We start from the raw sequence: 144,179 nt of genomic DNA on the forward strand, positions 1-144,179 counted from the left end.
GCAGAAAACATGACTCATTGGAGAAGGCAACCCTTTTTACAATCAGTGGCAGTCCAATACTGGTGTGGAAATTGAAGCCTTTTCTGCCAATGCAACTTCAATAGCAGCGGTGCAGTGACCATCTGTCTGCTTCGGAACTGTTGTTTTAGACACACATCTGGTAGCCTCCATTTCATGTTGGTGGTGAGCTTCTCCCCTGTAGCAACTCCTCTCCCCTGGGACTTTAGCAGGTTGATCCGCCCTGTCACCCCTTCATAGATGGCATTCACTTCTCACATCAGTGGCACACGGTGCTTTGCATTTTCGATCTTGTTTATTTGCAGTGGTGCCATTTTTTCACTCACGATACACTTTCACCACAGCAGCACGCAAACAGTTCACAAACTGCGCAGTTTCTGAAATATTGCCAGCCTTGGCCCGAAAGCCAATAATTATCCCTTTCTGCAAAATGTAACTTTTACTGTAATACTCAATATATACCATATAAAAAGCAACTGACAGTTTGTATGATTGCTATTATAAATTCCAGTCCTGCTTTTAGAAGTCGATTCGTTAAGAACTTTACCGTACAGCATTCAAATGTATGGGCTCCGTCAAGCGAAATTCAGTATACCCTAAGTCTCACTGGACTTCAGTTAAAAACTTTGGGATTTGATTTTTCAACTTTAAAACCATTTTAAAACATGGATTCGAAGTCGGCTTCGGACTCATGTTTTAAAATGGTTTTAACGTTTAAAAATCAATGGCTGAAGTTATTCACCGAAGTCTTGCGAAACTTTATTGATTGATGCTTTAAAATTAGGGCAGCCATCCAAAGACAATTACTTAATCAGGCTAAGAAAGTGTCCCTGCACAAGGGGCAGGGACATATATATCTGCCCTAGGGTTGCTGAATTGCTGATATGATTCAGTGTTATACTAGAATATGATGTAGTCCTTTGATTAGATCACTGAGTTCTATGTTCTGGTATCAGCACCCTTCCTTGTGAAAACACCCTCACAGAATGTGTAGTACAGCACCACACCCTGCCCAGGTGAAGTTGGTATCATAAGGTGTAGTGCCTAACTATACCTTTACACATGCTACAAGAGGTTCAGCCTGCATCACTAACAATACCTGCTAAGCCTCAACCTGCACTGCAGGAGGTTACCTCTAACAAACTGATAGTCCCCCTTTTATTTCCACACAAAATAATAGTGCCCCCAAAATCTAACAGTGTCCTTCTGTGCCAAGCCAAGGTAAGGCTGCCCCTACACAATGACAATTTACCCTTTCTGCCATCCCATCTCTTTCTGTAACCCAATGATGATGCCCACCCTTGGCAAAAATAATGTATATACCTGTTCTTACGCAGAGCAAATTAAAATCTAGAGCAGAGGGTCAGCATAGGCAGTAATGATGTTACTGCATTGGGCGGCCTGTACTGGCCTGTGTGCACCCCCAGCATTTCATGGTCACAGACCATTATAGGTTACTACTGGAGTGAATGGGATGGCAAGGAGCCAAGGAGGAGGAACTGTATATGTAGATATGGTTGAAAGTGGTGGTGATGCAGGGCACAAGGCCAAAAATACATGGCATGTGTCTGGAAGCTCTATGTTGGTGACATCACTGGTTGCATCATTGGGATTAACTACATAAATAATTACCCTTTTATACATGCATTATCAATGGATATTAGATTATACAGTGGAGGAAATAATTATTTGACCCCTCACTGATTTTGTAAGTTTGTCCAATGACAAAGAAATGAAAAGTCTCAGAACAGTATCATTTCAATGGTAGGTTTATTGTAACAGTGGCAGATAGCACATCAAAAGGAAAATCGAAAAAATAACTTTAAATAAAAGATAGCAACTGATTTGCATTTCATTGAGTGAAATAAGTATTTGAACCCTCTAACAAAAAAAGACTTAATACTTGGTGGAAAAACCCTTGTTTGCAAGCACAGAGGTCAAACGTTTCTTGTAATTGATGACCAAGTTTGCGCACATTTTAGGAGGAATGTTGGTCCACTCCTCTTTGCAGATCATCTCTAAATCCCTAAGGTTTCGAGGCTGTCTCTGTGCAACTCTGAGCTTGAGCTCCCTCCATAGGTTTTCGATTGGATTAAGGTCCGGAGACTGACTAGGCCACTCCATGACCTTAATGTGCTTCTTCTTGAGCCACTCCTTTGTTGCCTTTGCTGTATGTTTTGGGTCATTGTCGTGCTGGAACACCCATCCACGACCCATTTTCAGTTTCCTGGCAGAGGGAAGGAGGTTGTCACTCAGGATTTCACGATACATGGCTCCGTCCATTTTCCCGTTTATGCGAATAAGTTGTCCTGTGCCCTTAGAAGAAAAACACCCCCAAAGCAAAATGTTTCCACCCCCATGCTTGACGGTGGGGACGGTGTTTTGGGGGTCATAGGCAGCATTTTTCTTCCTCCAAACACAGCGAGTTGAGTTAATGCCAAAGAGCTCTATTTTGGTCTCATCAGACCACAGCACCTTCTCCCAGTCACTCTCTGAATCATTCAGGTGTTCATTGGCAAACTTCAGACGGGCCTGCACATGTGCCTTCCTGAGCAGGGGGACCTTGCGAGCCCTGCAGGATTTTAATCCATTGCGGTGTAATGTGTTTCCAATGGTTTTCTTGGTGACTGTGGTCCCTGCTAATTTGAGGTCATTAACTAACTCCTCCCGTGTAGTTCTAGGATGCTTTTTCACCTTTCTCAGAACCATTGACACCCCACGAGGTGAGATCTTGCGTGGAGCCCCAGAGCGAGGTCGATTGATGGTCATTTTGTGCTCCTTCCATTTTCGAACAATCGCACCAACAGTTGTCACCTTCTCTCCCAGCTTCTTGCTAATGGTTTTGTAGCCCATTCCAGCCTTGTGCAGGTCTACAATTTTGTCTCTGACATCCTTGGACAGCTCTTTGGTCTTTCCCATGTTGGAGAGTTTGGAGTCTGCTTGATTGATTGATTCTGTGGACAGGTGTCTTTTATACAGGTGACTAGTTAAGACAGGTGTCCTTAATGAGGGTGACTAATTGAGTAGAAGTGTCTAACCACTCTGTGGGAGCCAGAACTCTTAATGGTTGGTAGGGGTTCAAATACTTATTTCCCTCAATGAAATGCAAATCAGTTGCTATCTTTTATTTAAAGTTATTTTTTCGATTTTCCTTTTGATGTGCTATCTGCCACTGTTACAATAAACCTACCATTGAAATGATACTGTTCTGAGACTTTTCATTTCTTTGTCATTGGACAAACTTACAAAATCAGTGAGGGGTCAAATAATTATTTCCTCCACTGTAAATAAGTAAAATCTGTCACTGGCGACCTCCCAATCGTAGCTTTGGTTCACCTGATTAAAGCACTGTTTGGCATGTTTGGCATTGCATGTGCCAAAATTCTGTTACATCTCATTTTAGGCACATTTATTATTCAGATGCCCCAAAAGAATGGCTTTTTCTGGCGTCCTTGACATTTCCTGTCTAGAAACTTGAATGTGGATGTAGCCAACTTTTGCCTTTAGATATGTCAATGAAGCTGAAATTCACAATGCCGGTGCATAAAAGTGGTGCAGATTGGACCAACTCAAAGCTGGTCTAAAGTTTTTGGTGGGCACAATTTTGGCGCAATTGGACAGATTTTGGCTCATGGGCACACATTTTCAGGGCACTTAGGCTACGTTCACACCAGCGTTTTTGCTGGATTTCTCATGGATCCGTCATGATAATACAACCACATGTATCCGTTATAAACGGATCCAATTGTATTATATTTAAAATAGCCATGACACATCCGTCATGAACACCATTGTAAGTCAACGAGGAACGCATCCTAGGACGCACTCAAAAACTCTGCTTGCAGCACTTTTGTGTGCGTCATGGGAACGCAATGAAATGGAATGAATGCATTCTGGTGCACTCCATTTCGTTCAGTTCAGTTTAGTTCCCATTGACAATGGATGGGGACAAAACTGAAGCATTTTCCTATGCTATTGAGATCCTATGATGAATCTCAATAGGGGAAAATGAAATTGCTGGTGTGAAAGTAACCTTAGGGCTCATGAACACAACCATATGCCCTCCAAGACAAACGGTCCGTGAGTGGGCCATATGTCCCAGAATGGCATAGATCGTGCGAACTGGAGTGCACAGCATCATAGGTTACTATTATACTGTGCGCATCGGGCCGCCCGTGGGACTACTGTCCTGCACTTATATGACATGTTTTTTTTGCAACTTTTTACAAACAGTCACAATGATAAATCTGGCTAAGGGCTCATGCAAACACCTGTAGTTTTGGTCTGCAACCGAACCGCGTTTTTTGCAGTTTGGATGTGGACCCATTCATCTCAATGGGGCTGCAAAAGATGCGGAAAGCACTCCGGCATCTGTAAGTCCGTTCCGCAGCCCGACATAAAAATAGAACATGTACTTGTGTTTTACGGACCTACAATTTGCAGACCACAAAAACGGATACATTTGTGTGGAAGAGAATTTAGCTCTGCCCACAATACATCTGGTTGCCGCTTAGTAAATGTAACCTGCCAGCAACAATGAAACTGCAAACCACACTAAAAATGACACAAGCACTTTATACACTCTACTTTTTTAGTGCTGCACATTTGACACATCACCCCCTAAATTTATTCCATCTACAGATCCGACCAAATTAGTAAATCTCTACATAAATGTCATGTATGTACCACATTATATTTTTTGGTGGGCAAATAAAGTGCAGAGTCATTTATGATCTGCAAAATTTCAAAGATGGAGTGCAGAATGTGAGTAATGTTTGAACTCATTTGCCCTGGTAATAATAATGCAGTTAATGAAATATTAACTTGTAGCAAACAATACACTGAGTGACGCACGCTTTATTTACACTGGATAGTAACGCTACAAAAAATCCCGGCAATGCAGATATAAACCGCCTACTTTGTACAGTAGTGCTTTAGGCTGAGCTAAGGAAGTTTAGGGAGCGGCACTAATATAGTTGGAGCAGGACCGTATCTGTTCATAGAACACAGAACAGCTAATACTTCAACCGACATCAACATGAGCACCGCAGGAAAAGTATTACACTATTACCATTATTATATTGCTTTGCTGGCATGCTGCTTTCTTCCCTTAGCTTATTGCCTTTCAGTAATGATGGTTTGTTATTTGCGTTCTTTTTATGTTTTTTCAGTAGATGTGTAGGATTGCTGCCGTTTCAGCAAATACATTTGGCAGGTTTGGATGCCAATTATTTTTACTGGTTTGGCAGTGAGTCAGGCTGTTTTGATGAAAGGAGAAATGTTGCTTATGCTTTCATGAATATGTCATACAATGGGGGCGTTCTGAAGTTGCCTGTTTTGCATGACTTGGTGCTAGTCCATAGTACGCATGAGCTGTTTACAAGTCTGGACAAAAAAAGAGTAGCCATGATGCAAATGCCTAAAATAATATTCTGTCTAGAAGGCAGTGCATACAGTTCCTTACGGTTGGGTTCACATGTGTAGTTTTTGATGCGTTTATCTCGGCTAAAAATAAGATTGGATATAAAAAGAGAAAGAAAGGATAACGCAAAGATTTATATATCTCTCTTGTATGTTTCTAATACATTGCCGATTTTCCCAATCAAGAATATAATCTCGAATATATGATGAATATTCTACAAAATATTTGTGAAATATTGAGAATTCGAATATTGCCCCTGCCGCTCATTACTATTAATAATTACATGAACCATCACCAAAACAATGGTTTTATTTTGAAGGTCATTAAATGCAAGGCTGCTGTTGCCTGGGAACCTTGCAAGCCCCTTACCATCGAAGAGATTGAAGTTGCTCCACCAAAGGCTCATGAAGTTCGTGTAAAGGTAAGAGAACTGGACTTAAAATGTCTGATATTCACCTTGCTGAAAAGACTTTGAAATGTACATTATGCAAAATATTTTTGATCCGTGGATTAAGGGTAGGTCCACACGTGATGAAAAAGAAACAGATTTTGTCACGGATTTGCCTCAGATTTCACCCCGTGCATTACAAAAGTAGTAAAAATTCACAAAAAGAACTGACTTACTTGCCTTTAAAGGGGTTGTTCATCCCTGGCAGACACCCATCGTGGCTGGACCTGCGGAATCATGCTTACCTAATCCTCGTCGCTGGTGTTGCACATATGCTGAAAGTATGGTCAATAATTCCAATGTGCAAAGGGAGCGGGCTGGGTGAAGACAGAAGTGATTTTATTGAACATGTTCTGGAAAGAACAAACACATGACCTTCAGTATATGGGGATACAGGAAATGTAGCAGTAAATCCTGTTCTCCTATATTAATACACATCTCTATATTCAATAATACATTCTCAATAACAGGTATAACTTTCCTATAACAGATATTAAACCATTAACATGAGAATTGCTCTTGGATTCTTTAATCTGCATCACAGTAAACCAATAGTGCAGTATAATATCATAGAGTGATATCAGCTTCTATAGTAATCATAGTCACTACATATTAGTACCATGTGAAACCTTATTGTACTTCACTAGCACTTGTGCATATTTATATACTCACACTGCATCACAGCAGCCTTAGCTGATTATAGGAATGTGTTATACATCATTTTAGCCTATTTATGGCTCTGAATTTGTGTTCCCTTACCTGGAAAGAACAAACACATCACCTTCAGTATATGGGGATACAGGAAATGTAGCAGTAAATCCTGTCCTCCTATAAACCAAGATCTGCGTTATTCAGTTCCCCTTTGCTGTTTGTAGCTCTGCTATTCAAGCTTTCTCTCTGCTGCCATCTACTGGTGGTTAATAGCAATGTCATGAATTTAATATAATACAGTCATTATTGTTGATGTTAGAAATTATATAGATATTAGTTTATTCTTATGGGGTGCCTATTTTTTATATCTCTTATTTTATATCTCTTACACTCTCCCCCACAAAATTTTATGTCGTCCTCGACATACGCGGACTTTAGTATAAGAATCATGATTCTCTTGCTTATCTTCCACAATCATGAGGAGCCAAGGTTAAAGAGTAACAGATTTACTTGAGGAACTGCCCCCCTTGCGACATCTACTCCCGGTTATCAGTTCCTAAAAAAGGACCCTTATGTCCGGCAAATAAAAAGCATTAACTGCATACTGGAGTGCTGTCTAAATTATTTGAAATATTTACTAGTTCCGCGAGGTGGAGCAAGGAACGCACCTAGACGTGCACCCTAAACCTATCAGCCTCAGATAGAGTGCCGTGATCAACACGTGATTTTTATATCTACTCCCGGTTATGTCACAGTTTCCCACCCGGCCCACAGCGCTATGAAGCCTGGGGGTATATTGTTGCCTTTAGCTAACTAGTACAAACCCCTTTAACCACTTCAGCCCCCCTAGCTTAACCCCTTAAAGGGAACCTGTCACAAGTTTTATGGTGTCCTAACTAAGGGCAACATAAATAAGTGACTGATTCGCTTAGCAAAATGCTGGGTCACTTTCTTTAATTGACCCAGTCAATCTGCCAACATCTTGTATTGAAAAGCTCCAGCTGATAATGATGAGTCATGAATATTCATGAGCTCCTGACTCTCCCCGCCTACCTGCTGCTGAGTGACAGTTTGTTTCCATATGAATCAGCAGCAGGTGGGCAGGGGAGTGGCTATAGCTCTAAATTAAATATACGCTGGACTCAATGACATCACGCCGGACTCAAATCAGCTCATTAGCATGCAGCATCTTTGTGTGTATACTATGAGGTAACCATCTGTCACACCAGTAAGTGAATACATCTAAGGCACTTTTTAGTAGTTAAGGATTGTATATAATTAGTTAGATTATAATCAAATATCCACATGACAGCTTCCCTTTAAGGACTCAGTCCTATTTCACCTTAAGGACTTGGCCATTTTTTGCAAATCTGACCAGTGTCACTTTAAGTGCTGATAACTTTAAAACGCTTTGACTTATCCAGGCCATTCTGAGATTGATTTTTCGTCACATATTGTACTTCATGACACTGGTGAAATGAAGTCAATTTTTTTTTATTTTTTGCATTAAAAAATACATAATTTACCAAAAATTTTGAAAAATTTTCTAATTTCAAAGTTTCTGTTTCGCTACTTCTGTAATACATAGTAATACCCCCAAAAATTGTGATGACTTTACATTCTCCATATGTTAACTTCATGTTTGAATTATTTTGGGAATGATATTTTATTTTTTGGGGATGTTATATGGCTTAGAAGTTTAGAAGCAAATCTTGAAATTTTTCAGAAATTTACAAAAACCCAATTTTTAGGGACCACTACAGGTCTGAAGTCACTTTTCGAGGCTTACATAATAGAAACCACCCAAAAATGAGTCCATTATATAAACTACACCCCTCAAGGTATTCAAAACTGATTTTTACAAACTTCGTTAACCCTTTAGGTGTTGCACAAGAGTTATTGGCAAATGGGGATGAAATTTGAGAATTTCATTTTTTTGCCTAATTTTCCATTTTAACCCATTTTTTCCACTAACAAAGCAAGGGTTAACAGCCAAACAAGACTGTATCTTTATTGCCCTGACTGCCGTTTACAGAAACACCCCATATGTGGCCGTAAACTACTGTACAGCCACACGGCAGGGCGTAGAGTGAAAGGTGCGTCGTTTGGTTTTTGGAAGGCAGATTTTGATAGACTGGTTTATTTACACCATGTCTCATTTGAAGCCCCCCCCCCCCCCCGATGCACCCTAGAGTAGAAACTCCATAAAAGTGACCCCAATTTAGAAACTACGGGATAGGGTGGAAGTTTTGTTGGTCCTAGTTTAGGGTACATATGATTTTTGGTTGCTCTATATTACACTTTTTGTGAGGCAAGGTAACAAGAAATAGCCTTTTTGGTACCGTTTTTTTTGTGTTATTTACAACATTCATCTGACAGGTTAGATCATGTGGCATTTTTATAGAGCAGGTTGTCACGGACGCGGCGATACCTAATATGTTCTTGGGCGATTATCTTAGGTAGGGTCCAATTTTTTGTGGGATGAGATGTCGGTTTGATTGGCACTATTTTGGGGTGCATATGACTTTTTGATCGCTTGCTATTACACTTTTTGTGACGTAAGATGACCAAAAATGGCTTTTTTTTACAAGTTTTTTTTTTTTTTTTTTTTACGGTGTTCACCTGGGGTTAGGTCATGTGATATTTTTATAGAGACGGTCGATACAGACGCGGAGATACCTAATATGTATACTTTTTTTTATTTATGTCAGTTTTACACAATGATTTCATTTTTGAAACAAAAAAAAATCATGTTTTACTGTTTCCATAGTCTAAGAGCCATGTTTTTTTCAGTTTTTGGGCGATTATCTTGAGTAGGGTATGATTTTTGCGGGATGAGATGACGGTTTGATTGGTACTATTTTGGTGTACATGTGACTTTATTTAATTTTTTTATTTTTATGGCGTTCACCTTGCGGAGAAAGTAACATGATCATTTTATAGATCAGGTCGTTATGGACGCAGCGATACCTAATATGTGTAGTGTATTAATTTTTTATTTTTTTTATTCAGTGATAAATGAACTTTTTTCACTTTTTTTTTACATTTTTTTTTACCCAGACCCACTTGGTTCTTGAAGATCCAGTGTGTCTGATGTCTGTATAATACAGTACAGTACTCTATATAGGGTATTGTACTGTATTTTACTTACACTTTGTTTGAACAGATCTATGCCTTTAGCACAGATCTGTTCAGCACCATGGACAGCAGGATGCCTGAGAAGGCATCCTGTTGCCATGGGAACCTTCCCCGTCTGCTCAGTTGTGGCCACAACTTCACAGACGGGGAAGGGAAAGGAGGGGGCACAGCAGCCCCCCGATGGGAGAGGGAGGGAGCCCCCTCTAACTGTTAACTTTTTCCATACAGCGGTATGGAAAGGGTTAAACGGCTGACATCGCGGCACAGATGTCAGCCGTTTATACCAGAGTGTCAGCAATGTGCTGACACTCTGGTATACTACTGGCCACCAATGATTATTCAAGAGGAGGCGGGCGGGGGATCGCGATCACGCCTGCCGCACCGCCCGCCTCCCGCACCGCCCGCAACCTGCCCCCCCTGCACCTCCCGCTGCCATAAAGTCATTCAGGGGTGCAGGGGGGGTGAAATAAACTTTATTGGGGGCTTTTTAAAGTTTGATCCCCGCGGTCAGGGACCGCGGGGATCAGAATCGGCAGAAAGCGCAGCAAACTGCAGCAATGATTTCAGCCGGCATCCTGTTCAGATTAATCCCCGCAGCACCGCAATCTCATTTTAAACTCATGACGTACCGGTACGTCATGGGTCCTTAAGGACTCGGGAAACATGCTCTACCGGTACGTCATGCGCCTCTAAGGGGTTAAACCCCCGTAATGACTAGACCACTTTTTCAATTCTGCACTACACTACTTTCACGGTTTATTGCTCGGTCATACAACTTACCACTCAAATTAATTTTACCTCCTTTTCTTCTCACTAATAGAGCTTTCATTTGGTGGTATTTCATTACTGCTGACATTTTTACTTTTTTTGATATTAATCAAAATTGACAAAAAAAATGCAAAAAAATGTCATTTTTCAATTTCTGTTGCAAAATTTTTCAAATAAAACTAAATTTCTATATAAATCTTTCTCTAAATTTATTGTTCTACATGTCTTGGATAAAAAAAAATGCAATAAGTGTATATTTATTGGTTTTGGTAAAAGTTATAGCGTTTACAAAATATGGTGCAAAAAATTTTATTTACGCACTTTGACTTTCTGAGCACCTGTCATGTTTCCTGAGGTTCTACAATGCCCAGACAGTAGAAACACCCCACAAATGACCCCATTTCGGAAAGTAGACACCCTAAGGTATACGCTGATGGGCATAGTGATTTCATGGAAGTTTTTATTTTTTGTCACAAGTTAGCGGAAATGGAAAAAAAAATTCTTACAAAGTCTCATATTCCACTAACTTGTGACAAAAAAATAAAATTTTACATGAACTCGCCATGCCCCCTTCATGGAATATCTTGGGGTGTCTTCTTTCCAAAATGGGGTCACTTTTGGGGTATTTATACTGCCCTAGCATTTTAGGGGACCTAAAGCGTGAGAAGTAGTTTGGAATCTCACGTCTGTAAAAGACAACTTTTCCCATTATTTTATACAAAGTTATCATTTTATAGAGATATTTCTCTCACCCAGCATGGGTATATGTAAAAATACACCCAAACCACATTGCCCTACTTCTCCTGAGTATGGCAATACCACATTTGTGACACTTTTTTGCAGCCTAGGTGTGCAAAGGGGCCCAAATTCCAATGAGTACCTTTTAGGAGGGCATTTTTAGGCATTTGGATTCCAAACTACTTCTCATGCTTTAGGGCCCCTAAAATGCCAGGGCAGTATAAATACCCCACATGTGACCCCATTTTAGAAATAAGACACCCCAAGGTATTCTGTGAGGGGCAAGGCGAGTTCATAGAAGTTTTTTTTTTTGTTTGGCTCAAGTTAGCGGAAAATGATTTTTTTTTTTACAAAGTCTGATATTCCACTAACTTGTGACAAAAAATAAAATTTTACATAAACTCGCCATGCCCCTTCACAGAATACCTTGGGGTGTCTTCTTTCCAAAATGGGGTCACATGTGGGGTATTTATACTGCCCTGGCATTTTAGGGGCCCTAAAGCATGAGAAGTAGTTTGGAATCCAAATGCCTAAAAATGCCCTCCTAAAAGGTACTCATTGGAATTTGGGCCCCTTTGCGCACCTAGGCTGCAAAATAGTGTCACACATGTGGTTTCGCCGTACTCAGGAGAAGTAGGGCAATGTGTTTTGGGGTGTCTTTTTACATATACCCATACTGTGAGAAATATCTCTGTAAATGACAACTTTTTACATTTTTTTATACAAAGTTGTCAATTTACTGAGATATTTCTCTCACCCAGCATGGGTATATGTAAAAATACACCCCAAAACACATTGCCCTACTTCTCCTGAATACGGCGATACCACACGTGTGACACTTTTTTGCAGTCAAGATGCGCAAAGGGGCCCAAATTCCAATGAGTACCTTTAGGATTTCACAAGGCATTTTTACGCATTTGGATTCCGTGAGGGGTATGGTGAGTTCTTGTAAGATTTTATTTTTTGTCACAAGTTAGTGGAATATGAGACTTTGTAAGAAAAAAACAACAAAAAAAACGATTTCCGCTAACTTGTGCCAAAAAAAAAAATCTTCTATGAACTCGCCATGCCCCTCAAAAGTGATCTTTATAGCGCCGCAGCGATTTTACTGTGTTTTTGCAGTGATCAGAAAAAAAAATATTCTGGCACTGCGGTGGGGCAGACTGAACGCAAGTGTGCGCACAAGATATGGCCTGATCGGGCGAACACTGCGTTTTTGTAGAGCCTATAGAACATGTTTCTATATAGTTCTGGCAATGTGCGGATCCGCAAAATGCGGAAAGCACATTGCCAGTGTCCGTGTTTTGCGGATCCGTAAAACACATACAGAGGTCTGAATGGAGCCTTACAAGGGGGTGATCAATGACAGGGGGGTGATCAGGGAGTCTATATGGGGTGATCAGGGGTTAATAAGGGGTTAATAAGTGACAGGGGGGTGTAGTGTGGTGATTGGTGCTACTTACAGAGATGCCTGTGTCCACTGGTGATCGATCCAAGCAAAAGGGACCACCAGAGGACCAGGTAGCAGGTATATTAGACGCTGTTAACAAAACAGTGTCTAATATACCTTTCTGATGCGATTATTTTAACATCTACAGCCTGCCAGCAAATGATCATCACTGGCAGGCTGTAGCATAACTTCCGAGCAGGGCTTTCACGCGAAGTCCCGGCTCTCGCGGGATGACGCGTCAATGAGGAACAACCCGACCGCCCACAGGACGCATCCCTGCGTTAGGCGGTCGGGAGAAGGTTAACACAGATTTGTGCATGTTATTGTGAAGATAAGAATTTATATAAAACTAGGGGACACCTTATTACTTTTGTCCCTTTTTTTTCCCTCTTTACCTAGTTTTCATTGTTTGAAGGTTATTCTACTTGAAGTGTCTGCAGTAAGAGTGCAAGAAAGTTCCTTTTGTTAACCACAGAACATAACATTTAACATTTTCAAAATAAGAAGATAATAATAAACCATAGCATTGAAGACATGGATACGGTTACCAATTTTTAGAGTCCTCAGCAAAAAGGTCTGGGCTTAGATACCAGTTAGGGTAAACTTGTGGGGTATAAACACAGTCTATAACCTTTACTGCTGCATTCCTGGCAACACTACTGGGTTGACAAGTGTCATAAGTTAGGACTTTTGGCTGTCTCCTGGTTCCGCTGGGTTGTATCCGGCGTAGCGGTAAGGCATCTGAAGCATCCTCGAACTTGCCTTCATCGCTGTCAATTGTCTCTGTTGGGTTTTCTGGTGAAGCGTTTTCTTCTTCTGTGTCTCCTACTGGACATTTAATGTGTTCAGGCGGAATCACAGGCTCATTCTCTGCAGTTTCCATTGTAGCTTCCTCTGTACTTCCCTCATTTGTTTCCAACTGGCAAGGATGGAACTCTGCTGCTTCAGGATTCAGTTTTATATCTTCCCTTGTGTGATTTCTCTGAGTTACAGGGATGAATGATCTCGATTGCTCTTGTTCAAGATCTGATTCCTCTTCTGATATTTCTTCAGATATCTGTGTCGCTGGTTGATAAGTCTTTGAAACTTGGTCTCGTCTTTTAGTGCTTGGTCTGTTAGGTATCTGCTGACCTTGGTCAACGGGTAAGTAATCACAAGGCAATAACAAATTACGGTGCAGGATTCTTGTTTGGCCCTTTCCAGTTTCTGGCTTGACTTCATACACTGGGCTATCTTCAGACCTTTTCCTCAGGACAACATGTACAGTGTCTTCCCAGAACGATCTCAGTTTTCCTGGTCCTCCTCTTTCAGTAGGAGAAATGGAGAGTACCCCATCGCTTCACTTTTGGTGCAGTTGTATGCATGTATTACCTGGGCAAGTGAGTTCTTCCAGTCTTTCTTGGAATCTGGTGACAGGGTCCAAAGCATAGACAACAGAGTTCGGTTGAATCTTTCGCATTGGCCGTTTCCTTCCGGATGATACGGAGTTGTATGAGAATTCTGAATGTGGTAATGTTTCCCTAATGCCAAGAATAAATGATTTTCAAATTCTTTTCCCATGTCATGGTAAATTCTGGTAGGAAATCCGAATTTCAAGACAAAATCATTGAATATCTTATCGGCAACAGTCTTTGCTGACTTGTTTTTGGTTGTATAGGCCTGAGCAAACCTGGTGAAGTGGTCTATTACTACTAGTATGTACTCATAACCTCCTTGTTCCAGATGGAGGAAATCGATGGAGACCATCTCAAAGAGATAAGTGGTGAGAATATTGTTCAATGGGGCTCTGGTAGGCTTATTAGGGCGTCTAGGCAGGTGCACGTTAATGTATTGCTCAGCGTCTCTCTGCATATGCGGCCAAAAAAAACTTTCTCTGATCAAGTTTACAGTTCTTTCCACTCCTAAGTGACCCATTTCTTCATGCAATTCTCTCAACATCAGTGAATGATACAACTTGGGTAACACTAGTTGAGAACCTGAGGGTGTTTTCCATCTCAAAATTCCATCCTCGTCGAGGTACAATTTGTTCCACTGTTTCATTAGTACACTACGTGCAGAATTATTAGGCAAATGAGTATTTTGACCACATCATCCTCTTTATGCATGTTGTCTTACTCCAAGCTGTATAGGCTCGAAAGCCTACTACCAATTAAGCATATTAGGTGATGTGCATCTCTGTAATGAGAAGGGGTGTGGTCTAATGACATCAACACCCTATATCAGGTGTGCATAATTATTAGGCAACTTCCTTTCCTTTGGCAAAATGGGTCAAAAGAAGGACTTGACAGGCTCAGAAAAGTCAAAAATAGTGAGATATCTTGCAGAGGGATGCAGCACTCTTAAAATTGCAAAGCTTCTGAAGCGTGATCATCGAACAATCAAGCGTTTCATTCAAAATAGTCAACAGGGTCGCAAGAAGCGTGTGGAAAAACCAAGGCGCAAAATAACTGCCCATGAACTGAGAAAAGTCAAGCGTGCAGCTGCCAAGATGCCACTTGCCACCAGTTTGGCCATATTTCAGAGCTGCAACATCACTGGAGTGCCCAAAAGCACAAGGTGTGCAATACTCAGAGACATGGCCAAGGTAAGGAAGGCTGAAAGACGACCACCACTGAACAAGACACACAAGCTAAAAAGTCAATACTGGGCCAAGAAATATCTCAAGACTGATTTTTCTAAGGTTTTATGGACTGATGAAATGAGAGTGAGTCTTGATGGGCCAGATGGCTGGATTGGTAAAGGGCAGAGAGCTCCAGTCCGACTCAGACGCCAGCAAGGTGGAGGTGGAGTACTGGTTTGGGCTGGTATCATCAAAGATGAGCTTGTGGGGCCTTTTTGGGTTGAGGATGGAGTCAAGCTCAACTCCCAGTCCTACTGCCAGTTTCTGGAAGACACCTTCTTCAAGCAGTGGTACAGGAAGAAGTCTGCAAGGTAAGAAAAACATGATTTTCATGCAGGACAATGCTCCATCACACGCGTCCAAGTACTCCACAACGTGGCTGGCAAGAAAGGGTATAAAAGAAGAATATCTAATGACATGGCCTCCTTGTTCACCTGATCTGAACCCCATTGAGAACCTGTGGTCCATCATCAAATGTGAGATTTACAAGGAGGGAAAACAGTACACCTCTCTGAACAGTGTCTGGGAGGCTATGGTTGCTGCTGCACGCAATCTTGATGGTGAACAGATCAAAACACTGACAGAATCCATGGATGGCAGGCTTTTGAGTGTCCTTGCAAAGAAAGGTGGCTATATTGGTCACTGATTTGTTTTTGTTTTGTTTTTGAATGTCAGAAATGTATATTTGTGAATGTTGAGATGTTATATTGGTTTCACTGGTAAAAATAAATAATTGAAATGGGTATATATTTGTTTTTTGTTAAGTTGCCTAATAATTATGTACAGTAATAGTCACCTGCACACACAGATATCCCCCTAAAATAGCTAAAACTAAAAACAAACTAAAAACTACTTCCAAAAATATTCAGCTTTGATATTAATGAGTTTTTTGGGTTCATTGAGAACATGGTTGTTGTTCAATAATAAAATTAATCCTCAAAAATACAACTTGCCTAATAATTCTGCACTCCCTGTATAAAGAGATCAAGCTGCTAATCTTGTCGTTCTTGTTTTAATGGGAACCTGTTTTGGTTTTTGTACTACCACACTGGACCGATCACTGGGTCTTCCTTTTGTGCTGTCCTTATGGTCTCTTTAGGTATTTAAGCTACCTTCTTCTGGGTACCAGCTATTGTTGACGTTGTACCCGCGATGGTTATTGGACACAGCCAAGGCGTTTCTTCTTTCTGAAATTCAAAATTGGTGGCTCACCTCAGGCAGGGTTCTGGATGGTGCTGCTAGCCCAAATTAGAGGATCACCCCTCCTCTAGTGATATATGTAGCAAAAATTTAGAAGTGAGGGCGAGCACTCAACACCTGGAATCAGTTAGTGATGCATAAAATAATTTATTAAATCACCATATAACAGTATGACATACAAATGGACCCTATAAACTAAAATCTGATGGATACAATAAAAACAATAATAAAATAATAAAAATACCACTTGAAAATTAGTTGAATAATAACAGTCTTTTCTGTTCAGTGCTGCTAATATATTAAATAGGTTTTGCCGCTATGCTTTAGTATCCCATGCGTATTTTGCAATAGTCAGTGGAATTCGCTGGCTCTTAAATGCAGCTCCGATAGCAGCCCCACAGTAGTACAAAAGGATTCAGTATGTCCACCACCACATATAATCAGGGCTAGATCTCCTTGGATGCCAAATGATCTTAAAAACATGCACCTTCCAGAGGTACGTCTCACCATGTGAGGTTTAGACTGATAGTGTTCCTACCTTCCTCTGTTTGCGAGGACGTCCCGTCGGACGTGTACGGTGGATAGGCTGCAGGCGGCTGTTCCGGCGTCTTCCTCGTGGTGTCTGTGATCCGTGATCAGCTGTTCCCAAGTCTCGCGGGATTTCGGACGTAGTGAGACCCTGGACTGTACAGCGGTAGTTCAACGTTCTGTACTTAGCGTCTCAAGGGTCTTGCTTCTTCCGCTAGTTGAATTGTTTGCATGGCCATGCGTCTATTGCGGAGATGCTTCTAATACAGGTGTACGGCCCAGACGCGTTTCGGGAACTCCTTCCCTTCGTCAGTGGTCCAGCTACACCTGTTTTGCTCCGCCCTTTATACTTCCAACTAGCTCCCAAAAACCTGGATCACCGGATTAGTTTTCAAATACATGGGATATGCATGCGGTTTTTAGCGGTATTGGTGCGGTTTTCTTAATGAACATGCGTTTTGATGTAAAATAAATTCCTTATGACAATCTCTGTATTCTTCATAGGTCATATATATAATTTATATTTATATTACAGAGAGGGTTAGTCTCCAAATGAATAATATCATTTAAATGCCAACCTGCACTGTGAATTCTCTTATTTGAATTGATTCAACCATAATGGATGGCATGAGTAACATCTAGGTATATATACTTATATATGAAAATATACAATAAAACTATATGAAATATGCATTACCAGTAGAACATGACTCCTATGTATAAAAATATAAAATATATGAATATCTGTTCCACTGGTATCTTAGTACTGTGTAATACATACATCTGTTTCAATGTGCTTGGCTCAATAAAATAATAAAATAATAAAATGATAAAATAGGCTGAGAGAGAGATATAACCTTCATAATCACAAAATTTTAATGATATAAAATGTGTAAAATATAAAATATAAAAGTATATAACATATAGAATTTTTGCAAAAAATATTTTTTTTAAAAATTATAAAATTTGAAAAATGCACATTCAGGGCAGTGGCGTCAGTTTCCATGTTCTGGTTCAGACTGGCTTCATCCACTGGCTTCCTCCACTGGATGTGGTGAGTGAGATTGAGTGCCCACAATCGAGTCCACGACTTAGTGTCGATAAACGACCAAACTAAGTCGTAGGAGTCGAAATGAGGGCACCCAATCTACAGAAAACCAAAAATCTCCAATTCGGCGTTCAAGCCCACTGGCAACAGAGATCCAAATTGGTAAATGTGTTTGGATTCCAACCTGGACATCTGTTTGATGTAATTTCCACCCCTCCAATGTCTGTCTACCTTCTCCAGTGCCGTGAAGACCAGGCCGGAAGGATCTTTATTATGTATGTCTTTATAATGTTTGGACAAGCAATGCTTGTCGTAGCCTTTCCTAATGTTCGCTATATGTTCAGCTAGCCTGGTCTTCAAGGGACGTTTAGTTCTCCCTATATACTGTCTCCTACAAGGGCACTGGACCAGGTAGACAACTCCCGACGTATTGCAAGTAATACACTCTTTAATCTCCCATGTGAAGTTGTTCTGCATGGAGGAGATGGTAGTGGTTTTTCTGAGTGTGGGATTGACCTTACAGGCCATGCATTTCCCACACTTAAAGAAACCCTTTAAGTTCATCCAAGAGCCCAAAATTGTATTCTCCTTTTTTATTGCTTCAGATCTTTTGATTGAGGGGGCTATTTTTAAACCTAGGTTAGGTGCCTTGGTGAATATTACGGCCGGGGTGGTTGGTAACAGATGGCCTATCTTCTTGTCACATAAAATGTGGTGCCAGTGGGTTTTAACAATTTTCTGTAATCGCTTATAACTCTTCGTGAATGGAAAAATCATTTTATTGTTAATGGTCTCAACTTCTTGTGTTGCCTCCGTCCTAGCCATCTTATCCATAAAAAAGCTATTTCTATCTAGATTTCTCGTTTTTTCTAGAGCCAAATTAATTACTTTTTCAGGATACTGTCTCTCCATGAATTGGTCCTTCATCCTACCTGCTTCAACTTCAAAATCATCTTCTTGTGTGCAGTTCCTTTTTAATCTGCGAAATTGTCCGTATGGCACATTTAACAGCCAAGTCGGTAGATGACAACTAGTGAATTGTATAAAGCTATTTTTTGAGGTGGGTTTAGAAAATGTGTTACAAATGTACCTTTGTTCTACCGATTTTATTTTTAAATCTAAAAATTCGGTCTCCTCAGCAATATTAGCAACAAATTTCAGATTCAACTGGTTAATATTGATTTCATTCAGAAAGGAGTCCAGTTCTTCCCTACTTTTATTCCAAATGAAGATGACATCGTCAATGAATCTCCGCCATAGGACCAGATCCACCCCCAGTCGTGGTTTGATGGTATTATATTCCCACTCTGACAAAAACAAATTTGCATAGCTAGGGGCGAATCTGGTTCCCATGGCGGTCCCGCACTTCTGCAGGTAGAAGTTGCCATCGAAATAAAAGTAGTTGTGGGTCAAAATATAATTTATCCCCTCCAGAATAAATTCAATACTTTTTTTTTTTCATTAATTGTTCTATCTTTTCTTAATTGTTCCCCTACTGCTGATACACCCTCTTGATGGTCAATCACTGTGTACAGTGACTGCACATCAAGGGTACCCATAATCCACCCGCTTTCAACTTTCATTTCTTCCAATATTTTAATAATATGAGTTGTATCTTTTATATACGAAGTTGTTTTCTTTACTATCGGTTGTATCTGTACGTCTATGTATTTAGACAGATTAGATGAAATTGAACCAATTCCAGAAACTATTGGTCGGCCTGGTGGTTTATCTAGGCTCTTGTGCACTTTGGGGAGACAATAGAAGACCGGTAGTCTCCTATGTGTCCCCAAGATAAAATCATATTCTTGTCTTGTGATTATTGTGCGTTCAAGGCCTTTAGTGCACAAAAGTTTCAGGTCTTGTTCAAAGTCCTCTAATGGATCTTTTTTCAACTGTATATATGTCTCAATATCTAACAGTTGACGTAGACATTCGTTGTTGTAGTCCACTGTATTGAGAACGACCACTGCACCTCCTTTATCGGCGGGTCGTATCGTGATCGCTTCGTTTTTTTGTAGCTGTCTGATAGCTTGACGTTCTTGTCTTGTCAGATTATCCTGGTGTGTCGAACCTATTTTCAATTTCCGTATATCCTCTTCCACATTTCTTTGGAAGGTAGCCATTTCTGCACTGATCTCATTCCTAGGGAAGAATGTGGATTTATTCTTGAGTGTAGGTTTGCTCAAATCTATTTGGGTATTCTTTATAATTGGATTTTTCAAAAAGTGTTTTTTTAAACATATATTTCTTATGTATTTTTGGACCCCTATGTATGCGGAAAATTTATCTAATTTTTCGGTTGGTGCAAATTTCAGACCCTTTTCTAATAACTTAATTTGGGAGTTGGTGAGATTAGTTGAACTTAAATTGATTATTGTGGTGTTTGTATTTAGCGGGGTCTCCTGTGATGTCTTGTTCTTTCTACAACTTCTTCTGGTTTTTTTCGTGCTTCTATGTGATCTTGGTGATAATTTTTCCTGAACTCCCTTTGGTTCCTTGGGATGTATGTGTTGTGTTCTCTCACTTGGGGATTGTGATATTGGTGATTCTCTGAAAACTGTGTTGGATAATGATTTCTGTGTCTCAGATTGTATCTGTGTGTTGGGGATTCCTGATTGTGAATTGGAGGGGTGTGCTCTCTGTGTCTTATTCGTGTCTTGTGATGTGCTGGGGTATGGTCTAAAAAATGTTGATTAGATAACTGGTCATATCTGTTGTTGACCGTTACCGCATACCTATCTTGAATGATCTCTTCCTCTATATTTTTATTGATTGAGGGAATGTCCTCCAATATTTCCGGGTCATCCCTAATATTATCTGCCTGATAGTTCCTCTGGGAATGTTGATGTTTCCTCCCTTTTCTATTTATTATTTCACTTTCTATCCTATCTAGGCCCTTACATATTCTTTCCTGCCAATTCTCAAATTCTTCATTTTTAGGTAATTTTACCATCAATTCTTTCAAATTTATAATTTTAATATTAAGATCACCCAAAATTTCGGTTCTCCTTTTAATGATTAATTTGATCAGCGACACTGAATGTGAAACCAATAAGGTATTCCATTCCTCTTCAAATTTGTCGTTGAGTAAATCTTGGGCAGGAGCTTTATTACATAAAAGACCCTTTGGTATATCTTCATTCTCCAGATATTGTTGGAGGGACCTGATCTCCCAGTGTTGTTTCAATTGTTTTTGTAGGAGTCCCTCCAATTCACGAAAAATGTCTGACATATTTCTGTCTTCTGACTGTGCATTTTTCACTTCATTAAATTTATAAGTCTCAGCTCTCAGCCTTTTGGCTTCTAAATGGTGCCAGATGTCCATAGTCCCGTCTGAAGGAGCTCACACAAAGGGTGATTGAATATAAATAGTCTGAAATTCAAAATTGGTTTTCTGTAGATTGGGTGCCCTCATTTCGACTCCTACGACTTAGTTTGGTCGTTTATCGACACTAAGTCGTGGACTCGATTGTGGGCACTCAATCTCACTCACCACATCCAGTGGAGGAAGCCAGTGGATGAAGCCAGTCTGAACCAGAACATGGAAACTGACGCCACTGCCCTGAATGTGCATTTTTCAAATTTTATAATTTTTAAAAAAAATATTTTTTGCAAAAATTCTATATGTTATATACTTTTATATTTTATATTTTACACATTTTATATCATTAAAATTTTGTGATTATGAAGGTTATATCTCTCTCTCAGCCTATTTTATCATTTTATTATTTTATTATTTTATTGAGCCAAGCACATTGAAACAGATGTATGTATTACACAGTACTAAGATACCAGTGGAACAGATATTCATATATTTTATATTTTTATACATAGGAGTCATGTTCTACTGGTAATGCATATTTCATATAGTTTTATTGTATATTTTCATATATAAGTATATATACCTAGATGTTACTCATGCCATCCATTATGGTTGAATCAATTCAAATAAGAGAATTCACAGTGCAGGTTGGCATTTAAATGATATTATTCATTTGGAGACTAACCCTCTCTGTAATATAAATATAAATTATATATATGACCTATGAAGAATACAGAGATTGTCATAAGGAATTTATTTTACATCAAAACGCATGTTCATTAAGAAAACCGCACCAATACCGCTAAAAACCGCATGCATATCCCATGTATTTGAAAACTAATCCGGTGATCCAGGTTTTTGGGAGCTAGTTGGAAGTATAAAGGGCGGAGCAAAACAGGTGTAGCTGGACCACTGACAAAGGGAAGGAGTTCCCGAAACGCGTCTGGGCCGTACACCTGTATTAGAAGCATCTCCGCAATAGACGCATGGCCATGCAAACAATTCAACTAGCGGAAGAAGCAAGACCCTTGAGACGCTAAGTACAGAACGTTGAACTACCGCTGTACAGTCCAGGGTCTCACTACGTCCGAAATCCCGCGAGACTTGGGAACAGCTGATCACGGATCACAGACACCACGAGGAAGACGCCGGAACAGCCGCCTGCAGCCTATCCACCGTACACGTCCGACGGGACGTCCTCGCAAACAGAGGAAGGTAGGAACACTATCAGTCTAAACCTCACATGGTGAGACGTACCTCTGGAAGGTGCATGTTTTTAAGATCATTTGGCATCCAAGGAGATCTAGCCCTGATTATATGTGGTGGTGGACATACTGAATCCTTTTGTACTACTGTGGGGCTGCTATCGGAGCTGCATTTAAGAGCCAGCGAATTCCACTGACTATTGCAAAATACGCATGGGATACTAAAGCATAGCGGCAAAACCTATTTAATATATTAGCAGCACTGAACAGAAAAGACTGTTATTATTCAACTAATTTTCAAGTGGTATTTTTATTATTTTATTATTGTTTTTATTGTATCCATCAGATTTTAGTTTATAGGGTCCATTTGTATGTCATACTGTTATATGGTGATTTAATAAATTATTTTATGCATCACTAACTGATTCCAGGTGTTGAGTGCTCGCCCTCACTTCTAAGTTTCTTCTTTCTGTTTCACTTGAAGTGCTTAAGTTATGCAATTGATGACTTTGGGGTCGACTTCTTGTGAACACTGCTGCATGTATTGTTCATGACTTAGTGGCATACGAGAGAGTACATCTGCATCTGCATTTCTCTTTCCTGGATGATACTTGATAGTGAAATTGAAGTCAGCGAGTTCTGCAACCCATCGATGGCCTGTTGCATTAACTTTGCCAGTAGTTAGGACATAGGTTAGTGGATTGTTATCAGTATACACTACAAAGGATGGACAGTAGTACAGGTATCCTCGGAACCGTCCACATATGGCCCATTTCATCGCAAGGAATTCTAGCTTTCCTGAATGCATGTGATTAGTTTTTCTCAGCAGGTGTTAGAGTCATAGACCCATAAGCAATTACTTTCAATTTTTCCTCCTGCTCTTGGTACAACACAGCTCCTAGTCCTTCTTGAGAGGCATCACAGTGCAGAACAAAGGGTTTGCTGTAGTCAGGGTAACCCATAACTGGAGGATGAGTTAAGACGTCAATGAGCTGGTTCAGCACTGCCTGGTGGTGGTCAGTCCAGACTATAGACTGATGAGAAGGTAGTTGACCTTTTGGTGATGGCTTCTTCCTCATCTTAGATTGTTGAGCTGGCAGTGACGTTATGGTGGGTAATTTATCCGCTGATAGAAAGTCATACAGGGGCTTTGCATTCCTGGAAAAGTTTTGGATGTAAGGACGATAGTAGGAAATAAATCCTAATAACTTCATGAGTTCTCCAACAGTCTTTGGCTTGTTGTTCCTCAAGGCCAGCACAGGTGCAATGTCTGCTGGATCCATGGAATGGCCATCTTTGGACACGATTTTACCTAAGAATCTGACTTTGTTTCTGAAAAGTTCACATTTCCTCGCTGTTAACTTTACTCCATGTTTCTGATACCGTTGCAGTACCAACCGGACATGTTCCACATGTTCGTTGAATGATCTGCTGTGAACCAGGTTGTCATCTAGGTACGGCAGACAGACCTCATTTCTCAGTCCCATTAGACAAGTTTCCATGCTGCGTTGGAATTCAGCTGGTGCCGAACTAAGGACAAAGGGTTTTCTGATCCACTCATACAGACCCCAAGGTGTGATGAAGGCAGTCAGTGGTCGACTGGATTCTTCCACAAATCCTTGATGGTAGGCTTTTCCTTGATCTAGCACAGAAAACCATGAACTTCCTCCTAGGCTGTCCAGCATGTCTTGGATCCTAGGGATTGGATGGCGGTCAGGGATGGACTTCTGGTTCAATTCCCTGTAATCGCAACACAGTCTTAAACTACCATCCTTCTTCTCACGCACACATTGGGTGAAGAATATCATGATTTTGATCCATCCACGGTTCAGAAGATCCTGCAGATATTCTTTCACCTCCTGGTGTAGTGGCCTTGGCACTGACAAGTAAGTTCTTCTAACTAATGTATTGTCTTTAAGGCACAGTTGTAATTGTAGGGAAGGGATGCATCCAATGTCAGAATCATCTTTAGCAAAGGCGTGGCATTCTTCTCTTAGCATTGCCTTGACTATCTGTTGATCTTCCTCGGAAAGGTGTCCTATAGGTACTGGTGGATCACAGTGTTCTTGATAAGCATAACTTACCAGTGACTGACTTGTGTTTAAATTGTCAATTCGACCTTCTGGCCCTGATCTGGACTATGAGTCACTGGGTGAGTGGCAAAACGCACTGATTCTTTTGGTTTCACCTGAGCTGGGTATGTTGTCTTGATGGGTTCGAGGCACCCAATCCTGACTTGGCAGCATAATGTCTCGCTGGGTGGTGTTCCAAATCGGGATGGATAGTTTGGAAAACTGTCCCTTATTAAGTGACACTAATGTTTGCCCGATATACATTCCTTCTGGCACATCCTGAATCTCATCAGGTATAAACAAGACCGTCTTGCAAGGTTGGTTTGGAGTGAGCCCTACATCTGACACACGTCACAATGTTTGCCGGAATCCTTTGGTTCTTTGTACCAGTCTTTAGTACGGTACCACCAGTTTCTCTCAGGCTGGCTTGTAGTTGACTCACCAGGACCTCTGCTTTGGGGGTCGGCAACTCCAAGGCTGCTCCTAGTAGGTTCACATACCCTGTAACGGTTCTCCTTCCTTTGGCAGCTGTCTACTTGTAGAGTTCTTCTATGACATTATATCCAATGATTGGCATCTCTGCGACTTTCTCATCTGATGATACCACAAATGGCACTAGTAGCTGCTTGGTGTTATTGCATCCCACTGTTAATTGAAAAACTACCTCAATCCAGCCGGAGAAAGGAATTTCAGTCTCATTGGCAGAGGACTTCTGGCCCCAGCAATTCTTCCAAAGATCGGAGCACTGTATGTGGCGGAACCCGCTGTCTCCAGTTCTCATTGATGCTCACCTGGGAGCCAGTGTCCCATAGGGCTTGGACAGGTGCATTGTCTATTTCACAGTTCACAACGCACCTTGTCCCAACGAGACTCGGTAGCTTGTGGTTTTGTCTCATGGTCACACTATCCACGTGAGTTGGTACTTGCTCAGCCATCTGAAGGCATCTTTGGTTATAGCAGTTGGGCACTCTTTGAATGGAGTCTGGATTTCCCCTACCAGCTGTTGTTTTGAAGCTTGCTGGCTTGCTACCTACAGGGGCTGCACTTTGGGACACAGGGTTGGTTCTAGTGCAGGTTACTGTCAGTCCCTTGACAGCAACCCTCTCCCATTTAAATGGTTTGGTCTGGGTATTTGGCAATATATTGCTCTATGTCCAGATTGTCCACAGTTGAAGCAATGATCGCAGGTACTTGTCCAACCAGTCCTTTTACAGGATTGACAACATCCATTACTCGTACCCACTGTTGCCTGAGGCCCTCGGAATTCACAGTCTCATTGGGTCCTTGAATCTTGGAGGAGTGCCTTCATATCTATCATCTCAGAGTTGCTCTTCGATAGCTGTTGAATCGTTGGGCTACTTGCCTGTGGTGGAGACCAAGGTGTGGTGTTGGCAGTTGTTGTCAGGACTCTTGGTTCCTGAGGACACTGTAAGGTGTTAGACTGACATTCTTTGCCTTTGGTTGAACTGCTATGTTGTGCTTTCTTTTGCTTTTGTTCCCTTTCAATCTCCATATTAGCGGCTTCATTTGTTTTCTCTATGAGCACCTCACCTGGAATGGAAGGGTCATCTAAATACTGCTTTAATTGGAATTTGATGTGGTAATTTCTTAGTTCAGTACCTACTGATCTTAGAAATTTCTTCTGGATCAGCTCAGTCCCAAAATGTTCTTCTGAGCCTTCACCTTGGGAGACGAATAGCAGCCGATCTTTCAATTCAATAGCTCTGAACAGGAAATTCTGGGAAATATTCGCTTTTCTGGGAAATATTAAGGAGTTGCTGGTACAGTTCTGAGGCATTCTCCTCCTTGTAGTGACTTTTCAAGATTTGTCTAAGTTGCACTACAGTCAGTCCATTTTTCATCTCCAGCATACCTCTAAGGCTTAGGCCAGGGCTAATAGCTTTGACCACTGCTTCAATAATCTCAGTCTCAGGATATCCTTTCTGTAGTCCCAGGTCAATTTGGTGCATTAAGTTGGTGTAGGACAGCTTATCCTTCTGCTCTTTTTCTCCAATCTGGCCTGTGATCTTGAAGTCTTTTCTGATTGTCACCTCTGGCAAGCTACCATGGTGTAGTCTCTGAGTAATCGGGACTGGCACTGGTTTTGGCTGACTGTTACTTGAGTCTTTACTTCTAGTACTCAGCTCTTTAATCTGTTCCTCCATTATTCTGGACGTTTCCTGGAACCTCTCCTGCATAGTGTTATACTGTCGCTTTAAGTCGGCCACTTGTTGTTCTGATTGAAGGTCTTTCTCACTGAAGCTTGGGACTTTCGCATTGTCCCTCTTCTTCTCTAGTTCGCTAATGAATCCCTTTGTGGCTTGCAGAAATTGTGTCACCGCCTCCTCACTTTCAGCTTCAACCAGTTCATATATTACCTCATTAATGATCCTCATAAAATGGCGCCGGGTTTTTCCTTTCGCCATGCTGGCTTCAGGGGCTTTGATGAATTGGCAAATACGACGAGATCACCCACTGGCATGTGGATTAGGTGACCACTGATTTCATCCTGCAGGCTTTCTAAATCCATTTGTGTTCGCTGGCGATGCGGCAAGGGTTAATTTCTCCTCTATGCTTCGTGTAACGATTTTTTTTTTCACTTCCAGGACCGCGTCTTCTTCACCTGCTCCCCGTACGGGCCACCAATTTTGTTGCACATATGCTGAAAGTATGGTCAATAATTCCAATGTGCAAAGGGAGCGGGCTGGGTGAAGACAGAAGTGATTTTATTGAACATGTTCTGGAAAGAACAAACACATGACCTTCAGTATATGGGGATACAGGAAATGTAGCAGTAAATCCTGTTCTCCTATATTAATACACATCTCTATATTCAATAATACATTCTTAATAACAAGTATAACTTTCCTATAAGAGATATTAAACCATTAACATGAGAGTTGCTCTCGGATTATTTAATCTGCATCACAGTAAACCAATAGTGCAGTATAATATCATCAGCTTCTATAGTAATCATAGTCACTACATATTAGTACCATGTGAAACCTCATTGTACTTCACTAGCACTTGTGCATATTTATATACTCACACTGCATCACAGCAGCCTTAGCTGATTATAGGAATGTGTTATACATCATTTTAGCCTATTTATGGCTCTGAATTTTGAATCTCACCTTCAGTATATGGGTGTAACCCTGTGAAGTTACACAGGCTGCATTATCTGAAATGCTCAGTAGATGGCAGATGGACTCAGTATGCTGTTAATAAAACATTGAGCATTGGTCACATGATTGTGACATCATCGTAGGTCCTGGAGCTTTCTGGAAGTACTACATGCTCAGCCAGAGAAAGGACATGATGTGAGAGACTGCAGCACAGAGATGGAACCTTGCTGAGAGAACCTGCTTGACCCAAGATCACACCTGCTGAGAGAGGGGCCTGCTGGCAAAGACAAGCACTGAGTCCAGACGTCTGGTGAATCCAGTGAGAGGAGACTGCTGCTGACTGACCTGGCTAATCGTGTTGTGAGGGTAAGCCAAACCTCTCCCTGTATCACCACAGGGCACCTGTCTCCTCACTCACAGTAAAGACTCTGAGGTCCAGTGACGGACATTACACAGCTCAGGCTGCTTCAGTGACCCTGCAGAGCAGGACTTATAAGGGCCCCAACTCTCCCATGTGCACCAACGGCCACTAGGGCGAAGATAAGCGGGTGGGACACAGGCGTGCTTGTGGGTGGGTGAGGAAAATCCACATTGCATTGTTACCTGTATTACTCTATTGTATTTTCTTATGTATGTTGGTTAATTTGCTGCTTACTATATAAAGTAAACTCCAGTTAGGCTGTGTCAGTCTCATTGCACTAAGTATGTTCCCAGTGGGACCCCACATCCCTACCCCGGATGCTCCACTGGGTGGAGGCACTGCCGCAGACATGTACCCCAGCTCCCAGATAGCGGAGGCTCAGGATCCGCCTGTCAGGCATAGTGAGTTAACTAGGTTTAGGGACCCCAAAGACACTAGGGGGCGCCCTCAAAACCCCGTTACATGTGGAGGCACTGCTGAGATGAACTGGGGTACAACCAGTGAGAATAAGTTAAGTCCTCAGGCCACTCCCTCTTTTGCAAAAGAGTGGGCCCAGCAAAGAAATGTACCATTACAGCAAGCTGTGATGTTATGCAAAGTCCCATCCTGCTGTGAGATGAATCACGTCATCTTGTGTGTAGAAATTCGACTGGGAATAGAAATGGCGACCGTCAGGGATATCCTGCAGGATTCCGGAGGACAAACTTACATGTTAATATATTGTCATACGGACTTGGGAGACCATGAGATGCCTACCAACGTTCATTTATATGGAGCCCCGGATGAAGGATGCTCCTTAGTGTACGCTCTCCTTGATAAGAAAGAAAGGGTCTCACTGCAACAACCCTTTAAATTAGAACAGAGAGATTATGTCACAGAAAATTATTCTAAGCTCCTGACTCCCATCCCCGGAAAGACCGGAGCCATTCCTAAACAAGCTGCCCATCCTCCTAGAGGACAGGGGATGATTACTCCTAAAGCAGAATCTCATCCATCTACAGCATTACTGAAACCAGACAACCCTGAAGTACGCACCCTGCCTACAGGAGGTAGTGATGTATCGGACATACTACAGAAACTCTCAGAAGCCATAGTGACGGCAAACCACACTCATAGTTACCGCAAACTAAAGGTGTTTTCTGGGAATCAGCCTGTTCCTTCAGGAGAAGAGCCTTTTGAGGTCTGGAAGGATAATGCTATGCAGTTGTTGGAGGAATGGTCTTGTACGGATACCATAAAGAAACAGCGGTTGGTGGAGAGTCTTCGTTTTCCCGCTACAGACATGATAAGACTGTACAAGGGAGTAAATGGGCAAGCTACTGTGCACGACTATCTACAAGTTTTACAGGATGCTTATGGGAGATCAGAAGATTTGGATGATCTGTTGGTTAAGTTCCTAGCCACTAAGCAGAAGGAGCATGAAAAAGCCACTGACTATATCAACCGGTTACAGCTATCGCTTGGAAAGTTATTCCATAAAGGAGCAGTCACTGCCTCTGAGTTGGATGCTCGGCTATCTAAGCAAATTCAGAGAGGTGGTTTGACCAATAATCCAGTTATGATTCTGCTGAGAGCCAAGTTGGATGATAAAGTTCTGCCTTATTCTACATTAATAAATACAGCCAGGAGATTGGAAGATCAGACGTGTCCACCCCTACAGAAGGAGAAAGAGGATACAGAACTGTCAGCTCTTAGGAAGAAGGTGGCTGAATTGGAGCTCTTATGCAAATCACCACCAGAGAGAGCAGATCCTCCCCCTGGAAGTGGGGGGCAACACAGGAAGACTCAGAAAAAACTGTTTCCTGAGGATTCACCCCGCCGAGGGGACTGCTTTAAATGTGGAAAGTCAGGGCATTTTCAGCGGGAGTGCCCTGCGAATTCCATGAAGGTGGATGTGGAGGTGCTGGCAACCGAGCTTGAGGAGACTCAAATGACCAGGTCTTACAAGCGACGGAAGACCCGGCCTACATATAGTTTATCTGTAGGGGCCAAGATTGGGCCAAAATCTTTGATACACGTGCAAGTAGAAGGAATTCATGCTTCAGCATTACTAGATACAGGTTCTCAAGTCACCATTATCTACAGAGACTTCTATGAACGTCATTTGAAACACATTCCTATGGAACCTGCAGGAGAGTTTCAGCTATGGGGCGTTGGGTCTCAAGCTCAACCTGTGGAGGGATGCATAAAAGTGACCATAACTATTCCCCAGTTAAACACCGGGATGATATGTCCTATGGAGCTGGAAGTTTTGATATGCCCTGCAGCCAAGAAAGTGTGTGCCCCAATAATATTGGGTACTAATGCAAAGATGGTACAGGATGTATTCAAGGCCTATCTGACCGAAGTGGGAGACGTCTCCTTAGACCGATTGATGGAGGTCAGCCCTGTCCTAGGAAAAGAGTGTAGACGACTAGCCCTTGAAACAAAACCAGGGTCGTGCCACTATTCAGGAACAGAATCCGCATTTGTGAAGCCTGGTGAGACCAAAACCTTACGAGCCATAGCCTCAATGCACCATGAAATGTTGGGGGGAACGGGACAATACCTTATTGAGTCTCTGCCTGAAGAGGATCAGAAGAAGGGGTGGACTCTCATACCTGAGGTAAAAGATTGGCGAAAAAGATGGTGTCGGAGCTTTCCTGTGATGGTACAGAATTTAACCCCCACAGAAATCCGGATTGATCGTCATCAAAAGATTGGTGTGATACACCTTTTAGATCAAGTTTCGTCCATCATGTCTGTGAGTGCAGAACAGAAGGATCATGTGAAAGCACCTTTGGATTTTGATCTAGAAGATTCTCCTCTACCAAAGCAGTGGAAAGACAGCCTTCGTTCAAAACTGGCCACCCGAGAGGGAGTGTTCTCCAGAGCAGAGATGGACGTGGGGTGTTCTAAGAGTGCCACCCATGCTATAAGACTTGCTGATTCTACTCCTTTCAGAGAAAGGTCAAGAAGAATACCCCCTTGAGATGTGGAAGATGTCCGGGACATACTCCAGCAGATGGAAGGAGCAGGCATCATCACAGAGTCCCGGAGCCCCTATGCCTCACCTATTGTGGTAGTGAGGAAAAAGAATGGTTCAGTTCGGCTATGTGTGGACTACCGTACTCTGAACAAGAGGACTGTGCCAGATCAGTACACTTTGCCCCGGATAGAGGATCTTCTGAACGCCCTATCTGGCAGCCAGTGGTTCAGTGTGCTTGACTTGAGGTCTGGATATTATCAGGTACCCATGAAGAAGGAGGATCAGGAAAAGACAGCGTTCATCTGCCCTTTGGGGTTCTTCCAGTTTACCAGAATGCCACAGGGAGTCACAGGAGCTCCTGCTACTTTTCAGAGGCTGATGGAGAAAACTGTGGGGGATATGAATCCCAAAGAGTGTCTAGTGTATCTAGATGACCTAATTGTCTTCGGGAAGACACCAGAGGAGCATGAACAAAGATTGCTAAAGGTGTTGGATCGACTTCAAGCTAAAGGCCTGAAGCTATCAGTGGACAAATGCCGATTTGCCCAGAACTCTGTCACTTATGTGGGGCACATAGTCTCCGCTGAAGGAGTAGCCACAGATCCTGCTAAAATTGAAGCAGTGTTGAATTGGCCAAGACCAAATAACATCAGTGAGTTGCGGTCCTTTCTCGGATTCTGTGGTTACTACCGAAGGTTCGTGAAAGACTACTCAAAGATTGCTCGGGAGTTACATGACCTACTGAAGATTACCTCTGACGTAAAGGGTGCTAAGGCACTATATCCTAAAGACCCCTTTGGAGAAAAATGGACTTCAGGATGTGAAGATGCCTTTCTGACATTGAAGAAGAGACTTACAGAAGCTCCTGTCTTAGCCTATGCAGACCCTGAGAAACCATATATCCTCCATGTGGATGCCAGTATGGAAGGCCTAGGGGGTGTATTGCACCAAAGTTATCCAGAAGGATTGAGGCCGGTGGCTTATATAAGTAGAAGTCTTACAGGAGCAGAGAAGAACTATCCAGTCCATAAATTGGAGTTTCTGGCACTCAAGTGGGCCATCGTGGATAAGCTGCATGACTATTTGTATGGAGCAACATTCGAAGTAAGGACTGACAACAATCCACTTACCTACATCCAGACTACAGCTAAGCTGGATGCCACAGGACATAGGTGGTTGGCTGCCTTGTCAAGCTACAGTTTCAGCCTGAAGTACAAGCCTGGGCCCAAGAATGTCAGCGCAGATGCCCTGTCCCGCAGACCTAGACTCCCTCCTCACCAAGAAGAAGAGGAGTGGGAAGAGATCCCTGGGCCGGGGGTAGGAGCCTTTTGTCAGATGTATGTGGTGGCCGAGAGTCAAGAAGAATTTGCCGAGCTAAGAGGGATAGACTCCATTAGCCACTCTCCAGAAGCCGTGCCTGAGGTGTTCCATGCTCCAGTCATGCTTCAACAGTGGTCCAGTATAACCACAGAAGACAAGAGGAAGGCTCAAGCGCAGGACTGGTATATTGGGATAGTTATCAGAGCCATAAGGACTAAGAATCCTAAATTGCTGACTTCTCTACCCGTGAGTCAAAGAGAATTATACCGAAGAGAATGGAGCCGACTACATCTCGAAGATGGAGTACTCTATAGGGTTGTGAAGTATCATGATCACCCTGACAGAAAACAATTGGTACTACCGCACAGACACCGTGGGATGGTCCTGAGAGCTCTCCACGATCAACATGGGCATCTCGGGGTGGACAAGACCTATGGCCTAGTACAAGATCGGTTCTATTGGCCTCGCATGAGGGAACATGTCGAGCAACATGTAAAGGCATGCAGGAGGTGTATCCAGAGGAAGACCCTGCCTGTGAGAGCTGCCCCTATGGGTCATCTGAAAAGTACGGGACCCATGGATCTTGTGTGCATGGACTATCTCTGCATTGAGAGCGATACAGCGGGAATTGGAAATGTGCTGGTGGTAACGGACCATTTCACCAGATATGCTCAAGCCTTCCCCACTAAAGATCAAAAGGCTGTGACTGTAGCCAAAGTCCTTTGGCAGAAGTATTTTATTCACTATGGACTACCCAATCGGATACACTCTGATCAAGATAGAGACTTTGAGAGTAAGTTGATCAAGGAGCTGTTGGACATGTTGCAGGTGCAGAAGTCCAGAACCACACCTTATCATCCGGAAGGGGATGCACAGCCAGAACGATTCAATAGGACCCTCCTAGATATGCTAGGGACTCTCAAGCAAGTCGAGAAGCGGTCTTGGAGTAAACATGTGGAAGCCATGGTCCACGCATACAATTGTACAAGGCATGAATCTACAGGGTTCTCACCCTATTTCCTAATGTTCGGAAGAGAAGCTCGATTGCCGATAGATGTCCGTTTGGGAGTGTCTCCTGATGGAACAGATTCAACTTCACACTTTCAATATGTGAGGAACCTCAAACAAAACCTTCATCGGGCCTATGAGTTGGCTACCCAAGCTGCAGCAAAGATGGAAGAACGGAACAAAAGAAGGTATGATTCTAAGGTGAGATATCGGGAGATTCAAGCAGGGGATAAAGTTCTTCTCCGGAATCTAGGTGTGCCTGGAAAACACAAACTGGCTGACAGATGGAAAGATATCCTGTTTGAGGTTGTGTCCAAACTGGAAGGACTGCCAGTGTACAACATTAGGGGCCCGGAGGGCCGAATAAAGGCTTGGCATAGAAACCATCTGCTTCCAGTTGTGTATGCTGATGAAGAGGAAGAGAGTAGTGAAGAACTGGAGGAAAACCCAGCAGAGAGTCCTGGAAATGGGACAGAGGAGACCCCGGGAAGAAACACAGCAATTGCCTCCTTTAACTCCTGTGGTTTCACCAAGTCCTGAAACCTCTCCTGGGTCACAAAGTTCTCCAAGGTTGAATCCAGAAAGTCCATGTTTTGTGCCTGGAACTTCCCTTAGAGACTCTACTTCGAGGGCAGGAGTTGAAGTTCCACAGTTGATGTCCCAAGATCCTCTCCCACAGCGAGAACTGAGACACAGCACCAGAGTGCGGCAACCCCCTAGGGCCCTAGTTTATGATAATATAGGAGAGCCCAGTTATGCCCCGCTGACACAAGCCGCATCTAAAATGGCCACTTTCCTACATGCACTAGCTGAAGTGGTAAATGTTAGCGACTCTTTACCCTAGATAACTAGCTAGCTAGGATGTTACTGTGTTAACTGTACTGTACGTATGCTAAACCTTTTTCTGTTGAGTTTTTGTTAAGCTCCCTGGCTAGGACTTGCCAGTGGAAGGCAAGTATTTTCAAGGGGGAGCATGTAACCCTGTGAAGTTACACAGGCTGCATTATCTGAAATGCCCAGTAGATGGCAGATGGACTCAGTATGCTGTTAATAAAACATTGAGCATTGGTCACATGATTGTGACATCATCGTAGGTCCTGGAGCTTTCTGGAAGTACTACATGCTCAGCCAGAGAAAGGACATGATGTGAGAGACTGCAGCACAGAGATGGAACCTTGCTGAGAGAACCTGCTTGACCCAAGATCACACCTGCTGAGAGAGGGGCCTGCTGGCAAAGACAAGCACTGAGTCCAGACGTCTGGTGAATCCAGTGAGAGGAGACTGCTGCTGACTGACCTGGCTAATCGTGTTGTGAGGGTAAGCCAAACCTCTCCCTGTATCACCACAGGGCACCTGTCTCCTCACTCACAGTAAAGACTCTGAGGTCCAGTGACGGACATTACACAGCTCAGGCTGGTTCAGTGACCCTGCAGAGCAGGACTTATAAGGGCCCCAACTCTCCCATATGCACCAACGGCCACTAGGGCGAAGATAAGCGGGTGGGACACAGGCGTGCTTGTGGGTGGGTGAGGAAAATCCACATTGCATTGTTACCTGTATTACTCTATTGTATTTTCTTATGTATGTTGGTTAATTTGCTGCTTACTATATAAAGTAAACTCCAGTTAGGCTGTGTCAGTCTCATTGCACTAAGTATGTTCCCAGTGGGACCCCACATCCCTACCCCGGATGCTCCACTGGGTGGAGGCACTGCCGCAGACATGTACCCCAGCTCCCAGATAGCGGAGGCTCAGGATCCGCCTGTCAGGCATAGTGAGTTAACTAGGTTTAGGGACCCCAAAGACACTAGGGGGCGCCCTCAAAACCCCGTTACATGGGGATACAGGAAATGTAGCAGTAAATCCTGTCCTCCCATAAACCAAGATCTGGGTTATTCAGTTCCCCTTTGCTGTTTGTACCTCTGCTATTCAAGCTTTCTCTCTGCTGCCATCTACTGGTGGTTAATAGCAATGTCATGAATTTCATATAATACAGTTATACTTGTGTATTGTTGAAGCTAGAAATTGACCTGGGACACGTCACCACTACAGCCAGTGACTTGCTGTAGTGACCACGTGACTCACGTCAAACATGATATTGACGCAGAGGAGTCGGAACACAGGGGTGGAATCGGGTAAGCATGATTCCCTCTGAAGATCCAGCCACCCTGGAGGGTCTGCCCATAAACGACATGTTCATTGGTCAAATGGCCTAGATGCAGAGTCCAATGTAAGTGAAGTGGGCTGAGCTGCAATACCAAGCACAGATACTATACAATGTATGGCGCTTGTGAGCAAAGAGAATGCCGCTGCACTTTTGTGAGCGCCAGCTCATCTGTGGGGTCCCGGGCAGGGGTGCACCACCAATGAGGCCAGGTGAGGCGATCGCCTCAGGCAGCACCAGGTAGGGTCAAGAGGGGGGCAGCTGAAGGGCCATGGGCTGAAGAGAAGGAGTTGGGTTAAGAAATTGGCAGTGGGAACGAGGAGCGCTTTTTCAGTTTTTGCCTCAGGCAGCAGAAAGGCTAGGTGCACCCCTGGTCCCGGGTGTCGGACTGCCACTGATCAGGTACTGATAACCTATTCAGAGGACAGATAATGAGAAAAAAAAGTCTCAGAAAACCGCTTTAAAGTCTATTGCAGATCATAGAATTCTTGCTTGCCTTTCCAAACACAGCAGATCCAAAGGAGAGATTTATGGCAAGTATTTGCTTTAACTGTGTGTGACTAGAAAGAGCCACACAGGTTCTGGCCACAGAGCTCTGCCATGTGCATGTGTCCTAACTATGCCTCTACTCAAGTCACTAATGGTGTGCTGATTCTTTACAATTCCTGCTTCAACAAGTTCTTGTCAATAGGCCGGTATCTTGTTTAGGACAAGGTGTGTCACCCAGCTGCAAACCTCTCCTTCGAGGCTGTAGTTCAGACAGATAGGCACACAGTACTACACACTGACAGGATGTAAAGGAAAGCTGGCGCACATTGTTTTCTTGTTTCTAGCCAGCTAGATATATTCCGTTTGCATTCTGTTTTTTGCATTATTTTCAATGGGTCCGCAAAAAAAAAAAGTACTCTGTATGCATTTCGTTTCCGCATTTCCGTTTATCCGTTCAAAAATAGAACTTATCCTATTATTGTCCACATAACAGACGAGGATAGAACAGTACTATCAGGGGCCAGCTGTTCCGTTCTGCAAAAAAAAAAAAAGGAATACACATGGACATAATCTGTATTTTTTGTGGATCCATTTTTTGCAGACCGCAAAATATTGAAAAAGTCATACAGTCGTGTGCAATAGGCCTTATTCACATGCCAGTGATTTGGTAGTAAATGTGAGCCAAAAGCAGGAGTGGACCTACACAGACAAGGTATAAGGGAAAGATCTGCACCTGTTCTGTGTTTAGAGCCGCAACTGGTTTTGGCTTAAATTCACTGAAGGAAATCACTGACCGAACACTGACTGCATTACTCTGCAGTACAGGAAGGGGTTAAAGAAATAATGTCATTACAGGCTGGTGAAGAGATCACCTGATGACCCAGTGATCGGCTTCTCTTTCCTACGGTGATTGGCTGTTATCACCAAGGAGAACCAGGGACAGATATTTTAAAACTTTCACCAAAAGGAAATGAAATGTCATACTTGGTTGGCATCTCAGCCAAGGCCACTTTACACAAGTCACTCTTTGTATTCTGTCTCCAAGCTTTGCTGTTTTCATTTCAGAACTCTTTGCATAACCTGGAAGTCTTTATCCGTTCATTATACATCCAGTATACAGAAGATTGTATCTCAGGATACCAAAATAACTAGATTGTATTGATCTTGCACATTCCTCTGAACTACTGGCCACCTGGAAATCCATGCCTTTGTCCTATAGGAGTCTAATGACTACTACTATCATGTCTGCATACACAGACCCCTGTCTATATGCTGTACTAGAAGGTCTCCAGTGAGCAATGCCCCCTCTATGTGCCAGTATTAAAAGCTACCCTATAGAATGGTGACTATTTTTTCCCTTATGAAAGTATCAATGTGTTTTTGCCAAAATACTGTGCACTCATGAAAACATAGGCTTTCAACGATATTCTGTTGAATGACTTAACACGGTCACATCTTTCACATATTTACTTTGCCTTCTGTATTATCATTATTTTTAGAGTTGATCCAGAAGAAGGTAAAAACACAAAGCAGAAGGCAATTTTCCTAATTTTAGGGAAAAAATCCTTCTTGAATCCAAAACAGACAATCAAAAGAAATCTCTGGATCAATGACCCACTTTCAGTAATCTAGTAACGAGAATGCGTAATATTGTTACTCTCAAGGTTCCTTTGGAATTCATCTAGTGAATTCACCATCACCCCCTTCTCTGGCCGAGAGTTCCATGGTCTCACTGCTCTCACAACGTTGGTGTAGAAACCTTCTTTCCTCTAGAAATATATGATGCCACCTGAGTAGCAGAGCGTTGAGTATTTAAACTGAAGATCATGGCAGAAATCTCTGTATTCTTCTTACATATATTTAAAAACATGATCACTTTTCTAAACTAAAAACCCCAAATTTGATAATCTTTCTGAGAACTGTAGTCTACCCATGCCATAAAAATTTAGGGCAAATACTCGTAGTCTAGAAATTGCGGTGGTCTGGTAAGCATTGAAAATAGTAACCACAAACTTCTAGCAAAAGTCAAACCAACAAGAGATGGGTTCATCACAGCTGCTACTTTGCTCTAACAATTAATAGGGATCACGTGGGTTAAACTCCCACCAATTTGAATGTTGACGACCACTTTAGGTTCAATACCCCTTTTAGGTGTACATTATATGTTGAGCAACAAAGTAACTATTTTGGGTTACTTACCTCATAGTGATTTAGAGTTACATTCATGACTTGATTGGACATGATAGACTTGTGCCTCTGAACCCTATCAACTATGCAACTGTGACTAAAGGTAACTTTAGCATTTTGCTGGTTTTCAGTTAACAAGAGGCAATACATTGTTGGAAAAAGTGACATTTTACGCAGTTACAGATAATCTATTAGGTCATGTGTCCCAGAGGGCAACCTTACAATCTTACAGGCATTAGCGTGTACTAAGGAATGGAAAAAACAGGAAATAAATCATCAACACAAAATCAATATAGCAAATATTTAAGTTAAACCCCTTTGTATCCTGGAACTGTGACAAGTTGTCAGAATCGAGATCACATTAAAGGGCATTTGTGCCTATGAAACTGGCTGACCGGTTACATGTGCACTTGGCAGCTGAAGGCATCCGTGTTGATCCCATGTTAAAATGTATCCACATTGCTGAGTAAGGTCTTTTAATATATGCAAATGAGCCTCTAGGAGCAACGGGGTTGTTGCAGTTACACCTAGAGGCTCTGCTGTCTCTGCAACTGCACTTTGACTGACAGGACCAGACAGCGAAAACGTCATCAGGCCTGGCCCTGTCAATCAAAGTGCAGAGATAGCGGCAGCTGCAGAGAGAGCGGAGCATCTAGGAGTAACGTCAAGGCCGCCTTTGCTCCTAGAGACTTATTTGCATATTTTAAAACATAATTTTTCTCATCAATACGGGCACATATGAACATGGAACCAACACATTACCATTTGAGTCGTTTATTCCAAATTTACCTGACAAATGGGCAATATACTCACAGTGCTCATGTTAATGCTGGAGGTGGTTTTGAACTCTGCAGCTATGGAGTCAGCAGAGCATTGTCAAATCTTGCACACTATGCTTTGCAGTACTGCGACCATGCTCTGTCATTTTGCATGTCTACCACCTTGTGGCTGAGGCTTTATAATTTGGAGTTCTGAATAAGAAAAAAATATTCTCTAAATAGATGGATCTTTTAAAAAAAATGCATTAATTAATACATCAGCACAGAATTTCACCAATTTAGACTGAAGGGGCATTCTCATGAAGACAACTATTGTTCATATACCTGTCTATGGACATAATAGGGGAGCGGGATCCCACTCTATGAGCAAGAATGGATATCTGGATAGTTGCATGTGACACTACATTTCCCTGGCTGTTCATGGAACCAAACTGAAAGGAGCTATCCTACTAAGCAACTTTATCTTCAATGTGAAGTTTTAGAATGAAGTCTTAGAAATTACAAGGTGTGTTGTCCAAAAAAGATCTGTGTCGGACTTGTCCAGTCTGTGCTGTTGTTCACTACAGGTTTCTAAAAAGGGTAAAATATTTTGTATTTTTTCCATTGTACACAGATAATTTCTTCTGGTATTTGCGGATCTGATAACAGTGCACTGGAAGGAAAAGTAGTAACAAAGTTTCCAGTGATCTTGGGTCATGAAGCTGTTGGAGTGGTTGAAAGCATTGGTCAGGGAGTCACCATTGTTAAACCAGGTGGGTCAGAAGTAATGTGTTGTACTGAAGCTAATATATGCATATGGCAGAGCAATAACATCATTGTGGTTGTGGTTTTCATTGACACTGATCAACAGGAATAAGTGTAAACTATAGTAAATCTGGTGGGCTGCGGAGTCCCCTCGTTTTAAGCCCTGCTCACTTTACTCACTAATAGAGTTGAGCGAACACCTGGATGTTCGGGTTCGAGAAGTTCGGCCTAACTTCCCGGAAATGTTCGGGTTCGGGATCCGAACTTGACCCGAACTTCGCCCCAAACACGGACCTCATTAAAGTCAATCGGGACCCGAACTTTTCGGCACTAAAAAGGCTGTAAAATAGCTCAGGAAAGGTCTAGAGGGCTGCAAAAGGCAGCAAAATGTAGGTAAATCCCGTGCAAACAAATGTGGATAGGGAAATGAATTAAAATAAAAAGAAAATAAATTAAAATTAACCAATATCAATTGGACAGAGGTCTCATGGCAGAGAATCATGCTTCATGTCACCCACCACTGGAACAGGCCACTGTCAGATATTTTTAGGCCCCGGCACCCAGACAGAGGAGAGAGGTCCCATAGCAGAGAATCAGGCTTCATGTCATAGCAGAGAATCAGGCTTCATGTCACCCAACACTGGAACAGGCCACTGTCAGATATTTTTAGGCCCCGGCACCCAGACAGAGGAGAGAGGTCCCATAGCAGAGATTCAGGCTTCATGTCATAGCAGAGAGTCAGGCTTCATGTCATAGCAGAGAATCAGGCTTCATGTCACCCAACAATGGAACAGGCCACTGTCAGATATTTTTAGGCCCCGGCACCCAGACAGAGGAGAGAGGTCCCATTGCAGAGAATTAGGCTTCATGTCATAGCAGAGAATCAGGCTTCATGTCACCCAACACTGGAACAGGCCACTGTCAGATATTTTTAGGCCCCGGCACCCAGACAGAGGAAGGAGGTCCCATAGCAGAGAATCAGGCTTCATGTCATAGCAGAGAATCAGGCTTCATGTCACCCAACACTGGAACAGGCCACTGTCAGATATTTTTAGGCCCCGGCACCCAGACAGAGGAGAGAGGTCCCATAGCAGAGATTCAGGCTTCATGTCATAGCAGAGATTCAGGCTTCATGTCATAGCAGAGAATCAGGCTTCATGTCATAGCAGAGAATCAGGCTTCATGTCATAGCAGAAAATCAGGCTTCACGTCACCCACCACTGGAACAGACCATTGTCAGATATTTATGCCCCGGCACCCAGACAGAGGAGAGAGGTCCCATAGCAGAGAATCAGGCTTCATGTCATAGCAGAGAATCAAGCTTCATGTCACCCAACACTGGAACAGGCCACTGTCAGATATTTTTAGGCCCCGGCACCCAGACAGAGGAGAGAGGTCCCATTGCAAAGAATCAGGCTTCATATCATAGCAGAGATTCAGGCTTCATAACACCCAACACTGGAACAGACCACTGTCAGATATTTTTAGGCCCCGGCACCCAGACAGAGGAGAGAGGTCCCATAGCAGAGAATCAGGCTTCATGTCATAGCAGAGAATCAGGCTTCATGTCACCCACCACTGGAACAGGCCACTGTCAGATATTTTTAGGCCCCGGCACCCAGACAGAGGAGAGAGGTCCCATAGCAGAGATTCAGGCTTCATGTCATAGCAGAGATTCAGGCTTCATGTCATAGCAGAGATTCAGGCTTCATGTCATAGCAGATATTCAGGCTTCATGTCATAGCAGAGAATCAGGCTTAATGTCATAGCAGAGAATCAGGCTTCATGTCACCCACCACTGGAACAGGCCATTGTCAGATATTTAGGCCCTGGCACCTAGACAGAGGAGAGAGGTCCCATTGCAGAGAATCAGGCTTCATGTCATAGCAGAGAATCAGGCTTCATGTCACCCAACACTGGAACAGGCCACTGTCAGATATTTTTAGGCCCCGGCACCCAGGCAGAGGAGAGGTTCATTCAACTTTGGGTTGCCCCGCAATATAATGGTAAAATGAAAATAAAAATAGGATTGAATGAGGAAGTGCCCTGGAGTACAATAATATATGGTTAAGGGGAGGTAGTTATAAATGTCTAATCTGCACAAGGGATGGACAGGTCCTGTGGTATCCATGCCTGGTTCATTTTTATGAACGTCAGCTTGTCCACATTGGCTATAGACAGGCGGCTGCGTTTGTCTGTAATGACGCCCCCTGCCGTGCTGAATACACGTTCAGACAAAACGCTGGCCACCGGGCAGGCCAGCACCTCCAAGGCATAAAAGGCTAGCTCTGGCCACGTGGACAATTTGGAGACCCAGAAGTTGAATGGGGCCGAACCATCAGTCAGTACGTGGAGGGGTGTGCACACGTACTGTTCCTCCTGCTAACACGTTCCGTATCAGGTGGTGGTGCAGTTAACTGTGGTGTGTTGACAAAACTTTTCCACATCTCTGCCATGCTAACCCTGCCCTCAGAGGAGCTGGCCGTGACACAGCTGCCTTGGCGACCTCTTGCTCCTCCTCTGCCTTCGCCTTGGGCTTCCACTTGTTCCCCTGTGACATTTGGGAATGCTCTCAGTAGCGCGTCTACCAATGTGCGCTTGTACTCGCGCATCTTCCTATCACGCTCCAGTGCAGGAAGTAAGGTGGGCACATTGTCTTTGTACAGGGGATCCAGCAGGGTGGCAACCCAGTAGTCCGCACGCGTTAAAATGTGGGCAACTCTGCTGTCGTTGCGCAGGCACTGCAGCATGTAGTCGCTCATGTGTGCCAGGCTGCCCAGAGGTAAGGACAAGCTGTCCTCTCTGGGAGGCGTATCGTCATCGTCCTGCGTTTCCCCCCAGCCACGCACCAGTGATGGGCCCGAGCTGCGTTGGGTGCCACCCCGCTGTGAACATGCTTCATCCTCATCCTCCTCCACCTCATCTTCATCCTCCTCGTCCTCCAGTAGTGGGCCCTGGCTGGCCACATTTGTACCTGGCCTCTGCTGTTGCAAAAAACCTCCCTCTGAGTCACTTCGAAGAGACTGGCCTGAAAGTGCTAAAATGACCCCTCTTCCTCCTCCTCCTCCTGGGCCACCTTCCTCTTCCATCATCGCCCTAAGTGTTTTCTCAAGGAGACATAGAAGTGGTATTGTAACGCTGATAACGGCGTCATCGCCACTGGCCATGTTGGTGGAGTACTCGAAACAGCGCAACAGGGCACACAAGTCTCGCATGGAAGCCCAGTCATTGGTGGTGAAATGGTTCTGTTCCGCAGTGCGACTGACCCGTGCGTGCTGCAGCTGAAACTCCACTATGGCCTGCTGCTGCTTGCACAGTCTGTCCAGCATGTGCAAGGTGGAGTTCCACCTGGTGGGCACGTCGCATATGAGGCGGTGAGCGGGAAGGCCGAAGTTACGCTGTAGGGCAAACAGGCGAGCAGCGACAGGATGTGAACGCCGGAAGCGCGAACAGACGGCCTGCACTTTATGCAGCAGCTCTGACAAGTCGGGGTAGTTGTGAATAAACTTCTGCACCACCAAATTCAGCACATGCGCCAGGCAAGGGTTGTGCGTCAAACCGGCTAGTCCCAGAGCTGCAACGAGATTTCGCCCATTATCGCACACCACCAGGCCGGGCTTGAGGCTCACCGGCAGCAACCACTCGTCGGTCTGTTGTTCTATACCCCGCCACAACTCCTGTGCGGTGTGGGGCCTGTCCCCCAAACATATGAGTTTCAGAATGGCCTGTTGACGTTTACCCCGAGCTGTGCTAAAGTTGGTGGTGAATGGATGAGCAGGTGGAAGAAGAGGAGGAGGAAGCCGAGAAGGAGGAGGAGGCAACAGGAGGCAAAGAATGTTGCCCTGCGATCCTTGGCGGCGGAAGGACGTGCACCAAACAGCTCTCCGCCTGGGGCTCAGCCGCCACTACATTTACCCAGTGTGCAGTTAGGGAGATATAGCGTCCCTGGCCGTGCTTACTGGTCCACGTATCTGTGGTTAGGTGGACCTTGCCACAGATGGCGTTGCGCAGTGAACACTTGATTTTATCGGATACTTGGTTGTGCAGGGAAGGCACGGCTCTCTTGGAAAAGTAGTGGCGGCTGGGAACAACATGCTGTGGGACAGCAAGCGACATGAGCTGTTTGAAGCTGTCTGTGTCCACCAGCCTGAATGACAGCATTTCATAGGCCAGTAGTTTAGAAATGCTGGCATTCAAGGCCAGGGATCGAGGGTGGCTAGGTGGGAATTTACGCTTTCTCTCAAATGTTTGTGAGATGGAGAGCTGAATGCTGCCGTGTGACATGGTTGAGATGCTTGGTGACGGAGGTGGTGGTGTTGGTGGTACATCCTCTGTTTGCTGGGCGGCAGGTGCCAACGTTCCTCCAGAGGCGGAGGAAGAGGCCGAGGCGGCAGCAGCAGAAGAGGTAGCAGGGGGAGCCTGAGTGAGTTCCTTGTTTTTAAGGTGTTTACTCCACTGCAGTTCATGCTTTGCATGCAGGTGCCTGGTCATGCAGGTTGTGCTAAGGTTCAGAACGTTAATGCCTCGCTTCAGGCTCTGATGGCAAAGCGTGCAAACCACTCGGGTCTTGTTGTCAGCACATTGTTTGAAGAAGTGCCATGCCAGGGAACTCCTTGAAGCTGCCTTTGGGGTGCTCGGTCCCAGACGGCGGCGGTCAGTAGCAGGCGGAGTCTCTTGGCGACGGGTGTTCTGCTTTTGTCCACTGCTCCCTCTTTTGCTACGCTGTTGGCTCGGTCTCGCCACTGCCTCTTCCTCCGAACTCTGAAAGTCAGTGGCACGACCTTCATGCCATGTGGGGTCTAGGACCTCATCGTCCCCTGCATCGTCTTCCACCCAGTCTTGCTCCCTGACCTCCTGTTCAGTCTGCACACTGCAGAAAGACGCAGCAGTTGGCACCTGTATTTCGTCATCATCAGAGACGTGCTGAGGTGGTATTCCCATTTCCTCATCATCAGGAAACATAAGTTGTTGTGCGTCAGTGCATTCTATGTCTTCCACCGCTGGGGAAGGGCTAGGTGGATGCAGTTGGGAAACCCTGCCAGCAGAGTCTTCAAACAGAATAAGAGACGGCTGCATAACTTGAGGCTCAGACAGTTTCCCTGATATGCATGGGGGTGATGTGACAGACTGATGGGCTTGGTTTTCAGGCGCCATCTGTGCGCTTTCTGCAGAAGACTGGGTGGGAGATAATGTGAACGTGCTGGATCCACTGTCGGCCACCCAATTGACTAATGCCTGTACCTGCTCAGGCCTTACCATCCTTAGAACGGCATTGGGCCCCACCAAATATCGCTGTAAATTCTGGCGGCTACTGGAACCTGAGGTATTTAATTCACTAGGACGTGTGGCTGTGGCAGAACTGCCACGTCCTCTCCCAGCACCAGAGGGTCCACTAACACCACCACAACCATGTCCGCGTCCGCGTCCCTTACTAGATGTTTTCCTCATTGTTACCGTTCACCACAATAAGAAACAAATTATTTGGCCCAATGTATTGAATTCAAATTCAGGCCTTTTTTTACAGACAGGCCTTTTTTTAACACTATCAGGTTATCTATTTAGGTACCGTTTTACACTAATACAGACAGTAACAACAGATTTAGCTGAATATAAATTGTAGGCCTATTATTTAGGCGCTGGATGACAGGTATACGTTTACGGACAGAATTAGACTTGGAAATGCACGGTAGCGTGTGAAGTTATTGAGGATGACCCTATCAGCACCTTCAATCTAATATACCCTTTTATGGATCGATTTAAACTTGGCCTGATACAGCAGAAACCACTGATTTAGGGAATTGCTAAGTTGGGAATTGTATTTCAACCCAGAACAAAAATATATCCTTTGCCAGACAGCAGACAGTATTACAATTGGCTAGCCACAACTGAAACACCAGATTTAGGGTACTGCTATTTTGGCAATTATATTTTACCCCCCAATAAAATAGCAAGCACAGCCAAGCCCCTGATGTAGGATATAGCAAAAAAAAAAAAAAAACACTATTGATGGTTAAATGGACTTGGTGGCAGCTTGTGCTGGCGCACCACAAGACACAAAATGGCCGCCGATCACCCCAGAAAAAAGTGATGCTCTGGGCAGCCTAAAAACAGTGAGCAATTGAATAGCAGAAGTTGAATGATTCACAGCTGTAGATCGATCACTTCATTAAGGCTGGGTTCACACCTGAGCGTTGTACAGCGCGTTCCTATGTGCTATAAAACGATCAACAAAGAGAATGGGAATGGTTCTCACCTGGGCGTTTTACAGCGCGTACGATCGCGCTGTAAAACGCCCGACACCCCAAGAAGTACTTGAGCTTCTTTGGGGCGTCTTGTCATAGACTTTCAGGAACGCGCGACAATGGGCGTTCGCTTGTCTCTGTATGCGCGATTGCAAACGCTGGCACAATCGCGCATACAGAGAGCTTCTTTCAGAACGCTCAGGTGTAAACCCAGCGTTAGTGTTTTTGCTGAGTAAATCCCTGCCCTGCCTAATCTCGCCCTAACAGCAGCAGCAGCATCCTCTCCCTACACTAATCAGAGCAGAGTGATGTGCGGCGCTACGTGACTCCAGCTTAAATAGAGGCTGGGTCACATGCTGCACTGGCCAATCACAGCCATGCCAATAGTAGGCATGGCTGTGATGGCCTCTTGGGGCAAGTAGTATGACGCTTGTTGATTGGCTGCTTTGCAGGCTTTCAAAAAGCGCCAAGAAAGCGCCGAACACCGAACCCGGACTTTTACGAAGATGTTCGGGTTCGGGTCCGTGTCACAGACACCCTAAAATTCGGTACGAACCCGAACTATACAGTTCGGGTTCGCTCATCCCTACTCACTAACTTTTAAAAAAGTGACGAGAAGTGAAAAGTGCTAAATTATTGTGCAATTATAGTGTGCGCCACAATTTGTGCCTTTTTTTTACGCCACAATAGGAAACGCCCCTCAGTGTGATCCTCAGACAGCCTGCTGGAAGCCTACACCCTCTAAATATTAGACCGCCTTAGTAAATGGGGCACACTGATTTGCAGATTTTTTTCTTCTCCCAAGCTGCTGTTCTTTTGAAGATGGCAGCAAGTCATCCTCTAGGATTTCTGTGTTTTGTACTGCAATCATTTTATCCTCTGCCTTCACAAGTGTCCCATAGCTGATGATCAGGATTAGATTCATAAGATGCTTTGATCGCTGTTGCGACTTTGACAGAGGCATTGGGATTCAATATTGTGACGCACTAAAATAAGGCAACTTTCACACTGGCGTTTCTGGGTCTGCCTGTGAGATCCGTTTCAGGGCTCTCACAAGCGGCCCAAAACGGATCAGTTTAGCCCTAATGCATTCTGAATGGATAAGGATCCGTTCAGAATGTATCAGTTTGCCTCCGTTCAGCCTCCATTCTGCTCTGGAGGCGGACACCAAAACAGCGTTTTGATGTCCGCCTGACCATGCGGAGCTAAACGAATCCGTCCTGACTTACAATGTAAGTCAATGGGGACAGATGCGTTTTCACTGACACAATATGGTGCAATTGAAATCGGATCCGCCTCCTATTAACTTTCAGTGTAAGTCAAAACGGATCCGTTTGCATTATCATGAACAAAAATAAAACGGATACAATCGTTTGCATTATAGGTGCGGATCCGTCTGTGCAGATACCAGACGGATCCGCACCTAATGCAGCTGTGAAAGTAGCCTAAGAAAAAGGGCTGAAACTTGCAAAATATTCAATAATAGTGTAAACAGTGCACAACCTGATGCAAAATGTAAGACGATCAAAACCACTGCAATGATCTTCATTACCCTTGTCCAGTAATGAACATATGCTAAGACTGTCTCCTTCTGTTCTTCATAGGTGACAAAGTCATCCCGCTGTTTGTCCCACAATGTGGATCCTGCAGAAGTTGCAAAACTGCAAACTGTAACCTGTGTGAAAAATTTGAGTAGGTTTATAGTGTATAAAATGTGTACGACTATAAGTGACATAAAAAAAGAAAGATGTCCAGCACGTAGTAATTCTTGTAAGTTGTTTTGGTCTTTATTTTCAAACGTTAAAATACATCCAGTGAACACCAACTTCCTTCTCACCCACGTTGCCGCGTTTCGAACAAAAGTTCTTATTCGTAAAGACGAGGGTGAGAGGGAAGTTGGTGTTCACTGGATGTATTTTAACGTTTGAAAATAAAGACCAAAGCAACTTACAAGAATTGCTACGTGCCGGACATTTTTCTTTTTTTATGTTGAAAACTGATGCCGAACTGTACCTCTCCATGCACCAAGGGGTAGGAACGAAAGGTTCGCTGGATTTACTTTTCTATTGTATCATTGACTATAAGTGACGTTACCCCATTGAATAGTATTCTTGGGTTACAACTACACTGTTGCTTGCTTCAATTGAATGCACTTCAGCATCAGTTTCTACCACTGAAATCAATAGAATATGTTAACTGATTAAGGTGGATCAATTGTTTCACAAAAACATACTACATACAAATTTGCTAATGTGGATGTGCCCTTAAGGAGCACCTGTCGCTTCCCCTGACTTGTCAATTTATAGTAAATACTTGAATTCTTGATGAAATGCCAATTATAAAGTATATTTTCTTATAACTCCCCATTGTGTCTTCTGAATATTTATGAATACATTGACAACAGGGTGTTACCAGTTCGGGGTCTGTCCCTACACACTCTGGCAGTGGCAGCACTGACTGGGCAGTGTCAGACTGTGTTGGGACATGCCTAGTTGTCACTTTATACATAAATATACAGGAGAAATAACACCGGAATGACTCAGTCCAGATACTCTAGAGCCATTAGTTCATGGGAAATGCAAGTCTTTTCTGAAACAGACACATCAGGAGAGGTGATTTGTCCCCTTTACTCCTCTACGAAGGAGTGTTTGTGCAGATCTGGCTAAAATAGAGGAAATGCAAATAAGCTCTTATATAACGCCATGTCCAACTGCCACTGTATCTTTCTAATGCTGAGTAAGAAATAGCACAGCACAGTTACACACTGCAGAGATCCATGACATCTGAATCATCTACTTTCCTTGCATCCATGACTTGGAGTAATTATTAAAAAAAAACATGCATTAAAAGGGGATAGGTAGACTATTCCTTTAAGACGCCGGCTTGTTTGATGGACATGGCATTCATTCTTCTGATGAATACAATGCTTTGTGTTTGCTTAGATTTCTCTTTCCTATTTTACTTGCCAGATTTGTGAATACAATATTAGGGGTGATTTTAAAGTCCACATCTAAGTTTAAAATATTAGAACTTTGTTAAAGGGGCATTCAAATTTTGGCAACTAAAGAGTCTTTATTGCACAATGAATAGCTCTACTAATTTTCGAATATACTGCCTGTATTAATTCCATATGGTTGATGGCAAGCAGAGCTTTTGAAGAACCATGAGGAACTGATACACAAAGTACCGTATATTGGAAAACATCACACCATTTTGCAATTCAAAGAGTTTTATTTGTTGAAACCAGAATATTCCTCTTTCAATTTAAGTTCTTCACATGATTATCACACGGAATATTTCTTCTTTTTCCGATCTTCTCTCCTAATAGGTTTGGGTTTTCCACCCTCTCAGGAGTGATGGCAGATGGCACAACTAGGTTTACCTGTAAAGGCAAGCCAATATACCAGTTTGCCAGCACAAGCACATTTACTGAATACACGGTTTTGTCTGACATTTGCGTTGCCAAAGTGAATTGCCATGCCCCTGTTGAAGTTTGTCTTATAGGCTGTGGATTTGCAACTGGGTATGGTGGAGCTGTAAACACAGCTAAGGTAAGAATTTTAATAGACAAATTTTACTTCATAAAACTGTTTGAAAGCTACGGAAACATGAGGATCATAAAATGACCATCTTTTGGCATATATCAGTCTAACAGAAGTCTTTTTGGACACATACAGTCAAGATACTGCTTTTTATATACACTTATTTCCAGCAAAATCAATAGACATTGATATATGGGGGTAAATGTATTGTATATATATCCAGCGTGGTATTAATTGAACCCCTAAAAAATAATAATTTTTAATGGTATACGTTAAAATGATCCCTAAAGGATCCACTTGATCAAACTATTAAATATACACACAAAAAGTGACCAAAAAACCACATCCAGAGAAGATTTTACACTGGGGTATGGGGAAAATACTGTCCCTAAATCTACCCCTATCCTAGAGCCCTTAGCCCAGGGAGGGCTCCTGATGGTGGAGACCCCCTGTCCGCGTACCTATGCTGCTAGCCCTTCCTGCTCCCTAAAGGGGTGCAACAAAGTACGTGGACTGTTATCACAGGTAAGAGATTAGGGTATTAAATTTATCAGCTATATGAATAGACTGGATGGGAATAGAACGGATGGAGACACAAACAGTGATACAGACAAACACAAACATACACGAACATACACTTATTCAGTGTTGATATTTCCGGCGGTTGGAACGTACGTACGGAAATAGGGATATCACGGGCACTGTCATATCTCACAGAAAACAGGTGAATGTCAACCTTTCGTTAATACCAGTAGGTGCCTGAGATCGGAATCTGTGTATCCACACACACTCCTTCTGCAGGATTTTTTTGTCCCAGTTCCCACCTCTGGGTGAAGGTGGTATAAGCTCCAGAACGGAGAATTTTAAACATCCCTATTTCCGTTTTTAAGAGCCTAGCTTCATGTGATGTAAGAAATGTACCGAAGATTAGACCACATGCGTAAAGCATGAAAAAATATATCAGATTGGACATTAGTGACGCAATATCGGGTCACTGTCCATAGGTAACCACGCACTCTGGCTACCCTTTTAAGGATGTACACATCAAAATTAATCGTGCTACATGCCGGAATGTGTATTTTCTAGCGTCTGCATCACGAACTCTATACAGTTAATGTGGGGCATTGTATGATTTCGGTGCCCAATATATGCACTTATCCTGATACATGCTGGTAATATCCATATGCTGTAGGATCATACACTATGGCCATGATCATATGTATATTATGGCCATGACTGTGTGAATTACAGCATAAAACAGCATCCCACGCCTGCCAAATTCCATCATAACCCTGTTGAGTTAAATGTTTTTATATTTGAACAGGATTTGGGGTTGGCCTGGCTACAGCTATCAGGATCAGGAGGGAGAAATTAGCATACAGTGCGCACCGCATCCTGAATGATCGCATATACAGGAACTGTAGGGAGGGAGGTCGCAGGACCGGAAGACCGGAAGTCGCTTTTTGGAACGCATTTGCGTTCCAACACTCAGAAAGGCGGCGCTGGTTGAGATCATGCAACCCAGCCCATAGGAGTGAGCATTTCCGGCGGTTGGAACGCACGTGCGTTCCAGGAGCAGGAAATGGAGCTGGGCTTGCATCAAATTAACTACTAGTGACGTGATGCGGCGGCTCTTTTAAATACAGCCGGCGCACTAGTGAAAAATCGCCTACCAGGGGGGACATTGATTCCAGAGGAGACTCCACCATGTAAGTATGGCATTCCTGTAGTTAGAGGACTCTTGAATTCCACACGCTTAGTGAGCACCAGCAACAATGCTTACAACTAATGATGCACCTTATCTTTAGTGTATGCTCTGTCAAGCTAACATGGCAGGGGACTAACAAAGAATTAACCATGGTCAACTATATCCACTAAACCGTGAGTTTACACTTACCAGTGATTTCATTTATATCTAGATGTTTATACATTGAAATTGACTGTGGTGTATAATTGTTTCCTGCCCTATACAGGATGTGGATGTAGATGTGGATAACATTATCTATACTGGATGGAGTCTTAAACAGGCATAAGTATTATTGATATGAATATATCCTTCTGTCTTAACCCCTGGTAGAGCGTCTATTTCACTTGTGCGTTCAGGCTTCTCAGCCGGCACATATCTTTGAGCACCCCCTTTATGTGACCCAGCCCTATACTGGCACTTTTTTAGTCACATACAAAGGCTTGCACATCTAATATATAATTACACCTCCTGATGATCCCACAATCTACACGTGGGTGAAACGCGTTGAGGCAAGTGAGGTGTTTGACTACAATGTCAACCCTTTAGGTGTATGATTATAATATCAACACTGAATAAGTGTATGTTCGTGTATGTTTGTGTTTGTCTGTATCACTGTTTGTGTCTCCATCCGTTCTATTCCCATCCAGTCTATTCATATAGCTGATAAATTTAATACCCTAATCTCTTACCTGTGATAACAGTCCACGTACTTTGGGAGCAGGAAGGGCTAGCAGCATAGGTACGCGGACAGGGGGTCTCCACCATCAGGAGCCCTCCCTGGGCTAAGGGCTCTAGGATAGGGGTAGATTTAGGGACAGTATTTTCCCCATACCCCAGTGTAAAATCTTCTCTGGATGTGGTTTTTTGGTCACTTTTTGTGTGTATATTTAATAGTTTGATCAAGTGGATCCTTTAGGGATCATTTTAACGTATACCATTAAAAATTATTATTTTTTAGGGGTTCAATTAATACCACGCTGGATATATTTTTATATACACTGCCTGATGTATAATATGTATTTTTGCATGTAAGGAGGAAACAAGCAGAAGGGTAGAAGAGAAGGCAGAAATGTTGAAGCCAAACATGACTTATGGCATCAAATACCGGTACACAATGGTAAATGGCTCTGTTGTGTGCCTGAGACCTAAGGTATTAGGAACAGTAGAGGGCATACGTGCCTACTAACTAGTTGTAGAGCAAGAAAACAAAAGTGATTCAAGCTGAACACATGAACCCACTTACTCCTTACATTCTTGTCTAAATATACATTTCCAATATCATTAAATGTTTCAAATTATCTGTTATTTTCCCCTTCTCAGGTGACAAAGGGCTCTACCTGTGCTGTATTTGGTTTGGGAGGTGTTGGCTTTTCAGCAATAGCAGGATGCAAAGATGCAGGAGCCTCACGAATCATTGGAGTAGGTACACATAAAGACAAGTATCCAAAAGCCATCCAAATGGGTGCCACTGAGTGCATAAACCCAAAGGATTACAAGAAACCCGTTCATGAGGTCATTTGTGAGATGACTGACGGAGGAGTAGACTTTGCCATTGAATGTGCAGGATACATTGACACCATGGTAAGTAGAAAATAGCATGACGAAGAACTGGTGTGATGAAGAACTACCTCCTTTTCATATTCCACACTCACAGGTCAATACAAAACATGAACATTTCTATACGGTCATATATTTTACTATACTTATCAAATAAAGGTTCTTTATTTGATAATCAAATAAGCATTTGTTGGCAGCACACCCCATTATGTATATAAGGGATGCGCTGCCATTAAATGAAAACGGTATAAGGGTGAATGTATGGTGATAACATTAAAGGGGTTATCCAGGAATTGCACTGCCACTATACAATGTACGGCACTGTGCTTGGTAAGCTGTTGGGAGCACCAGGGAGTGCAGTGGCTCCCTGAAACAGCTAATCAGTGGGGGTGTCAGAACTAGGACCCTGGCCAACGTGATAATGATGACTTATACTGAAGATAGGATTATTAGTGTTGATCGAGCATGCTCGGCCGAATACCAGTTCGGCTCGAGCATCTTGATGCTCGGCACATGGCGGTATTCGGCCGAATACCGCATGTGCTCGAGCGCAATGCTCGAGTCTCCTCCCTGCAATTTTGTTTACTGGCATTACAGTGGTTGGCTGGCCGGAAAGCGTCATTGGGTGCTATATAGCACCCAACGACACATGTTCGGCTCAGTGTTAGTCAGGGAGAGCTGTGCTGAAGAACTGTAGAGAGTGCAATTTTTTTTTGTAAGCTGAAAAACTTGTCAGAGACCCAAAAGTCCTTTTAAGGACTATTGTTGTGTGTGGCAGCAGCAATAGCAATATATATTTTTAGCGCAACTTGCGCTATATTGCTAAAACTTTATAGATCCAAAAGTCCTTTTAAGGACTATTGTTGTATGTGGCAGCAGCAATATATATTTTCAGCGCAACCTGTGCTAAATTGCTAAAACTTTACAGACCCAAAGGTCCTTTTAAGGACTGTTGTGTATGGCAGAAATATATTTTTAGCGCATCCTGCTCTAAATAGCGTGCAATAGACAGCGACATTATCTGCGCTACATCTCCTGTGTGCGCATCCCAAAAAATATTTGTGACATCCAGTGTACTTTTTCCATAGACGGTGTCTGCTGCGGACAGTGACATTAGCTGTGATACATCTCCTGTGTAACATGTGCACATCCAAAAAATATCAGTGACATCCAGTGTACTTTTTCCGTAGACAGTGTCCGCTGCGGACTGTGACATTACTTGGGGTGCATCTCCTGTGTAACGTTTCCACATCCCAAATACTTGTTACATTCACTGTAATTTTTTATTAGCCGCTTGTGACAGCATTGACATTATCTCCTGTGTGACGTTTCCACATCCCAAATACCTTTTTTAATTTTTTTGCGCATACACTTACAAATCCTACGCTACTGTACGTGTGACATACTTTCAAGCATATATAACATTTAATATGAGTAAGGCGAGCAGTAAGAGACAGGGAAGTGGCTGTGATGCTGATGGTGCATGCAGAGGCTATAGCCTTGGGAGTGTTGAAACTAGGCCTGATGCCAGAGCACAAGAAAAACAATCATCCACAATACCTAGCTTCATGTTCCAGTTTGCAGGGCGAAGCAGGACAACGCTCTCAAAGTCAGACCAGTGCGACCAGTCTGTTAAGCACCACTCTGTCTTCAACCAAGTCCAGTCTTAGTAGCTAAGAGTCTGGTCAACACAATCCTCACCCTGATCCTCCTTCCTCCCACCATGGAGAAATTTGCCAAACAAGTGATCCCACACTCAGATATTCTGAGGAGCAATTTTCAGCGCCATTCCTTCATTTGGGCCTCTCAACAAGCCCGCTTGAAGAGGGACATGAGATCATGTGCCCTGATTCCCAAACTCTTGAGCATCCGCAGTTACAAGAAGAGGACGTAGGGAACGGCAATTCGTTTTTCATGAGGTGGATGATGAGACACAGTTGCCAATAAGTCAATGGCAATTAGTGTCTCAAGAGGTTGATGATGAGGATGAGACACAGAGGTCAATAACTGAGGCTGTTGTCAGGAGGATGAGCAGAGTGAGGAAGTCGAAGAGGAGGTGGTGGACGATGAAATCACTGACCCAACCTAAGAAGGTGGCAAGCCGAGCGAGGACAGCAGTACAGAGGGGGAGGGATCCGCAGCACCGCAGCAGGCTGGAAGAGGCCGTGGGGTGGCAAAAGGGAGAAGGCGGGCCACACCAAACAGGCATGCAACTGTTCCCCAGAGCACACCCTTTTAGAAATCTCCCTTGCCAAGGGGTAGGTGTTCCGCAGTCTGGAGCTTTCTTGAGGAAAGTGTCGACGACAAAATAATTGTAATTTGCAACCTGTGCCATCCAAAAACAAGCAGGGGCGTAAACAATAGCAACCTCACCACCACCAGCATGATCCGCCACATGGCATCAAAGCACCATAATAGGTGGGCCGAACGCCTGGGTCCACAATCTATGTCTGCGGGTCACACCACTGCCTCCTCTTCCCCTGTCTTACATGCTGGCCAATCCCCTGTCGAAGGCACAGGCCTGGATGCCTCCCGCCCTGCACCTGGACCTTCGCAAGCACCATCAGCGACCACATCCACTTCTGTGTCCCAGCGCAGCGTACAAATGTCCTTACCCCAGGCATTTGAACGCAAGCGCAAATACCCAGCCACCCACCCACAGGCCATAGCACTAAATTCACAAGTTTCCAAATTTCTGGCCCTGGAAATGTTGCCATTTAGGCTTGTTGACACTGAGGCCTTCTGCAGCCTGATTTCAGTGGCCGTCCCTCGTTACGCAGTCCCCAGCCGCCACTTATTTTCACGGTGTGCCGTGCCCGCCTTACACTAGCATGTGTCTCATAACATCACCCATGCCCTGACCAACGCAGTTACTGGGAAGGTCAACTTAACCACTGACACATGGACAAGTGCTTTCGGCCAGGGACACTACATTTCCCTGATGAGGCCGGGAGCGAGTCGTACCCTAGGATGGCACAGGTGCTACCAACGCCAAGGATTGCGGGCCCTAATTCCATCAGGAATGGCTCCAACCCCCACTTCTCCTCCTCTGCCTCCTCCTCCACTTCCACCTCAGAATTATCCTCTTGCAGCACCAGTCAGCCATCAGTCCGTAGCTGGAAGCAGTGTAGCACTGCAGTGGGGAAGCGTAAACAGGCCATGCTTAAGCTGATCTGCTTAGGTGACAAACAGCACACCGCCGCAGAGCTGTGGCAGGGCATAAGAGACCAGACTGAGCTGTGGCTCTTGCCACTCAACCTTGAACCAGGCATGGTTGTGTCTGATAATGGCCGTAACTTGGTGGCTGCTTTGGAGCTCGGGAAGTTCACACACATCCCATACCTAGCCCACGTCTTTAACTTAGTGATTCAGCGGTTTCTCAAAACCTACCTCAATTTGCCTGAGCTACTGGTGAAGGTGTGCCGTGTGTGTGCCCATTTTTTTTACGCAAGTCATCAACAGCTTCCGCCGGTCTGTCAACGCTGCAGCAGCGCTTACAATTGCCAGCTTACCAACTGTTGTGTGACGTTGGTCCACATGTTGGTCAGGCTTTGTGAGCAGCAGAGGGCAGTAGTGGAATACCAGCTGCAACATGGTCATCACCTTTCCAGTCAGCTTCCGCTCTTCACAAGCAACGAGTGGGCATGGATGTCTGACCTCTGTGAGGTTTTAAGAAACTTTGAGGAATTAACACAGATGGTGAGAAGCGATAACACTATTATCAACGTCACCATCCCACTTCTGTGTCTACTCAAACGCTCGCTGCTCACAATTCAGCCCAACGCTTTGCATTTGGAAGAGGTGAAAATGGAGGAAGACATTACACAGGGTGATAGCCAGAACATCCTCAGTTCATCTTCTCAGCGCAAATTGGATGATGATGAAGAGGAGCAGGAGACGGTTGCCTCCGCTACAGAGGGTAGTACCAATGGGAGTTTAATTCCATCTGTTCAGCGTGGATGGGCAGAAGAGGAGGAAGAGGATGAGGAGATTGAGAGTCATCCTCCTGATGACGACAGCGAGGGGAACACACAGCAGTTTCAACAGAGGCAGGGCAACACTTTCCAAAGCCTGGGACAGTTTCATGACACCCCGCCAGCACCCTCACCCTGATGCGCGGCCTAGTGTCACAAATAGGAAAAATTTTGGAAGATGATGAAGGAGTATGTAGCAGACTGTGTCAGCATCCTCAATGATCCCTCTGTGTCTTACAACTACTGGGTGTACAAGCTGGACACGTGGCACGAACTGACGCTCTACGCCTTGGAGGTGCTGGCCTGCCCTGCCGCCAGCATTTTGTCAGAGCGGGTATTTAGTGCTGCTGGGGGCATAATAGCTGATAAGCACATCCGCCTGTCAACTTAAAATGCTGAAAGGTTGACTCTTATAAAAATGAACAAGGCCTGGATTGCCCCTGACTTTTATAATGTACTGAATACACTGTATTCCCATGCACCCCTTCCACCACAAATAAAGGCTATATGATTTACAGTAATCTTCCTTTTCTCGTCCTCCTCCTCCTCTTCCATGATATCAACATGCTTATTAATCTGCCCTCGCTCCTAATGCAGCTCACCTGCAGGCCCTTGCATATAATGTTTTAGATGGCCATCTCACCTGCAGGCCCTCGCATGTAATGTTTTTGAGGGTCAGCTCACCAGCAGGCCCTCATCCATTATGTTTTACAGGGTCAGCTCACCAGCAGGCCCTCATCCATAATATTTTACAGGGTCAGCTCACCAGCAGGCCCTCACCTACAATCTTTTAGAGGGTCAGCTAACCTGCAGGCCCTCGCATATAATGTTTTTGAGGGTCAGCTCACCAGCAGGCCCTCATCCATAATGTTTTACAGGGTCAGCTCACCAGCAGGCCCTCATCCATAATGTTTTACAGGGTTAGGTCACCAGCAGGCCCTCTCATATAATGTTTTTGAGGGTCAGCTCACCAGCAGGCCCTCAACTGTAATGTTTTACGGGGTCAATTTACCAGCAGGCCCTCGCCCATAATTCTTTCAATGGTCAGATCAGCAGTAGGCCCTCATCCATAATGTTTTACAGGGTCAGCTCACCAGCAGGCCCTCATCCATAATGTTTTACAGGGTTAGCTCACCAGCAGGCCCTCGCATATAATGTTTTTGAGGGTCAGCTCACCAGCAGGCCCTGGCCCATAATTTTTTCAATTGTCAGATCAGCAGCAGAGACTCACCCATAATTTTTTCATTGCTCAGATCAGCAGTAGGCCCTCATCCATAATGTTTTACAGAGTCAGCTCACCAGCAGGTCCTCATCCATAATGTTTTACAGGGTTAGCTCACCAGCAGGTCGTTGCATATAATGTTTTTGAGGGTCAGCTCACCAGCAGGCCCTCAACTGTAATATTTTACGGGGTCAGTTCACCAGCAGGCCCTCGCCCATAATTTTTTCAATGGTCAGATCAGCAGCAGGCACTCACCCATAATTTATATTGTTTTAGAGAGTCAGCTCTGCAGAAGACCCTCTCCCTTAATGTTTTAGATGGTCAGCTCAGCAGCAGGCCCTCGCCCATAATGTTTTAGAGGGTCACCAGCAGGCCCTTGCTCCTAATGTTTTTGAGGGTCACCGGCAGGTTATCAATCATAATTTTTCAAGGGTGTATGATGCCCTCCTTTATGTGTAATTAAGGGTGTATTGGAGTGCCAGTTCCTTGTAGTTTTTGGAAGCCCTTTCACTTTATATACAAGTAAATATACAGGAAAGAATGTTTCCTAACAATTTTTCCTCTTAAATCTATTTTATATTTGGTTTTGTGCTTATTAGTGTCAGTCTGTAAAAGTGGCGTACTACTCAGACAACATCGTTCCCAGCAGAGACTTGGGAGTCCAAGATGCATCCAGACATCCTCCCCATGCTGTTTTCCCGAATCTATAATGTTTTACAGAGTCAGCTTACCTGCAGGCCCTCACCTAATTATACCTAATAGGTTTCTCAGGCTCCCTCTCTGGAATCAAACAGTGATTCCCCCTTACCCGTGGTCACCGTGGTTGGCACTGAAAATAACATTGAAAGTTGATAGGGCAGACATCCGGATGGAACGTCGCCGTCACGGGGACGTGTGATCGGCCCCAGGTTATCTAGAGTCACCAAAGCGGCAGCAGGCCCTCGCCCATAATGTTTTAGATGGTGAGATCAGCAGGCGCTTGCTCCACATGTTTTTAAGGGGTCACCAGCAGGCCATCAATCATAATTTTTCAAGGCTGTGTATGATGCCCTCCTTTATGTGTAATAAAGGGTGTATTGGAGTGCCGGTTCCTTGTAATTTGTGGCAGCCCTTTCACTTAGTGCATAGGCTTTATGAGTGTAGGAGTCCCACTACCTGAACAATTGAACCACAATGTGAATGAGGCTCTCCTTTATCTGATATACAGGTTGTATCGGAGTGCCTCTTCCTTGTAATTTTTGGCAGCACTTGCACTTTATATACAAGTAAATATACAGGAAAGAATGTTTCCTAACAATGTTTCCTCTAAAATCGATTTTATCTTCGGTTTTGAGCGTATTATTGACAGTCTGTAAAAGTGGCGTACTACTCGGACAACATCGTTCCCAGCAGTGACCTGGAAGTCCAAGATGCATGAAGTAGACACCCTCCCATCTTCAGAGCAAGGGGGTGCCTGGTTTAATGCTCAAGCTCCCCCATTGACTTCCATTGTGCTCAGTAGAGCACCCGAGCATCCCGAGGTGTTTGACCCGAGCACCCGAACACAGGAGCACTTGATAAGTTAATAATGAATTAATAATATGCAATTAAGGAATATACACAGTAATATGGATGTGAGATCATGTATTAGTATGTCATTGTCATCGCTGTAAGCACTTGATGTTTTTATATTTTTAATGACTTAATGGGATGGAAGAACCTTTCCGGCTACCCCGTACCCCTTACCACGATCCCCTCCTTCGTTAATAATACTCAACCACAATCTTGTTGGTAAAATATGGCCGTACCAGGCCACCTTTATTAAATTAACATATAACTTACAACTTTTCCAAACATGCATATTATTTAACCATAATATCAACACATTATCTTAACATTTTCCGCTGTTAACCCTCCAAGAGATCCTGGGAGGCAACCCCAAAACACGTCTTTTTCCCGATCTCCTTTTTCCTGACTTTCCTTGCCCTTGGCCGCGTTCACCGACCCAAGGACACCAGATCCACCAATTCCAAGTATACAACTCCCCTAGGCCAACTTAGGCCGAACAGGAAGCGCATTAACCAGCTTATTTTAACTCCAATAGACGCGCATTCCACCATCTAGCGCATCTCTTAACCATGAATTGCCCCCCAGGATCCCCCATCAGAAACTGCCACCAATGACCACCGGTGACACCTCACCTGTGGGAGTCACGCCACACCTTGAAAGCCATCTCCAGACCATCACGAATCCCCAAAGCCCACATATCCATACCCAGATCGTTCAGATGTACACCATCCGACCTCAGAAATTGAGGAGAAGCCGCCTCCAACTCCTGATGCCGAACCACCAATCCCCCTTGGCGACGCACGAAACGCCCTACCTCCTTATTTAATTTCGCCCGGGCCTTATTAATACGGTCCACTGACCGCGCAAATCGCCAAGATCTCCTGGCGACCACCTCCGACCACACCACGATCAGGTCCGGGAATTGCGACAACAGGCGGAGCAGATCAAGCTTAATGTCCCTGATAACATCACGGGACCTGCGAACGCCCAGGTCATTACCCCCCACATGCAGCACCACAATGTCAGGAGCCCGATCCAAGGCTACGTACGCCTGAAACTCCGGCAACACACGACCCCACATGAGGCCCCGCAGCCCGATCCACCGTACTTGCAACTCCTCAGGGGAAAACCCCAAAAGCCGACCGTTCCGCCGCACGTCCGCCCGCAATGCACCCCAGTAGACATACGAGTGTCCGAAAATCCACGCCAATCCAGACTCCGGTTCTGTAAAACAAAACAACACACCCCCAACATTAAACCCAGCAAACGAAAATTCTCTTAAGGCCACATCTACATAGAACTTCCCTACAACAAATGTGGCCGAACGTATGACCGAAAACATGACGACTCCCACCGGCCAATCCTCTTGATGACAGTATCCCCCAGGCCCCACCGGGCCGCTTCGGTCGCTGCGCCAATCCGAAACGAATGCGACGCATATTCCTGGGCCGGCAACCCAGCCGCCCTCAAACAAGACCTAAACACAGCCACAAACTGAAAAACCGACAAACTAGATCCGTCTTGATGCACCAGTAAAGGACCTGAACCACGTGGCCGCACCGCCAAAAATTCCTCCACACAGCGCACCGGACAGAGTACAGACCCCAGCAAAGGCCGCAACCACAACACTGCCCCCTTACCAACCTGATCCGTTTTGGACCTACGCAACTTGCATCGCAATACACCATCCTGAATACTAACATCTTCCCTCAACAGACCCCCAGACCCCTTCCGAGTAGCGGACACCAACTCCGATATCCTGAACGCCCCAAAGAAAGCTAAGGAAAAAGCCACCCTAAACAGCACGACCTCAAAAGACGAAGCACAAATCCCCCCAGCCTGCTCCCACAACTGCAACAAAACTTCAAAGGACACTGGACGCCTCGCATCCCTGCGAACCGCCCCGCGGCGGTACCCCTTTAACGCCTGCCGCACCACAAAACTCTTGGTCACGTCCGCCCTCCCGCGCAAACGCAACCAGAAGGACACCGCCGCCACCCGCCTGGAAGCAACAGAGAAGGACAACCCTTCACTAAACGACACCCCCAACCAATATACCAACAAGGTCTGCCACTCCTCTCCTACATCACCCACCCCCATTTGTGCCAACAAACCTTCCCAAAGCGACCACACTGCCGAGTAGGACGCCCACGTCCCTTTACTCACTGACCGCCGAATCAAGTCAGCCGAGACCCCAAGGCCACGCTCCAGAGCCACTGGGGACAGGACAACCCTCGAACCTCCGCCTCCGGTGCCAATCCTCGAAAACGATCCCACTGGAAACGAGAAAGAGAATCAGCCACGGAGTTCTCAACCCCCGGTAGGTGAACAGAAACAAAACAAGAATTCAACCGCAAACCTTGCAACACCAACAATCGAAGTAATCTCAACACCGGAGGTGATGACGCCGATTGACTGTTAATCACCTGCACCACCCCCATGTTGTCACAATAAAAACGCACTCGTTTATTGCGTAGCCTGTCACCCCACAGAATGGTAGCCAACACTATCGGAAACAGCTCCAACAAGACCAAGTTCCCAAGAAAACCTGCCTCTCGCCACTCCCCCGGCCAGGGACCCGCACTCCATTGTCCCCCGCAATACACCCCATAACCGCCAGAACCCGATGCATCCGAGAATAACTCCAAGTCCACATTAGAGACAGGCGCCTCCAACCACATTGCCCGGCCATTGAAACCCTCCAAAAAGGCCTGCCATACCCGTAAGTCATCCGTCACTTCCGAGGACAAACGCAAATAGTGAAACGGAACCACAACCCCCGCCTAGGCCTGTGCCAGCCGTCGGCAGAACACCCTACCCATAGGCAATATCCGGCAGGCGAAATTCAACTTACCCAGCACCGACTGGACCTTCCGCAACTGAACCCGCCTGGCCCGCACCAAAAAGGCCAAATCCTCCAACAAACCCCTAACCTTGTCCCCCGGCAACCGACACTCCATAGCCACAGTATCAATCTCAATCCCCAAAAAACGAAGCACCGTTGCCGGTCCCTCCGTCTTTTCCTGGGCCAACGGCACACCAAAACGAGCAGCCACCCGTTCCATAGTCCTCAACAAAACCGAACAAACCCGCGATCCCGCGGGGCCGATAAACAAAAAGTCATCAAGATAGTGTAACACCGAATTCCAACCAGATTCCATCTTGACAACCCACTCCAAAAACGTACTAAAACATTCAAACAGCGAACAAGAAATCGCACAACCCATCGGCAAACAGCAATCTACATAAAAACTCCCCTCCCACTGAAAACCCAACAAGTGAAAACTATCTGGATGGATCGGCAACAACCTAAACGCCGCCTCAATATCGGTCTTGGCCAACAAGGCCCCTTGACCAAAACGCCGTACCCACCGCACTGCCGCGTCAAAAGACGTATATATGAAACTGAACACAGCTCCTCCGCTATACCATCATTCACCGCCCCACCCGGCGGAAAGGACAGGTGATGTATCAAATGAAACTTTTTGGGCTCCTTTTTGGGCACCAGCCCCAATGGTGATACCCAAAAATCCGGCAACGGCTGACAAACAAAAGGACCAACAACCCGTCCCGCAGCAACCTCCTTCTCAATCTTCTCAGCCACCACCCCCGGACAACGCAAAGCCGAAGCCAGGTTCCGCGGTACTGTACCATCCCCAACCGATTGACACGGAATTCTGAAACCCCACTGAAAACCGTCCCGCAACAAAGCAGCCGCCTCTCTATTTGGGTACTTCTCTAGATAAGGCACCATCTCTCCCACCTTCACCGGCGTCACCCCTCTTTTGCCCAACCTCGGGTCCCTTACCTCTCCCCCTCCTGAAGCATTTGGACAGACTATGGGCGCCTCCGCAACCGGAGCACTCGTGTCTGAACCGGCACTCGGCCATGAACCGACAATGGCCCTCGTTGTACTGCCAGCAACAGCCCTTCCTCCCACCGCCCTGCCCCTCACCGGCCGAGGAACCCCCGGCCCCCCCTCGAAAGGGCATAGACCCCGCCTTCGGAGCCGTCATCAATTTCATCCAAAGACTAATGTCCTTATGATCCCATCTAATGCTCGGTCTAACCGCCTTCCTCTGCCGAAACTGCTCATCGTATCTGAGCCACGCCACACCCCCATAAACCCGATGTGCCTCACCGATGGCGTCCATATAACCGAACAACGCTGAGCAATGTTCCGGAGCCTTTTCCCCCACCACACTAGCAAATATGGCAAACGCCTGGAGCCAATTCTGAAACGTACGCGGAATGAGCCTATACCTCCGCTTCTCCTCCTCCTCCCGCTTACTTTCGTCAGGCTTACCCCTATCCAAATTGAACTTCTCTAACGGAAGCAGGGAGAATATTTCAACATATTCATCCCGCCAAATCTTGTCCTTAACCTCCTGCTTCAGGTGCGCTCCCAACGGACCCTCGAAGCAAACATAAACCTCACCCTTAGCCGCTGTCACGGTGGTGAGTGGGGAAAACCCCCCACCGTGCAATAGCTGCTGCTGCAACGCCAGATAGCAGGGAACAGGGAGCTGGTCACCTCCTCACGTAACCCTAAGCGCTCTCCCTGGACTCCTAGCGTATGAGCCGCCTCATAAGGTAAGGGGGCTCATACTCTCCAACCTAGGACCCTGCTATCCCTGCTACACCCTAGGCCTGATGACAGGGCAGAGAATGCCTGTGCATCCTCGACACGGATGACTGGCGTCTCCAGAGGCCCAGTAGCTGACAGGATGCAAGGCAATGGGGGAAACCGTACGGCAGGTAAGACACAAAGCACAATAACAATGTTATCTACTCTTACCTGCCGCAGCCAAGATGGAAAGAGGCTCCGGGCTGGGAAACCCACGGTCTTGCCTTCGCTTAACCCCTCCGGGTAAGCACGCCCCTTTCGGAGCCATCACACACCATAATCAAACCTCTCAGACAAAACCCACACCACAACTACATACACCAGGTGGGGAGAGGAATGACAAACACACCGGAGGGGACAACAGACACAGCAAGGGAAACAGAATAATAAATAAGGGTGGCTCACACAGACAGGATAACAAACAGCCCAGGAGCAGAGCTCCACACCAAGCTGAGCCAAATCCAAACTGAACCCTCAGACTCCAACACACCAACATATAAGGAGGCCTGAGGTCACACCCACACAGAGACACACCCAATGTTCACAACACACAGAAGGGGATTAACCCTTCCAACACCAATGGAAGGGAGGACAGCAACTAAAAGGGGAAGTGCATACAACTCAAACCCTGTGGACACCAAACAGGGAATGTGCACCCATATAAAACACGTTGCCAAGGGCAACCGCACGCATGACTGTTGTCCGCGACAACCGCACCTGAGGCAACCACTAAGTGCCCCCAGCTGCGGTTGACGAACTCCAAAACGCGAGCAACCGCATGCGGCTCCCAAGGAGTCACGACCAAGACCGAGGGTCGTGACAGCCGCATCCGCCAACCGCACACCATCACCCAGCACACCTCCTTGTTTCGCTGACTCCCCCGCAGACAACCCAGGTTGAGAACCCAAGCACTCCGCCCCAGCAACCACTCCCGTACCACCGGCGCCCTGCAACGGATCCCAAACCGCCGCCGGCGACACCGCTGCTCCCTGCCCCAACTTCGTCAACAGAGCCAACATACCAGATAACAGTTCCTGCGCTAATAACGCAGGACCCCCTCCCCCCACCTGACTAGGCACAGCATCCCCAATCCCCGCCCCCACCACAGCATGCCCAGATGTCCTCTCACCTGGCCGTCCCTGGGAAGAAGACCCAGCAGCCGTCGCTCCTCCACCAGACGTCCCCGACGGGCCCCCACTCGATGATGGCACAGCATCCGGCACCTCCTCCACCGCCAAGACACCCGCCGCCTGTGGAGGATCCGCTTCCAGCTCTCCTTCCTCCATACTCCGCCCGGATGAAGACCCACCGCTATGGCTCCTAGCGAGGGTGTGGGAACCCGATTCCTGGTCCCTGCCTCCATGCCGAACCGCTGCGCCTAAGGACCTCCTGGCCCCGGCCACCGCTGTGCCCCCCTCATGTTCTGCTCTCCCGCCACACCGCCGCACCGGGGGCAGAAGCACCACCGGACCCCCAGTCGGCGCTCCATCATCCTGTCGCCGGCCCTCCACCAGGGGCCGCGACGCGCCACCACCTCGACTGTATCCTGCCGCGGCCCCCAGCGCCTGACCCCTCCTCCCGGCTGCGGCCTCCAGACGCGGACTCTCCTCACACCCAGCTGCACGCAAGGCCGCGGCGGGTCCCCGCCCGGCCGCATCACCTCCCTCCAGCAGGACTCCCCCCGCGGCCGCAGGTGAGTCCGTCGACCGCAGTCCCCCGCTCCGTGGCCCAGAACCTCCGCGCGCTGCAGTACCGGACCTGGGGGCAGACCCAGCGGATGCCGAAGCCCCCCCCGCCGCCCCGGCCCGAGCCGCCACTGACCTCCCGCTGCGCCGAGGTGCCGATCGGGACGCCGGCACCGCCTCTCTCCTCTGTGGGCCGCGGGAAGGACTCCGCACCCGCCTCCTGACACGTGGGGTCGCCTCCGGGCTAAGCCGCTCCGGGGGGACCAAACGGCGCGTCCTGGTCCGCACCTCCCCCGCTCCACTCGGGTCAGGAACCGCACTCAAAGCCCCCGTCAGGTGATCCTGCAGCCACGCCATACCGTGCTGCCGCGCCGCGTCTCGCACCGCCGCCATCAAAGCCTCCAGGTCCGCCATAACTTCCTCGCTCTCTGCAACTACCCCGAGCCCCTCCCCTCACTTCCTTTTTATAATGCCCGCCAAACCGTCCTCCAGCTCCACCCCTTAACTACCTTCCCTCTTACACGTTCCCAAACTCTTAACCCTTCCTTTGCCTGCAGTCTCCCCCCAAGTCAATACGCATTCCGCTAGGTCTGCGCCCCCGCTACATTGCTATTCTGATTCAGAATTCTATTTATAATCATGTTATTCACTTTGTAATCAAGGTAATATGTTTATTACCAATTATGAAACACTTATGTACTTAAATGTGTTTGGAGCACTATTATCACTAGCTTGACAAAGGCTCCATTGAGAGAGCTGAAATGCTGCATTGCTGTTGGGTGTAATAAATTATTCACCTATTGACTTTTTTTGCTATACATTCATCGTTCCATGTCCTAGGAACAGTTGAGGATTTGCACCTCGCAACTAGGGAGTGCTGCTGTTTATTTCTTAAATATATATATCTAGCAGCCTGCATTTGTGGGAGGGGCATAGGGGACTTCATAAGCCCCGCCGCCACGCACATGGGGGCACGTCCTCTCTCGCCTGGCGTTCCTGGGTAGGAGGAGTTGCACCTTCGTTGCTCTATGCATCATTTCCGGCCTTTCCCACAATCCTGCACGCGCCGCGATCCTGCACGCCAGAACTCACGGCCATCAAGGGTAAGTTCCCCCCTCCTCCCCTGGTTCCCACCAGTTACCTCCGCACGAGCCGCGCTGCACGACGACCATCCTCCCCTCCTGCCGCTATCTGGAGAATCGCGCTCCAGCCTGCCATGCGTTCCAGCCTGCCATCAAGGGTAAGTTCCCCCCTCCTCCCCTGGTTCCCACCAGTTACCTCCGCACGAGCCGCGCTGCACGACGACCATCCTCCCCTCCTGCCGCTATCTGGAGAATCGCGCTCCAGCCTGCCATGCGTTCCACCATGGAACGCAACCACGTGATCTCCCCCGCTGCAGCGAGCCAGGAGCCGGCAGCAGTAATCACCTCGCGTCCTAAATTAACTTGTACCCTAGCATCTGGCATGTTGTATATTACCACCTCACTGTGCCCAGGCCAAATTTTATCATACCAATCCTTCTGACATCGCCTGCACCGCTCCAATCAGCTGTTTCAGTAGCTGCTGTGCACCGCTACACCACAGCTCCACATACGGTGTAGTGGCCACACCTGGTTACTGCAGTCGGGCCCCCACACAAGCTCATAGAGCCGATTTTGATCATGTATTTCCTGGATAGATCATCCGCAACACTTATACTCAACAAACAAGTCCATGTGGGGACAAACTAGATGTGAACAGGGCCCTGCATTATTTGTCCTTATTATGGGCACCATACCTGGACGCCTGCAGCGGGCCAGTTTTGTTGGACTCGCAGCCATCACATGCACGTTGAAATTTGGCACATAAGGATATTTTTAAAGCTGGCCCTGATTACTTTTTTTATAAAAAAAGAAGTAAAACTATTTGGGGTTTGCAACAAAAGCGGTACAGGCTCACACAAACTTGACATCTGCGCTTTCCATCGCTAAGTTGGTAAGAGGTAGTTCAGGTGTCGTGCATGCGCTGTGTGGGCTATTCATTCTGGGAGTCCGGAAATCCCCATTCCAGGTTGGGGACCCACATAGTGAATGTACGAGGTTCTAGCTGCTTCCATTGCAATCTGTAAAATCATTGATCCTGAATTCCTATTCTGTATTCAGGACTGCAGAACACCATGTTCAGACCGCTTTTGCTGTACTCACCATATTTCGTGCTGCTTTCCCAGCTCTTTTAGCACGTAATTCTACAAATCTCGTTCCGTACCTGGTATTGAGAACTGGATCACTCGCAGCATGAAAAAAAAAAAAAAAGAAGAAAAAAGGGATAAATAAGAAACGTCCTACTGTGTCCTGTCAACTTCTGTCTTCTCCTTTCCGCTAGGTACGCCCTGGCATCTTCATGCCACATTCCTCTCATCCTTGCATGTCGGGTCCCACCCGCCTGATACGCTCAGGTTCCTCACCCCCGCCTGATTTCCCTCGGGGGTCTTTCACTCGTCTTGTTGCTCCAAGTACGCCCTGGATTCCCTCCTTTCCGTGTGCCACGTTTTCTTCTGTCTCCATTCACGTGGGTTCTGTCCCTCTCATTTACCTTCTCTTCGGGTCATGCAACCCATGTCTTCCCACGCTTGGTGCGCCCAAGCACCACGCGTTCTCACTCTAATCAGGTGCGCCCTGGTCTCCGTCCTGCTTACGTGTCACATTCTTCTTCCATGTTCATTCTTCTGCCACCTGGCCTGGTACGCCCAGGCCTCTCGTCTCCCACGGCAGTTATCCTCACCATGTACGCCCTGGACCGTTCCTTGTCCATGTCTAAATGTCTCCTACCCCTGTCATTCCCAGGTTACCCAGGATCACCCTGGTACACGTTTCCCCAGCAGACTCTCCGTTGCTAGTCCTTCCGTCAGTCATAATGGTTCATGGTCTCGCCCGTGTGCTATTACCCCGTATCGTCCTGCCGGTTCCGCCCGATCCGCGCATCCCCCATATCGGGCCTACTTCAGCGGCAGCCAATGCCTTTCGTTCCTGGCATCAGTCCTGTCATATCCCATGAACGTCTGGTCGCTTTTCTAGTCATGGTTTCGTGAAATCAACATGTACGATCTTGTTCTATACCGGTCCAGGTAAGTTGAAAGTACGATTCGATATTTCGGCCTCCCGGCATAGCCAATCGTGGCAACATATACCATTCTTTTCAGGTGGAGTTCCCTTAGTCTCGGTGCAAGCAGCTCCGGTAAATTCAGGTAAGTTGACAGTCGCACGCCTCGCAGGGGGACCAACGTATCCCTAGGTCACCAGCTAGGATAAGGCCCCGCACCTCGCTACGAGTATTCTCTTTGGCAGCCCCGCCCCCGACCACGCCCATCCTACGATCATCCCCTACCATCATGTCCCTTTCATTTTTTCAGCTCACCATGTCTCACGTTTCCGACATCGAGGACGCTTTGTCAACTGTAGAGTCCGCGGTTTCGGAGCAAGAAAGCCTTTCATCCTACCAAACTTGGACAATCCCTAAGATGATTGCCGAGCTAAACAAGCGAGGGATACGCCATTCGGCCACAGCCCGCAAGGCCGAACTGTATCGCCTGTTGTTTCCGGAGCCATCCACGGCGCCCACTGAGCAAGTCTCTATGTCTACCATCCAGTTGTCCCTGACGCAACTACACGCCACCATTAATAACCTGTCCAGTTCCATCTGTGACATCAACACCAGACTCCAGGCAGTCGAAAGTAGGGACGCGTCACCTACCGCTCCCATCGATCCCACTCCAGGTCCTTCCACTTCCCGGCCTTCTTCCCCAGGTAAGTTTTCTGGGGTTCCCGAGATTGCTCCCTCTTTTTTCGTTCCAGAGAACTTGCGCAAATACATACTGGCAGGCAAGGACGTCAACTTAGCGGCGGTCCTCATTTCTACCCATGACACCATAGAAAGCAGGACCATCGCATGAGGCGATGTGTCAGTGGTACTGAAGTCCAAAGACACATGCCTTAACAAAAAACTCTTTATCCTGGAGTTTGTGCTTGCGTTTAGCCTGTATCGGGACATCATCTGTTCCGCGCAGCCAGCCAGAAGGCAGGAGCTCGACACATACCTGTACAGGGTCACGGAGCTCAGGTACAAATACGGAGGATTCGCCTACTATGACTACCATAGGTCATTCTCGCCGAAGGCAGCCGCCGCCCTCACCCAGTTTCAACATGTCACCAACTGGGCATCCTTAGACATGGAGATTTTCTGTAGACATTTTGCTGGACTTGGATCCCCGTATTGGTCTAATTGTCAGTCGGTGCTGCATGTTTCCGACTGGTGCCCCAATGCACACGTCACTTCCCAGGCAAAACAGCAGCCCAGCGCTTCAGCTTCCCTAAAGTCAGGTCTGCTCCTGGACAAATTAGGTCAGCCCATAGTATTCCTGGGAAAAAATCATTTATGCAATAATTATAATTCCACTTTCTGCAACTACAATAAGTGTAAGGCACTCCATATTTGTTCCACCTGCTTTCAGGCCCACCCTCAATCCTCCTGCTCCCAACACGCTGCGAAAAGCTGACTAGCAGCCATCAATGTTCCCCTTTTGATCTCCCTCCTAAAAACTCATCACAACCCCGGTTTTGTACAATTCCTGCAATCTGGATTTTCCAAAGGCTTCCATACCGGTCTTGTCACCTTGCCCCAAGGTTCATGGGAAACACCAAACCTGGTGTCAGCCATGGAGGACCCGGGCTCAGTGGATTCTCTCCTGCAGGCTGAACTGCAGAAGGGATTCATCTTAGGCCCGTTTCCCCAACCACCTTTTCATGTCTACAGAGTAAGCCCCATCGGTCTGGTCACCAAGAAAAATACCAATAAAAAGCGTTTGATCTACGATTTGTCAGCGCCTCATGCCTCCTGCATTCCAAGTCTTAACTCATTGATCCCGTCCAAAGAGTTTTCGATGCAATACTCTTCCCTGGATGAAGCAATACAACTGATATTACAAGTGGGGGTGAATATCTCCGACGCTTTCAAGCTATTGCCAGTCCAACCGCATCTTTGGAGGTTTCACAGAATCAAATAGAGGGACCAGTATTATTTCGCCACTCGCCTCACGTTCGGGTCAAAGAGCAGCCCCTGGCTCTTTGATCAGTTCGCTCAGGCCCTCCATTGGATTCTGGTAAACCACGGCAATTGTCCCAGAGTAATCCATTACCTGGATGACTTCTTACTGATCGAAAACCCCAACCACGTGCTCGACAGGTTGGAAAGTCTCCTCAGTATTTTCACTGCATTACAGGTCCCAGTGGCACCGTCAAAGGTCGATGGCCCCTCCACTGTCATCACTTTCTTAGGCATCTCCTTAGACACCCTTAGAATAGAGGTCAGACTCCCAGAGGACAAATTAGACAGGCTCCAAACATCCATTTCCACTCAAGTGGGATCCAGGACCATGTCGAAGGGCGACTTACAGTCGTTGTTGGGCTCTTTCAATTTCGCCACCCGAATCATGCCACAGGGTCGCTCCTTCACATCAAGACTCCTCCAATTATTGCCTACGGCCCCGACGCAAGACTCGCTTATCCAGCTTGACCGGGAAGCCCTGGCTGACCTAGCTATGTGGAGGGTCTTCCTATCAGAGTGGAATGGCATCTCACTGTTCGTTCCACACTGGAGTGAGACCTTCCCGACCATGTATTCCGATGCGGCCGCATCCGTCGGAATCGGCGCCTTATTCGGTCGGCAATGGTTTGCGGACTCCGGGCCTCCCCAAATTTACTCAGACCCACAGGCCATTCAGTCTTCTCCCCTCCTAGAATTATATCCCATCGTGGCGGCCTCCCAAGTCTGGGGCAAAGAATGGAACAACATGCCGGTATCTTTCATCACAGACAACCACACGGTAGTTGACATCCTTACCAAAGGTAGGTCTACCTCGCCCAAGATCATGCGCTTCATGCGCAAACTCACTTGGCTAGCTCTAAAACATAATTTCCACATCTCTTGTGCCCACATCCAGGGCATCAAGAACGTAGCAGCAGACGCCTTGCTTGTCCCACCTAAATCTTAACCTTTTCTTCCAGGTCATGCCACAAGCCGAAAGACTTGGGATAACCCCCCCGGATTTCGAATCCCTGATCTTGGACTAGACAGGCACATATCAGTGGCACAATCTCTCATCCGCAAGTCCCTGTCTGAGAACTCCACCAGAAACTACCAATCAGGTTGGAAGGCATTTAAGGTTTTTTCTCATCTTCACCCTAGGGGCAACACGGACGAAGTCCCATTCATCATGGCTTTCCTGGCATACTGCCACAAAGACCTTCACCTTTCATACAGTACCATCAGATTGTATTTGTCGGGGGTCCAGCATCACCTCCGTCACCCTGGCTGCAACTCCTTATTTTCCTCCCATGCCATCAAAGCCACATTGCATCGCATTCAGAAGAGCTCCAACAAGTCCGAACCCACCAGGCAACCCGTGTCGGGGGACTTGTTCAGGAAGATCTCAACCTCCCTAGACGGCAATCCTTTTGGGCCATTCAAAAGCAGCATTCTCAAAGCTGCCCTCTATTTAAGTTTCTACAACTTCTCCGGCCTGGGGAATTTACTAGCACCTCCCCTCATAATTCAGGTCCCGTACTAAGCCAACTCACCCGCAGACACGAGCATTTCATCTTCGCCTTCCCAATTTCCAAAACCTCGCAAATAGGGCCCCCCGTACGCATCGAATATTTCCCGACTACCAACCCATGGTGCCCAGTGGCCGTCCTCAATAGATTACTAGCCACCCTAGGCAACCGGGCTCCAGCTAGCCCTTTACTTCCTTTCCCTTCACAGCCACTCTCGTCCTCGCAGTTTACCAAGCACATGCACAGCCTCGCAGCAGGTTTAGGGTTTAACCCCCGGCCCATATCGAGCTATTCGTTCCGTATCGGAGCCGCCTCCGCCGCATTTAAACACGGGGTCCCGGCTCACATCATACGCAAAATGGGTAGATGGCAATCATCGTGTTTCTCGCGGTACATCCCGCATCCGAAAGACGAGATCGCCAGAGCTTTCTCCGACTTGGTACTGTAAAAACAAAAATGAATAACAACAATAAAAGGGTTGCATCAATAAACCATTTCCTACTCGCATTTGTTGCCCCCTTTATTGGCCTACCCTCGTTACGTGGCTAAGGGCACACCACTAGCCTACCTAGTTAGATTAGGTATCAGGACTCACATGCCAGGCTTTGCGCCGCAGCCAGGACCACAAATCTAGCAGGCTGAATTTCAGCCTGCATTTGTGGGAGGGGCATAGGGGACTTCATAAACCCCGCCGCCCTGCATATGGGGGTGCATCCTCTCTCGCCTCACCCTCCCGACCCTTCTTCAATACATCTCACTCAGGGTATGCCCCCTTTATTGGCCTACCCTTGTTACGTGGCTAAGGGCACACCACTAGCCTACCTAGTTAGATTAGGTATCAGGACTCGCATGCCAGGCTTCGCGCCGCAGCCAGGACCACAAATATATATATATAACGCTTGGGTCAGTTGGTCTGCATTCAGGTCAGGATTCAGAAGCAAAAACTTGTCCATAAAATGCAGTTAACTTATTTCTGGTACTATATTTATGTACTACATTTGATTCTCATACCATATCTTTGTAGATAACATGGTGCTGTTATGGCATATTTCCAGTAACCTTGGTTCTGCAACCATAGCTATACATTAAAGGGTTTCACCATCTTTATAAAATGATTGCCTATCCTGAGGACTGCAGTCTCACCGATAAGATGTTCACTTCTGTAGAACCTCCAGTGCCAGAAGTAGGTGTCTAAACTACACCTCTCCAGTGTATAGTGGACAGAACTCGTTACAGTGCAGTGGATGGATGGAGCTGTGTAGTTCCTGTAACTTTCATTAGAATAGTTCCTGTGCCGACTTCTGAAACCCCCGCTCCTGCAGAACAGCTAATCAGTGGGAATGTCAGACTCCCACCAATGAGTTCAAGATGGCCTGTCCTCAGGATGGGCTATCCTTGCAAAAATCTCAACAACCCTTTTAATCGTCAGATCATTTTAGATCTTTACACTGGCGGGGGGGGGGGGGGGGGGGGCACATGTTTTATATATATGGGTAGTGAGAGGGGCTAGAAACATATTAACAATGTCTCTGTTTGTAAAATTCAGCCCGAAATATTGCGACTTTGCCGGTACTGTCTTTGAATACCAGGGACAATCCCAGCAAATTCAGGACAGTTGGCAACTATGTAGGCATGGGGGCCCCATTCAGATTCTTGCTATGGGGCACAATGATTTCTATGTACACCCCTGGTACCGATCAACATGGTATATTGTAGATAGACGCTCATTAACAGGCAGAAAATCTAACTGTGTAAAAGGTCCCTTAAAAACATAATACCATGGATTGTCTACATTTTGTTTTTAGATGACTGCTCTTCGATCCACGTACCTAAGTAATGGGGTTGCTGTAATCCTAGGTGTGGCATCTCCTACAGATACACTTAACTTGAATCCAGGTTTGCTTCTCACAGGGCGTTCACTGAAAGGATCTGTATATGGAGGTAAGATATTTGAAAAGTCATCTATGACATGTAATATGAGGACGGGCTGAATCCACCAGAGGGAGAGTTGCGGCATGTTGGCAGCTTTGCACTGTGGCTAATAGATTAGATTGGCATGTGGGGACATATACATAGGACCTGTCCTGATCAGACAACCCCTTTTTGTTGGATTCATCAGTTTCAATTCAGGAAGGGGTATCTTTATCCTAGTTTCTGTCTATACCCAGACTGTCTTCTGTAAAGGTTTTACCTAAACACAATCTGGTAATGTACAGCGAGGAACAGAAGTATTTGAACACTCTGCGATTTTGCAAGTTCTCCCACTTAGAAATCATGGAGGGGTCTGAAATTCACATTGTAGGTGCATTCCCACTCTGAGAGACAGAATAAAAAAAAAATCTGGAAATCACATTGTATAATTTTTAAAGAATGTATTTGTCTTGCACTGCTGAACATAAGTATTTGAACACCTGAGAAACAGCAAGAATTCTGGCTCTTAAAGACCTGTTACTGTGCCTTTAAAAAGTCCACCTGTACTCCACTCATTAATCTAACTTAGTAGCACCTGTCTGAGCTTTTTAAAGACCCCTGTCCACCCCACAGTCAGTCAGATGCCAAGTACTACCATGGGCAGGACCAAAGACAAAATTGTGCCCCTTACAAGGCTGGAAAGGGCTATGGGGCAATTGCCAAGCAGCTTGGTGAAAATAGATCATCTGTTGGAGCAATTGTTAGAAAATGGAAGAGGCTAAAGACGACTGTCAGTCTCCCTCGGACTGGGGCTCAATGCAAGATCTCACCTTGCGGGGTATCACTGATACTGTAATAAGAAAGGTGAGAAATCAGCCCAGAACTACAAGGGGGAGCTGGTCAATGACATGAAGAGAGCTGGGACCACAGTTTCAAAGGTCACTGTCAGTAGAACACTACGCCGTCATGGTTTCAAATCATGCATTGCACGGAAGGTTCTCCTGCTCAAGTCATCACATGTCCAGGCCCGTCTGAAGTTTCCCAATGACCATCTAGATGATCCAGAGGAGGCATGGGAGAAAGTCATGTGGTCAGATGAGACCAAAGTAGAACTTTTTGGTCTAAACTTCACTCGTCGTGTTTGGAGGAAAAAGAAGGATAAGTTGCATCCCAAGAACACCATCCCTACTGTGAAGCATAGGGGTGGTAATATCATGCTTTGAGGGTGCTTTTCTGTGAAGTGGACAGGACGACTGCACTGTAGTAAGGAGAGGATGAATGGGGCCATTTATTGTGAGATTTTGAGCAACAACCTCCTTCTCTCAGTCAGAGCATTGAAGATGGATCGTGGCTGGGTCTTCCAACATGACAACGACCCGAAGCACACAGCCAGGATAACCAAGGAGTGGCTCTGTAAGAAGCATATCAAGGTTCTGGAGTGGACTAGCCAGTCTCCAGACCTAAATCCAATAGAACATCTTTGGAGGGAGCTGAAACTCTGTGTTGCACAGCAACAGCCCCGAAACCTGACAGATCTAGAGGAGATCTGTGTGGAGGAGTGGGCCAAAATCCCTGTTCCAGTGTGTGCAAACCTGGTCAAGAACTACAGGAAATGTTTGACCTCTGTAATTGCAAATAAAGGCTTCTGTACCAAATATTAACACTGATTTTCTCAGGTGTTCAAGTACTTATGTTCAGCAGTGCAAGACAAATAAATTATTTAAAAATCATACAATGTGTTTTCCTGAATTTGTTTTATTTTTATTCTGTCTCTCAGAGTGGGACTACACCTACAATGTGAATTTCAGACCCCTCCATGATTTCTAAGTGGGAGAACTTGTAAAATCGCAGGGTGTTCAAATACTTCTGTTCCTCACTGTATATGTGAACTGGAAGCGCCATTATGGTGGGGGAAAAAAAAAAAATTAACATAATATAAATCTAGCATTACAAATATGGGAAACCTTATGGGGAATATCCAAATATGCAATTCAACTGACTGTGCATTAGGAAACATTTGGCTATTGCCATTTTAGTGGTTTGTAAAGGTGCATTTCTGCTGCATGATACCAGCTGTACCCTGCTCTACCTCCTTTTGGCAGCAGGTAGTTTACTTTCCACTGTGGATATGGTACTGTAGCTGTAGCTCTCAGACCAATTACTAGTTAGCAGTGTGGTCAAGTCACCTTTATGGTACTGGCGTAACATGCTTGGAACCTCCTTTGACATAGCACCAAAAAGGCACCATTCACTATCTGCAACACTGAACTAGTGGAAAACAGGGTAGAATCGAGCAAAATTGAGCCAGTTCTTTGAAGTGGAAAAGGGGCTAAAGATACCTTTTATAAGGAAAAAATGTCTATGTATTTGAGCGTCACACTATAGAAATGGGTGTAACTCATACATTGGGTTAAACATTATGCTTCCATTCATTAATAATCCAGAAAATAAATTAAAAACTATATTTATTTGCACAGGCTACAAGGGTGTGACTGATATCCCAAAACTGGTGGAACAGTATATGAATAAAAAAATCAGCCTGGACCACTTGATTAGCAAAAAGTTAAAACTGGATCAAATCAATGAAGCATTTGAACTGATACGCAATGGGTCAGGGTGAGTATGTTAAAATTAAAAAGTACACACAAATGAGTACTAGATGGACAGATAGAACTATATAACTACTATATGTTCGCATCTACTCTCCCTCCAACCTTCAAGTAGCAGTCATTTACCGCCCTCCAGGCCCAGCCACCATCTTTCTTGACCACTTCAACACCTGGCTACTACACTTTGTTTCTGCCGACATCCCCACTATCATCATGGGTGACTTCAACATCCCTATTGACACATGCCACTCGGCTGCGTCTAAACTCCTGTCACTCTCTTCCTCCTTCGGCCTATCACAGTGGTCTTCAGCTCCCACACACAGAGATGGTCACACTCTGGATCTGATCTTTACCCGCCTCTGCTCCCTATCTAACCTTTCTAATTCGCCTCTCCCCCTATCCGACTACAACCTACTCACCTTCTCTTCATTGGTCTCTTCTGCAGCTCCCCCAGTCCACACACTAGCACCCCCCCGCAGGAACCTCAAACATCTCGACTTTTGCTTGCTTTCTGACTTTCTTCTCCCACTCTCTACCATCCAAGATGGTAGAAGCTGCTACCACCCTATATAACACCACATTAAGTACAGCTCTGGACACTGTTGCCCCCCTCACACACAACAAAATCCGGAAAATCAACAGACAACCCTGGCACACCAACCTGACCAAAAAACTCAGACAAGCTTCCAGGGCTGCTGAGCGGCGATGGAAGAAATCTAAAGATCATTTCACCGCATACAAGCAATCCCTTCTCATATTCAAATCCTCACTCGCTGATGCAAAACAGGCCTACTTCTCATCTCTCATATCTTCCCTGTCACACAGCCCTAAACAACTTTTTAGCACTTTTAACTCCCTTCTCCATCCCCCAGCGCCCCCACCCTCTCCTCTCTTCTTAGCTGAGGACTTTGCCAAATATTTCAAACAAAAGATAGTCCACATCAGAGAAAGCTTTACTACACAGTCCTCACAGACCCTCTACACAACTGCTCGGTCCTCTTCTCCCAAAACCCGCTTCTCCACCATTACAGAAGAAAAACTCTCCACTCTACTCTCCAAATCTCATCTGACCACCTGTGCACTTGACCCACTCCCATCCCACCTCATCCCCAACCTCACTGCAGTGTTTATCCCAGCCCTAACTCATGTCTTCAACCTATCACTAAACTCTGGTGTCTTCCCCTCTGCTTTTAAACATGCTACCATTACACCCATCCTCAAAAAGCCTTCACTTGACCCATCTTCCTTGTCCAGTTATCGCCCCATATCACTTCTTCCGTATGCCTCAAAGCTACTTGAACAACATGTCCATTCAGAACTGTCCTCCCACCTCTCCTCCTGCTCCCTCTTTGACCGCCTACAATCTGGCTTCCGACCCCACCACTCGACCGAAACTGCCCTTTCCAAAGTCACCAATGACTCACTGACAGCCAAAACCAAGAAACAATACTCTGTCCTCCTTCTCCTTGACCTGTCCTCTGCCTTCGACACTGTTGACCACTCCCTTCTGTTGCAAACTGTCACATCTCTTGGCATCACTGACCTGGCGCTATCCTGGATTACATCATACCTCACAGACCGGATGTTTAGCGTCTCCCACTCCCGCACCACCTCCTCGTCTCATTCCCTCTCTGTTGGTGTCCCGCAAGGCTCTGTCCTAGGACCCCTGCTCTTCTCTATCTACACTTTTGGCCTGGGACAGCTCATAGAGTCCCATGGCTTTCAGTATCACTCCTACGCTGACGACACACAAATCTACCTCTCTGGTCCAGACATCACCACCTTACTATCAAGAATCCCACAATGTCTATCTTCTATATCATCCTTCTTCGCCTCTCGCTTTCTTAAACTTAACATGGATAAGACAGAATTCATAATCTTTCCCCCATCTTGTTCAACCCCCCCAACAGACCTATCTATCATGATCAATGGCTGCACACTCTCCCCAGTCAACAAAGCCTGCTGCCTTGGAGTTATTATATATACAGCGCTATGGAATGAATGGCGCTTTAATAATAAATAATAATATAATCAGATAGAGCTATATACAGGGTGGGCCGTTTATATGGATACACCTTAATAAAATCGGAATGGTTGGTGATATTAACTTCCTGTTTGTGGCACATTAGTATATGTGAGGGGGGAAACGTTTCAAGATGAGTGGTGACCATGGTGGCCATTTTGAAGTTGGCCATTTTGAATCCAACTTTAGTTTTTTCAATAGGAAGAGGGTCATGTGACACATCAAACTTATTGGGAATTTCACAAGAACAACTTTATTCTTTCATGAGTTATTTACAAGTTTCTGACCACTTATAAAATGTGTTCAATGTGCTGTCCATTGTGTTGAATTGTCAATGCAACACTCTTCTCCCACTCTTCACACACTGAGAAATGCTAGCACAGGCTTCCAGTATCCGTAGTTTCAGGTGCTGCACATCTCGTATCTTCACAGCATAGACAATTGCCTTCAGATGACCCCAAAGATAAAAGTCTAAGGGGGTCAGATGGGGAGACCTTGGGGGCCATTCAACTGGCCCACGACGACCAATCCACTTTCCAGGAAACTGTTCATCTAGGAATGCTCAGACCTGACACCCATAATGTGGTGGTGCACCATCTTGCTGGAAAAACTCAGGGAACATGCCAGCTTCAGTGCATAAAGAGGGAAACACATCATCATGTAGTAATTTCGCATATCCAGTGGCCTTGAGGTTTCCATTGATGAAGAATGGTCCCAATATCTTTGTACCCCATATACCACACCATACCATCAATTTTTTGGTTCCAACAGTCTTGGAGAGATCTATCCAATGTGGGTTAGTGTCAGACCAATAGCGGTGGTTTTGTTTGTTAACTTCACCATTCACATAAAAGTTTGCCTCATCACTGAACAAAATCTTCTGCGTAAACTGAGGGTCCTGTTCCAATTTTTGTTTTGCCCATTCTGTAAATTCAGTGCGCCGATCTGGGTCATCCTCGTTGAGATGCTGCAGTAGCTGGAGTTTGTAAGGGTGCCATTTGTGAGTAGCTAATATCCGCCGAAGGTATGTTCGACGAATGCCACTCTCCAGTGACATGCGGCGAGTGCTACGCTGTGGGCTCTTGCTGAATGAAGCTAGGACAGCCACTGATGTTTCTTCATTAGTGACAGATTTCATGCGTCCACATTTTGGCAAATCCAACACTGAACCAGTTTCACGAAACTTAGCAAGCTGTTTGCTAGTCTTGCATTGAAATCTGCTGCAATGACCCGGTTACTGCGTTCACCAGACATCAACACAATTTCTATCCGCTCCGCACGTGTTAACCTCGGCGACATGTCAATGGCTGTAAACAAAGAGAAACTTGTAAATAACTCATGAAAGAATAAAGTTACGTTAAAACCAAGCACACCATTGTTTTTCTTGTGAAATTCCCAATAAGTTTGATGTGTCACATTACCTTCTTCCTATTGAAAAAACAAAAGTTGGATTTAAAATGGCCGACTTCAAAATGGCCGCCATGGTCACCACCCATCTTGAAAAGTTTTCCCCCTCACATATACTAATGGGCCACAAACAGTAAGTTAATATCACCAACCATTCCCATTTTATTAAGGTGTATAGATATAAATGCCCCACCCTGTAGAATGTGAAACATCATGAAGTATAGGGTATACATATATGGGAGTCACTGTAAGGCTGCCACTAACCTTTGAGGACTAATATGGGGTTTTAGCACTTTTTAATTTCTACTGTGAATATTAATATGAGCGTATGACCAGGAATGGTTAAAAAGGTGTGAGATAAATATTTAAAGTGTCTCAGTACTAAAAAAAAAAAATAATAATAAAAAAAAAATTCATGTGTCATAATGATGTGTGGGGGTCTGAGTGCTGAGACTCCCCCCCCCCCCCCAATCACTTGAGACTGAAGAGCTTGCATAGTGCGTTATCTCTCCTCACTGCAGGAGATGGACTTGCACACTTTATACTGAGCCCATCGCCTGCAATGAGGAGAGAATGCTCTGTTAGCGCTTCTGTCTTGTTATTCTAGCAATCAATGGGGTCTGATCAAAACCTTGGATATATCACTATGTCATATCAAAGTTTGGCTCCATGCCATCTCCAATTCTGAAAATGGAGGGGACGTGCCCCACTATTTTATTTTACCTATTTTTTATTAGATAAATATATTTAAACACAAACCTTGCCGTTAAAGAGGATGAGTTCTTTTTTTTCATCATCATTTTTTTCACCATACATACGTAGCCTAACTTGCTGTACCATCCCAAACTCCCTCCGATCTAGCGCCACCACTCTGTCCTTTCTGCCAGGCAACAGCCAGGACATTTTGGTTTTGGCTGCAGAGGTACATGGTACAAAAACAGGGAGGCCAGTGATTGGCTGCAGTGGTATAAGGCTACAGCCAAAACACTATTTCATAGCGGCAGCCCAGGGGAGAGGACAGAGCCGCTGTGCTGGATGGGAGGAGGCTTGGTAAAGTATTTTTATTATTTAAACAGGCCCTCAACAACTAGAAAACAGCTCAAACAGACCCCTTTAACCTCAGTGAAGTGCATAATGACATAAGATGTTCATTAAGATTCTGCATTGATTGTTTTCCAAGAGTTTATCATGAAGTACTACAAGCCTAAATAGCATTCCTTGCTCACGGATTGCAAAGCAGCAACAATGATGTGCTCTTTTCAGATAACTTTTGACCCCCCTCTAACAGGGGTCGCATACATTGATTGTACAATCTATAATTATTCTCTCCTTCTTCTTGTTTCAGAATTCGGAGTATTATGATCTACTAATCATACTGCAACCAGACTATGGAACCTTCATTCTTCAGATGCATTTCCAGCTTATGTTTAATGATGTAGTAGAACTATTTTGGATATACAGACACCAGAGGGCTCTTGTGCAATGGTATAGGGGCCTCTTGACCTCCTAAAATTCACGACAGAACACTACTAGTTCATATGATTCATGACACCCATTAACTCCCTCCCTCTCATACACTCTGATAAATAGTAGGAATATGCTTTTAGTGTTACAATGGGCCTCCTTACTTACTGGACCCCTTTGCAGTAGCACAGGTTGCAGGTACGGTATGCCATCTGCTGATTTGTATATGTACGCACATTTCTATATCTGGTGTAAAATGTTTTCTGTACATGGTGGAAGAATCATTTCATGAAAATACAGGCTTTCATTCTATCTCTATTCTAATACTGTTATTTCAATAAATTCTGTCACAAATAATTATTGTCGATTTAATTTATCACCAATCATCTGTGGAAAGCAAAAGAAAAATTCAATTTTTTTTATTTTGCGGGATGTGTTGTAGGTTTTTATGGAACAATTTCGGGTATATATAGTGTATTTAATAACTTTTAATATTTAATTTTAGAGGGCAACATAAAAACAGCAATTTTTACATTATTTTGGGGAATTTATTTTCGGTGTTCACTGTGTGTGGTAAAACTAACAATTTTATTATGCTGGTCAGTTCAATGATGATAATGCCACATTTCTATATATGTTTACTATTTTTCCTTTCCTCCTGCAGCCTCTCAGTTCTGTAACTGCTCCCCTTCCTTCTCCAGACTGAATGGGGAGGGAGGTTGCTTTAGTTGGACATATATTTGGATTGGTAGCAGCTATAGATAAGGTTTCAAACAATACCAAAATCACAGCATTATCTTCACTACATGGGAAGATATCGCTGTTAGAAATCAGGATGCAGTGAATGTAGCTGAAAGTAAAAGCAGGTTTTACCGTATTTATTCCTAACTCAGTTTCTAACAGTGATATCTCCTGCTGATGTTCTGCTAATGCTGAAATGACAGATTTTAAATAAGACCAGGCCTATGTCTCTAGCTGCTACTAATCAGGAGAGATGAGCAGCTAAAGCAGCCACACTTCCCCTTCTGACTGAGCTGGACTCCGTCAAAACAGTTAAGTACTTTTCCTACAGCCCGAGCTGGGGCAAAACAATTGAGTGGTTAAGGAAAGCCAATTGATTTGACATGAACATTATATATTGTGGATATCCTCAGGATAGGCCATTACTAGCTGATTGCTTATTAGCTGTCATGTGTAGCTCTGTCACCTGAAGTCAGCACTGAAACCGCACAGCACTGTCAACATTGTAGTGGACAGCTCTTGTAACTGTAGCGCTTGGGTGAATGGGAGCAGCACTGCAGTGCCGAACACTGTGCACTACAATGCTGACTGTGCAGTGTAGTTCTGGCACCTATTTCCGGTGACCGAGTTTATTGGCGGGGCCAATGGCCACCCAAAGCGGGCATCAATATTCCTGGGCAAACACCTGGGGCTTGAACCCCGGATATTTTGCCCAGTGCTCACATTTGAATACTACAGAGCTTGATGAGGGCCCATGACTCCTGTATCCACCGTTCACTCTCATAGGCAGCAAGCCTTTAGGCCTGATGCCTATGAGGCAGTAAAAATTATGTCATGGGGACGTAGGTGGTGCAATGATGTCATCGCAGATGGTAATAAACAAAATAAAACGATACAAGTTTGGTATTGCCGTTATTATATTAAGCTGCCGAATAAAGGATGTCATGTCATTTTTAGTCCACAGTCAATGCCCCAAAAACCTTGGCAGAATTTTTTATTTTTTTTTATTTAATTCAATTTTACCCCATAATGTAATTTTTTTACCGTTTTCCAATACAAGACATGGTAAATTTAGTAGTGGCATTACAAAATGAATCTTGTCCCGTAAAAAAATAAGCCCTTATAAGGCTACGTGACTGGAAAAATAAAAAAGTTATGGCTATTGGAACACGGGGACGAAAAATCAAAAATGCAAAAATGAAAATTGGCCTGGTCTTTAAGGGGTTAACTGTCAAGAATTAATATTAATTATTCTGCCCCATGAGACGCTTAAGAGATGCTTTTCACAGTTAAGATTATCTTCCCATAAGCCCAGTCAGGGGTGTACACAGATCATATAGGGCCCCACTGCAAAACTCAGCCCACAGGGAGGTTTCTGTCCAATGTATGACTTTTTTGTTATGTGAAAAAAGCGAGCTCTGCCTCACCCCCTTTACCTGACATTTGTGTTGTAAAAGTAGATAAAGCACTTGTTCTATAATTTGCGTGAGGTGTAGTGTTGAGCGAAGCGAGCTTCGGATGCTTCATCCAAAGTCACTTTGTTCAAAACTTCAGAATACAGTACGAAGATGCGTCTCTGTACAGTATTAGAATGTATGGGCTCTGATGAGCCAGAGTTAGTTATCCACGAAGTCGCACGTGACTTCATTGAATAAGTTTGGTAGTTGATTTTTAAAGTGGAAAACCACTTTAAAACTTGAAACCGAACTCGGCTTCAGTTCCGACTAGTAAATATCTTACTTCGGCTTATCGGAGTCCATACATTCTAATACCATACGGAGACGAATCTCCTTTCAGTATTATTTACAGTTCAATCATTATTTTATTAAAGCATATATATGAATGATATAGTAAGCACATAAAATACACATATAAAGGAAATGTAGCGGCCAACAACTGGCCTCATAGGCGATTCAGAGGTAGTACAATCCAGATACACCCATATAAAACATGGCTGACAAATAATAAACCGATGAGAACCAACAGAATTGAGTGGAAGAGTACGTATGGCATACAATCCCCAATTTCTAGACAGACAGACACATGGCACTAGAATGAACTAGACAAGACTCGACAGACCAAGACATGACACGAACAAAAGGTAGGGGAGGAGAGGGACAGAAAAATGGATTGGCCCTACCGTGCATATCACTTTAGGAACCGCTACCCAGAATGGTACCAGTTGTCAACCATCCAGGAAAAGACGTGGAAGTGCGGAATTGGCTCCATGGATCCCATACCCTCCAGAAAGCCGAAGCAGACTCAGTGTCAGAGGCACTCAGCTCCTCCATGTGCACCAGCGCATCTAAAGCGCTAGACCAGGTCACTCTCAAAAGACTCTAGGTAGACCTCCATTGGCGGGGGATTATCTGTCTCATAGCTAAAATAAATAGGCGTAGAGCACCCTTCTTAGACTGAGAGATCCGCCATGAGAACATGCATAAGAGAGCTATCGCTGGTGAAGGCATAACAGTAGCTTTGTATAGGTGGTTATATAAAATAAAAACATCTCACCACAGGGGGGCTACACCTGAGCAATCCCACCAGATATGTGTCATTGTGCCCTTCGCAGCAAGACACCTCCAGCATACATCCGACACCTGGGGGTAAAACTGGTGCAATAGAACTGGGGTCCTATACCATCTGGTAAGGATTTTGTAGTTAAGCTCTTGCAAATTACAGGACACAGTTAACTTATGAGTAAAGAGGAGCGATCAAGACCATTGATCAGTCGAGAAGGCGGATCCCAGTTCCGATTCCCAGTCAGACATAAATTTAGGCTTAGCTCCGTGAATACCCGCGGAGGGGTCCCCCCTCTCCCCAGAGTTCAACATGACATATAGCAGAGATATAGCATGGTCAGGAGCTGAGCTCGCCGTGCACATCTTCTCAAATTCAGTTAAGGGGGGACATGACTGCAATCCAGGTATCAGGGAATTAATAAAGCTCCGTAGCTGGAAATAAAGGAGCCAGCGTCCAGGGCACGATGGAATGATATGGGAGAGGTCTTCAAGAGGGAGTAGGCCCGCCTGCTTATATATGTCCATCAACTTAGTTGGATGTCGGCTACGGCATCCCAGGGCTGGAAGTTGGTTCAAGCCTACGGGGAGATCTGAGTGGCCCGGGGGACTGCATAAGTTTGAGTTTGACAGCAAATTGAGTCCAAAGTCTAGCTAAAGTATAGAGAAGCATCGGAGATTGCGAGTCAGGCAATGCATTTAAGGAGGTGGGGGATAGCCCAAAAATTCCGGTAGCCAAGTGTGGAGCCATTTCATTTCCACCCAAAGTTTAGCAGAGCGGTTGTGACACAAGTCGAGAACACAGTTCATGACTGTCACTCTATAATACGAGATGAAATTTGGCAATCCCGTACCTCCTGAGGCTTTAGAGCGGGATTTCAGACTGTAACTAAGTCTAGCCCTGGGTGCTTTCCAAAGAAAGACTGAGACCATTCTCCTGAGCCTGGCAAAATAAGTTAAGGGAATTTTACATGGGATTGTCTGGAACAAATAAAGAAGGCGCAGGCGCTATAAGCATTCTACAAGTCAAGGTAAGAGGGGTTTACAGCGAGGGGGACGCCCCATCTAAACAACCCGAACATTATCTATATCCTTGTACTTGGAGTGTGGACTCTGTGTGCTGATACATTTGTATCTTCACTCTGCTACAGCAGCGTTATCAAATACTGGACTCAAATCCATGTAGGGAAACTAACAAGTTGCTGCAACAATTTCACATGGACACAGAATCACTTTATTTATCCATCTACTAAATATTTTTTTTTTCTCCTTTTTTCTTATATGTATTATCACTATTATTATTATCAATATTCATTCATTTCATTGTCACCACTTATTATCACTATTTATCCATTGATGCAAGCAATTTTGAACCTAAGAGCATTTTTGTCAACCACAGATAAGCTCAGTGCATATATAATATTGTACTATTTCATTACTATATGTTTTAATTTTATGTGATATTTTATTGTATATTTTATTGTACATTTTACTATATAAATATTCTACTATGGACATACCAGTTTGTGAGTGCCTGTTTTAATTTTATTTCAAAATGTCAATTTTTACCGCATTGATCCGCCCAAACCAGGAGATCTGAAGTGGGGTCCATTTATGGATACTGGATTCAATGGATCTAAGCAGGGGTAAGTAATTAAGCTTAAACACATGTGTCAGATTCGCCGGGATGTACACTCCTAAATATTTAATGTGGTGAGACGTCCACCTAAAGGAGAAAGATCCCTTAAGATAATACGCTTCCAGTTGGGGAATCTTAACATTCAATATTTCTGATTTCTGCACATTAACTTTAAAGTTGCTAAGGTGACCAAAAAGGTCAAATTCACGGAGAATCGAGGGCAAGCCTATCCTGGGAGATGTGAAATATATAAGCAGGTCATCCGCGAACAGAGACAGTTTGTGTTCCGTATTACCAAGTCTGAGACCCGAAATAGAGGGATTTGCACGGAGGGCATTCGCCAGGGATTCCATCACAAGAGTGTATAGAAAAGGTGACAGGGGGCACCCCTGACGTGTACCGTTTTGAATATCAAAAGGGGCAGACAGCAGCCCATTAACATGAACACGGGCCGAAGGGGAGGAGTAAAGAGCTAATATCCTATGAATCATTCTGTCTCCTAGGCCGACATGACGCAGAGTTTCCTCTAGGAACCGCCAGTTTACCTTATCAAATGCCTTCTCTGCGTCTACAGCGAGAAGGCATAACGGTATTTTGAGCTGTTGTGATCTCGCTATCAGCCCTAACGTTTTAAGTGTATTATCGCGAGCTTCCCGCCCGGGACAAATCCAACTTGCTCTTTGTGGATACAACCTGGGATGTGGGGGCGGAGCCTCAGGGCCAAAAGCTTGGCATACATCTTGAGATCCACATTGAGCAAGGAGATAGGCCTGTAATTGGAACAAGTTGCAGGGTCCCTACCAGGTTTAGGGATAACCATAATATGTGCCTGGAGAGCTTGACGCGTAAATGGGCAATCCGGTGAAATGGAGTTAAAGGTTTCAACAAGTAAAGGAGTAAGGTCCTCACGAAGGATTTTATAAAACCGAGAGGTCATCCCATCAGGGCCTGGGGACTTCCTATTCTTCAGATTCTTGATTACTGCTTCTAACTCAGGAGGGGTAAAATCATCTTCCAGAGCAATCGCGTCCGCGTCAGGAATGGGGGCGGGGCCAAATTGGGCTAGATAATTACGAGCTTCATCTCCATGTGAAGATTCCCGCGGGAGATCAGGCGCTGGAAGGTTATACAAGGAGGCATAATAGGACCGGAACTCTGCAGTGATGTCCACAGGGTTATATACAGAGTCTCCTGCTCGTGTGTTAATTGATGGGACATGAGTCAGAGTCGTTCGGGGATGCAAGGCTCGAGCTAACCAACTGCCACATTTATCGCCATACTCAAAGAACCCATGCCTAATTTTGTCTCTAAAGCATAGGGATTTTTTATCTAAAATCTGTAATATTTGTTGTTGCACTAAGGAAATGTCCGATTTTAGAGCATCAGAAGGGGAGGTTTTATTTAGATTTTCTTTCATGGCGAGATCAGATAAGAGGGATTTCAATTTGTGTGAGCGTTCCTTTTTCAGTCTGGTACCATGGGAAATAAACACCCCCCGAAGCACGCATTTGAGGGCCTCCCATTTAATACGGGGGGTGGTCAAATCCGTTTGATGGTCACTAACAAAATCAGATATGGCTTTCAGGATGTCTGCTAAGCAAGTTATGTCTGAGAGCAAGTTGTCGTTTAATCTCCCTGAGAAGGGACCGAGGCAGGAGGGTTGGGACGAGATAAGGCCAAACACAGGCGCATGGTCAGACCACAGGTGAATGTCAATTGAGCACCTAGGCCCAAAGTCTAACAGCTGTTGAGAGATGAAGATGTGGTCAAGTCTACCATAGCTATTGTGAATCGGGGAATGGAAGCTATAACCCCTGACACCTGGATGCAGAATACGCCACAGATCTACCAGACGAAGTGCCATGAGATCAGATTTGAATCTGCGTAGAGAACTCGGGGAGATTGAGGACCTACCAGAGGAGGAGTCCAGAAACGGGTCCATTACCAGGTTGAAGTCACCTCCAAGGATGATCGGGGAACCATCAGCAAATTTGGACAGTTTTTTCAAGATCTTGGATCCATAAGTAGTCTGCCCCTGGTTAGGAAAATAAACATTAGCTACAGTTACAACAGAGCGATCTACCGAGAGCTTAATGAACATAAACCTGCCTTTCAAGTCTATCTCTGAAGATAGGACCGTATGACCGAATGATTTGTGAAACCCTATGGACACTCCCCCCGACCTACTGGTAGGATTAGGACCATGGAACCAAGTCCAGTAGTAACGGTTATTGTATTTGGGTACGGCACCTGTCTTAAAGTGAGTTTCCTGGATCATAGCAATAATAACTCTCTTCTTGTGAAGACTATACAGAATCTGACTACACTTCTCGGGTTTATTGAAACCCCGGACATTAAAAGTGCAAAACGATATAGGTGCCATTTTGAGGAGTAGTAGTGAGAAAGAGGCATAATCCCCTAGATCCTTTCAGAGACAGTAGGAATGTAGCAGGGGCACAGCAAGGGAAACATAAGGGAGGGGAGACAAAAAGACAAACATTCAAACACATAGTAGTGCATATAAAACACATGTAAACCTATCGGGAGAACCAACAATGTCGGTTCAAAAGGTACTAAGTTACGACCGAGGTCGCTCGCGGCGGTGTGTGCCGCGGTCCCTAAGTGGGGTAGGGAGAAGACAAGGACTGAGCCGTCTCCTTACTGGACTCCAACTTACAATAAAGCAAAAATAACATAGCAAAATACAACAGGACAAGTGCATGCGTAGATCTAAAGGACCCACCCACTAGATAATAATATGCATAGATAGCTATAACAGTGTAAAACAATAAAGGGAACAAGAGGGTGAAAATCTCCTCAGGTGTGTAAGCAAAAACGGAAGGATATCGCCGACAGTCAATCATCAGGATCAGGTGTGCGTCTAGAAGCCCTCTTCTGTTTAGGTGAGGTCGTCTGCCATCTCTCCCTCTGTGGAACTGTGACGGGTTGCCGTGGACTCAGCCAATCAGGTAGCTCTAGGCGTGGAAGATCAAAGGCTGCGCAGAGGCCAGCGAGGTCATCAAGGGATCTGAATACAGCTTATTTCCCATCTTTAGAAGCAGATAATTGAAATGTATATCCCCATCTGTAGGGTATGTCCTTGGCTTTAAGTGCCGCCAAAAGCGGTTTCAGCGCTTTGCGTAGCTGTAAGGTACGCCTGGCCAGGTTTTGCAGTATGATGACTTCTTTATCAGCATGCATGGTCTTCCCAGCAGTTCTGGCCGCTTTAAGAATGGCCTCTTTATCTTTATAAAAGTGTATACGGCAAAAAACATCCCTGGGGCCATTAGGATCAATCAATTTAGGACCTAGGGCTCTATGGATGCGATGTCACGGAAGGTGTACAGAAAACTAGAAGACACAAAATGAAGATCCGACTGACTGGATCCAAAACTAAGGAACTAAAGGGAGAGCCCTGCAACAGACCTGGCTCTCTCCCTAACTGCTCAGCCTATGCAAAAATCTCAATGGTAGATGATCGCATATCCTCGTTCCTTGACTGTATAACACCTGAACACCCAATAATAGTGAGGGGACACGACCACCGGCTCCCTACACTGATACGGAGGGAGTCAGGGTCACCTGGGATCCAGCAAACAGGAAAACACAAATGAATGAACAAAACTTATCTGTAGAAGACTCAGTAGTAGCATCCAGCATGCACACACTCCAGGAAGTTGTATAAACCGCAAAGTGATGTAGTATGGGAAGGGATTTAAAGGGATGCAATCAGTGCAATTACATGACAGCTGAGAGAGGCTAACAAGATGAGAAAACAAAAGCAAAACAAAAGGAACCTCAAGGAGGAGGTTCTGAAGAACGTCTGTCAGAGCTTCTCACATGTCTGGTGGTGACATGTGATCAATTTCAAGAGATTGTTCCGGATCTCTTGACAGCAGTGTATTGAAAAAAGAAATGGCCCACTTCTCCAGATCTTGTGGCAAGATATCTTCAGGGAGGCCTCTAATGCGCAGGTTGTTCCTCCTATTTCTATTTTCAATATCGTCCAAATGAGTGAGAATGTCCTGAATCTGGACAGAATGCGCCTGGATAGCTTGTTGGTGTGAGTCTAGGACCACTAACATTTGATCCTGCATGGATTCAGCCTCTTCCACCCTCTGACCCACTTGTTCAGTATTATTTAGAAATTTTAAAGCATCCAAAGCTCGCTTCACTCAACACTAGTGAGGTGCTTACTAGAGTTGAGCGAACACCTGGATGTTCGGGTTCGAGAAGTTCGGCCGAACATCCCGGAAATGTTCGGGTTCGGGATCCGAACCCGACCCGAACTTCGTCCCGAACCCGAACCCCATTGAAGTCAATGGGGACCCGAACTTTTCGGCACTAAAAAGGCTGTAAAACAGCCCAGGAAAGAGCTAGAGGGCTGCAAAAGGCAGCAACATGTAGGTAAATCCCCTGCAAACAAATGTGGATAGGGAAATGAATTAAAATAAAAATTAAATAAATAAAAATTAACCAAAATCAATTGGAGAGAGGTTCCATAGCAGAGAATCTGGCTTCCCGTCACCCACCACTGGAACAGTCCATTCTCAGATATTTAGGCCCCGGCACCCAGGCAGAGCAGAGAGGTCCCGTAACAGACAATCTGGCTTCATGACAGCAGAGAATCAGTCTGCATGTCATAGCAGAGAATGAGGCTTCACGTCACCCACCACTGCAACAGTCCATTGGCATATATTTAGGCCTAGCACACAGGCAGAGCAGAGAGGTCCCGTAACAGACAATCTGGCTTCATGTCAGCAGAGAATCAGTCTGCATGTCATAGCAGAGAATGAGGCTTCACGTCACCCACCACTGCAACAGTCCATTGGCATATATTTAGGCCTAGCACACAGGCAGAGCAGAGAGGTCCCGTAACAGACGATCTGGCTTCATGTCAGCAGAGAATCAGTCTGCATGTCATAGCAGAGAATGAGGCTTCACGTCACCCACCACTGCAACAGTCCATTGGCATATATTTAGGCCTAGCACACAGGCAGAGCAGAGAGGTCCCGTAACAGACAATCTGGCTTCATGACAGCAGAGAATCAGTCTGCATGTCATAGCAGAGAATGAGGCTTCACGTCACCCACCACTGCAACAGTCCATTGGCATATATTTAGGCCTAGCACACAGGCAGAGCAGAGAGGTCCCGTAACAGACAATCTGGCTTCATGTCAGCAGAGAATCAGTCTGCATGTCATAGCAGAGAATCAGGCTTCACGTCAGCCACCACTGCAACAGTCCATTGTCATAAATTTAGGCCCAGCACCCAGGCAGAGGAGAGAGGTCCCGTAACAGACAATCTGGCTTCATGTCAGCAGAGAATTAGTCTGCATGTCATAGCAGAGAATCAGGCTTCATGTCAGCCACCACTGCAACAGTCCATTGGCATATATTTAGGCCTAGCACACAAGCAGAGGAGAGGTTCATTCAACTTTGGGTAGCCTCGCAATATAATGGTAAAATGAAAATAAAAATAGGATTGAATGAGGAAGTGCCCTGGAGTCCAATAATATATGGTTATGGGGAGGTAGTTAATGTCTAATCTGGACAAGGGACGGACAGGTCCTGTGGGATCCATGCCTGGTTCATTTTTATGAACGTCAGCTTGTCCACATTGGCTGTAGACAGGCGGCTGCGTTTGTCTGTAATGACGCCCCCTGCCGTGCTGAATACACGTTCAGACAAAACGCTGGCTGCCGGGCAGGCCAGCACCTCCAAGGCATAAAAGGCTAGCTCTGGCCACGTGGACAATTTAGAGACCCAGAAGTTGAATGGGGCCGAACCATCAGTCAGTACGTGGAGGGGTGTGCACACGTACTGTTCCACCATGTTAGTGAAATGTTGCCTCCTGCTAACACGTTGCGTATCAGGTGGTGGTGCAGTTAGCTGTGGCGTGTTGACAAAAGTTTTCCACATCTCTGCCATGCTAACCCTGCCCTCAGAGGAGCTGGCCGTGACACAGCTGCCTTGGCGACCTCTTGCTCCTCCTCTGCCTTGGCCTTGGGCTTCCACTTGTTCCCCTGTGACATTTGGGAATGCTCTCAGTAGCGCGTCTACCAACGTGCGCTTGTACTCGCGCATCTTCCTATCACGCTCCAGTGCAGGAAGTAAGGTGGGCACATTGTCTTTGTAGCGTGGATCCAGCAGGGTGGCAACCCAGTAGTCCGCACAGGTTAAAATGTGGGCAACTCTGCTGTCGTTGCGCAGGCACTGCAGCATGTAGTCGCTCATGTGTGCCAGGCTGCCCAGGGGTAAGGACAAGCTGTCCTCTGTGGGAGGCGTATCGTCATCGTCCTGCCTTTCCCCCCAGCCACGCACCAGTGATGGACCCGAGCTGCGTTGGGTGCCACCCCGCTGTGACCATGCTTCATCCTCATCCTCCTCCACCTCCTCCTCATCCTCGTCCTCCTCGTCCTCCAGTAGTGGGCCCTGGCTGGCCACATTTGTACCTGGCCTCTGCTGTTGCCAAAAACCTCCCTCTGAGTCACTTCGAAGAGACTGGCCTGAAAGTGCTAAAAATGACCCCTCTTCCTCCTCCTCCTCCTCCTCCTCCTGGGCCACCTCCTCTTCCATCATCGCCCTAAGTGTTTTCTCAAGGAGACATAGAAGTGGTATTGTAACGCTGATAACGGTGTCATCGCCACTGGCCATGTTGGTGGAGTACTCGAAACAGCGCAACAGGGCACACAGGTCTCGCATGGAGGCCCAGTCATTGGTGGTGAAGTGGTGCTGTTCTGTAGTGCGACTGACCCGTGCGTGCTGCAGCTGAAACTCCACTATGGCCTGCTGCTGCTCGCACAGTCTGTCCAGCATGTGCAAGGTGGAGTTCCACCTGGTGGGCACGTCGCATATGAGGCGGTGAGCGGGAAGGCCGAAGTTACGCTGTAGCGCAGACAGGCGAGCAGCAGCAGGATGTGAACGCCGGAAGCGCGAACAGACGGCCCGCACTTTATGCAGCAGCTCTGACATGTCGGGGTAGTTGTGAATGAACTTCTGCACCACCAAATTCAGCACATGCGCCAAGCAAGGGATGTGCGTCAAATTGGCTAGTCCCAGAGCTGCAACGAGATTTCGCCCATTATCACACACCACCAGGCCGGGCTTGAGGCTCACCGGCAGCAACCACTCGTCGGTCTGTTGTTCAATACCCCGCCACAACTCCTGTGCGGTGTGGGGCCTGTCCCCCAAACATATGAGTTTCAGAATGGCCTGCTGACGTTTACCCCGGGCTGTGCTGAAGTTGGTGGTGAAGGTGTGTGGCTGACTGGATGAGCAGGTGGAAGAAGAGGAGGAGGAAGTCGAGTAGGAGGAGGAGGCAACAGGAGGCAAAGAATGTTGCCCTGCGATCCTTGGCGGCGGAAGGACGTGCGCCAAACAGCTCTCCGCCTGGGGCCCAGCTGCCACTACATTTACCCAGTGTGCAGTTAGGGAGATATAGCGTCCCTGGCCGTGCTTACTGGTCCACGTATCTGTGGTTAGGTGGACCTTGCTACAGATGGCGTTGCGCAGTGCACACTTGATTTTATCGGATACTTGGTTGTGCAGGGAAGGCACGGCTCTCTTGGAGAAGTAGTGGCGGCTGGGAACAACATACTGTGGGACAGCAAGCGACATGAGCTGTTTGAAGCTGTCTGTGTCCACCAGCCTAAATGACAGCATTTCATAGGCCAGTAGTTTAGAAATGCTGGCATTCAGGGCCAGGTATCGAGGGTGGCTAGGTGGGAATTTACGCTTTCTCTCAAATGTTTGTGAGATGGAGAGCTGAACGCTGCCGTGTGACATGGTTGAGACGCTTGGTGACGGAGGTGGTGGTGGTGGTGGTGTTGGTGGTACATCCCCTGTTTGCTGGGCGGCAGGTGCCAACGTTCCTCCAGAGGCGGAGGAAGAGGCCGAGGCGGCAGCAGCAGAATAGGCCGAGGCGGCAGCAGCAGAAGAGGTAGCAGGGGGAGCCTGAGTGACTTCCTTGGTTTTAAGGTGTTTACTCCACTGCAGTTCATGCTTTGCATGCAGGTGCCTGGTCATGCAGGTTGTGCTCAGGTTCAGAACGTTAATGCCTCGCTTCAGGCTCTGATGGCACAGCGTGCAAACCACTCGGGTCTTGTCGTCAGCACATTGTTTGAAGAAGTGCCATGCCAGGGAACTCCTTGAAGCTGCCTTTGGGGTGCTCGGTCCCAGATGGCGGCGGTCAGTAGCAGGCGGAGTCTCTTGGCGGCGGGTGTTCTGCTTTTGCCCACTGCTCCCTCTTTTGCTACGCTGTTGGCTCGGTCTCACCACTGCCTCTTCCTCCGAACTGTGAAAGTCAGTGGCACGACCTTCATTCCATGTGGGGTCTAGGACCTCATCGTCCCCTGCATAGTCTTCCACCCAGTCTTGATCCCTGACCTCCTGTTCAGTCTGCACACTGCAGAAAGACGCAGCAGTTGGCACCTGTGTTTCGTCATCATCAGAGACATGCTGAGGTGGTATTCCCATGTCCTCATCATCAGGAAACATAAGTGGTTGTGCGTCAGTGCATTCTATGTCTTTCACCGCTGGGGAAGGGCTAGGTGGATGCCCTTGGGAAACCCTGCCAGCGGAGTCTTCAAACAGCATAAAAGACTGCTGCATAACTTGAGGCTGAGACAGTTTCCCTGGTATGCATGGGGGTGATGTGACAGACTGATGGGGTTGGTTTTCAGGCGCCATCTGTGCGCTTTCTGCAGAAGACTGGGTGGGAGATAATGTGAACGTGCTGGATCCACTGTCGGCCACCCAATTGACTAATGCCTGTACCTGCTCAGGCCTTACCATCCTTAGAACGGCATTGGGCCCCACCATATATCGCTGTAAATTCTGGCGGCTACTGGGACCTGAGGTAGTTGGTACACTAGGACGTGTGGATGTGGCAGAACGGCCACGTCCTCTCCCAGCACCAGAGGGTCCACTAACACCACCACGACCATGTCCACGTCCGCGTCCCTTACTAGATGTTTTTCTCATTGTTATGGTTCACCACAACAACAAATATATTATTTGGCCCAATGTATTGTATTCAAATTCAGCGGGATATAAATTTGAGGCCTAGTATTTAGGCGCTGGGTGACCGGTATGGATTTAGTGACAGAATTAGACTTGGAAATGCACAGAAGCGTGTGTGTGTGAAGTTATTCTGAATGACCCAATGTGCACCTTGAATATTATATACCCTTTTAGGGATAGATTTCAAATAGCTCTGATATAGCAGAAACCACTAAATTATGAAATTGTTAAATTGGGAATTGTATTTAAACCCAGAACAAAAAATGTGCTTTGACGGACACTAAATAACTTTCCCAGCCACAACAGGACAGCGTTAACGAGAGATTTAGCAGGATATAAATTTGAGGCCTAGTATTTAGGCGCTGGGTGACAGGTATGGGTTTAGTGACAGAATTAGACTTGGAAATACACAGTAGCGGGTGTGTGTGAAGTTATTCTGAATGACCCAATGTGCACCTTGAATATTATATACCCTTTTAGGGATAGATTTCAAATAGCTCTGATATAGCAGAAACCACTAAATTATGAAATTGCTAAATTGGGAATTGTATTTCAACCCAGAACAAAAAATGTGCTTTGACGGACACTAAATAACTTTCCCAGCCACAACAGGACAGCGTTAACGAGAGATTTAGCAGGATATAAATTTGAGGCCTAGTATTTAGGCGCTGGGTGACAGGTATGGGTTTAGTGACAGAATTAGACTTGGAAATACACAGTAGCGGGTGTGTGTGAAGTTATTCTGAATGACCCAATGTGCACCTTGAATATTATATACCCTTTTAGGGATAGATTTCAAATAGCTCTGATATAGCAGAAACCACTAAATTATGAAATTGTTAAATTGGGAATTGTATTTAAACCCAGAACAAAAAATGTGCTTTGACGGACACTAAATAACTTTCCCAGCCACAACAGGACAGCGTTAACGAGAGATTTAGCAGGATATAAATTTGAGGCCTAGTATTTAGGCGCTGGGTGACAGGTATGGGTTTAGTGACAGAATTAGACTTAGAAATACACAGTAGCGGGTGTGTGTGAAGTTATTCTGAATGACCCAATGTGCACCTTGAATATTATATACCCTTTTAGGGATAGATTTCAAATAGCTCTGATATAGCAGAAACCACTAAATTATGAAATTGCTAAATTGGGAATTGTATTTCAACCCAGAACAAGAAATGTGCTTGAACGGACACTAAATAACTCGCCCAGCTACAGCACTAAGGACAGATTTAGCTGGATATAAATTTGAGGCCTAGTATTTAGGCGCTGGGTGACAGGTATGGGTTTAGTGACAGAATTAGACTTGGAAATGCACAGTAGCGGGTGTGTGAAGTTATTCTGAATGTCCCTATGTGCACCTTCAATATGATCTACCCTTTTAGGGATAGATTTCAAATAGCTCTGATATAGCAGAAACCACTAAATTATGAAATTGCTAAATTGGGAATTGTATTTCAACCCAGAACAAGAAATGTGCTTGAACGGACACTAAATAACTCGCCCAGCTACAGCACTAAGGACAGATTTAGCTGGATATAAATTTGAGGCCTAGTATTTAGGCGCTGGGTGACAGGTATGGGTTTAGTGACAGAATTAGACTTGGAAATACACAGTAGCAGGTGTGTGTGAAGTTATTCTGAATGACCCAATGTGCACCTTGAATATTATATACCCTTTTAGGGATAGATTTCAAATAGCTCTGATATAGCAGAAACCACTAAATTATGAAATTGCTAAATTGGGAATTGTATTTCAACCCAGAACAAGAAATGTGCTTGAACGGACACTAAATAACTCGCCCAGCTACAGCACTAAGGACAGATTTAGCTGGATATAAATTTGAGGCCTAGTATTTAGGCGCTGGGTGACAGGTATGGGTTTAGTGACAGAATTAGACTTGGAAATGCACAGTAGCGGGTGTGTGAAGTTATTCTGAATGTCCCTATGTGCACCTTCAATATGATCTACCCTTTTAGGGATAGATTTCAAATAGCTCTGATATAGCAGAAACCACTAAATTATGAAATTGCTAAATTGGGAATTGTATTTCAACCCAGAACAAGAAATGTGCTTGAACGGACACTAAATAACTCGCCCAGCTACAGCACTAAGGACAGATTTAGCTGGATATAAATTTGAGGCCTAGTATTTAGGCGCTGGGTGACAGGTATGGGTTTAGTGACAGAATTAGACTTGGAAATACACAGTAGCGGGTGTGTGTGAAGTTATTCTGAATGACCCAATGTGCACCTTGAATATTATATACCCTTTTAGGGATAGATTTCAAATAGCTCTGATATAGCAGAAACCACTAAATTATGAAATTGCTAAATTGGGAATTGTATTTCAACCCAGAACAAGAAATGTGCTTGAACGGACACTAAATAACTCGCCCAGCTACAGCACTAAGGACAGATTTAGCTGGATATAAATTTGAGGCCTAGTATTTAGGCGCTGGGTGACAGGTATGGGTTTAGTGACAGAATTAGACTTGGAAATGCACAGTAGCGGGTGTGTGAAGTTATTCTGAATGTCCCTATGTGCACCTTCAATATGATCTACCCTTTTAGGGATAGATTTCAAATAGCTCTGATATAGCAGAAACCACTAAATTATGAAATTGCTAAATTGGGAATTGTATTTCAACCCAGAACAAGAAATGTGCTTGAACGGACACTAAATAACTCGCCCAGCTACAGCACTAACGACAGATTTAGCTGGATATGAATTTGAGGCCTAGTATTTAGGCGCTGGGTGACAGGTATGGGTTTAGTGACAGAATTAGACTTGGAAATGCACAGTAGCGGGTGTGTGAAGTTATTCTGAATGTCCCTATGTGCACCTTGAATATTATATACCCTTTTAGGGATAGATTTCAAATAGCTCTGATACAGCAGAAACCACTAAATTTTTAAATTGCTAAATTGGGAATTGTATTTCAACCCAGAACAAGAAATGTGCTTGAACGGACACTAAATAACTCGCCCAGCTACAGCACTAAGGACAGATTTAGCTGGATATAAATTTGAGGCCTAGTATTTAGGCGCTGGGTGACAGGTATGGGTTTAGTGACAGAATTAGACTTGGAAATACACAGTAGCGGGTGTGTGTGAAGTTATTCTGAATGACCCAATGTGCACCTTGAATATTATATACCCTTTTAGGGATAGATTTCAAATAGCTCTGATATAGCAGAAACCACTAAATTATGAAATTGCTAAATTGGGAATTGTATTTCAACCCAGAACAAGAAATGTGCTTGAACGGACACTAAATAACTCGCCCAGCTACAGCACTAAGGACAGATTTAGCTGGATATAAATTTGAGGCCTAGTATTTAGGCGCTGGGTGACAGGTATGGGTTTAGTGACAGAATTAGACTTGGAAATACACAGTAGCGGGTGTGTGTGAAGTTATTCTGAATGACCCAATGTGCACCTTGAATATTATATACCCTTTTAGGGATAGATTTCAAATAGCTCTGATATAGCAGAAACCACTAAATTATGAAATTGCTAAATTGGGAATTGTATTTCAACCCAGAACAAGAAATGTGCTTGAACGGACACTAAATAACTCGCCCAGCTACAGCACTAAGGACAGATTTAGCTGGATATAAATTTGAGGCCTAGTATTTAGGCGCTGGGTGACAGGTATGGGTTTAGTGACAGAATTAGACTTGGAAATGCACAGTAGCGGGTGTGTGAAGTTATTCTGAATGTCCCTATGTGCACCTTCAATATGCTCTACCCTTTTAGGGATAGATTTCAAATAGCTCTGATATAGCAGAAACCACTAAATTATGAAATTGCTAAATTGGGAATTGTATTTCAACCCAGAACAAGAAATGTGCTTGAACGGACACTAAATAACTCGCCCAGCTACAGCACTAAGGACAGATTTAGCTGGATATAAATTTGAGGCCTAGTATTTAGGCGCTGGGTGACAGGTATGGGTTTAGTGACAGAATTAGACTTGGAAATGCACAGTAGCGGGTGTGTGAAGTTATTCTGAATGTCCCTATGTGCACCTTCAATATGATCTACCCTTTTAGGGATAGATTTCAAATAGCTCTGATATAGCAGAAACCACTAAATTATGAAATTGCTAAATTGGGAATTGTATTTCAACCCAGAACAAGAAATGTGCTTGAACGGACACTAAATAACTCGCCCAGCTACAGCACTAAGGACAGATTTAGCTGGATATAAATTTGAGGCCTAGTATTTAGGCGCTGGGTGACAGGTATGGGTTTAGTGACAGAATTAGACTTGGAAATACACAGTAGCGGGTGTGTGTGAAGTTATTCTGAATGACCCAATGTGCACCTTGAATATTATATACCCTTTTAGGGATAGATTTCAAATAGCTCTGATATAGCAGAAACCACTAAATTATGAAATTGCTAAATTGGGAATTGTATTTCAACCCAGAACAAGAAATGTGCTTGAACGGACACTAAATAACTCGCCCAGCTACAGCACTAAGGACAGATTTAGCTGGATATAAATTTGAGGCCTAGTATTTAGGCGCTGGGTGACAGGTATGGGTTTAGTGACAGAATTAGACTTGGAAATGCACAGTAGCGGGTGTGTGAAGTTATTCTGAATGTCCCTATGTGCACCTTCAATATGCTCTACCCTTTTAGGGATAGATTTCAAATAGCTCTGATATAGCAGAAACCACTAAATTATGAAATTGCTAAATTGGGAATTGTATTTCAACCCAGAACAAGAAATGTGCTTGAACGGACACTAAATAACTCGCCCAGCTACAGCACTAAGGACAGATTTAGCTGGATATAAATTTGAGGCCTAGTATTTAGGCGCTGGGTGACAGGTATGGGTTTAGTGACAGAATTAGACTTGGAAATGCACAGTAGCGGGTGTGTGAAGTTATTCTGAATGTCCCTATGTGCACCTTCAATATGATCTACCCTTTTAGGGATAGATTTCAAATAGCTCTGATATAGCAGAAACCACTAAATTATGAAATTGCTAAATTGGGAATTGTATTTCAACCCAGAACAAGAAATGTGCTTGAACGGACACTAAATAACTCGCCCAGCTACAGCACTAAGGACAGATTTAGCTGGATATAAATTTGAGGCCTAGTATTTAGGCGCTGGGTGACAGGTATGGGTTTAGTGACAGAATTAGACTTGGAAATACACAGTAGCGGGTGTGTGTGAAGTTATTCTGAATGACCCAATGTGCACCTTGAATATTATATACCCTTTTAGGGATAGATTTCAAATAGCTCTGATATAGCAGAAACCACTAAATTATGAAATTGCTAAATTGGGAATTGTATTTCAACCCAGAACAAGAAATGTGCTTGAACGGACACTAAATAACTCGCCCAGCTACAGCACTAAGGACAGATTTAGCTGGATATAAATTTGAGGCCTAGTATTTAGGCGCTGGGTGACAGGTATGGGTTTAGTGACAGAATTAGACTTGGAAATGCACAGTAGCGGGTGTGTGAAGTTATTCTGAATGTCCCTATGTGCACCTTCAATATGATCTACCCTTTTAGGGATAGATTTCAAATAGCTCTGATATAGCAGAAACCACTAAATTATGAAATTGCTAAATTGGGAATTGTATTTCAACCCAGAACAAGAAATGTGCTTGAACAGACACTAAATAACTCGCCCAGCTACAGCACTAACGACAGATTTAGCTGGATATGAATTTGAGGCCTAGTATTTAGGCGCTGGGTGACAGGTATGGGTTTAGTGACAGAATTAGACTTGGAAATGCACAGTAGCGGGTGTGTGAAGTTATTCTGAATGTCCCTATGTGCACCTTGAATATTATATACCCTTTTAGGGATAGATTTCAAATAGCTCTGATACAGCAGAAACCACTAAATTTTTAAATTGCTAAATTGGGAATTGTATTTCAACCCAGAACAAAAAATGTGCTTTGACGGACACTAAATAACTTTCCCAGCCACAACAGGACAGCGGTAACGAGAGATTTAGCGGGATATAAATTTGAGGCCTAGTATTTAGGCGCTGGGTGACCGGTATGGATTTAGTGACAGAATTAGACTGGGATATGGCCAAAAAATAACCACACTATTGCTGGTTAAATGCACTTGGTGATGGGCGCAGCTTGCCCCTGATGTAGTATATGGCCAAAAAATGAACAGACTATTGCTGGTTAAATGCACTTGGTGTCACAGCTTGACCAACCACACTACTGAGGGTTAAATGCACTTGGTGACGGGCGCAGCTTGCCCCTGATGTAGTATATGGCCAAAAAATAAACAGACTATTGCTGGTTAAATGCACTTGGTGTGACAGCTTCACCCTGATGTAGGCTTTAGCCAAAAAACAAACGCACCATTGAGGGTTAAATGCACTTGGTGACAGGCGCAGCTTGCCCCTGATGTAGTATATGGCCAAAAAATGAACAGACTATTGCTGGTTAAATGCACTTGGTGACGGGCGCAGCTTGCCCCTGATTTAGTATATGGCCAAAAAATGAACAGACTATTGCTGGTTAAATGCACTTGGTGTGATAGCTTGACCAACCACACTACTGAGGGTTAAATGCACTTGGTGACGGGCGCAGCTTGCCCCTGATGTAGTATATGGCCAAAAAATAAACAGACTATTGCTGGTTAAATGCACTTGGTGTGACAGCTTCACCCTGATGTAGGCTTTAGCCAAAAAACAAACGCACCATTGAGGGTTAAATGCACTTGGTGACAGGCGCAGCTTGCCCCTGATGTAGTATATGGCCAAAAAATAAACAGACTATTGCTGGTTAAATGCACTTGGTGTGACAGCTTCACCCTGATGTAGGCTTTAGCCAAAAAACAACCACACCATTGAGGGTTAAATGCACTTGGTCGCAGCTTGTGCTGGCGCACCACAAGACACAAAATGGCCGCCGATCACCCCAGAAAAATGTGACTGACAAACGGTCTGGGCAGCCTAAAAACAGTGAGCAATTGAGGATCAGCAGCTCAATGATCCACAGCTGCAGATCGATCAGTTAATCAAGTCCTTTGGAGGAGTTAATCTGCCTAATCTCGCCCTACTGTCGCAGCCGCAACCTCTCCCTACGCTAATCAGAGCAGAGTGACGGGCGGCGCTATGTGACTCCAGCTTAAATAGAGGCTGGGTCACATGGTGCTCTGGCCAATCACAGCCATGCCAATAGTAGGCATGGCTGTGATGGCCTCTTGGGGCAAGTAGTATGATGCTTGTTGATTGGCTGCTTTGCAGCCTTTCAAAAAGCGCCAAGAAAGCGTCACAAAAGCGCGAAGAAAGCGACGAACACCGAACCCGAACCCGGACTTTTACGAAAATGTCCGGGTTCGGGTCCGTGTCACGGACACCCCAAAATTCGGTACGAACCCGAACTATACAGTTCGAGTTCGCTCATCCCTAGTGCTTACCAATTCCATATTAGGCTAGAATATGGAATATAGCAGTGCTAAGTTGAAATCTTCATGCGATTATTTTGTGTTATATTACTCGCATCGCAATTTCGACTATTGCGAAATTTCGTAAAATACACATATAGATTAGATTGTAATTTAGCTAATATGGAATATAGCAGTAAGTTGAAAACGCCACTGACTGGAGCAGCCAGGAAGCCAGGAATCCAAAGGACAGGTGAGAACAACTTTAGGGAAGTGGGAAAGGAAAAAAATATAATAATAAAAAAAATTAAAAAAAAACGAATATTCGAATTCGCGAATATATAGAACGATATTCTAAATATTCGCGAAATCTCAAAATTGCGATATTCGAGAAAAAATTTCGCAATTCGAATATTCGCGCTCAACACTACTTACCATTACACTATATATTGTAAAACTGGCCACCACTAAGGGAAGCTTAGGGTAAAGTAAATTATACAAGTAGTTACCACTGAAATCAATAGCAGCTATAAAATCTTCGCTGCTACCACCAGCTTGTGTTCTTCCAGCAGTGGTTGTAAGGTGTTTGTTCTCTGATGTTTCTCTCCTAACACGACAACGTTCATCCATTCGTTGAAGCAGAAAACATGACTCATTGGAGAAGGCAACCAACCCTTTTCTAATCAGTGGAGGTCTAATTCCAATACTGGTATGGAAATTGAAGCCTTTTCTGCAAATGCAACTTCAATAGCAGCGGTGCAGTGACCATCTGTCTGCTTCGGAACTGTTGGTTTAGACACACATCAGGTAGCCCCTGGTTCATGTTGGTGGTGAGCTTCTCCCTTGTAGCAACTCCTCTCCCCTGGGACTTTAGCAGGTTGATCCACCCTGTCACACCTTCGTAGATGACACTCACTTCTCACATCAGTGGCACACGGTGCTTTGCAGTTTCAATGTTGTTTATTTGCAGTGGTGCCATTTTTTCACTCACGATACACTTTCACCACAGCAGCACGCAAACAGTTCACAAACTGCGCAGTTTCTGAAATATTGCCACCCTTGGCCCGAAAGCCAATAATTATCCCTTTCTGCAAAATGTAACTTTTACTGTAATACTCAATATATACCATATAAAAAGCAACTGACAGTTTGTATGATTGATATTATCAATTCCAGTCCAAGTTTTAGAAGTTGATTCATTAAAAACTTTGTTTGAATGCTGCATGGACATCTGTCTCTGTACAGCATTCAAATGTATGAGCTCCTGCGAGGGAAATGCGTTATTCCCTAAGTCTCGCTGGACTTCAGTTAAAAACTTTGGGATTTGATTTTTCAACTTTAAAACTATTTTAAAACATGGATTCGAAGTCGACTTCAGTACTGAGGTACCAGTCGGTACCAAAGCCAACTTCGGACTCATGTTTTAAAATGGTTTTAATGTTTAAAAATCAATGGCTGAAGTTATTCACCGAAGTCTTACGAAACTTATTGATTGATGCTTTAAAATTAGGGCAGCCACCCAAAGAAAATTACTTAATCAGGGTAAGAAAGTGTCCCTGCACAAGGGGCAGGAACATATATATCTGCCCTAGGTTTGCTGAATTGCTGATATGATTCAGTGTTATACTAGAATATGATGTAGTCCTTTGATTAGATCACTGAGATCTATGTTCTGGTATCAGCACCCTTCCTTGTGAAAACACCCTCACAGAATGTGTAGTACGGCGCCACACCCTGCCCAGGTGAAGTTGGTATCATAAGGTGTAGTGCCTAACTATACCTTTACACATGCTACAAGAGGATCGGTCGGCATCACTAACAATACCTGCTAAGCCTCAACCTGCACTGCAGGAGGTTCCCTCTAACAAACTGATAGTTCCCCTTTTGTTTCCACACAAAGTAATAGTGCCCCCAAAATGTAATAGTGTCCTACAGTGCCAAGCCAAGGTAAGGCTGCCCCTACACACTGACAATTTACCCTTTCTGCCATCCCATTTCTTTCTGTAACCCAATGATAATGCCCACCCTTGGCAAAAATAATTTATATACAGTAATGTGAAAAAATTAGGACACCCTTTGAAAGCATGTGGTTTTTTGTAACATTTTTAATAAAAGGTTATTTTATCTCCGTTTCAACAATACAGAGAGATTAAAGTAATCCAACTAAACAAAGAAAACTGAAGAAAAGTCTTTTCAAGATCTTCTGTAAATGTCATTCTACAAAAATGCCTATTCTAACTGAGGAAAAAGATAGGACACCCTCACATGTATTCCCTCTTAAATTGGCTCAGATCTCACACAGGTATATCACACCAGGTGCACATAATTAGTAGATCGTTACTCTGCATGTTGAATGAGGCTTGCCCTATTTAAACCTCAGACATTTAGTTTGGTGTGCTCCTGACTGTTGAAGTGAGAGTGAGCACCATGGTGAGAGCAAAAGAGCTGTCAGAGGACTTCAGAAAAAAGATTGTAGCAGCCTATGAGTCTGGGAAGGGATTTAAAAAGATCTCAAAAGATTTTGAAATCAGCCATTCCACTGTCCGGAAGATAGTCTACAAGTGGAGGGCTTTCAAAACAACTGCCAACATGCCCAGGACTGGTCGCCCCAGCAAGTTCACCCCAAGAGCAGACCGCAAGATGCTAAAAGAGGTCTCCAAAAACCCTAAAGTGTCATCTCGAGAACTACAGCAGGCTCTGGCTACTGTTGATGTAGAAGTACATGCCTCTACAATCAGAAAGAGACTGTACAAGTTTAACTTGCATGGGAGGTGTGCAAGGAGGAAACCTTTGCTTTCCAAGAGAAACATCGAGGCCAGACTGACATTTGCCAGAGATAAAGTTGACAAAGACCAGGACTTCTGGAATAATGTTCTTTGGACAGATGAGTCCAAAATTGAATTATTTGGACACAACAGCAGAGGACATGTTTGGCGTAAACCAAACACAGCATTCCAAGAAAAGAACCTCATACCAACTGTGAAGCATGGAGGTGGAAGTGTCATGGTTTGGGGCTGCTTTGCTGCAGCAGGACCTGGTCAGCTCACCATCATAGAATCCACGATGAATTCTACTGTGTATCAGAAGGTGCTTGAAGAACATGTGAGACCATCAGTTAGAAAATTAAAGCTGAAGCGGAACTGGACCATGCAACATGACAATGACCCAAAACATACTAGTAAATCAACCAAAGATTGGCTGAAAAAGAAGAAATGGAGAGTCCTGGAATGGCCAAGTCAAAGTCCAGATTTGAATCCCATTGAGATGCTGTGGGGTGACTTGAAAAGGGCTGTACGTGCAAGAAACCCCTCAAACATCTCACAGCTGAAAAAGTTCTGCATTGAGGAGTGGGGTAAAATTTCCTCAGACCGATGTCAAAGACTGGTAGATGGCTACAAGAACCGTCTCACTGCAGTTATTTCAGCCAAAGGAGGTAACACTCGCTATTAGGGGCAAGGGTGTCCTATCTTTTTCCTCAGTTAGAATAGCCATTTTTGTAGAATGACATTTACAGAAGATCTTGAAAAGACTTTTCTTCAGTTTTCTTTGTTTAGTTGGATTACTTTAATCTCTCTGTATTGTTGAAACGGAGATGAAATAACCTTTTATTAAAAATGTTACAAAAAACCACATGCTTTCAAAGGGTGTCCTAATTTTTTCACATGACTGTACCTGTTCTTACGCAGAGCAAATTAAAATCTAGAACAGAGGGTCAGCATAGGCAGTAATGATGTTACTGCATTGAGCGGCCTGTACTGGCCTGTGTGCACCCCCAGCATTTCATGGTCACAGACCATTATAGGTTATTACTGGAGTGAATGGTATGGCAAGGAGCCAAAAAGGAGGAACTGTATAAGTAAATATAGTTGAAAGTGGTGGTCATGCAGCGATGCAGGGCACAAGGCCAAAAATACAGGTCATGTGTCTGGAAGCTCTATGTTGGTGACAATACTGGTTGCATCATTGGGATTAACTACAGAAAGAATCTCCCTTTTGTACATGCATTATCAATGGATATTAGATTATAAGTAATAAGTCAAACCTGTCACTGGCGACCTCCCAATCGTAGGTTTGGTTCACCTGATTAAAGCACTGTTTGGCATGTTTGGCATTGCATGTGCTAAAATTTTGTCACATCTCATTTTTGGAACATTTATTTTTCAGATGCACCAAAAGAATGACTTTTTATGGCATCCTTGACATTTCCTATCTAGAAACTTGAATTTGGTTGCAGCCAACTTGTGCCTATATGTCAATGAAGCTGAAATCCACGATGGTGGTGAATAAAAATGGTGCAGATTGGACCAACTCAAAGTTTTTGGTCGGCACAATTTTGGCATAATGGGACAGATTAGTAGTGAAAAAAACGCAAGATTCAGCAATCTGCTGTGTCGGTTTGACTTGATTATTGAGGATAATCCCGGTGGGTAGCAGTAGTATATAACTTTAAGTCCTCAAATCGTGCTTGTTAGATTCAGTGTGCAATACCTTTAAGTATAATCCCGGTGAGTAGCAGCAGTATATAAATTTAGATTCAGTATGCAATACCAATTGTAGACGGCAAAGTTCACTGACTAGCTGCCTTGGCGGCGTCCCGCTTCAGATTAACATTCAGAGCATGCAGTGATTGCCGGTTAGTTAGTCGGAACAGTCTTACCGGTCGTTGGAGGCTTATACCGTCCAGTATTAAAAGCCTCTGCCGCTCTACAAGCTTTATTCAGGTCTCTTCCTTCAGTCAAACAGGTGACGTGTCCACAGCGATGTCGGGTCTCTGTATGTAAGCCCGGTTATTCACCACTGGAGCTCCGTCTGTCTTTTCTTTCCAAGCAAGTTTTAGCGATATTCCTTTTCAATGTGGTGCACTCACATGTATGTGTTTGGGAGGTCTGACCAGACGCGTTTCGGCGTTAGTGTATCCCCTTCCTCAGTGGTAATCGGACCGCCCCAAACAGAGCCTCTTTTATACCGCAAGAATGTTAGATGTAAAAAGCGGCATGGATTCCGTTACGGAACTCTCCTGAAAGATGTTCATATTCAGTAATATGTTCCCATTTTTAAATTATGTTATTTCAGATTTCAGTCTTAGCACTCTTTCATATTATTTTAACATCCATACATTATTCATTCTATAGATGTTTATTTCATTGGTCCAAAAACCGCAGTTTGTAACCATGTGGTATCATTGCGTTTTTGTTGCGTTTTTCCTGCCAATCGTTTGTGCCACATCCAAACATAGTGTAATCATAAACTATATTGTCCAAACATTGCAGATTAAATAAAAACTCCACAATAAGCATCTTTAAAAAAAATTATTTTTAAATATCTAAAATTAGTATTCAAGAGAAAATACATATATCCTTATTTATAATAGTAGACATCTTCAACTGTAGGGATCCATAGCTATTCAAATTAATAAACTTTAATAGTGATAAGAAGTAGTAAAAACAGCAGAGAGATTTTTTTTGGAAAAATGTATCCTTTATATAAATAACATTTTTTATGTATAGAAAATTCCCATATAAAAATTAACAGAAAACGTCAATTTAATGGCTGTGCATTATATCTAGATTCTACGTATCCAATCTAAATAAAAAGCTCTAAAATATATATATATATATATATATATATATATATATATATAAAAAATATATACATAAAAATATATAAAGATATAAATATAGAAATATGACATTTAAAAATATTATATATATATATAGAATGTATATAGAATCCTAATGCGATTTTCATAAAAGATAGATTGTGGTGTGTGGTCAAAACCAGTCGCAAAAAGTTTGAGGCCCACCGCCGAGGGAGAGAACCGCCGAGGTGCCACATTACTCGTCGGGTCTCCCCCTCGACGGGGGGCCCCACACTCAGGCCTATAGGAATCCAAATATTTCATATTCCGCGTTTAATCCCCCCGGAATCATGGTTTCCATTTCAAAAATCCTTTGTGTTTCCAACCTTGACATTTTACTAATGTGGTTCCCCTTTCTCCAACTTTTAGGAACTTTATCAATGGCTGCGAATTTTAAACCTGATGGGTCACTATTATGAGTGATTTTAAAGTGTTTAGAGAGTGAATGCGTTTCTACACCTTTTTTAATGTTGGCTATATGCTCTGCAAGGCGTTTCTTAAGGGTTCTTTTGGTCCTACCAATGTATTGCCATTTGCAGGGGCATTCTATGATGTAGATAACACTCTCTGAACTACAGGGTAAAAATTATTTTATCTTGTGTTTATGTCCATTAGTTGTTGCGATTATTTCTTTAGTATGTTTTGCAAAAGAAGTTAATTTGCAGTTCCCACATTGGCCGCATCTGAAGAAACCTTTCAAGTCCATCCATTTTTGTAGTGATGTTTTTTTGTGTTCTATATCTTCCTTAACTGTGGGGGTAATCTTATTGCCTAGGTTGGGTGCCTTAGTAAACACAATTAAAGGTTTAGATGGAATTGTTGTTCCCACCACTTTTTCTTATTTTATTATATCCCAATGTTTATATATGATGCCCTTTACCTTTTTATAATCACTGCTATACGGTAATATTAATTTCAGTTGGTTTTCACCTTGTTCTTTACCCTGTTTTTTACAGCCATTTTCTTTTTCTTGGAAAAACTCTGTTCTTTCCATGTTTCTCACTTTATTTAAAGCTAAATCTTACATTTCCTCTGGATATTCTTTTTTCAAAAATTCTGTCTTTATTTTGTCTGCCTCCATCTCGAACTGTTCAATGGCTGTACAGTTGCGCCTTAATCTTCGAAACTGGCCTTGAGGGATATTAGTAAGCCAGCTCGGCAAATGACAGCTGTTGAACAGGATATAACTGTTCCTTGTTGAGGGCTTGATATATGTGCAGGTATTTAATTTACCATCCTCCACATAAATTTTCAAGTCTAAGAATTCTATATTCTCTCTACTGTTAGTACCTGAAAATTTCTAATTAAAATTATTATGGTTTAACCACCCACCACAATCTATCCTATATGTCATCTTTTATGAAAATCGCATTAGGATTCTATATACATTCTATATATATATATAATATTTTTAATGTCATATTTCTATATTTATATCTTTATATATTTATATTTTTTATGTATATATTTTTTTATATATATTTTTTTTAGAGATTTTTATTTAGGTTGGATACGTAGAATCTAGATATAATGCACAGCCATTAAATTGACATTTTCTGTTAATTTTTATATGGGAATTTTCTATACATAAAAAATGTTATTTATATAAAGGAGAAATTTTTCCTAAAAAAAATCTCTCTGCTGTTTTTACTACTTCTTATCACTATTAAAGTTTATCAATTTGAATAGCTATGGATCCCTACAGTTGAAGATGTCTACTATTATAAATAAGGATATATGTATTTTCTCTTGAATACTAATTTTAGATATTTTAAAAGATTTTTTTTTTTAAGATGCTTATTGTGGAGTTTTAATTTAATCTGCAATGTTTGGACAATATAGTTTATGATTACACTATGTTTGGATGTGGCACAAACGATTGGCAGCAAAAACGCAACAAAAACGCAATGATACCACATGGTTACAAACTGCGGTTTTTGGACCAATGAAATAAACATCTATAGAATGAATAATGTATGGATGTTAAAATAATATGAAAGAGTGCTAAGACTGAAATCTGAAATAACATAATTAAAAAATGGGAACATATTAGGCTCCTTTCACACCTGCGTTCAGGTGTCCGCTCGTGAGCTCCGTTTGAAGGGGCTCACAAGCGGCCCTGAACGCAGCAGTCTGGCCCTAATGCATTCTCAGTGGAGGCGGATCCACTGAGAATGCATCCGCCTGCCAGCGCTCAGCCTCCGCTCCGCTCAGTGAGCGGACACCTGAACGCTGCAAGCAGCGTTCGGGTGTCCGCCTGGCCGTGCGGAGGCGAGCGGATCCGTTCCGACTTACAATGTAAGTCAATGGGGACGGATCCGCTTGAAGATGACACCATATGGCTCAATCTTCAAGAGAATCCGTCCCCCATTGACTTTCAATGTAAAGTCTGAACGGATCCGCTCAGGCTACTTTCAGACTTAGACAATGTTTCTAAGTTATAACGCAGACGGATCCGTTCTGAACAGAGCCACTGTCTGCATTAATATGAGCGGATCCGTTCAGAACGGATCCGATCGAACGCAGGTGTGAAAGTAGCCTTAGTGAATATGAACACCTTTCAGGAGAGTTCCGTAACGGAATCCATGCCGCTTTTTACATCTAACATTCTTGCGGTATAAAAGAGGCTCTGTTTGGGGCGGTCCGATTACCACTGAGGAAGGGGATACACTAACGCCGAAACGCGTCTGGTCAGACCCCCCAAACACATACATGTGAGTGCACCACATTGAAAAGGAATATCGCTAAAACTAGCTTGGAAAGAAAAAACAGACGGAGCTCCAGTGGTGAATAACCGGGCTTACATACAGAGACCCGACATCGCTGTGGACACGTCACCTGTTTGACTGAAGGAGGAGACCTGAATAAAGCTTGTAGAGCAGCAGAGGCTTTTAATACTGGACGGTATAAGCCTCCAACGACCGGTAAGACTGTTCCGACTAACTAACCGGCAGTCACTGCATGCTCTGAATGTTAATCTGAAGCGGGACGCCGCCAAGTCAGCTAGTCAGTGAACTTTGCCGTCTACAATTGGTATTGCATACTGAATCTAAACTTATATACTGCTGCTACTCACCGGGATTATACTTAAAGGTATTGCACACTGAATCTAACAAGCCCGATTTGAGACCTTAAAGTTATATACTACTGCTACCCACCGGGATTATCCTCAATAATCAAGTCAAACCGACACAGCAGATTGCTGAATCTTGCGTTTTTTTCACTACCAGTGGAAGGAATTGTTGTCAGTTTATGGCTATTACTATTGTAGCTGATATATGCTGCTAATGAATTTTGCGGTCTTATAAGTGGAAGGAATTGTTGCCATTTATTACTACTACTGTTGCCGATTTATGCTGCTAACGAATTCAGCTATGTTGCCACAATGAATCCAGCCAGTTGTAATTATACTACTGTTGGATCCTCATTTATGAATTAGTGTATTTATTCATTGTATCCATATTTATAGCTGTTGGTGCTACGGACTATATTGTGAATAGGGTTAACGTTAGTAGCTTTAGTGCTGTGTTCTCCTTTGGAGACGGTCGCAGGAGGCTCCATACAATCACTATTTTTTGGTGGGATAACCCTCTGCAACAGTCACCACACTGTGTTGGATATTTTTATTGCCACTGGATTTTATTACTATTGTATTGTGTATTATTAGTATACCTAATAAAGTAAATACCTAATATCTTAGGTGTGCCCAGTCCTTATATATGACTCAATTTTGGTTTGTACCTCAGCAGTGGGGTGACACTGCGGGACCGCGGCACCCTGGTTGGTGGACCTACTGTCCTGTGCATCCCACTACTTTATAATATACATTTATTAAGTTTGTTGTGCAGTGATTTCTGTGTCTAAAGTCTAATCTTACTTATTAAAATGTTTCTATAAATTTTTTACTTTATCTGGGGACTGGGTCACACTTTTTTGCAACTTTTTGCAAACAGTCACAATGATAGATCTGGCTAAGAGCTCATGCAAACTGCTGTAGTTTTGGTCCATATCTGAGCTGCATTTTTTGCGCAAAAGATGCAGAAAGCATTCCGGCATCTGTTTTGTAGTCCCACATTAAAATAGACCATATTCTATTCTTGTCAAATTTGTGGACAAGGATAGGACAATGTTACAGGAGTAAAAAAAAATGACGGCAGGCTCTCAGATGGTATCTGTGTTTTGAGGACACGCAGTTTGCAGACCGCAAAAATGGATACAGTCGGGTGCAATAGGTCTAAGAATGTAACTCACAAAACATCTACAGATTAGACCAGCTTAGTAAATCTGGGCCTCTGTACATGAATGTCATGTATGTACCACATTATATTTTTTTGATAGGCAAATAAAGTACACAGTCATTGATGATTTGCAATATTTCAAAGATGGAGTTCAGAATCTGAGTACTGTATGTTTGAACTCATTTGCCCTGGTAATAATAATGCAGATAATGAAATATTAACTTGTAGCAAACAACTGATTGTTGACGTGTATCCCTGAGTGACGCACACTTTATTTACACTAGATAGTAACGCTGCCAAAAATCACATCAAGGCAGAAGTTATAAGCTGCTTAGAAACTACAGTAGTGGCTTGGGCTGAGCTGAGGAAATAGTTTAGGGAGTGGCACTACTATAGTTGGAGCAGAACTGTATCTGTTCATAGAACACAGAACAGCTAATACTTCAACTGACATCAACATGAGCAGCGCAGGAAAAGTATTACACTATTTCCATTATCATATTGCTTTGCTGGCATGCTGCTTTCTTCTTTTAGTTCATTGCCTTTGAGTAATGCTGGTTTGTTATTTGTGTTCTTTTTATTTTTTTTTATTTTTTTCAGTAGATGTGTATAGTGATGGACGAACATCGGCCGGGACGGTTCACGATCATGATCATATGTTTGCGAACCGCAAGTTCACGTCAGGCCCCATTCACTTTAATGGCAGGCGAACCTGAAAAACCTTCAGCTCATATTTGCAGCCACCAAATACTTACAAGAAGTACACAAATAGTCCCACATCATGGACAGGGACATACCAGAGGGGGATCAATGGCAAAAAGTCCCACAAAAAAGATGTATTTTAATCAGGGGCAATTTTTAGCATCTTAAATTCAATCTTTTAAAAATGTGCCATGCTGGAGTCTAGAAAATTTTTATTTTAGGCCACGGGAGTACAGGCCACAAACATTAGGCATTTACCGGACAGAAAACATCAAGTGATTATGTTGCTGGAGGTATATTAGACAGTCTTTAGATATCAATTTTACTGCAGGTCAGTGGAGTACAGGCCCCAAAAATAATTCATTCAATGTACAAAAAAGAACAAGCTTTGTCTTCTCATTGTCTGTCGCTAGTAGAGGCCTAAGCATGCCAGGCAGGTTCCCCCAGAACTATCTTGCTGGATGAGCATCCAATACCGCACTTGCATCAATCTTGACAGGATTCGGCTCCAGGTGTAGAGGAATTGTTTTTTTGGAATGCTTTCTCCATCGCAACACCCTCCACGTCGTTGAATAAAAAGAAGACTGGCCGATTCTCTCCTAAGAAAAAAAATAAATGTTATTATTAAATTTATTCCATATATATTATAAAATTCAGTGTCTCCATAATCAATCTGCAGCGTATGGGTCCTACACGGGTTCTACACACTTTGTGTGCACATTGTGGGACAAACAGCGGGATGACTTTGTCACCTATGAAAATAGAAAGAGAAAATCTTAGCATATGTTAAGTACTGGGCAATGGTAAAAAAAGAAATACTCACCTGATTCATTTGATCGCGTAGAAGCCTCTGTGGCCATCTTGATTGAAGAAAACTAGCCAAATCTTGTGCATGGTGACGTCAAGATGGCCGTATCAGCCTCTCCACGATCAAATGGATGAGCGAACTGCGAACAAGCAAAGTTTACCGCAAAACGACCGCCGGGCAAACCGCAAGGCCATCTCTACTTGTGAAGGCTAACCTTCAACAGCGGGAGGCCAATAAGCAGCAGCAGGAAACAAACCAGCTGCTGTTACAACATGTGATGGCTTTACAAGTAGCAGGAGCATCCCAGAGCGGCCATGATGCCCGGAAAGCGGTCCGTGCGGCGATCCCACAGAAGACGTCGAGACCTATTTGGCGATCTTCGAGAAGGTAGCCGTGAGAGAGAAGCTACCCCAGGAGTAATGGGCTGAGGCCGTCTGGACCCCAGCAGGTGTATTTTGACTTACCGGACAATCAAGCTGCTGATTACCCAACAGTAAAGGGTGATATATTGGCGAGACTGCGGGTGAATGTATTAGTCCGGGCTCTGCGGGTGCATCAGTGGGAGTTTACCCTGGCTGAGCCCGCCAGGCCCTAGTATTATACCCTATTACACCTGTTGCAAAAATGGCTGCAACCTGACGTGCTGAGTCCCACTGCTATGTTGGACCATCTGTTGGCTGGTGTGTTCTGGAGGGCTTTGCCGTACCTCCTCCAGTACTGGATCAGACAGGTGTCTCCTGGTAATGCCTTTGAGATGGCGGACCTGGTGGAACGCTATGAGGCTGCAAGGAATTTGAAAGGGGGTTCGTTTGGGAGGGGGGCAGCCAAACCCCAGAAATCTCCATCACAGACCCAGAGACTTGTGCCAACCAAACCTGCCCAGCGTGTACCCCCCATAGACCCAGCTCCAAATAATATGCTGGCGGTGTCAGGAGCCTGGCCACGTAAGGGCCGACTCTCCCCATCGGGGCGAACCCATGGAGACTAACTATGGATACCGCAACTCGTTGTCCGTCAGGAAGGTGTGTGCATCAGGCATCCCAGAGACCACCAGTAACAGTAACCACCTGTGACAGGTAGTAGTGGGAGACACTCTGACAGTGGCTTTGTTGGAGTCAGGGAGTCTGGTGTTCCTGGTAAGAGCAACCCTGGTGCGGCCCGACGAGTATCCTGGCTGAAAAATCGTGGTTGTGTGCATACATGGAGAGTTAAAGGACTATCCCACTGCCCTGGTGTCTCTATCCACGGAAGGTGGCAGGTGGACCCACGAGGTGGCCGTTTCTACCACTTTACCTTATGAACTAATAATAGGGAGACTTCCCTGCCCTGTGGCAGGCTGTGAGAGTTGTTTATGCCCCTGAGTGAGGGGTAACTCCAGCAGAGTGGCCTGGGTTGGGAGGGAGGCCAGAATACTGGGAACCCGAGGCCAAAGGGCCCGCGGTAGGGGCAGTCGCCACTTTGGTGGAAGAGGGGGAGACAACCCCACTGAGTGTGTTGGTAGGAGACGTTGAGGACTTGCCGTCTGGTCCTGAATTGGCAGACCTCAATGTCTCCGGTACAAATTTCAGTACCGCACAACACCGGGACCCAACCTCATCCCGGGCCTGGGAGAATGTTGTAATAATTGATGGTGAACCACAAAAACCTGGGGCCGAGTCGATGTTTCCCCGTTTTGTCGTTCACCAGGAAATACTGTATCGGGTAAACCAACTACGGGGTGAGCATGTTGAACAGCTGGTGGTGCCCAAGGCGTATCGCAAGCTCGTATTGGAGCTTGCCCACCAACATGTTCTTGGGGGTCACTTGGGATGGCAGAAAACGCAGGACCTGATACTACAGTGGTTTTACTGGCCCAGTGTGTTCAGAGAGGGAGATGAGTTTTGTAAATCTTGCCCAACCTGCCATAAAAATAGCCCTCAGCCACATTTCTGGAGTCCTCCCAATTATCGAGGTCCCGTTCAATCGAATCGCTATGGATCTCATAGGCCCAGTACCGAAGTCCGCTAGAGGGAACCAACACATCTTTATCGTCCTCGACTACGCCACTCGGTACCAGGAGGCGGCCAAACTCATAGCTAAAGAGTCAATGCAGATGTTTTCCCGAGTGGGACTACCTAAAGTTGTTTTGACCGACCAAGGTACCCCTTTTATGTCCAAGGTCATGAGGGAACTCTGTAAGTTGCTCCACATAAAACAGCTACGGACATCCGTGTATTATCCGTAAACGGATGGCCTGGTAGAAAGATTTAATCAAACATTAAAAAACATGTTAAAAAGAGTGGTGTCTAAAGATGGGAGGGACTGGGACCTTCTTCTGCCCTATCTCATGTTTGCAGTGTGAGAGGTGCCCCAGGCCTCTACAGAGTTCTCGCCCTTCGAACTGCTAATGGAAGACACCCTCGCGGTCTGTTGGACATAGCCAAAGTAGCATGGGAACAACAACCCACACGGCACAAAAGTGTTATTGAGTACGTCACCCAGATGCAAGGACGGATGGAGACAGTGTTGCCTCTGGTCAGGGAGCATATCGAGGCAGCGCAGCGAGCCTAGAGTAGGGTCTATAATTAGCAGGCTCGGGTCTGGAAATTTAACCCGGGTGATCAGGTTTTGGTTCTGGTACCAACCATAGACAGTAAGTTCCAAGCTAGGTAGCAGGGGCCCTACGAGGTACTCGAGAAATTTGGAGAGGTAGATTACAAGGTGCACCAGCCGGGGAGGCGAAAGCCGGAGCAGGTGTACCATGTGAATTTACTAAAACCATGGTAAAATAGGGAGTTCTCTACTGAAGACAGCCCGTGGCCAGGTTTTCTAGGAGAAGAGGTTCAAGCCCCTCGGTCTGAAGCAAGAGAAGCAGTTGCCACAGTAAAAATTGCTGACAGCCTCTCAAGATATGCAAGCGATAATAAAGATTAACCCTGGCTGTACTGTATGAGACATCACTGTGCATATTAACCTCACAGTACAAGGTATACAGGGTATACAGGGTATACACAGTGATGTCACAGTCAGGGTTAAGCAGCTGCATGCTTGCAGCACATAGTACAGGGCTGGGACGTGCACAGACATTTTGAAGGGCAGGGGCTTAAGTAAAAAAAAAGGGCACTTGTCATAATTTCAAAAAATTACTGCCCACATACATGATACAACACTGTCTGACAGAAAATAATGTGGTGCTTATAGAACAGACTACACAGTGTAGAGGTATACTGTATATTGTGTGGCACAATGTATGCTATATGTGTATAACAAACATATTTCACATGAAAACTTACAATTACTTGGCTTGGCCCTTGGGGATCTCAGACATCAATTCAACACTTTGGCTGGGGGGGCTCGGTGGAGCTGATGTTGTGTTTTATCCTAATAAGAAAGATTTCATAATAAGGATTTGGAGAAGGGGCAGAGGGATAGCAGGCTGGTGCTGATACTAGGGGGTCATACCATGGGGGAGTAATAAAGACCACCATAATGCCCCCCCCCCCCCCGTAGTAATAATTCTCCTTATAATGTGACAGTGCAAAAAATACCCCCTTGTAATCCCCCAGTTGAGCTAATGTTCCCATAGAGTCCCCCAAAATGTGCCAGTATAAAATACCCCTATATAGTGCCCCCAGTAAATGCCCCCATAGTGCTCCTCTCCCCCCTTCCTCCTAGTGCCCCCCATAATGTACCAGTATAAAATACCCCTTCTTAGTGCCCCCCGGAGATGACCCCATAGTACTCCTTTCCCCCCTTCCCCATAGTACCCACCATAATGTGTCCCAGTATAAAATGCCACTGTACAGAGCCCTCCATATAACATACCCTTCTTTGTGGCCTCAGTAAATGCCCCTATAGTGCCACCTAATAATGTGCCAGTAAAAAGTGCCCCCAATGATGCCCCCCGCCTTAATGTCACATTATTCCCCATCCATCCATGTCACATTTCTCCCCCTCCATGGCACATCACCCCCTCCTTCAGCCAAACACGGACCCCGAGGCCCTGAGGTGAGGTGAAGCAGGGCCCTGGCTCCTTCTCCCCTGTGGCTGCGCAGCGCTCTGAGGGCGGGGCTGGCGTTGCGTTCAGTCAGAAGACGTGCCTGTGCGGCGGCACACTCCGAGCCCCAGCAGCTACTGCTCTCTTAAAGAGGCAGAAAGAGGAGGGGCTCAGAGCGGCCTGGGCCGCGGCGGCTATTATTAGTCTGCTTAGCACTGCGCAGGCCACCCGGAAGCCAATAAAATTGCTGTTGCGGCGGTGTTGGGTGCGGGTGGGAGCCAGAGCAAGGCCCACACCAGTGCGAGGCCTTAGGCGGCGGCCTAAGTGGCCTAATGGAAGAGCCGGCCTCTGCAGCCTCTCCTCTAAACAGACTCAGGAGGCCAGGGAGTTCATTAGTCGGAACACGGATGTGTTCTCAGACCTCCATGGACACACTTCCATAATCCAGCATGACATTGTCACTGAGCCTCAGGCAAAAGTCTGGTTAAAACCATACCGGGTACCCAAGGCTCGGAGACAAGCCATCTCGGAGGAAGTGCAGCTAATGCTGCAACTAGACGTCATTGAGGAGTCCAAAAGTGAATGGGCCAGTCCAATAGTCTTAATACCCAAGCCAGACTGGACGTTATGATTCTGTAACTATTTTCGCAAACGAAACAAAATCTCCAAGTTCGTTGCGTATCCCATGCCCCGGGTAGATGAGCTTATCGAGAGGTTAGGACAACCCCGATAGTTTTCTGTTTTGGACCTCACAAAGGGCTACTGGCAGGTGCCCTTAACGGAGGCTGCCAAAGAGAAAACTGCTTTTGTCACCCCTGAGGGGCTGTATCAGTATAAAGTGTTACCCTTTGCAGGCTAAATACAGGCGTGGGTCACTTTTGTTACATTTTCCAAGCTGCTAGAAGTTTCCTGAGACTGGAGAAAATGGATGGTACGGCAGAACATTAAAAATGGCTTTATATGCAGCTAGAGTGCTCCAATATAGTCTCGATTGCGCTAATCGGCACTAATGAAGTGAATATTTTAGCAGGTCTGCATGTATGTATGGACAGCAGAACCTATCACACTACCTAACACACTGCACTGCAACAGCTAGACTATATCAGGATATAACCTACACTGACTATCTCCCACTAACTATCTGTATTATATATATATAAGTAGAGATGGCCTTGCGGTTCGCCCGGCGGTCGTTTCGCGGTGAACTTTGCGCGTTCGCGATTCGCCGAACATGCGAACATATGGTGATATTCGCCCCCGCCATATTCTTTTACATTGTGAAGAACTTTGACCCATGACACATCCATCAGGTGGTACAGGACAGCCAATTGAGAAGTTTTTAGCACATAGACACACCCCCTACCTTATAAATAAGCCTGATCTGGACGCCATTTTACATTCAGTCTTTTGCCAGTGTAGGAAGAGGTTGCTGTGTGGAGCAAAGACAGACTGTTAGGGACACAAATCGCTAGCTAATAGGGCCACAAAAGTGCTTTTAAGGACTAGTATAGGTGTGCTATTGATAGGTGTGACATCAAGAGAATGCCAAGAGTGTGCAAAGCAGTAATCAAAGCAAAAGGTGGCTACTTTGAAGAATCTAGAATGACATATTTTCAGTTGTTTCACACTTTTTTGTTATGTATATAATTCCACATGTGTTAATTCATAGTTTTGATGCCTTCAGTGTGAATCTACAATTTTCATAGTCATGAAAATAAAGAAAACTCTTTGAATGAGAAGGTGTGTCCAAACTTTTGGTCTGTACTGTACTTTCTAACATAGAAAGTATATTATAGTGCAATTGTATTGTGCAGCAGTTGTGTGCGGTTCTGCTGCGATACTGCAGCCACACAGAGTGCCAAACGCTATTGGAACAACTAATTTCTACTGGTGTTATTTACCAGTTGCCCCCCAAAAACCTGATTGAGGCAGGGATGTTATTTACCAATAATATACATTGCATATAGTGCATTTAGGTAGTGCAGCATTTGTCTGCGGTTTAGGCTACTTTCACACTAGCGTTCATGGGTCCGTTCGTGAGCTCCGTTTGAAGGAGCTCACGAGCGGACCCAAACGCCTCCGTCCAGCCCTGATGCAGTCTGAATGGAGCGGATCCGCTCAGACTGCATCAGTCTGGCGGCGTTCAGCCTCCGCTCCGCTCGCCTCCGCATGGACAGGCGGACAGCTGAACGCTGCTTGCCGCGTTCGGGTGTCCGCCTGGCCGTGCGGATCCGTTCAGACTTACAATGTAAGTCAATGGGAACGGATCCGCTTGAAGATGTCACCATATGGCTCAATCTTCAAGCGGATCCGTCCCCCATTGACTTTACATTGAAAGTCTGAACGGATCCGCTCAGGCTGCTTTCACACTTAGAATTTTTTCTAAGTTATTAATGCAGACGGATCCGTACTGAACGGAGCCTCCGTCTGCATTAATATGATCGGATCCGTTCAGAACGGATCCGATCAAGCGCAAGTGTGAAAGTAGCCTAAGCTGCATTACCGCATCTGCACAGAGTAAAAAACACTATTTGAAGAAATAATTTCTACTGGTGTGATTTACCAGTTGCCTCCCAAAAAAAAATGATTGAAGCAGGGATTTTATATACCAATAATATACGTTCTATATAGTGCATTTAGGTAGTGCAGCATTTGTCTGTGGTTTTGCTGCGTTACCGCATCTGCACAAAGTGAAAAACACTATTTGAAGAAATAATTTCTACTGGAGTGATTTGCCAGTTGTCCCCCCAAAGAAATGATTGAAGCAGGGGTGTTATGTATGAAACAACCCAGAGTTGTGTTACTAAACTCTTTTACCCCGCTACAATCTCTTAAGAGCATTTACATTGTCATCTCATGTAACATAGTAACATAGTAACATAGTACATAAGGCCGAAAAAATACATTTGTCCATCCAGTTCGGCCTGTTATCCTGCAAGTTGATCCAGAGGAAGGCAAAAAACCCCTGTGAGGTAGAAGCCAATTTTCCTCACTTTAGGGGAATAAAAATTCCTTCCCGACTCCAATAAGGCAATCAGAATAAATCCCTGGATCAACGACCCTTCTCTAGTAGCTATAGCCTATAATATTATTACGCTCCAGAAATACATCCAGGCCCCTCTTGAATTCCTTTATTGTACTCACCATCACCACATCCTCAGGCAGAGAGTTCCATAGTCTCACTGCTCTTACCGTAAAGAATCCTCTTCTATGTTTGTGTACAAACCTTCTTTCCTCCAGATGCAGAGGATGTCCCCTCGTCACAGTCACCGTCCTGGGAATGAATAGATGATGGGATAGATCTCTGTACTGACCCCTGATATATTTATACATATTAATTAGATCTCCTCTCAGTCGTCTTTTTTCTAAAGTGAATAACCCTAATGTTGATAATCTTTCAGGGTACTGTAGTTGCCCCATTCCAGTTATTACTTTAGTTGCCCTCCTCTGGACCCTCTCCAGCTCTGCTATGTCTGTCTTGTTCACAGGAGCCCAGAACTGTACACAGTACTCCATGTGTGGTCTGACTAATGATTTGTAAAGTGGTAGGACTATGTTCTCATCACGGGCATCTATGCCCCTTTTGATGCAACCCATTATCTTATTGGCCTTGGCAGCAGCTGCCTGACACTGTTTTTTGCAGCTTAATTTGTTGTTTATTAAAATTCCTAGATCTTTTTCCATGTCAGTGTTACCGAGTGTTTTACCATTTAATAAGTACGGGTGACTTGCATTATTCCTTCCCATGTGCATAACTTTACATTTGTCAGTGTTAAACCTCATCTGCCACTTATCTGCCCAAGCCTCCAATCTATCCAGATCCCTCTGTAGTAGTATACTGTCCTCATCAGTGTTAATTACCTTACACAGTTTAGTGTCATCTGCGAAAATTGATATTTTACTATGCAGGCCTTCTACAAGATCATTAATAAATATATTGAAGAGAATAGGGCCCAATACTGACCCCTGAGGTACTCCACTAGTGACAGTGACCCAATCTGAGTATTTACCATTAATAACCACCCTCTGTTTTCTATCATTGAGCCAGTTACTTACCCACTTACAGACATTTTCTCCCAGTCCAAGCATTCTCATTTTATATACTAACCTTTTATGTGGTACAGTGTCAAATGCTTTGGAGAAGTCCAGATACACGACATCCATTGATTCGCCGATTACATTACATCCTCACAAGTGTGCATTCTAAACCTTGTTAAATGTATATTGCTGTAATTTCCATGTTCATCAGCAGGTGACAGCAATGTTCTGGCAAGGACTTAAAGGGGTTGTCCGGGTTCAGAGCTGAACCCGGACATACCCTTATTTTCACCCAGGCAGCCCCCCTGAGCCTAGCATCGGAGCATCTCATGCTCCGATGCGCTCCCCTGCCCTGCGCTAAACCGCACAGGGCACGGGCTCTTTTGTTTTCAATAACACACTGCCGGGCGGTAACTTCCACCCGGCAGTGTGTTCGGTGACGTCACCAGCTCTGAGGGGCGGGCTTTAGCTCTGCCCTAGCCGTTTTACTGGCTAGGGCACAGCTAAATCCCGCCCATCAGTGCCGGTGACGTCACCGGGGTTCCTGTCAGCCCCATGGAGAGCCCAGGTACGTCACCGGAACTCCTAAAAATGCCTTTGCCCTGCGCAATTTAGCGCAGGGCAAAGGAGAGCATCGGAGCATGAACTGCTCCGATGCTCCTGTCAGGGGGGCTGCCAGGGTGAAAATGGAGGGATGTCCGGGTTCAGCTCTGAACCCGGACAACCCCTTTAAGTTCAGTTTAGTGTTCCTAGGCTGGAATAGTTCATTATAAGAAATATTAAGGAATATTAATGAAAATCGTGTTTGATCACCTATTAATTAAACAAACAACCTGAGAAGGCAATCATATGGAGTATGTAAAGCCTAAAACATAACTTTTAATACATATTACTAATATAAGATATCCCTGAAACTATATGGTATAACACAATACATAGAAAATGTGGTAGGAAAGGAGTTGGTGCACGGCGGCACCTGATATAGATAACTAATTGTCCTACCACAACCCGGAAGGTTCCAATGATCCACGATCCCAGGAAGGAAGCTGAATGGGAAGTAAGAGCTGTCCCTGAGTACAATAGCGTGGTAATGACCAAGCAACAGGGGAAAGGGACTATCCCTAATTAAGCCCTAAGTGGGGGGTACTGCTCTGGCCCTGATAACTAAATATAAATAGAGGCCAAACAGCAGAGCACCCGCCCTGATAAGGGCGACCCTGTCAGGAACCTTGCGCTAAAATAAGTAGCCCTAGTACACCCTGCTCCTATCTATCCCTACATGCATGTTTCGCCTTCAGAAGAAGACTCATCAGGGGAAACATGGGGAGCTGAGCACAAATATGGTTGGAGTCAGGGAGCCGCGGTACAGGCCGTAGTGCACTGGCACCGGACCGTCGGTTCCCAAGTAACGCTGGAGCTGAGTCTGGATATGAAGTCAGCTCAAAAAGGAAAGATAGGGGTGGTATTGTGGCATATGATAATGGCCACAATCCTCCCTGACTAGGGGCCTAGTATACGCAGGCGATGAAAAGCCTGACTTACCCGTGAAGGCCACCGGTCTTTTAAAAGGAGCGCCATCCTAAATCGAGGCTTGGTTCTCTCCCTGAGACTCGGTGAGCGCTGGTGACGTCACCGCGTTTGAAAAGAAATGCGCAGTTCATCCGACAGAGTTGCCTGGTGACCAGGATGCGTCTCCGGCAGCTGTCAGTGTTGCGGTCCACCATGAACCACCTCAATGCCTATGGCTTTTATGCATTTAGGGTTACCCTGGTGACACTCATGTACGTGTCTGGACACTGCGGTATCTCTGCCATTAGCAATATCTCCCAGGTGTTCCCCTATGCTTCGACAAAACTCCCTTTTTGTTTTACCAATGTATTCCTTTTTACAGTCACAAGTAATCTTATAGATGACCCCCTTCATCCTACAAATAATGAAATGCTTAATTGTGAAGGATTTCTTTAGGTTAGTGCTGTAAAAGGTTTTTACATTGGATCGTGTTGCATGCAACACAGCCGCTGCATCTGAAACATCCTTTAGGTTCTCGATCCAACCATGTGCCCTTTTGTGGGGCGGGGGTGTAATGACTTTGGACCAAGAGATCCCGTAAGCTACTGCCCTTCCTGAAAGTGACTTGTGGATAGTCATGAATGACCTCCCTGATGTCGGGGTCCATTAACAAGTATAGGCCAGTGCTTTTTGAGGATCTCTTTAGCACGTCCTGACGCACCGTCAAACGTGGTAATAAGGCGTATTTTCTGATCCCCATTCTTCTTACCACCAGACAGTGGCGTAGGGATCGCCATAGCAACCATAGCAGTGGCTATGGGGCCCTACGCCACTGGGGGCCCGCCCGTCCGGACTGCATTTTTTTTTTTTATACATTACAGCACTCACAGGTAGCCAGGGCCGCCCGCCCAGTGTAGTGGGCGGGGCGCGGGCGGTCCAACATGAGGTAGGCCGGCGGATGCGGTGGAGGGGGCCGGAACGGGGGCGTAGCGGAGGCGGAGCCCGGCTGGTACCAGCGCCGCCCGCAGACCGCAGTGCAGGAAAGGAATGAATTTCCCCGCCCCCTCCACCGCCTGAGTCCGCCTCCTAAGTCCTCCCACCCAGTCCCTCTAGTTAGTAGGAGGTGGACTCAGGCGGTGGAGGGGGTGGGGCCAGGCCGGGGGGGGGGTGGTTGTTACCTGTCCTGCTGTGGGGAGGAGGGACTGGGAGTGGGACTATGGAGGGAGACTGGTCCCGCCTAAAACCTACTACTGCTGTCACTGGATGGCACAGAGGGGTGATGGCACCTACTTCTCCAGGCTGCCTGTGAGGACTAGACATCAGCTGTCTACAGGAAAGGTAAGTGTCTGTCTGTAGAAATAGTGTCTGTCTGTAGAAATAGGTGTATAACTACTTGTAAGTTCATGTGTATGTAATGTGTGTGTGTGTGTATATATATATAGAGCGTCCATGTATGTGGTGAGAATATGAGTGCCTCCATGTATGTGGTGAGTGCCTGTATACGTGCGTCCATGTATGTAGTGAGTTCCTGTATGAGTGCGTCCATTTATGTCGTGAGTGCGTGTATGAGTGCGTCCATGTATGTGGTGAGTGTATGAGTGCATCCATGTATGTGGTGAGTGCCTGTATGAGTGAGTCCATGTATGTTGTGAGTGCCTTTATGAGTGCGTCCATGTATGTGGTGAGTGCCTGTATGAGTGCGTCCATGTATGTGGTGAATGCGTGTATGAGTGCGTCCATGTATATGGTGAGTGCCTGTATCAGTGCGTCCATGTATGTGGTGAGTGCGTCCATGTATGTTGTGAATGCGTGTATGAGTGCGTCCATGTATGTGGCGAGTGTGTGTATGAGTGTGTCCATTAAGTTTGGGAGGGGCCCAGTACAAAAATTTGCTGTGGGGCCGTCAGTTCTAGCTACGCCCCTGCCACCAGAAATAAGTAGTTTGGTGTGATCAGTGGAGAGGGCTGTCTGGAAGGCCAGTCTCAGTGTATGGTCTGGGTAACCCCTAGAGGAAAACCTTGCCCTCAGTACATCAGCTTGTTTGATAAATTCTGATTTCTCAGGACAGTTACGGCGGAGTCGCAAATACTAACCCCGCAGAATCCCTCTTTTGAGCGGTGTAGGATGACTGCTATTCCAGTGCAGCACAGAATAAGTTGCAGTTGGCTTTCTATAGATCGTAGTAGAAAGTTCACCAGATGTGTTTTTATAGATATACACGTCTAAAAAGGGTAGATTCTCTGTATTTGACTCATGTGTGAATCTTAAGCCAATGGTGTTTGAATTAAGTCATTGGACAAAGTCACTGAAAGACAGGGAAGTATCATTCCAGATGATAAAAATGTCATCTATGTACTGGGCCCATAAAGAAATGGCCCCGGTACATAGTGAGGAATCATCACTGAAAACAATGGCAGACTCCCACCAACCCAGGAGAAAATTTGCGTAGGATGGCGCACACGAACAGCCCATAGCTGTGCCCTTGAGCTGGTGGTACAGTCTGCCATCAAAGAGGAAGACATTATGGGTCAGCAGGAAGTGGAGAAGTCTCAGGACAAATTGACTATGATCATAAAATTGTTGTCCTCTCATGCTTAAGAAATGTTTAAAGGCTTTGAGGCCTATGTCATGAGGAATTGAAGAATAAAGAGCTTCCACATCAATGCTGCCCAGAATGGATTCCTTTTCAATGCTGATGCCATCAAGGCGCTTCAAAAGATCCATGGTGTCTCTCGTATATGATGGGAGAGACACCACAAATGGCATGAGAATGCGGTCCAAATAGATACCCAGATTTTGACCAATACTGCCTATCCCTTAAACAATGGGCCTACCTTTTAGGGGATTAGTCCCTTTGTGTTACTTAGGTAGACTATAGAAGGTGGCAGTTGTTGGAAATTTGGGGTATAAAAAGTCAAGCTCTTCCTGCGAGATCAATCTGTCCTGTTTAGCTGTATACAACAGGTCCTTTAACTCAATCAGATAGGGTTTAGTGAGTGTGATTCGATGTGAGGATCGCATAACTTTCCCTGTCCTTCAAAATTCTGTCACACATAGTTTTATAGTCACAGCGGTTCATGACGACAATATTCCCTCCCTTATCCGAAGGTTTGATGACTATTGAAGGATCATCTTTCAGGGAGGAAATGGCAGTCCATTCCTCTCTGGTACAGTTTTGTGATGGAGGGAGGGGAGAGACTCGGGTGAGGTCATTAGATACCACTTGAAGGAAAACATCTAAACAAGAGATGTTGCCTGGTGGAGGCATACATTTGCTCTTATTGTGTAGTGTGGTAAAAGGACCCGACCCTTCTGGTCTCTCATAGTTCATTCCAGTTTATCTCCCCCCTCTGTGATCAGAGTGGGTTGCGCCCATATTCTGCCTCATGGGTGGAGAAGGAAGTTAGAGTCAGTGTGCCAGCCACCCCTGCTAGGGGAAGGCTGTGCGTGTAGGAGCTCACAGATATAGGGAATCAAGCCAGGATCATGTCTCGGCTGAGACATTGATCATCATCCCCAGCCTGAGCCGTTCAGCCTCAGCTGGAAGAAGCAAAAGGACAACTCCAGCTCCAGGATGAAAGCATACCCTGTGAAGATAACTGTGAGTCAAGTTCTAGAGACCCTAGGAGAAGCCATATTCATTCTCAGCTAGTCAGTGCCCACACAACAGAAGATAGAGAGTGCAGAAGCCAAATTCCTGCCACAGTATAGAGCTACAAAGTAGACGTCCTTTCCTGCAAAGCTCCAGGTACATCAGAGAGCAGAAGATAAATTCATGCCAACCATTGCCAATACCTGCTGGGACATAAGACAAAGCTGTATCTTGCTTGGATGAAAGCTTCAACCAGTAAATACAAGTTTAAACTTTACCCAAGGCCTGGATCTCAATTACTGCTGAAAATTCCTCTATTACTCCTGCTAGCACCACACTCAATTTATTGCAAGTGAGCCAGGATCCAGGAGTCCCCAAATAGGAGACACCGTTGACACCATTACCACTATCATACAGAGACATTACACCACTCTGGCATTCCTAACCTGGTACATGAGTTATAACATCCTTAAAGGGCCTGGTGACAGTACCCTGCGCACGCTGCATTTGGCGTCACAAACAAAACTATAGACTATTATACTCATACCCTGACTAGAGTTGAGCGGACACCTGGATGTTCGGGTTCGAGAAGTTCGGCCGAACTTCCCGGAAATGTTCGGGTTCGGGATCCGAACCCGATCCGAACTTCGTCCCGAACCCGAACCCCATTGAAGTCAATGGGGACCCGAACTTTTCGGCACTAAAATGGCTGTAAAACAGCCCAGGAAAGGGCTAGAGGGCTGCAAAAGGCAGCAACATGTAGGTAAATCCCCTGCAAACAAATGTGGATAGGGAAATAAATTAAAATAAAAATAAAATAAATAAAAATTAACCAATATCAATTGGAGAGAGGTCCCATAGCAGAGAATCTGGCTTCACGTCAGCCACCACTGCAACAGTCCATTGTCAGATATTTAGGCCCCGGCACCCAGGCAGAGGAGAGAGGTCCCGTAACAGAGAATCTGTCTTCATGTCAGCAGAGAATTAGTCTGCATGTCATAGCAGAGAATCAGGCTTCACGTCAGCCACCACTGCAACAGTCCATTGTCAGATATTTAGGCCCAGCACCTAGGCAGAGGAGAGAGGTCCCGTAACAGAGAATCTGGCTTCATGTCAGCAGAGAATCAGTCTTCATGTCATAGCAGAGAATCAGGCTTCACGTCAGCCACCAGGGCAACTGTCCATTGTCATATATTTAGGCCCAGCACCCAGGCAGAGGAGAGAGGTCCCGTAACAGAGGATCTGGCTTCATGTCAGCAGAGAATCAGTCTGCATGTCATAGCAGAGAATCAGGCTTCACGTCAGCCACCAGTGCAACAGTCCATTGGCATATATTTAGGCCCAGCACACAGGCAGAGGAGAGAGGTCCCGTAACAGAGAATCTGTCTTCATGTCAGCAGAGAATTAGTCTGCATGTCATAGCAGAGAATCAGGCTTCACGTCAGCCACCACTGCAACCGTCCATTGTCAGATATTTAGGCCCAGCACCCAGGCAGAGGAGAGAGGTCCCGTAACAGAGGATCTGGCTTCATGTCAGCAGAGAATCAGTCTGCATCTCATAGCAGAGAATCAGGCTTCACGTCAGCCACCAGTGCAACAGTCCATTGTCATATATTTAGGCCCAGTACCCAGGCAGAGGAGAGAGGTCCCGTAACAGAGGATCTGGCTTCATGTCAGCAGAGAATCAGTCTGCATGTCATAGCAGAGAATCAGGCTTCACGTCAGCCACCACTGCAAAAGTCCATTGTCAGATATTTAGGCCCAGCACACAGGCAGAGGAGAGAGGTCCCGTAACAGAGAATCTGTCTTCATGTCAGCAGAGAATTAGTCTGCATGTCATAGCAGAGAATCAGGCTTCACGTCAGCCACCAGTGCAACAGTCCATTGTCATATATTTAGGCCCAGTACCCAGGCAGAGGAGAGAGGTCCCGTAACAGAGGATCTGGCTTCATGTCAGCAGAGAATCAGTCTGCATGTCATAGCAGAGAATCAGGCTTCACGTCAGCCACCAGTGCAACAGTCCATTGGCATATATTTAGGCCCAGCACACAGGCAGAGGAGAGAGGTCCCGTAACAGAGAATCTGTCTTCATGTCAGCAGAGAATTAGTCTGCATGTCATAGCAGAGAATCAGGCTTCACGTCAGCCACCACTGCAACAGTCCATTGGCATATATTTAGGCCCAGCACACAGGCAGAGGAGAGAGGTCCCGTAACAGAGAATCTGTCTTCATGTCAGCAGAGAATTAGTCTGCATGTCATAGCAGAGAATCAGGCTTCACATCACCCAACATTGGAACAGTCCATTGGCATATATTTAGGCCCCGGCACCCAGACAGAGGAGAGGTTCATTCAACTTTGGGTAGCCTCGCAATATAATGGCAAAATGAAACTAAAAATAGGATTGAATGAGGAAGTGCCCTGGAGTACAATAATATATGGTTAAGGGGAGGTAGTTAATGTCTAATCTGGACAAGGGACGGACAGGGCCTGTGGGATCCATGCCGGGTTCATTTTTATGAACGTCAGCTTGTCCACATTGGCTGTAGACAGGCGGCTGCGTTTGTCTGTAATGACGCCCCCTGCCGTGCTGAATACACGTTCAGACAAAACGCTGGCCGCCGGGCAGGCCAGCACCTCCAAGGCATAAAAGGCTAGCTCTGGCCACGTGGACAATTTAGAGACCCAGAAGTTGAATGGGGCCGAACCATCAGTCAGTACGTGGAGGGGTGTGCACACGTACTGTTCCACCATGTTAGTGAAATGTTGCCTCCTGCTAACACGTTGTGTATCAGGTGGTGGTGCAGTTAGCTGTGGCGTGTTGACAAAACTTTTCCACATCTCTGCCATGCTAACCCTGCCCTCAGAGGAGCTGGCCGTGACACAGCTGCCTTGGCGACCTCTTGCTCCTCCTCTGCCTTGGCCTTGGGCTTCCACTTGTTCCCCTGTGACATTTGGGAATGCTCTCAGTAGCGCGTCTACCAACGTGCGCTTGTACTCGCGCATCTTCCTATCACGTTACAGTGCAGGAAGTAAGGTGGGCACATTGTCTTTGTAGCGTGGATCCAGCAGGGTGGCAACCCAGTAGTCCGCACATGTTAAAATGTGGGCAACTCTGTGGGCAACTCTGCAGCATGTAGTCGCTCATGTGTGCCAGGCTGCCCAGGGGTAAGGACAAGCTGTCCTCTGTGGGAGGCGTATCGTCATCGTCCTGCCTTACCCCCCAGCCACGCACCAGTGATGGGCCCGAGCTGCGTTGGGTGCCACCCCGATGTGACCATGCTTCATCCTCATCCTCCTCCACCTCCTCCTCATCCTCGTCCTCCTCGTCCTCCAGTAGTGGGCCCTGGCTGGCCACATTTCTACCTGGCCTCTGCTGTTGCAAAAAACCTCCCTCTGAGTCACTTCGAAGAGACTGGCCTGAAAGTGCTAAAAATGACCCCTCTTCCTCCTCCTCCTGGGCCACCTCCTCTTCCATCATCGCCCTAAGTGTTTTCTCAAGGAGACATAGAAGTGGTATTGTAACGCTGATAACGGCGTCATCGCCACTGGCCATGTTGGTGGAGTACTCGAAACAGTGCAACAGGGCACACAGGTCTCGCATGGAGGCCCAGTCATTGGTGGTGAAGTGGTACTGTTCCGCAGTGCGACTGACCCGTGCGTGCTGCAGCTGAAACTCCACTATGGCCTGCTGCTGCTCGCACAGTCTGTCCAGCACGTGCAAGGTGGAGTTCCACCTGGTGGGCACGTCGCATATGAGGTGGTGAGCGGGAAGGCCGAAGTTACGCTGTAGCGCAGACAGGCGAGCAGCGGCAGGATGTGAACGCCGGAAGCGCGAACAGATGGCCCGCACTTTATGCAGCAGCTCTGACATGTCGGGGTAGTTTTGAATGAACTTCTGCACCACCAAATTCAGCACATGCGCCAGGCAAGGGATGTGCGTCAAACCGGCTAGTCCCAGAGCTGCAACGAGATTTCGCCCATTATCGCACACCACCAGGCCGGGCTTGAGGCTCACCGGCAGCAACCACTCGTCGGTCTGTTGTTCTATACCACGCCACAACTCCTGTGCGGTGTGGGGCCTGTCCCCCAAACATATGAGTTTCAGAATGGCCTGCTGACGTTTACCCCGGGCTGTGCTGAAGTTGGTGGTGAAGGTGTGTGGCTGACTGGATGAGCAGGTGGAAGAAGAGGAGGAGGAAGCCGAGAAGGAGGAGGTGGCAACAGGAGGCAAAGAATGTTGCCCTGCGATCCTTGGCGGCGGAAGGACGTGCGCCAAACAGCTCTCCGCCTGGGGCCCAGCTGCCACTACATTTACCCAGTGTGCAGTTAGGGAGATATAGCGTCCCTGGCCGTGCTTACTGGTCCACGTATCTGTGGTTAGGTGGACCTTGCTACAGATGGCGTTGCGCAGTGCACACTTGATTTTATCGGATACTTGGTTGTGCAGGGAAGGCACGGCTCTCTTGGAGAAGTAGTGGCGGCTGGGAACAACATACTGTGGGACAGCAAGCGACATGAGCTGTTTGAAGCTGTCTGTGTCCACCAGCCTAAATGACAGCATTTCATAGGCCAGTAGTGGCTAGGTGGGAATTTACGCTTTCTCTCAAATGTTTGTGAGATGGAGAGCTGAACGCTGCCGTGTGACATGGTTGAGATGCTTGGTGACGGAGGTGGTGTTGGTGGTACATCCCCTGTTTGCTGGGCGGCAGGTGCCAACGTTCCTCCAGAGGCGGAGGAAGAGGCCGAGGCGGCAGCAGCAGAAGAGGCCGAGGCGGCAGCAGCAGAAGAGGCCGAGGCGGCAGCAGCAGAAGAGGTAGCAGGGGGAGCCTGAGTGACTTCCTTGTTTTTAAGGTGTTTACTCCACTGCAGTTCATGCTTTGCATGCAGGTGCCTGGTCATGCAGGTTGTGCTAAGGTTCAGAACGTTAATGCCTCGCTTCAGGCTTTGATGGCACAGCGTGCAAACCACTCGGGTCTTGTCGTCAGCACATTGTTTGAAGAAGTGCCATGCCAGGGAACTCCTTGAAGCTGCCTTTGGGGTGCTCGGTCCCAGATGGCGGCGGTCAGTAGCAGCCGGAGTCTCTTGGCGGCGGGTGTTCTGCTTTTGCCCACTGCTCCCTCTTTTGCTACGCTGTTGGCTCGGTCTCACCACTGCCTCTTCCTCCGAACTGTGAAAGTCAGTGGCACGACCTTCATTCCATGTGGGGTCTAGGACCTCATCGTCCCCTGCATCGTCTTCCACCCAGTCTTGATCCCTGACCTCCTGTTCAGTCTGCACACTGCAGAAAGACGCAGCAGTTGGCACCTGTGTTTCATCATCAGAGATGTGCTGAGGTGGTATTCCCATGTCCTCATAATCAGGAAACATAAGTGGTTGTGCGTCAGTGCATTCTATGTCTTCCACCGCTGGGGAAGGGCTAGGTGGATGCCCTTGGGAAACCCTGCCAGCAGAGTCTTCAAACAGCATAAGAGACTGCTGCATAACTTGAGGCTCAGACAGATTCCCTGATATGCATGGGGGTGATGTGACAGACTGATGGGGTTGGTTTTCAGGCGCCATCTGTGCGCTTTCTGCAGAAGACTGGGTGGGAGATAATGTGAACGTGCTGGATCCACTGTCGGCCACCCAATTGACTAATGCCTGTACCTGCTCAGGCCTTACCATCCTTAGAACGGCATTGGGCCCCACCATATATCGCTGTAAATTCTGGCGGCTACTGGGACCTGAGGTAGTTGGTACACTAGGACGTGTGGATGTGGCAGAACGGCCACGTCCTCTCCCAGCACCAGAGGGTCCACTAACACCACCACGACCATGTCCACGTCCGCGTCCCTTACTAGATGTTTTCCTCATTGTTATGGTTCACCACAACAACAAAAATATTATTTGGCCCAATGTATTGTATTCAAATTTAGCTGAATATAAATTTGAGGCCTAGTATTTTGGCGCTGGGTGACAGGTATAGGTTTACTGACAGAATTAGACTTGGAAATGCACAGTAGCGTGTGTGTGAAGTTATTCAGAATAACCCTATCAGCACCTTGATTCTGATATACCCTTTTAGGGTGTCATGGAACCATGAACCAGACGTACAACAAGAGATAAGTGGAAAATAAGAAGGTTTTATTGGAGAGCAAGCCGTAAGCAAAGTCCGAACGGATGGCTAAACCGAAGCAGGGTCTTGCGGAGACAGAGGTCAGGAACCAGAAGGGTAGTCAGACGAAGCCAGGAACAGGAACCAACGGGGTAGTCAGACGAAGCCGGAATCAGGAACCAACGGGGTAGTCAGACGAAGCCGGAATCAGGAACCAACGGGGTAGTCAGACGAGGCCAGGATCAGGAACCAGAAGCAGCAGCAGTCTTGGAAGCATGTGAACACAGGAGGACCAAGCAAGGAACTGAAGCCACAGACCTCCTATATATATGAGCTGGGCATCCAGCTCCTCCCAGTGGGAAGGAGGAGCCGCAGGGTGGGAGGCTACAAGAAAACCCAGAAACCAAGATGGCCGCCAGCACATGTCAAACGAAGGGAACAGCAAGGAGGTAAGACCATGACAGTACCTCCCCCTCAAGGGCCCCTCCTCCGCGGAGTAAGGAACGGTTTCTGAGGGAAGCGTGCGTGGAAGGCTCGGAGCAAAGCAGGAGCATGGACATCTGCGGAGGGAACCCAGGAACGCTCCTCTGGACCATAACCACGCCAATGGACCAAAAACTGCACCCGGCCGCGGACCAGGCGTGAGTCCAGGATATTGCTCACCTCATACTCCTCACGATTGCCCACTTGGACCGGACGAGGCCGAGGAATCGAGGAAGTGAAACGATTACACACCAGTGGCTTCAACAGGGAGACATGAAACACGTTGGAGATCCGCATGCCAGGAGGAAGCGCAAGGGCATAGGCTACCGGGTTTACCCTGCGAAGCACTCGGAAGGGACCAACAAAGCGAGGCGCCAGCTTGGGAGTGGGCACTCGAAGGTTGAGGTTGCGGGTGGACAACCATACGCGGTCTCCGACCTGGTAGGAAGGAGCGGGCGCTCGTCTGCGATCAGCCTGGAGTTTCTGGCGCTGCGCAGAGACCTCAAGGGACCTCTGGATCTGTACCCAAGAAGCACGTAGGACGGAAAGGTGATCCTCCACAGCCGGAATATCCTGGGGAGAGAATACCTCCGGTAACACGGCAGGTTGGAACCCATAATTGGCCATGAAGGGAGACGTCCCAGAGGAAGAGTTCACCGCCGTGTTCCTGGCAAACTCAGCCCAAGGCAGGAGGTCAACCCAATTGTCTTGGTGATCGGAGACATAGCAACGAAGGAATTGCTCCAAGGCCTGATTGGATCGTTCTGCGGCCCCATTGGACTGAGGGTGGTAGGCCGAGGAGAAAGAGAGATGAATCCCCAACTGGGAGCAAAAGGCGCGCCAGAACCTGGACACAAACTGACTCCCCCGATCCGACACAATCTCCTTGGGCAAACCGTGCAACCGGAAGACCTCCCTGGCAAAAATCGAGGCCAACTCTTGTGCAGAGGGTAACTTCTTGAGAGGAACACAGTGGCACATTTTGGAAAACCGATCCACAATCATGAGAATGACCGTATGGCCTCGGGATGCAGGGAGGTCCACAATGAAATCCATCCCCAGGTGTGACCATGGACGCTCCCCGGTGGCTATGGGTTGCAAAAGGCCCAACGGAAGGTGCCAAGGGGACTTACTCTGGGCACAAACGGAGCATGCCGCTACATATGCGGCGATGTCGGAACGTAGAGAAGGCCACCAGAACAGACGTGAAACCGCCCAGGACAGCTGATTCTTTCCAGGGTGCCCCGCGGCCTTGGAGTTATGGTAGGTTCGCAACAACCGAGTGCGCAACTCCTCAGGCACAAAACATCTGCCGTTGGGTCTCCCAGAGGGAGCACCAGATTGAGCCGCCAAAATCTGCTCACCCAGAGGAGAAGTCAGGCTGGTGCGAATAGCGGCCAGGATCTGATTCGGGGGTATGACCGTAGTCGGAATCGACTCCTCCCCGGACAGCTCGGAGTACTGCCGTGATAAGGCATCCGCTCTGATGTTCTTGGAGCCGGGTAGGTAGGAGACCACGTAATTAAAACGTGACAAGAACAGAGCCCATCTGGCCTGACGTGGTGTCAATCTCTTGGCCTCAGAGAGGTAGGTCAGATTCTTGTGGTCCGTCAGGATGAGAACCGGAACCACCGAGCCCTCGAGCAAGTGCCTCCATTCTTTAAGGGCCTGCACGATGGCCAATAACTCCCTGTCACCAATCTGATAGTTGCACTCCGCGGAAGACAGTTTCCGGGAGTAAAACCCACAAGGAAGCAGAGGACCCTCTGGTGTTCTACGCTGAGACAGGAGGGCGCCTACTCCCGTCTCAGACGCGTCCACCTCGAGGACAAAAGGCAACCCAGGGTTGGGATGCGACAGAATCGGAGCCGACACAAAGGCGGACTTTAGAGCCTCAAAAGCTCGGATGGCCTCGAGCGGCCAGACCTGAGGATTACTGCCCTTCCTGGTCAGATCCGTGAGAGGCTTGGCTAGCATGGAAAAGTCCCTGATGAACTTCCGATAATAATTGGCGAAGCCCAAAAAGCGCTGCAGGGCACGAAGCCCACTGGGCTGGGGCCACTGTAAGACAGCCGAAACCTTCTCAGGATCCATGGAGAACCCCTCAGCGGAAATGATGTAACCTAAGAAGGTTACCTGGGATCGGTGAAATTCGCATTTCTCAAGCTTACCGAACAGCTTGTTCTCTCGTAAGCGTTGCAACACTCGTCTGACATCCAGAATGTGGGCCTCCATGGATGCAGAATATACCAAGATGTCATCCAAATAGACCACCACACACTGCTGCAACAGGTCACGGAAAACATCGTTGATGAATTCCTGGAAGACTGCGGGCGCATTGCACAACCCAAAGGGCATAACCAAGGATTCATAATGACCGGTCCTGGTGTTAAACGCGGTCTTCCACTCATCGCCCGCCTTGATCCTTACCAGGTTATATGCCGCCCTCAGGTCGAGTTTGGTAAAGACCGTGGCCCCTTTGAGGCGATCGAACAGCTCGGAAATCAAGGGTATCGGGTAAGCGTTCTTGATCGTGATGCGATTGAGACCCCTGTAATCGATGCAAGGCCTCAACTCGCCGCCCTTCTTTTTCACAAAGAAAAATCCAGCCCCTGCCGGGGACGAGGATTTGCGAATGTGTCCGCGTGAAAGCGCCTCCCTCACGTACTCCTCCATGGCCTCATTCTCCGCTACCGACAGTGGATAGACTTTGCCACGAGGAGGAACGGCACCGGATTGTAACTCTATGGCACAATCGTATGGGCGGTGCGGAGGTAGGGCAACCGCGCGCACCTTATCGAATACATCCCGGTACTCTTCGTATTCAGGAGGCAACAGAGAGTCCGAGGAAGTACCCAGCAACTTGACAGGCCCATGGATGCAACTAGCCCCACACTGCGGTGACCACGAGAGGATCTCGACCGATCTCCAATCGAAAGTCGGATTATGCTTCTGGAGCCAGGGGTACCCCAAGACCACCGAGTAGTGTGGAGACGAAATAACCTGGAGACAGACCGACTCTCTGTGAACGGCACCAATGGCTATCCCCACTGGAAGGGTCTCATGAGTCACGTGTGGCGGCAGAAGGGGTCTGCCGTCTATCGCCTCAAGAGCCAGTGGGGAACCTCGAGGCTGCAGAGGAATGGAATTGGCGGCAACGAACACTCTATCAATGAACAAACCACCAGCACCAGAGTCCACCAACGCCTGGGTCGTCACCGAGCCCCCGACCCAGGAGAGGACAACTGTGATCAGTGGTTTGTCAACACGGGAAACCGGGGACGAGGAGACTCCACCCAAGATCTGCCCCCGACAGGACCTCAGGTGCGAGCGTTCTCCCGGACGGTTCGGACATGCCAACCGAAAATGCCCACCGAGACCACAGTACATGCATCGGCCCTCGCGTCTCCGGAGTACCCTCTCCCCCTCAGACAGGCGAGCAAACCCCCGCTGCATGGGTTCACCCCCAGACAAGTCATCCCCAGGAGGCGTGGGAGGAGAGGGAGGCACGGGTGGGACAGCAAACGTAGGCGCCAATCTGTTAGGAGACCTCCGCAGGCTCTCCTTAAAGGAAGGTCTCTCCCTGAGTCTGGTGTCAATCAAAATCAGGAAAGAAATAAGAGACTCGAGCTCCACTGGTAGGTCCTTAGCTGCAACCTCATCCTTCAAGGCATCCGAGAGACCATGAGAGAAAGCAGCGACCAGAGCCTCATTATTCCAGCCCACCTCTGCTGCCAGGGTACGAAACTCAATGGCGTATTCAGCTACGGATCGTGAACCCTGTCTGATGGACATAAGGAGCTTCGCAGCAGAGGCAGCACGAGCCGGCACATCGAATACCTTCCGAAGAGAAGCAACAAAACCGGAAAACTCGGCAACCACCGGATTGTTGTTCTCCCATAAAGGGCTGGCCCAGGCCAAGGCCTTGTCCGAGAGCAGCGAGATCAAGAAGCCCACCCTTGATCTCTCAGTAGGAAAGGCATGTGGCAGCAACTCGAAGTAAATGCCCACCTGGTTAAGGAAACCTCGGCACTGAGTTGGCTCTCCCCCAAAGCGCTGTGGAAGGGGGGCAGAACCGGTCATACCCTGAAACACCACAGGCGCAGCAACAGGTGTCAGGGTAGACTCTGGCGCAACAACCGGAGCGGCAGTAGGAGCGGGCCCAGGAGCGACAACCGACCCATCGGCAACGGAAGCTAAATGAGCCGTGCGTTCAAGCAGGGTTTGCAACGCCACAGCGAACCGACCCAACAGGTGATCCTGCTGATCAAGTCTGGCAACCAGCGTAGGTAGCGAGGGTGGCCCTGTACCGTCAGAATTCATGGCTTGGTCCTAATGTCATGGAACCATGAACCAGACGTACAACAAGAGATAAGTGGAAAATAAGAAGGTTTTATTGAAGAGCAAGCCGTAAGCAAAGTCCGAACGGATGGCTAAACCGAAGCAGGGTCTTGCGGAGACAGAGGTCAGGAACCAGAAGGGTAGTCAGACGAAGCCAGGAACAGGAACCAACGGGGTAGTCAGACGAAGCCGGAATCAGGAACCAACGGGGTAGTCAGACGAAGCCGGAATCAGGAACCAACGGGGTAGTCAGACGAGGCCAGGATCAGGAACCAGAAGCAGCAGCAGTCTTGGAAGCATGTGAACACAGGAGGACCAAGCAAGGAACTGAAGCCACAGACCTCCTATATATATGAGCTGGGCATCCAGCTCCTCCCAGTGGGAAGGAGGAGCCGCAGGGTGGGAGGCTACAAGAAAACCCAGAAACCAAGATGGCCGCCAGCACATGTCAAACGAAGGGAACAGCAAGGAGGTAAGACCATGACATAGGGATGTATTTAAAGTAGGCCTGATACAGCAGAAATCACAAAATTATGAAATTGCTAAATTGGGAATTGTATTTCAACCCAGAACAAAAACTGTGCTTTGACGGACACTAAATAACTTGCCCAGCCACAACAGTACAGCAGTAACTACAGATTTAGCAGGATATAAATTTGAGGCCTAGTATTTAGGCGCTGGGTGACAGGTATACGTTTACTGACAGAATTAGACTTGGAAATGCACTGTAGCGTGTGCATGAAGTTATTCAGAATGACCCTATGTGCACCTTGAATATTATATACCCTTTTAGGGATAGATTTCAAATAGCTCTGATACAGCAGAAACCACTAAATTATGAAATTGCTAAATTGGGAATTGTATTTCAACCCAGAACAAAAACTGTGCTTTGACGGACACTAAATAACTTGCCCAGCCACAACAGTACAGCAGTAACGACAGATTTAGCAGGATATAAATTTGAGGCCTAGTATTTAGGCGTTGGGTGACAGGTATAGGTTTACTGACAGAACTAGACTTGGAAATGCACAGTAGCAGGTGTGTGAAGTTATTCAGAATGACCCTATGTGCACCTTGAATATGATATACCCTTTTAGGGATAGATTTCAAATAGCTCTGATACAGCAGAAACCACTAAATTATGAAATTGCTAAATTGGGAATTGTATTTCAACCCAGAAATAAAAATAATGCTTTGACGGACACTAAATAACTTGCCCAGCTACAGCAGTAACGACAGATTTAGCTGGATATAAATTTGAGGCCTAGTATTTAGGCGCTGGGTGACAGGTATAGGTTTACTGACAGAATTAGACTTGGAAATGCTCTGTAGCGGGTGTGTGAAGTTATTCTGAATGACCCTATGTGCACCTTGAATATGATATACCCTTTTAGGGATAGATTTCAAATAGCTCTGATACAGCAGAAACCACTAAATTATGAAATTGCTAAATTGGGAATTGTATATCAACCCAGAACAAAAAATGTGCTTTGACGGACACTAAATAACTTGACCAGCCACACCAGTAACGACAGATTTAGCTGGATATAAACTTGAGGCCTAGTATTTAGGCACTGGGTGACAGGTATACGTTTACTGACAGAATTAGACTGGGATATGGCCAAAAAATAACCACACTATTGATGGTTAAATGCACTTGGTGTGACAGCTTGACCAACCACACTACTGAGGGTTAAATGCACTTGGTGACAGGCGCAGCTTGCCCCTGATGTAGTATATGGCCAAAAAATAAACAGACTATTGCTGGTTAAATGCACTTGGTGTGACAGCTTGACCCTGATGTAGGCTTTAGCCAAAAAACAACCACACCATTGAGGGTTAAATGCACTTGGTCGCAGCTTGTGCTGGCGCACCACAAGACACAAAATGGCCGCCGATCACCCCAGAAAAAAGTGACTGACAAACGGTCTGGGCAGCCTAAAAACAGTGAGCAATTGAGTATCAGCAGCTCAATGATCCACATCTGCAGATTGATCAATTATTCAAGTCCTTTGGAGGAGTTAAACTGCCTAATCTCGCCCTACTGTCGCAGCCGCAACCTCTCCCTATGCTGATCAGAGCAGAGTGACGGGCGGCGCTATGTGACTCCAGCTTAAATAGAGGCTGGGTCACATGGTGCTCTGGCCAATCACAGCCATGCCAATAGTAGGCATGGCTGTGATGGCCTCTTGGGGCAAGTAGTATGACGCTTGTTGATTGGCTGCTTTGCAGCCTTTCAAAAAGCGCCAAGAAAGCGACGAACACCGAACCCGAACCCGGACTTTTACGAAAATGTCCGGGTTCGGGTCCGTGTCACGGACACCCCAAAATTCGGTACGAACCCGAACTATACAGTTCGGGTTCGCTCATCCCTAACCCTGACCCATTGCATTAAAGTGGTGTCAGTATACCTGCATCCTAGTCACTGCATATACCATTTTACCAATAATATACTTTCTATATAGTGCATTTAGGTAGAGCAGCATTTGTCTGCGGTTTTGCTGGGTCACCGCATCTACACAGAGTGAAAAACACTATTTGAATAAATAATTTCTACTGGTGTGATATACCAGTTGCCCCCCCTAAAAACTGACTGAAGCAGGGATTTTATATACCAATAATATACGTCCTATATAGTGCTTTTAGGTAGTGCAGCATTTGTCTGCAGTTTTGCTGTGTTACCGCATCTACACAGAGTGAAAAACACTATTGGAACCAATAATTTCTACTTGTGTGATTTACCAGTTGCCCCCCCAAAAAACTGATTGTGGCTGGGGTGTGATATACCTTCTTTAACAAACACTGCTCTTCTAGAGGGACATTTGTCACAGGGTCATTTTGAAAATGACAGGCAGAGGAAGAGGCAGGCCATTCCACAGGGGTGGTAGGGGTCGGGCAGGTGCACCAGGCCGTAGCCTAAGTGGGAAGTTGCAGAAGGTGTGTGCGATTACGTCAAAGGACACACCAGACTTGGTTGAGTGTCTCACTCAGCCTTCCTCTTCTGCACCCTCCTCATCCTCTATATTTGCACCCTCTTCACTCTCTGCTGTGTCTACCCCCAAGGACACCACCACCACCATATTCCTTCGCTCGAGTCAGAGGAATTATTTTCCCATACATTCCAAGACCTTACCGATGCGCAGCCATTCTTGGCATCGGTTCAGGAAGAGGAGGTATCAATGGTCGCCACCCAGCAGTCTGACGACAGTAGCCAGATCAGCCCAAAGAGGGTGGTCCCTGCTGTTGCTGCCTACTCCGAGATCTCTAATGTCAGTGGTGGTTAAGGTGACGAATCCGCTGATGACGTGTCAATGGACGTCACGTGGGTGCCTACAAGAGAGGAAGAGAAGGGGAGTACAGAGGGAGAGACGGAGCAGCAGATAGGGAGGAGAAGCAGGCAGAACTTACAGTGCACAGGAGGCCAAAAGCAGACTGCTAATGTATCTGGAACGAAACTTACACCATGCACGGTCACATCTGGCGCTCCCAGGACGCCGACACATGGCTCCGCAGTGTGGGATTTTTTTAATGTGTCCGCTGCTGACAATAGTGTTGCCATCTGCAGCCTGTGCTGTCAACGCGTAAGTCACGGTAAGCCCAACACTCACCTAGGGATGACCGCCTTAAGAAGGCACCTGGCCTCCCATCACCGAACCCAGTGGGAGCAACACTGTCAGAACCTACAAAGCCACACTCCCGGCGCTCACCGTCTTGCCTCTTCTCCTTCTCCTCTCTCCTCCCAGTTATCCTCCACTCCACCTACCACGTGCCGTCGTCGGGTTCATCTGGCAAGAGGCAGGCTTCCTTTCCCCAAATGTTTGAGCGAAAAAAGATGATGACGCCGGATAACCCTCTTGCCCAACGGCTGACCGCTGGCTTGTCAGAACTGCTAGCCCGCCATATAAACTGTGGACTCGGAGGCCTTTAGAAAATTTGTGGCCATTGGAACACCGCAATGGAAGGTCCCCGGAAGGAAATATTTCTCCCAGAGGGCATCCCAGAGCTATATGCCCACGTTCAGCGGCAAGTGAATGTATCTCTGGCACACAGTGTCGGTGCCAAGATACATCTGACCACAGACATGTGGTCTAGCAAACAGGGGCAGGGAAGGTACATAACTTTTACTGCCCACTGGATGAACCTTCTGACAGTCGTCAAGCATGCAACCCGTGGCACCCGTGTAGATTTGGTGTTACCGCCACGGATTGCATGCAGGCCTGCGTCTTCTTCTCCTCCTCCTACTCCATCCTCCCTCTCCTCCTCAGCTGACTCCTCCTTTTCTGCTGCTACCGCCTCTTCGGCTGCACCCCCCAAGATCCCCAGAACCTATTCGACGTGCCAGGTGAGACGTTGCCATGCTGTGCTGCGTCTGTTGTGCCTGGAAGCCAAGAGCCACTCCTTTCCGCTTTGCGGTCACAGGCAGATCAGTGGCTAACCCCATTCAATTTGAAAGTTGGTAAAGTGGTGTGCGACAATGGTGCCAATCTGCTGAGTGTGCTGAAACAGGGCAAAATGACACATGTGTTGTGCATGGCACACGTCCTGAACTTAGTCGTGCAGCGATTCGTTGCCAAATACCCCGGGGTCCAGGACATCTTGCGGCAGGCCAGGAAAATCTGGCCATTTTAAAAGATCTTACATGGCCATGGCTCGCCTTGCTGACACTCAGAGACGACACAACCTGCCCGTCAGATGTCTGATTTGTGACTGCCCGACGCGATGGCACTCCACCTTCTATATGCTTGATAGGCTGCTCCAGCAGAAACGTGCAGTTAATGACTACCTGTACGAACTCTGCGGCAGGACAGGTTCTGGGGAGCTTCTGCGGCCATTTGATGAGATCACCAAACTGGTCAGTCGCAGCCAGGGCACCATCAGTGACATCGTACCTTATGCCTTCTTTCTGGAGCGTGCATTGCGTCGTGTCATTGATCAAGCCGTCGAGGAGCAGGAGCAGGAAGATCGCAATGCTGGATGAATTCCCAGGGGGGCTACTCCATCTAAGACAAGTCAACAACAGGAGTCTGAAGAGGAGTCAGAGGAGGATGGTGCCGGGGCGGAGGAGGAGCAAGAAGAGCATGCTTTAAACGTTTCTGGGATCCCTGGTGTTGTCCGTGGATGGGGAAAGGAGAACGAAGACGACATTATCATGGATGATGAGCAGGAGCCAGGCCTCTCCACCGCTTCCAGGTTAGTGCAAATGGGGGCCTTCATGCTCCAGTGTTTGAAGAGGGACCCCCATATAAAAGCATAAAGGGCAAGGACCAGGTGGCAACGTACTTAGACCCCCGGTACAAACACTAAATGGCAGAAATGTTACTACCATCACAGAGGGCTGCATTCTGCTTTTGCGGGCGCTGGCAGAAAAATTTCCACTCGCAGAGAAACAGTTGCGGGTACCAATCAGCGCATGCAAGAGGAGGGCGGTTTGAAGATGTGTTGGTCATTTCGGATATGAGATCATTCT

General features: G+C 45.7%; 1 protein-coding gene across 1 annotated transcript; it reads left to right on the forward strand.

Moving 5' to 3' along the window:
* Nucleotides 1-4,947: 4,947 nt before the first annotated feature.
* LOC122944179 (NADP-dependent alcohol dehydrogenase-like) lies at nucleotides 4,948-82,331 on the forward strand. Its single transcript, XM_044302410.1, has 9 exons — nucleotides 4,948-5,074; nucleotides 5,760-5,861; nucleotides 39,705-39,843; nucleotides 47,682-47,769; nucleotides 49,406-49,628; nucleotides 52,687-52,947; nucleotides 74,372-74,507; nucleotides 76,955-77,093; nucleotides 81,862-82,331. Exons 1-9 carry the CDS (start codon nucleotides 5,057-5,059, stop codon nucleotides 81,884-81,886), a joined length of 1,131 nt encoding a protein of 376 aa, XP_044158345.1. The 5' UTR covers nucleotides 4,948-5,056; the 3' UTR covers nucleotides 81,887-82,331.
* The last annotated feature ends 61,848 nt before the right edge of the window (nucleotides 82,332-144,179 follow it).

The sequence above is a fragment of the Bufo gargarizans genome, chromosome 1 (genome assembly GCF_014858855.1).
Source record: "Bufo gargarizans isolate SCDJY-AF-19 chromosome 1, ASM1485885v1, whole genome shotgun sequence".
NCBI classification, from domain to species: Eukaryota; Metazoa; Chordata; class Amphibia; order Anura; family Bufonidae; genus Bufo; species Bufo gargarizans.

Excerpts from the sequence above, each read along its gene's own strand:
- LOC122944179 (XM_044302410.1), top strand. Across the intron at positions 52,948-74,371 it reads CAGGATACATTGACACCATG|ATGACTGCTCTTCGATCCAC; the intron begins GTAAGTAGAAAA and ends TTTTGTTTTTAG. Across the intron at positions 77,094-81,861 it reads CTGATACGCAATGGGTCAGG|AATTCGGAGTATTATGATCT; the intron begins GTGAGTATGTTA and ends TTCTTGTTTCAG.